Raw genomic sequence first — 144,179 nt, 5'->3', positions numbered from 1 at the left:
AGTTCAATTCGGTTTGTCGAACGGTAGGTGTTTTCGTCGAATGTTCAACGGACGTTCGTCGAACACCGTCGAACCCCATTGAAAACAATAACAGGCAAACACAAACACATACAAACACATAGAAAACACCTTCTAAGGAGTCCAAAAGGTGACAAAAAACTCAGAAGACACCACAAACACATGGAAAAGTGACAAGTACATATACTCATGCTGAAAGAAAAGAACTGGATGAGTAAAAGGAGGAGAAGACACAGATATAGGCATGTCATGCCATTCTAAAATTATGTAAAACACAGCAAGTAGACTCCAAGAAGAGTCTCCATTTTTTCAAAAAAATTGGCCACAGACACCACTTAAGTGGCATCAATTGTCCCACAGTTGCAAACTTAAACTGTTGATTTGCATGAAGCACAATCACAAATACACAAGCCTTTACTCTCCCCAGGATGACACAGGGGTAGAAAAGTCCTTGCGGATCCATGATTTGTTTATATTGATGAACGTTAGTCTGTCCACATTGTCACTGGACAGACACGTGCACTTATCTGTCAGCACACACCCAGCAGCACTGAAGACACGTTCCGAACGAACGCTGGCTGCGGGACACGACAAGATCTCCAAGGCGTAAGTTTTGAGATCAGGCCATTTTTCCAGATTGGAAGCCCAAAGTAAGCAAGGCTCCAGTTGCACAGTCATGGCTTTGATATTCACTTGGAGATACTCCTGTATCATCCTCTCCAGGCGTTGACTATGTGTCAAACTTCTTGTGTCTTGTGGCTTTGCAAAGGATGGTCTAAAAAATTATGAAACGATTCCATAAAATTGCTGTTACCACCAGATACAGTGTTGCTGGTACTGTTTGACTGATGATGACTAAAGTTGGGCGCGGGTCACGGTTCTCCAGTTCGCGGTTCGAGTGATTTTGGGGGGTGTTCTAGTGAGAACTCGAACTCGAGCTTTTTGCTAAAAGCTCGACAGTTCGAGTTACGTTCGAGAACGGTTCTATCAGCAAAAGCGTGGCTTTTTACAGCTACAGTGTGCAGGGAGCCATCGCTGGCAGCCTACGGTAAGCTGAAATCAAGATAAACATCGGGTATCCAAGCAAAGTGCTTTGTTTAGTAACCCGATATTTATCCTAGTTACGTGTGCAGGAAGCCGACACTTCCCCGCTCAGTTCGCTCCGCACCCCTCCTGCACGCGGCATGTACACACACACACACACTCACACACACACACTCACACTCACCTGTCCCCAGCCAGGACACTGACGTCCTCAGCGCCACATGGCCCCGCTAGGCTCCACCCACTTTGCACTCCGCCGCCCGCACACATGGCCCTGCTAGGCTCCGCCCACCTGGCACTCTGCACACATGGCCCCGCTAGGCTCCGCCCACTTGGCACTCTGCACACATGGCCCTGCTAGGCTCCGCCCACCTGGCACTCTGCACACATTACCCCGCTAGGCTCCGCCCACCTAGCACTCTGCACACATGGCCCCGCTAGGCTTCGCCCACCTGGCACTCTGCACACATTACCCCGCTAGGATCCACCCACCTGGCACTCTGCACACATTACCCCGCTAGGCTCCGCCCACCTAGCACTCTGCACACATGGCCCCGCTAGGCTCCGCCCACCTGGCACTCTGCACACATGGCCCCGCTAGGCTCCGCCCACCTGGAACTCTGCACACATTAGGCCGCTAGGCTCCGCCCACTTGACACACTCCACACATTGCCCCGCTAGGCTCTGCCCACCTGGCACTCTGCACACATGGCCCCGCTAGGCTCCGCCCACCTGGCACTCTGCACACATGGCCCCGCTAGGCTCCAACCACCTGGCACTCTGCACACATGGCCCCGCTAGGCTCTGCCCACCTGGCACTCTGCACACATGGCCCCGCTAGGCTCCGCCCACCTGGCACTCTGCACACATGGCCCCGCTAGGCTCCAACCACCTGGCACTCTGCACACATGGCCCCGCTAGGCTCTGCCCACCTGGCACTCTGCACACATGGCCCCGCTAGGCTCCGCCCACCTGGCACTCTGCACACATGGCCCCGCTAGGCTCCGCTCACCTGGCACTCTGCACACATGGCCCCGCTAGGCTCCGCCCACCTGTCACACTGCACACATTACCCCACTAGGCTCCACCCACCTTGCACTCCGCACACATTACCCCGCTCGGCTTACCTGCGGTGATGAAGTCCCGCCATCCCGACCTCCTGTCACTGTCCTCCATGGCTGCCGCTTCACATCTGTCACTGCGGCCCGAGACTGTCACTAGCAGTGACATCACAGGCTCTCACGATACTTGGCTGTGAAGGTCATTGAACTCAGTGACAGGTCTGCTGTCAGCAGTGTAGGAGATTGTCACCACAGGTAATGTACCTCGCTCCTGACAGCAGCACTTGGCATGCCCTGCAGTGACCTGGGCTGACCTATTGATGTTAGCTCAGGTCACTGCATGGCTCTCCCAGCCAATGGGGAACATTCAGTTCTTCGTGGACTGGGACAGTGACTATGGTATGGATCGTCATGGGAACCCCTTGGATTACAGCAGACCAGAATTTGTTTTTCTTTCTAACTAACCTGACATAACCAACTGACTGGGTTGGTGATTTCGGGTATCTGATAGACGCCTGACCTCACAAACCCCAGGGCTTGATGCTAGGTGACATTACACATCTAGTATTAACCCCATATATTACCCCATTTGCCACCGCACCAGGTCACGGGATGAGCTGGGGCAAAGCACCAGGATTGGCGCATCTAATGGATGTGCCACTTCTGGGGCGGCTGCGGCGTGCTATTTTTAGTCTGGGGAGAGTCCAATAACCATGGACCTCAATATTCTGAGAATATCAGACCCCAGCTGTTCGCTTTAGCTTGGCTGGCAATCCAATTTTTGGGGACCCCAACGTGTTTTTTTTTTTTATTATTTATTTAATTTAAAATAACAGCGTGGGGTGCCCTCAGTTTTGGATTACCAGCCAAGGTGAAGCTGCCAGCTGTGGTCTGCAGGCTGCAGCTGTCTGATTTACCCTAGCTGGCTACAAAAATAAAGGGAACCCAACTATATATTTTTATTAAATTTATATATTTTTTTGGTAAATAAAAGGCTAAGCACCCCCTAGTGCCACATGCAAGGCACCAAAGGGTGCAAAATACAAAATGCAGGAGAGTGGGACATGATGTGTCTTTCTGCCATTATAATGACAGAAAAGACTGATATGAAGTGTACAAATTTATGTATTTTCCCTCCTTCAGTTTTTTGGCAGTACGCCAAAAAAACGGAAGGCGCACGGATGACAAACGGATGACATATGGACCGTATACGTGTCACGCTCCCGATGCCTCGGCACCGCTCCTTACCCACTGATCCGGTCGCACCTGCACAGCACCGCTCCTTACCCACTGATCAGGTCCACGTGTCCATCGGTCACGGCTGCCGCTCCCGCTCGTGCTTTCCTATGTTCTGTCCCCAGTCTCATGTGTCTGACTCATGTTTCTGTATAGGGTCGGGCCGCGCCCACTCACCTGGTCTTATGGGCCCAGCACTGCTGCAGCAGGATATGACATGAGGCTGTGCTGGATATATAAGACTGGCCTTACCATGTGGGCGGAGCCTGATCAACGTGTCTTGTAAGACTTGTTTTGAAAGCTAGGTGCTCAGGTCCCCCTTGTGCCGTGTCCTGTGATCAATACTATTGCCTGACATTCCTACCCAGCACCTGTGCCAGATTCCTGCACTGTCTCCAGGAACTCTGAAGCCACAGTGACAGTTCTATCCGTCCCCGCCACGCTAGTGCTCCAGCTACTGTGCACCCAGGCCTCCGGTGGGGTGCACGGCCCAGTGGATCCACGACCCGGACCTAACAATACGGAACGGATGTCACACGGATGCACGCATGAAAAAAACAGACCGTTTTTTGTGGACCGCAAAAACGGATCGGTTGTGTGAATGTAGCCTTATTCTGATCTGCCATTTATAAACAGCAGGCAGAAATAAGTGAACAGTGCCCCCCAGCGTCAGAAAATCTTTGGAGTTTTAGGGGTAGCTGAGACCCAGGAGATCATGATTCAGACCGATTTTTCCGATCCCCGTTCACGTGATTACCGGTATACACTGTATACCGGTGATCAAGTTACAGTAAATGACAGCGCCGGTAAAAAATTATCTACCAAACATGAGAGTCCGTTATATGCCACAAGAAAACATGTCTAAATAGCGAGCTCTGTTTAGTATTCATTCAGCTGGATAACTGGACTTAAAGGGGTATTCCATCTCCAAGATCATATCCCCAATATATAGTAGGTGGAATAGCAATAATATCAGCAAATACCAATATTTGGAAATGTAAAATAGTTCTCCTGATTAGGCATGCCCTTACCTCATGAGCAGGGCATTGCAGCTTTGGTAGCAACAGTTACGACATAGACTCTGCTGCTGTGGACCCGGGGAGAGTGGCTGCAGATTCATTGCACCCACACTCCTCACATGGAGGGTCTGCACTCCTAGAAAAGGGGGGATACGTTCCCTGAGCATGTCCCCCCATATTCTAGACGGTCCACAGTCATCGTGGGACCCCCTTATTTTTTTTCCTTACAATAAATTGGTGAAAGAGGGTATGTTTTGGGGAGTGTTTTTTGAAATACATTTTTTTAACTCTATTTGTTTTGTTAGTACTGACAGTTTGTGATGTCGGGTATCTGATAGACGCCATGACATCACAAACTGCTGGGCTTGATGTCAGGTGACCTTACAGGTAGTATCAACTTCATTTATTACGCCGTTTGCCACTGCACCAGGGCACGGGATGAGCTGGGGAGAAGCGCCAGGAGTGGCGCATTTAGTGCATGCGCCACTTCTGGGGCGCCTGTGCCCTGCTATTTTTAGGCTGTGAAGGGCCAATAACTATGGACTTTCCCACCCTGAGAATACCAGACCACAGCTGTCCGCTTTACCTTGGCCTTTGATCCAATTTGGGGGGGACCTCACTTTTTTTTGTAATTATTATTATTTATAAAATAATTATAAAAAAAGAGCCTGGGGTGACCTTCACATTGGATCCCCAACCATGGTAAAGCTGCCAGCTGTGGTTTTCAGGATACAGCCGTCTGATTTACCCTAGCTGGCTATCAAAAATGGGGGGACCCAACGTCATTTTTGTTTAACTATTTTTTTAATTAAAAAAAATGAATGGGCTTCCCTGTATTTTGATTGCCAACCAAGGTAACGCCAGGCAGATGGGGGTGGCAACCCATAGCTGTCTGCTTTATCTGCACTGAGAATCAAAAATACCGCGTAGCGCTACGTCATTTTTTTTAAAAGATTTATTTTTACAGCACTGTGATGTCCAGCAATCAAAATACAGGGAAGCCCATTTTGTTTTTAGTTATTTAAATAAATAATTAAAAAAATATATATGGGCTCCCGCTGCATTTTTTGTATTGCTAACTAAGGGTAATCCAAGCAGCTACTGGCTGCTAACCGCCACTGCTTGGTGTTACCTTCACTGGCAATGGAAAATCCAGGGAAGCATTTTTTATTTTTTTTTGCCAAAAAACTACAAAAAAATGACGTGAGCTTCGCCATATTTTTGTATGCTAGCCAGGTACAGCAGGCAGGTATGGCTGCCCCCAACCCCCAGCTGCCTATTTGTACCCGGCTGGGAACTACAAATATAGGGAAGCCCTTTTTTAATTATTTCATGAATTTCATGAAATAATTAAAAAAAAAACGATGCATGCTTCGCCCCATTTTTGTGTCTAGCCGGGTACAACTAGGCAGCTGGGGATTGGATCCGCAGCACAGGTTAGCCCGAGCTTTCTGGGCCCCTCTGCTGCGAATTGCAGTCCGCAGCCGCCCCAGAAAATGGCGCTCTCATAGAAGCGCCATCATCTGGCGCTGTATCCAACTCTTCAGAGGATTGACACACAATTCGTGGGGACAGCAAGACTTGTACAGCAGACCCTTCTCCATCTCTCACCATAGTTACCCAGTTCCCAGTCAGCGATATGTAACGCCCATGTCCATGCTTACTGGTCCAAGTATCTGTGGTGAAATGCACTCTGTCACAGACAGAGTTTCTCAAGGAAGCGGTGATGTTGTGTGTGACATGCTGGTGTAGCACACCTTTCTTGGAGAAGTAGTGACGACTGGGCATCTGGTACTGGGGCACTGCGACGGAGATAAGGTCTCGAAAATCCTGTGTGTCCACCAGGCGGAAAGGCAGAATTTATGTAGCCAACAGCTTGCAGATGCTGAAAGTCAACCTCTCAGCTTTGTCATGGCTAGGAGGAAATGGTCTTTTACTTGTCCACATCTGAGGGACCAAGGGCTGGCTGCTGTGCTGAGACAGAGTTGAGTAGGGTGTCCCTGGCAAACTGCTGGTCGGTGAGGAAGGTGCAGGCGGAGATAGAATGTTCTATTACAACAATCTGGGCACTATAATGCTCAGATAAGAAGTGGAGCTGAATACATAGATAATTTTTAAAAAAGTACAAAACTTTATTTATTACAAAATCAATTAAAATAAAAACAGGAAAAAAGGCCTCGAAGTGGAGCACATCATCCCCAGTTAATGACCCTCTGAAAAATATATGCAAGAATACATCCACAGATATATTTATATATATAGCCACGACTGGCTAATAACAGAGACAACAGAAATCTATTGGTCTCCTCAGGCATACATAAGCCAATTTGAAATATCAATACTATATCAGCCAGTAGATAGCAAAATAGTTAGATGCTGCTGTTTATGAGAATGTTCAAGATCATATCACCTGCCCATCAGCACCAGATGACATGTGCATTATTAAATAGACTATAGACAACGTGCAACTGACACACCAGTTTGCGCCTGCATAAATTTGCCGTGCTGATGAGAAGGTGGTGAAAAGGAAAATTCACTAAATCAATCAGCATTCAATAAGCACCCATGGTCCATCAAGAAACATTATATGGCTGCTAACAGAGACAGCAAAGGTCCATCAATCTCTTCAGGCATATATAAGCCAATTTAATATATCCCCGCTGTCTCAGCCAGCAAATGACAAAAAAATTTCCACATAACCATTTGGTGCAACCATTCATGAAAAAATGTCCATGACCATATCACCTGCCCATCAGCACCAGATGATGTGTGCATTAAATATATATGCTACAAACAGCTTGCAGATAACACACTAGTTTGTACCTACATAAATCTACTGTGCTGATGAGGAGGTGGTGAGAGGGGAAAATACACAGGATCAATTAGCATTCGATAAGCACCAAGGGTATATCAAGAAGCACTGTGAGTCACATCAGTTGTAAGGTAATATATCACACAGATACCTATGACATAACACTAAAGATGACATTGCATGATATTACATAATATGAAATGTCTTGGTAACGTCTTAAGTAAAGACGGATTCTCTATTGTAGGGCATTCCTAATATCTTTAAGATGTTCCAATGCCCTAACTTTAAATTCTCGTGTCGTAAGACCAACATAAATCTTGGTACAGGGACATTCAGCCTGGTATATCACACCGCTCGATGAACAGCTAAGTGTTTTCCAAATGGCATACCTGCGTGTACCATCATGGTTCTTAAAAAATTTTGTTTTGACGCAATTCCCGCAGGCCTTACAAAGGCCGCACGGGAAAAAACCATTTAAGGGATTGGAGACTTCTTTGCTTTTAATTTTGGGACGGGCCTCGTAGTGGCTATGTACAAGAATATCTCGTAAGTTACGTGAGCGCCTGGCCACCAGGGAGGGTTTGGAGGGGATATAGTTTCTCAAAATTGGATCGGTACATAAAATACTCCAATGTCTTTCCAAAATAGCCTTAAAATCCCTCCACTGGGAGTTATATGTTGTTATTACTCTAGTTACATCAGGCCCCTCTTTGGATCTATTTTTAGGTGCAAAGAGGAGATCATTTCTATTGCAATTCTTGGCTCGTTTGTAACCATTCTTGATACTCCTCCTACTATATCCCCATTCCATGAATCTGCGGGAGATATCTTTGGATTGGGATTCAAAGGTCGTTTCACTGGAACATATTCTTTTTGCCCTCAGAAATTGTCCGATAGGGATACCATGAGTCAGAGAGGGCAAATGGGATGAGGAGGCATGCAACAGCGAATTTGTTGCAGTAGGCTTGCGATATACGTCGGTATGTATGAAGCCATCATCCAAAACTTCAATTTGAAGGTCCAAAAACTCCAGACGTCTGCCATATTTGTAAGTGAGTTTAATATTCAATTCGTTATTATTAAGCTCGTTCATAAACTCAACTAAATCACCCTCAGATCCAGACCACAGAAACCAAATGTCATCAATGTAACGCATCCATACCTGAACTCCAGATATTGCAGATGTGATATCTCCAGAAAATAAATAAATAACGTTCCCAAAAACCTAAAAATAAATTTGCATACGAGGTGCATAAATATGCACATGAGGCCCCCATCGCTGTGCCTTGTAACTGTAAATAAATCCGTTTGTTAAATGTGAAAAAATTATGATACAACACAAATTCTAAAAGAATCAATAGGAGTTCAGAAATGGATGCGTCAACATTGCTGGTCTGTAAAAACCATTTTATGGCTCGAAGTCCATCAGTGTGTTTGATTGACGTGTATAGGGCTTCTACGTCAGCCGTCACCATGATCATCTCCCTCTCAATCTGAATGTGGCTAATTCTCTGCAACGCAGAGGTTGTATCTTGAATGTATGATGGTAATGTTGCCACGATAGGTTTGAGGAAGTGATCAATGGTGACGGAGACGAGTTCACATAAACTGCCATTACCCGATATTATGGGTCGCCCTGGGGGGTCTCTGGGGTCTTTATGGATCTTTGGGATCAGGTACAGAGTCGGCAGACGTGGATGAAGCTTTTTCACAAGATCTACAAATTTTTTTGGAATTATTCCTTCCTCGAAAGCCCTTTCTAAAATAGAAACCAATTTGTTTTGGTACTGAGCGGATGGGTTGGCGGGTAATTGCTTGTAGCATTTGCCGTCATTTAATAATTTATACGCTTGTTTCTCATATAAAATGGACGGTCAGACAACTAGATTTCCGCCTTTATCGGCTGGTTTAAAAACCACATTTTCTAGTTGGCTGAGATCTTGGAGTGCTTGCTTTTCAATTCTACTTAAATTAGATTTAGATGTAAAACCGTCCAATCTCATCCGTTCAATATCTCCACAAACTAATTTGGTAAACACATTTACCGCTGGGCACAAGCTGAGTGATGGGAAGGTTTTTGACTTATGCAAGAGGTGCAACGGAAATTTATTTATGGGGGTGATGTCACTCTCACTTGCTAGGGATTCTAGAGTCTCTAAAGCTTCCCTCTCAACCGACGTGTTGAACAAATCACCTCCACTAGATTTGTGATGTAAACGACGTAAAATCAACTTACGGGAAAATAGATGAATGTCCTTCACCGCTGTAAATTTATCCATCGGTTGAGAGGGAGAAAAGGTGAGACCCCTTTCTAACACACCCATCTGTACATCAGTCAAATTGTAATCCGACAGGTTAATTACCTTGTAGTGATCTTGTCCCTTGTGGGATCTGCCATCTCTCGGTTTGAACATGTCGTGATATTTAGATCCAGCTTTTTTAGCTCTGGTCCTGAATGATATTTCACTGCTTTCATCCATATCGCTAGATGACGCATAGCTGTCAGACACTGCTGCATTGGTATTTCCAGATTGATTTTTCTGTATACGGGATCTGGGCATATTGAAGCCCTTTTGCTGCCATTTAAATTTTTTTTTATTTTCATAGTCACCAAGATCTCGCTGGTACTTCTTTAACTTGGTTTGGCTTATTTCTTGCTCCCATTTATCAATTTCTTTTTCTAAATCGGCCATATATTTGTTTATCTGGTCCACAGCCATATCTTTTTTGATGGTAAGCATTAATGCCGCAAGATCATCGTCAATTTTATTCAATGATATTAAATTATTTTCAATAATAATCTGGATAACATAACCTAAACAACCTTTCCTATGACCGGAAAAGGTCCACAAGAATATAAAACCTAAAATTGTGCAGCCCCAATTTTTCAATGAGTAGAGATGGGGATACAACAGAAAGAGGACCACAAGTAGTCGAAGTGAAATACAAAATTTTAATAATTTATACAAGGGTGATACAGGACACACAGTGGAAGCAGGCTAGATGGAAACAGCCTGCCAGGAAAACAACCCACAGCAATACCAGGACACACCACCAGATGGCAGCCTGCTGACAGGCAGCAATGTAAAGGGACAGTGAAGGTGAAAAAATAGCCCATAAAAAGTCTCTAGGGACGGTGTAGAAATTGAATTATATAAAGGAGATCTGTAAAATCCCCTACAAAGGGCAAGAGGGCATGAATAATTAAGCACTATTACCTTGCGACATGTCAGAGCAGGAATGGTGAATGTGTCCGGGCGTGGGGGCGGGGGGCGGGGCTTCCACTGTGTGTCCTGTATCACCCTTGTATAAATTATTAAAATTTTGTATTTCACTTCGACTACTTGTGGGCCTCTTTCTGTTGTATCCCCATCTCTACTCATTGAAAAATTGGGGCTGCACAATTTTAGGTTTAATAATCTGGATAAACTCAAGGGAGCAGGTCTCGGCAGCCTTGATCCATCTATTAGTTAATAGCTCATTATTAAGTTCAAAAGATGGAACCACCTGCACTCTCAACCCCCTTGGTATTATTCTTTGGGAGTGATAATTGGTAAGAGAGGCCTTGTTCCACCATAATCTTGTCTTTTTTTGTACCAGGTTCCTATATTGTCTCAAATGCTCTTTGTTGTCCACCAGATTTTCAGATACGACAGATGGGGCTCCCTGTTTGAATAAATTTGTTGCCTTATTCAGCCAAAGTGTTTCTCTGGCTTTGAGATCCATGATAGATATATCTCAGGATACTGACACACTGTACTAAAACAGTAAAGCAGAACACTTAAATATCAATTGTCCTTGATAAACACACTTCAAAACACTGATCTATTACAACAATCTGGGCACTATAATGCTCAGATAAGAAGTGGAGCTGAATACATAGATAATTTTTAAAAAAGTACAAAACTTTATTTATTACAAAATCAATTAAAATAAAAACAGGAAAAAAGCCCTCGAAGTGGAGCACATCATCCCCAGTTAATGACCCTCTGAAAAATATATGCAAGAATACATCCACAGATATATTTATATATATAGCCACGACTAGCTGATAACAGAGACAACAGAAATCTATTGGTCTCCTCAGGCATACATAAGCCAATTTGAAATATCAATACTATATCAGCCAGTAGATAGCAAAATAGTTAGATGCTGCTGTTTATGAGAATGTTCAAGATCATATCACCTGCCCATCAGCACCAGATGACATGTGCATTATTAAATAGACTATAGACAACATGCAACTGACACACCAGTTTGCACCTGCATAAATTTGCCGTGCTGATGAGAAGGTGGTGAAAAGGAAAATTCATTAAATCAATCAGCATTCAATAAGCACCCATGGTCCATCAAGAAACATTATATGGCTGCTAACAGAGACAGCAAAGGTCCATCAATCTCTTCAGGCATATATAAGCCAATTTTATTTTAATTGATTTTGTAATAAATAAAGTTTTGTACTTTTTTAAAAATTATCTATGTATTCAGCTCCACTTCTTATCTGAGCATTATAGTGCCCAGATTGTGGTAATAGATCAGTGTTTTGAAGTGTGTTTATCAAGGACAATTGATATTTAGGAGATAGAATGTTGCCTTCATCCAAAGGTGGTGCTCTCGATGTCTGAGAGAGCTCAACACCAGCAGCTGTTTCCACTTCCAAAACAATTGGCGACCTGCCAATTACACTGCCTGTTGTGGGTAAAGAGGTGGAAGGTCTGCATCGAAAAGCATGTGTGGCTGCTGTTCGCACAGTCACAGAGGATGAAGAGGGTGCGGATGCACTTGATGGGGCAGACGGTGGTTGGCCCGCCCCGCTAGACCGCATTGTAGCACAGTGAGTTTCCCACTGCGACTTATGCTTGATATCCATGTGACGGTTAATGGATGAAGTACTCAAACTAGTGAGTTTTTGGCCTCTACTTAGACATTGGTGATAAATCTTACAGATGACTTGAGTTGGGTGATCCTTTGCAATGCTAAAAAAGGCGCAGGCTAGGCAAGGCTTAGAGCCCATGCGACCTGCAGAGCCACCATCACTTCTGCTCAGAGGCAGAGTTGTGGATGAGGATGCAGTTGTTGACGTGCTTTCAGTACTCTGTCTCTGTCCAGGAAGGCACAACCTAACCTCATCGTCACTAGCCTCCTCATCTACCTCCTCTGCTGACCTCATCGACTGCCTGACTGTGGGTTGACAGTAAGTGGGACCTACAACCTCCTCATCACCCTGAGTGTTCTCACTCCCCTCATCCTCAAAGCCAACCTCTTCCTGCCCTGACCGAATAGTTAAGTTGTCATTCCAATCAGGTCTCATCAGCTTCAGAGTCTCATCAGCTTCTTCCTCATTGTCTCCACCAAGAGGAGTTACAGTTTGGGAATGAGAGTCTACATTATGCTCAGAACCTTCTTCATATGGGCCTGGATCTGACTCATAAAGCTTCTGGGCATCAGTGCAGATCATTCCCTTGTTTGCACTCATTGCAGCTTTGGAGCAGACCTCTGATTCCCAGGCTATAGTGTAACTGAACAGCACTGCAGACAAAACCATCTCTGTTACCCCATACTCAGCAGGGCGGGTGGAGACTTGAGAGTTGGTAGAAAGCAAGTGCGATTGGGGTGACACCTCAGAGGACTGGAGTATTTGGGATGTTGATGAAGTTGAAGTGGAGGAGAGCCCACTTGATGGAGCACTTGAGATTCATTCAATCACCTGCTCTTTTTGTGCCTCATCTACATTTGGTAGCGATGGTCATGTCCGTAAGAAAGGGATCATATCTGATTGTACATGGAAAAAAGTAGACATCTTATTTTGGCTGGAAGATGGTCTTTCTTCAGCAGATGTTACTGTTGCTTTACCACCTAACCTATGGACACAAACATTTTTTCCCTTTCCAACACGTCTGTTCCCCTTTCCACCAGCATCTGGCCTTTTGATACTCATTTTGTATGTGATCAAATTGGCACTGTTTGTTGCAGTTAAAAATTGGCTAGTACAGATGGAGAGGTGAGGTAGCTTTATTAACAGCAGTGGTACGCCACTGACTATCACACACTGATATGCCCAAGTGATTGCCTGGACTAGCTGCAGTTAAAAATTGGCTACTACAGATGGAGAGGTGGAGTAGCTTTCTTGACAGCAGTGCTGCGCCACTATCACACACTGATACTATGCCCAAAGGAATTGCCTGAGTTCATTTGGACAGATGCTGTGAAAAATACTTGAACAGCGCTGGCACAGACCTGCCTAGCAAAAATTGCTATGAACTGCTCTAATCTAGCCTTGAAAAGGGCTGAAATTACAACTAGTCCCTACTCCCTAAACCAATGTCTCGATTGCACTTTACAGCGCCCACAGCAGCAGCGGGAGCGGTGACTGACACACAACTGCAGCACTGAGATAATGGCGACGATGGGGAAAATGGCCGGGTCTTATAGGGCAAGGACATGTGGAATACACAGCCAATGACAGATGCCCTTGCTTGTCTGCCAAAAATGCACTTTGCTGTGTGTGTGTCTGTGATTGGCTGACAACCTGGCCCGCCCAACTGGACGCGCGGTTAGGAAAAAAAAAATGGCGATCGCCATTCTTTCAGCACTCAGCAACACTGATCTAAACCCCGTCCCCCCCGCACACTATACACTGAATTTGGATAATATTATTATTAACATTGAATGACAGTATTACTGTGAAAAGCCAGCTAGTAACTAGCTACGCTTTTGGTGATCGAACCGTTATCGAATGGTAACTCGAACTGTCGAACGTGAAGCTTATCGTTCGAGTTCGTCGAACGACTCGAACATCACCAAAAACAGGTCGGACTTGAGATTGGCGAACAGTTCGATTAGAACACCGTTCATATCTACTGCCAACCTATCAGAGGCCACGCGATAGCATGCGCGACGTTTGATAGGTCGGCGGCCATTAAAAAACACTGCTATGCGCTGTATGCTGATATCAGCTTGCAACGCATAGCAGTGATGTTTGATGGCCCATTGGCCCGTTCTAACAACCACAGTTACCGGCGGTAGACCCCTTTTATATCTAGCTCGGGGGCCTACCGAGTTCCTGAAACCCACTGAGTAATAACCCTATTGTCCTGCCAGGCCAGTCAGACCCTGATTTTGAGGTGCCCAATCCCCTTTGAGCCCCTGTGCATTAGCACCGCCTGCATTGGCTATATATCCACCACTGAACCAAGGACGCATTCAGTACATTCTGGCGATTGCAGGAGCATAGACACTGGAGTTCACCTAATCTGACAATGAAATCCATGCTCTCACAGCCAGGGATGGTGCATGCCTGAAGTAACAAGATATGGAAATGAAGACCAAAAACTATTTTAGGAAAATCTGTGCTTTAAAAATCAATAGTGCTCTGCGGTGCAGCCAATCAGTAGTGTACTGTCACATGTGGGGTATTACTACATTCAGAAATTGAGTAATATATTATTGGGTCTTTTTTTACCTATTCATCATGATAAAATTGGAAATTTGGGTTTAACACAACATTTTAGTATTAAAAATGTAAATATTTTTTCTTCATTGCCCAATAATATAATATTTTGTCACGTACCACACACCTGTAGCATCAATATGCTCAACAAACCTCTAGATTAATCATTGAGGGTTAAATGGGAATGGTTGGTGGTATCAACTTCCTGTTTGTGACTCATTATTATATGGGAGGGGGGGAAACTTTTCAAGATGGGTGGTGACCACGGCGGCCATTTTGAAGTCGGCCACTTTAGATACAACTTTATTTTTTCCAATGAGAAGAAGGTCATGTAACACATCAAACTTATTGAGAATTTCACAAGAAAAACAGTGGTGTGCTTGGTTTTAACGTAACTATATTTGTTCATTAGTTATTTACAATTTTATGACCACTTATAAAATGTGTTCAAAGTGCTGCCCATTGTGTTGGATTGTCAATGCAACCAATTTCCAGTATCCATTGTTTCAGATGCCGCACATCTTGTATCTTCACAGCAAAGACAATTTACTTCAGATGACCTCAAAAATAAAATTCTAAGAGGGTCAGATTGGGAGACCTTGGTGGCCATTTAACTGACCCACGATGACCAATCCTCTTTTCAGGACACTGTTCATATAGGAATGCTCAGACCTGTGGTGGTGCACCTTCAGATTATGGATGTCAGGTCTGAGCATTCCTACATGAACAGTGTCCTAGAAAGTGGATTGGTCATCATGAGCCAGTTGAATGGCCTCAAGGTCTCCCGATCTGACCCCCTAAGACTTTTATCTTGGGGTCATCTGAAGGCAATTGCCTATGCTGTGAAGATACAAGATGTGCAGCATCTGAAACAATGAATACTGGAAGCCTGTGCTAGCATTTCTTCTGCGGTGTTGCTATCAGTGTGTCAAGAGTGGGAGAATAGGGTTGCATTGACAATCCAACACAATGGGCAGCACTTTGAACACATTTTTTAAGTGGTCATAAAATTGTAAATAACTAAAGAACGAATAAAGTTATGTTAAAACCAAGAACACTATTGTTTTTCTTGTCAAATCCTCAATAAGTTTGATATGTTACATGACCCTCTTCCCATTGGAAAAAATAAAGTTGGATACAAAATGGCCAACATCAAAATGGTCGTCGTGGTCACCACCCATCTTGAAAAGTTTCACCCCTCCCATATACTAATGAGCCGCAAACAGGAAGTTGATATCTCCAACCATTCCCATTTTATTTAGGTGTATCCATATAAATGGCCCACCCTGTAGTTTGTAAAATGGGGTCAATTTTGTGGAATTTCTGCTGTTCTGGTACTTCAGGGACCTCAGTGACTCTGCTAATGTAACATGACACCCCCAAAACATTCCAACTATATCTGAACTCAAATATGCCTCTTGTCCCCTTTTTCACTCTGTACTGTACCTATAAGAAGTTTTTGACCAAATATGGGGTACTGGCGAACTTAACTATGGGGTTAAAGCAACATTTTTGTAGTTAAATATGTTTTATTTTCATGACTCAATGTTATAAAATTCTGTGAAGCACCTGGGGGTTACTGATGCTCACTAAACATGTGGGTAAATTACTTGAGGAGTCTAGATTTCAAAATGAGGTCACTTGTGATGGAGCTTTATTGTTTAAGCACATCAGGGGCTTTGCCAATGTAACATGGCACCCGCAAACTATTCCAATCAAATCTGAACTCAAATATTCACTTTCCTTTCTTCACTTTGTACTTTGCCTCAAAAGCAGTTTTCAGTCACATATGAGGTATGGGCAACCTCAGGGAAGATTTCACATCAAATTGTATAGTGTATTATCTCCTGTTACCCTTGTGAAAGATTTGTGGTTAAAGCAACATTTTCATAGTTAAAATGTACTTTTCCATTTTCTCAGCTCAACGTTATAATATTCTATGAAGCACCTGAGTGTTCAAGGGGCTCCCCAAATATCTAGATACATTTCTTGAGGGGTCTGAATTGCAAAGTGGGGTTACTTGGCTCTCCAAACGTGACATGACATCAGTAAATGATTCCAGACAATTTTGTGTTCAAAAAAGTCAAATGGCGCTCCTTCACTTCTGAGCCCTCCCATGCACCTAAGTAGAAGATGTCCATCACATATGGGGTATGTGATGTTTGATCCTGAAGAAGGAGAATAATCTCTGAAAAGCGTACATGAATAAAGATCATGATTCCTACCTATTTGCAACCAGAAACCTATATAGCAATTAAAAAACAGCATAACAGCAACCTCTACTCAAAATATGGAATGTTGGTACTGTGCACACTTTGCAAAACATAATATTTTGAGTAGAGGTTGCTGTTATGCTGTTTTTTAATTTCTATATAGGTTTCTGGTTGGTCCCCATATTGCAGTGCACTTCATTGTTATTTTTCCATCTGTCTTGATTTTTGGCGATTGGTGGCTGTTCACACATTGCCATCTAGCCTTGTCCACAGGCTATATATTCCAAGCAGCATGTGCCTGGGCCTATCCCGCCCACAACCATGAATTAGTCATGGAGACGAGACTGAAAAGCACCAGGTATGTGCTGTGCAGTCCTATTTGTGCATATGTAAGGCCGTTTGGCACACTTTAAATAAAAATATTTTAGTGTTAGGACTGCCCCAGGAGATTTGCCGTGACGTTGGCGGGGTAGCTCGAAAAATTGCAATTTTTTGCCAAAAATCTCATTTTTCAAAGTACAGGTTGGAATGTTGGTACTGTGCACACTTTGCAAAACATAATATTTTGAGTAGAGGTTGCTGTTATGCTGTTTTATAATTGCTATATAGGTTTCTGGTTGGTCCCCATATTGCAGTGCACTTCATTGTTATTTTTCCATCTGTCTTGATTTTTGGCGATTGGTGGCTGTTCACACATTGCCATCTAGCCTTGTCCACAGGCTATATATTCCAAGCAGCATGTGCCTGGGCCTATCCCGCCCACAACCATGAATTAGTCATGGAGACGAGACTGAAAAGCACCAGGTATGTGCTGTGCAGTCCTATTTGTGCATATGTGAGGCCGTTTGGCACACTTTAAATAAAAATATTTTAGTGTAGGACTGCCTCAAGAGATTTGCCGTGACGTGGCGAGGTAGCTCGAAAAATTGCAATTTTTTGCCAAAAATCTCATTTTTCAAAGTACAGGTTGGAATGTTGGTACTGTGCACACTTTGCAAAACATAATATTTTGAGTAGAGGTTGCTGTTATGCTGTTTTTTAATTGCTATATAGGTTTCTGGTTGCTTCCTATCTATTTGGCCTTGGATTTTCTTCAAAGGCAAAGCGGAGTTTAACCCTTCCTTGATCGGCACCTATTATATGGAGTTTTGGCATACTCAGGAGAGATTGCACAACAAATTGTATAATGCATTTTCTCCGTGGTTTTTTTGTGCGATTTTCTGCCAAGAGATGTAGATTTGGTACTGAAATTTATACACCAAATTTCTGCACCATATCTGCATCTCCCGGCAAAAAAACATATCAATGTCGCATCAAAACCGCATCGCATTTAGACGGGTTTTTTTTTGCCAGAATATGCAAATTTAGTGCAGGAATTTGGTGTATAATTTCCAGCACCAAATCTGCATCTCTTGGCAAAAAAATGTGGCTTTCTTCCAGAGATGCAGGACTCATTAAACTCAATGAGTTCACCTCATGTGATGTCACTAAGTTAAGTGAATACACTTGAGGTGAGTTCACCTGCGGTCACAGGTGCAGGACTGTGGGAACCTCCAACTGTGAATGCAGGTAAATTCAGTAACATCAACGTTCACAGCTGCAGATTAGTGATGAGCGAGTACTAAAAAGCTAGGGTGCTCGAAGCTCGGGCCGAGCCTCCCAAGATACTCGTGTACTCGGCCCGAGCAACGAGCCCAATGTTATCCTATGGGAGACCCGAGTATTTTTGTGAAATGACCCCCCGGCAGCATGGAGAAACCCTAAAAATGTCACAAAAGTCTCAGAAGAGTGCTCAAATGACATGGCAACAGCATGGGGAAGACCCCTTGAAGCATTTATCACTCAAAAGTCACAGCTGTGAACAATTTTGTCCGCGTTTCACGCCATTTTTACGGACTCACCAGAAAACCTTCCAAAATGACCCCAAAATGATTTTTCATGGCAGAAATGTTAAGGGCACATACCCAATAGTGAGATAGAGCTGGTGTATGTTACTTTTTGAGATTAATACATGAAAGATTTTACGTGAAAACATTGTGTGGCACTCCGATGTCCCTGAGAAGAGACGTACATGAAGGCCTCTTGAGTCTAATGTGCCCATTTTGAGGAAGTGAGTCTTTGTAGTATTTTCCTTTGCCAGGGCAGTCCAAAATTGTGAGGTTCACCAATGCCCCTGCATACAGACGTGCATGAGGGCCTGTAAACCTGAAGTGCCCATTGTAAGGAAGTGGGTCTATTGTAGTATAGCCCTTAGGCAGGGCAGCCAAAAATTGGGAGGCTCCACGTTGTCCCTGGATAGAGACGTGCATGAGGGCCTCAAAACATTAAGTGTCCATTGTCAGGAAGTGGGTGTATTATATAGTATAGCCCTTAGGCAGGGCAGCCAAAAATTGGGAGGCTCCACATTGTCCCTGGATAGAGACGTGCATGATGGCCTGTAAACCTGAAGTGCCCATTGTAAGGAAGTGGGTCTATTTCAGTATAGCCCTTTGCCAGGGCAGCCAAAAATTGGGAGGCTCCACATTGTCCCTGGATAGAGACGTGCATGATGGCCTGTAAACCTGAAGTGCCCATTGTAAGGAAGTGGGTCTATTTCAGTATAGCCCTTTGACAGGGCAGCCAAAAATTGGGAGGCTCCACATTGTCCCTGGATAGAGACGTGCATGATGGCCTGTAAACCTGAAGTGCCCATTGTAAGGAAGTGGGTCTATTTCAGTATAGCCCTTTGACAGGGCAGCCAAAAATTGGGAGGCTCCACATTGTCCCTGGGTAGAGACGTGCATGAGGGCCTCAAAACATTAAGTGTCCATTTTAAGGAAGTGGGTGTATTATAGTATAGCCCTTAGGCAGGGCAGCCAAAAATTGGGAGGCTCCATGTTGTCCCTGGGTAGAGATGTGCATGAGGGCCTCAAAACATTAAGTGTCCATTTTAAGGAAGTGGGTGTATTATAGTATAGCCCTTAGGCAGGGCAGCCAAAAATTGGGAGGCTCCACGTTGTCCCTGGGTAGAGACGTGCATGAGGGCCTCAAAACATTAAGTGTCCATTTTAAGGAAGTGGGTGTATTATAGTATAGCCCTTAGGCAGGGCAGCCAAAAATTGGGAGGCTCCATGTTGTCCCTGGGTAGAGACGTGCATGAGGGCCTCAAAACATTAAGTGTCCATTTTAAGGAAGTGGGTGTATTATAGTATAGCCCTTAGGCAGGGCAGCCAAAAATTGGGAGGCTCCACGTTGTCCCTGGGTAGAGACGTGCATGAGGGCCTCAAAACATTGTTCCCATTGCAAAGGAGCGGGTCTCCTGTCGTTGTAATGTCCATTCTGCAAAGAATGGGCGAAAAAATTTACCACTGGGGGTATACCTGAAACAAAGGCCTAAGTATTGCAATTTGTAACGGTCATCATCATGGTGGCGCATGAGGAGAAGGAGGAGCAGTCCAGCGATTATCCAAAGTCCAGAAGTGTGTACCCATGGGTGAGTGGAGGTACATGGCAAACTTTAAATTCCGCTCTCATTTGCTGGTGGTGTGGTGAAGTCTGGCCCAATCCATCCCTTGTTCATCTTGATCAGAGTCAGCCTGTCAGCATTTTCAGTTGACAGGCGGGTGCGTTTATCTGTAATGATTCCACCTGCGGCACTTAAAACACGCTCTGACAAAACGCTAGCAGCAGGGCAGGCCAGGACTTCCAAGGCGTAGAGAGCCAATTCATGCCACGCGTCCAGCTTGGATACCCAATAATTGTAAGGCACAGAGGAATGTCGGAGTACAGTTGTTCGATCTGCAAGGTACTCCTTCAGCATCTGGGCAAACTTAGGATTTCTTGTGGCACTACCCCGCACCTCAGGGGCTGTGGTACGTGAGGGGCTGAGAAAACTGTCCCACATCTTAAAGACTGTTCCCCTACCTCTGGGGGATTGGACTTGTGCCTCTCTCGGCTGTACGCCTCGGTTGTCCACTGATTCCTGACCTATGCCGCTAGCGTTTTGTGAGGGGAATGCTTTGCCTACTTCCGTGAGTATGGCCTTCCGGAACTGCTGCATTTTGGTTAACCTCTCCTCCACGGGAATAAGAGACAAAAAGTTCTCCTTGTAGCGTGGGTCTAACAGTGTTACCAACCAGTAATGATTGTCGGCCAAGATGTTCTTAACGCGAGGGTCACGAGACAGGCAGCTTACCATAAAGTCAGCCATGTGCGCCAGACTCTTAACAGCCAGGACTTCAGTAGCCTGACCAACAAGATGACTGAACATGCTGTCCTCCTCCTCCTCCTCCTCCTCCTCCTCCTCATCTACCCTGTCCTCTGGCCAGCCACGCTGAACCGAGGATATGACTGGTGTGCATGTCATATCCTCAATTTGGCCGGAGAGTTGCTCCATGTCTTTATCCTCCTCCTCGTCATAGTCCTCCACTGCACGTTGTGATGAGACGAGGCTGGGCTGTGTGTTATCACCCACACCCACTACTGTTTCTTGCTGCAACTCATCGCGCTCCGCCTGCAATGCATCATGTTTGTTTTTCAGCAGAGACCGTTTTAGAAGGCAGAGTAGCGGTATGGTGACGCTAATAATGGCGTCATCACCACTCACCATCTTGGTGGAGTCCTCAAAGTTTTGGAGGATGGTACATAGGTCTGACATCCATCTCCACTCCTCAGGTGTTATGTGTGGAGTTTGACCCATTTCCCGACGGCTTAGGTGATGCAGGTACTCAACAACTGCCCTCTTCTGCTCACATATCCTGACCAACATGTGCAGAGTTGAATTCCAACGCGTGGGGACATCACACACCAGTCTGTGAGCCGGAAGATGCAAACGGCGCTGAAAGCCGGCAAGGCCGGCTGAAGCAGTAGGTGACTTTCGAAAATGTGCAGACAGGCGGCGAACTTTTACCAGCAGATCAGACAGCTCTGGGTATGACTTTATAAACCGCTGAACCACGAGGTTGAGCACATGGGCCACGCATGGAACATGTGTCAGCTGGCCTCACCTCAAAGCCGCCACCAGGTTCCGGCCATTGTCACACACGACCTTTCCTGGCTTTAGGTTCAGAGGTGTGAGCCAGTGATCTGTCTGCTGTTTCAGAGCTGTCCACAGCTCTTCTGCATTGTGGGGTTTGTCACCTATGCAGATTAGCTTCAGCACAGCCTGTTGCCACTTCGCCGAGGCAGTGCTGCAGTGCTTCCAGCTTGTGACTGGTGTGGAGTAGAGATGAGCGAACCGGTCCCGGTTCGGCTCGAGGCCGGTTCGCCGAACGGGGGTCCCGTTCGAGTTCGGTTCGTCGAACGTTCGACGAACCGAACTCGAACGTATAGGCTATAATGGGAGGCAATCACAAACACATAAAAATGCATTATAAATGTACACAAACAGTTAATAAACATTGCCATAACACTTACCGGTCCTCGCGATCCCTTCTGCACTCTGTCTCCTGCCGCTATTCCATCCGATGATCGCTGAATCCTCCTGGTGACCTGCACTGCCAGCAGAGAAGCAGGACCTATCGTGACGTCAAAATAGCCATGTGACCAGTCACGTGGCTATTATCTCATTGGCTACAGACTGGTCACATGACTATGACACGTCATGTAGGACCTGCGAGTGCATCTCTCCGGTACACGGTGCACATATGTGTATCGCCGTGTACCGGCGACATGCTCTAGCACACGGTCGACTCCCCATTCCGTTAGGGACCGGCTGACACAGCCGGTCATTAACGGAGATCACCGTTGCCATAGCAACGCAGTTAGCGGTGACGTCACCGCTAACCGCGGCTCCGGGAGCACCGTTGCTATGGTAACGCGTCTGTCAGCGTTACCGCTAGCAGCCAGCAGTGATCACTCACGGAGTGAAGGCTGCACGCTGCTGCACGATTGTAGTGAGCATTGTAGTTAGGATGGAGGTTCCCCAGCCCCAAGTGATGCCCCTCACTACAATCGTCACTACTACTACACTAGAAAGAAAGAAGACAGAAGAGCAGGATCATGGAGGGCTGACAGGGGGTAATAAAGATGGAGTCTCTAATGTGTCTGTGTATTTATTTCTATTAAAGTATTTTTTCTCTGTGTGGTGTCTTTTTTTAACCCTTCATTGGAGATTCTTAATGGCCGGGTCAAACGTGCCTGACATTAAGAATCTCTGGCTTAATACTGGCTGGTAAAACAAAGCCAGTATTAACTCATGATTACCCAACAAGCCACCCGGCTCCAGGGCTGTTGGAAGAGTTGGATACAGCGCCAGATGATGGCGCTTCTATGAGAGCGCCATTTTCTGGGACGGCTGCGGACTGAAATCCGCAGCAGAGGCGCCCACAAACCTCGGGCTAACCTGTGCTGCGGATTCCAATCCCCAGCTGCCTAGTTGTACCCGGCTGGACACAAAAATAGGGCGAAGCCCACGTCATTTGTTTTTTAATTATTTCATGAAATAAGTGAAATAATTAAAAAAAACGGGCTTCCCTATATTTTTGGTTCCCAGCCGGGTACAAATAGGCAACTGGGGGTTGGAGGCAGCCCGTGGCTGCCAGCTGTACCTGGCTAGCATACAAAAATATGGCGAAGCCCACGTCATTTTTTTGGTGGGCAAAAAACTTCTGCATACAGTCCTGGATGGAGTATGCTGAGCCTTGTAGTTCTGCAGCTGCTGTCTGCTCTTCTCCATACAGACAGACAGCAGCTGCAGAACTACAAGGCTCAGCATACTCCATCCAGGACTGTATGCAGAAGTTTTTTTCCCCCTGAAAAAATTATGTGGCTTCGCCATATTTTTGTATGCTAGCCAGGTACAGCAGGCAGGTACGGCTGCCCCCAACCCCCAGTTGCCTATTTGTACCCGGCTGGGAACCAAAAATAAAGGGAAGCCCTTTTTTTATTATTTCATGAATTTCATGAAATAATTAGAAAACAAATGACGTAGGCTTTGCCCCATTTTTGTGTCCAGCCAGGTACAACTAGGCAGCTGGGATTGGAATCCGCACCACCGGTTGGCCTGAGCTTTCTGGGCCCCACTGCTGCGAATTGCAGTCTGCAGCCACCTCAGAAAATGGCATTTTCATAGAAGCGCCATCTTCTGGCGCTGTATCCAACTCTTCCAGCACCTGCCTGCTATACCTGGCTAGCATACAAAAATATGGCGAAGCTCACGTCCTTTTTTTGTAGCTTTTTGGCAAAAAAAAAAAAAAATGCTTCCCTGGATTTTCCATTGCCAGTGAAGGTAACACCAAGCAGTGGGGGTTAGCAGCCAGTAGCTGCTTGGATTACCCTTAGCTAGCAATACAAAAAATGCAGTGGGAGCTAACATATATTTTTTTTAATTATTTATTTAAATAACTAAAAATAAAATGGGCTTCCCTGTATTTTGATTGCTGGACATCACAGTGCTGTAAAAATAAATCTTTAAAAAAATGACGTAGCGCTCCGCGGTATTTTTGATTCTCAGCGCAGATAAAGCAGACAGCTATGGGTTGCCACCCCCATCTGCCTGCCGTTACCTTGGTTGGCAATCAAAATACAGGGAAGCCCATTAATTTTTTCTATTTAACAAATAGTTAAAAAAAAAAAATTACGTTGGGTCCCTCCATTTTTGATAGCCAGCTAGGGTAAAGCAGACGGCTGTAGCCTGAAAACCACAGCTGGCAGCTTTACCGTGGTTGGGGATCCAATGTGGAGGTCCCCTCAGGCTCTTTTTTATAATTATTTTATAAATATTAATAATTACACAATAAAAGTAGGGGACCCCCCAAATTGGATCACCAGCCAAGGTAAAGCGGACAGCTGTGGTCTGGTATTCTCAGGGTGGGAAGGTCCATAGTTATTGGGCCTTCACAGCCTAAAAATAGCAGGCCGCAGGCACCCCAGACGTGGCGCATCCACTAGATGCGCCAATCCTGGCGCTTCACCCCAGCTCATCCCGTGCCCTGGTGCAGTGGCAAACGGGGTAATAAATCGGGTTGATACTAGCTGTAAAGTCACCTGAGATCAAGCCCAGCAGTTTGTGATGTCATGGCGTCTATTAGATACCCAACATCATAAACTGTCAGTACTAACAAAAACAAAAAATCGACAAAAGAAATTTATTTGAAAAAACAGTCCCCAAAACATTTCCTCTTTCACCAATTTATTGTAAGAAAAAAAATAAAGGGGTCCCACGACGACTCTGGACCGTCTAGAATATGGGGGGGAGACACTCAGGGAACGTATCCCCCATTTTCTAGGAGTGCGGACCCTTCATGTGAGGAGTGTGGGTGCAATGAATCTGCACTCACTCTCCCCGGGTCCACAGCAGCAGAGTCCATGTCGTAATGGTTGCTACCAAAGCTGCAATGCCCTGCTCATGAGGTAAGGGCATGCCTAATCAGGAGAACTACTGTAGAGGAAGCTCTGCTCACTGGTATATAGGTGCTCAGAGGTAATAATAGATAAAATTAGTGAGTAACCTCGGCACTCTATATCTCCCAGACTAAGTCAGTAAGTCACAACGGATAGTAATGCAAAATCACTCTTTATTGGTCCGTATTAAGAAAATTTTTTTTTCATAAGCATATATGTTTTTGTCCAAAACAAGTTACAAATGACGTTTCGGCCTGAGCCTTCGTCAGATTGGACTTATCTGCATGTAATCATGAAAAATGACAATAATCAGTATCACATAAGAGTGAGAGAACAATAACATAAACTCGAACAATGTAGAGGTACAATTGGGATGCAGCAAAAAAATTGCAACACAGCAAGAAATGAAACACATGATACAAATGTCATAATACAGTACAAGGACAATATAGTAATGACAAATATGGGGTCAGAGTAGACTTAGACAGCTCTGGTACGAAAGAGATGTCAATCATAAAGTAACATGTGCAGTAGGTGTAGAGCTACACTATGCATGGCAGAGCTAATGGGTAGACCGACCATAGAAAAAGTAGAGAAAAAGTGGAGAAAAAGTGGAGAATAAGTGGAACATAAGTGGAGAAAAAGTGGAGAATAAGTGGAACATAAGAGGAGAAAAAGTGGAGAAAAAGTGGAGAAAAAAGTGGAGAAAAAGTGGAGAAAAAGTGGAGAAAAAGTGGAGAAAAAGTGGAGATTAAGAGGAGAAAAAGTGGAGAAAAAAGTGGAGAAAAAGTGGAGAAAAAGTGGAGCATAAGTGGAGAAAAAGTGGAGAAAAAGTGGAGAAAAAGTGGAGAAAAAGTGGAGCATAAGAGGAGAAAAAGTGGAGAAAAAAGTGGAGAAAAAGTGGAGAAAAAGTGGAGCATAAGAGGAGAAAAAGTGGAGAAAAAGTGGAGAAAAAGTGGAGCATAAGAGGAGAAAAAGTGGAGAAAAAGTGGAGAAAAAGTGGAGCATAAGAGGAGAAAAAGTGGAGATTAAGAGGAGAAAAAGTGGAGAAAAAGTGGAGCATAAGAGGAGAAAAAGTGGAGAAAAAGTGGAGAAAAAGTGGAGCATAAGAGGAGAAAAAGTGGAGATTAAGAGGAGAAAAAGTGGAGAAAAAGTGGAGAAAAAGTGGAGAAAAAGTGGAGCATAAGAGGAGAAAAAGTGGAGAAAAAAGTGGAGAAAAAGTGGAGAAAAAGTGGAGAAAAAGTGGAGATTAAGAGGAGAAAAAGTGGAGCATAAGAGGAGAAAAAGTGGAGAAAAAAGTGGAGAAAAAGTGGAGAAAGTGGAGAAAAAAATGGAGAAAAAGTGGAGAAAAAGTGGAGAAAAAGTGGAGAATAAGAGGAGAAAAAGTGGAGAAAAAGTGGAGAAAAAGTGGAGAATAAGAGGAGAAAAAGTGGAGAATAAGTGGAGAAAAAAATGGAGAAAAGGTGGAGAAAAAGTGGAGAAAAAGTGGAGCATAAGAGGAGAAAAAGTGGAGAAAAAGTGGAGAAAAAGTGGAGAAAAAGTGGAGCATAAGAGGAGAAAAAGTGGAGAAAAAAGTGGAGAAAAAGTGGAGAATAAGAGGAGAAAAAGTGGAGAAAAAGTGAAGAAAAAGTGGAGAATAAGAGGAGAAAAAGTGGAGAATAAGTGGAGAAAAAAATGGAGAAAAGGTGGAGAAAAAGTGGAGAAAAAGTGGAGCATAAGAGGAGAAAAAGTGGAGAAAAAGTGGAGAAAAAGTGGAGAAAAAGTGGAGCATAAGAGGAGAAAAAGTGGAGAAAAAAGTGGAGAAAAAGTGGAGAAAAAGTGGAGCATAAGAGGAGAAAAAGTGGAGAAAAAGTGGAGAAAAAGTGGAGCATAAGAGGAGAAAAAGTGGAGAAAAAGTGGAGAAAAAGTGGAGAAAAAGTGGAGCATAAGAGGAGAAAAAGTGGAGAAAAAGTGGAGCATAAGAGGAGAAAAAGTGGAGAAAAAGTGGAGAAAAAGTGGAGCATAAGAGGTGAAAAAGTGGAGAAAAAGTGGAGAAAAAGTGGAGCATAAGAGGAGAAAAAGTGGAGAAAAAGTGGAGAAAAAGTGGAGAAAAAGTGGAGAAAAAGTGGAGATTAAGAGGAGAAAAAGTGGAGAAAAAGTGGAGAAAAAGTGGAGCATAAGAGGAGAAAAAGTGGAGAAAAAAGTGGAGAAAACGTGGAGAAAACGTGGAGAAAAAGTGGAGAAAAAGTGGAGAAAAAGTGGAGCATAAGAGGAGAAAAAGTGGAGAAAAAGTGGAGAAAAAGTGGAGCATAAGAGGAGAAAAAGTGGAGAAAAAGTGGAGAAAAAGTGGAGCATAAGAGGAGAAAAAGTGGAGAAAAAGTGGAGAAAAAAGTGGAGAAAAAGTGGAGAAAAAGTGGAGAAAAAGTGGAGAAAAAGTGGAGATTAAGAGGAGAAAAAGTGGAGAAAAAGTGGAGCATAAGAGGAGAAAAAGTAGAGAAAAAAGTGGAGAAAACGTGGAGAAAACGTGGAGAAAAAGTGGAGAAAAAGTGGAGAAAAAGTGGAGAAAAAGTGGAGTATAAGAGGAGAAAAAGTGGAGAAAAAAGTGGAGAAAACGTGGAGAAAAAGTGGAGAAAAAGTGGAGCATAAGAGGAGAAAAAGTGGAGATTAAGAGGAGAAAAAGTGGAGAAAAAGTGGAGAAAAAGTGGAGAAAAAGTGGAGAAAAAGTGGAGCATAAGAGGAGAAAAAGTGGAGAAAAAAGTGGAGAAAAAGTGGAGAAAAAGTGGAGAAAAAGAGGAGAAAAAGTGGAGCATAAGAGGAGAAAAAGTGGAGAAAAAAGTGGAGAAAAAGTGGAGAAAGTGGAGAAAAAAATGGAGAAAAAGTGGAGAAAAAGTGGAGAAAAAGTGGAGAATAAGAGGAGAAAAAGTGGAGAAAAAGTGGAGAAAAAGTGGAGAATAAGAGGAGAAAAAGTGGAGAATAAGTGGAGAAAAAAATGGAGAAAAAGTGGAGAAAAAGTGGAGAGAAAGTGGAGAAAAAAAAGGAGAAAAAGTGGAACACCCTTTGGTACCTTTCATGTGGCACTAAGGGGTGCTTAGCTTTGTATTTAGCCAAAAAAATGAAAAAAAAATGACATAGGGTTCCCCCTAGTTTTGTAGCCAGCTAGGGTAAAGCAGACGGCTGCAGCCTGCAGACCACAGCTGGCAACCTCACCTTGGCTGGTAATCCAAAACTGAGGGCACCCCACGCTGTTATTTTAAATTAAATAAATAATTAAAAAAAAAAACACGTAGGGGTCCCCCAAAATTGGATCACCAGCCAAGGTAAAGCAGACAGCTGGGGCCTGATATTCTCAGACTAGGGAGGTCCATGGTTATTGGAATCTCCCCAGCCTAAAAATAGCAGGCCGCAGCCGCCCCAGAAGTGGCGCATCCATTAGATGCGCCAATCCTGGTGCTTCGCCCCAGCTCATCCCGCGCCCTGGTGCGGTGGCAAACGGGGTAATATTTGGGGTTAATACCAGATGTGTAATGTCACCTGGCATCAAGCCCTGGGGTTGGTGAGGTCAGGCGTCTATCAGATACCCGACATCACCAACCCAGTCAGTAATAAAAAAAAAATACACGACAAACACATTTTTATTTGAAAAAACACTCCCCAAAACATTCCCTCTTTAACCAATTTATTAGATTGAAAAACAAATCCAGGTCTGGTGTAATCCAAGGGGTTGCCATGACGATGCACACTGTCCCAGTCAATGAAGAGCAGGATGTTCCCCATTGGCTGGGAGAGCAATGCAGTGACCTGAGCTAACATCAATGGGTCAGCCCAGGTCACTGCAGGGGATGACAAGTGCTGCTGTCAGCGAGGTACATTACCTGCGCTGATCTCCAGCACTGCCGACCTGTCACTGAGGTCAATGACCGGCGCCTTCACACCAAGTATCGCGAGAGGTCCGTGACGTCACCGCCAGTGTCAGTCTCGGGTCGGAAGCGATAGGTGATGTGACAAGCGGCGGCCATGGAGGACAGTGACAGCGCTGAGGTCGGGATGGCGGGACTTCATCACCGCAGGTAAGCCGAGCGAGCGAGCGAGCGAGCGGGCGGGCGGGCGGGGGGGGGGGGGGTGGATGTGTGTGTGTGTGTGTGTTTGTGTATGTGTATGTATGTGTACATGCCGCGGGCAGGAGGGGGTGGAGCGAGCTGAGCGGGAAAGTGTGGGCTTCCTGCACGTAACTAAGATAAACATCGGGTTACTAACCAAAGCGCTTTGCTTGGATACCCGATGTTTATCTTGGTTACCAGCTTGTGGCAGGCTGCCAGCGATGGCTCCTGCTCACTGTAGCTGTAAAAAGCCCTGCTTTTTGCTGCTAGAACCGTTCTCGAACGTATCTAGAACTATCGAGCTTTTAGCAAAAAGCTCGAGTTCTAGTTCGATCTCGAACAGCCCAAAAATCACTCGAGCCTAGAACTGGAGAACCACGAACCACGAACCGCGCTCAACTCTAGTGTGGAGGGCACAGTGGATGAGGATGCGCAGGAGGAGGAGGAGGCTGAAGAGCATGACATTCCGGAGCTGTAGAGTGTGGGTGAAACACTGACTGAGGTAGGGCCTGCAAACCTTGGTGTGGGAAGGACGTGTTCCGTCCCTCGCTCAGACTGGGTCCCAGCTTCCACAATATTAACCCAGTGTGCCGTCAACGAGATGTAGCGGCCTTGCCCACAAGCACTTGTCCACGTGTCTGTGGTTAGGTGGACCTTGGGTGAAACAGCGTTGTTCAGGGCACGTGTGATGTTTTGTGACACGTGGTTATGCAACGCGGGGACGGCACACCGGGAGAAATAGTGGCGGCTGGGGACCGAGTAACGTGGGACAGCTGCCGCCATCAGGTCATGGAATGCTTCTGTCTCCACCAGCCTAAAAGGCAACATTTCCAGCGCAAGCAGTCGCGAAATGTTAGCATTTAGAACTGTGGCATGTGGGGTGTTGGCAGTGTATTTGCGCCTGCGTTCAAAGGTTTGCTGAATGGATAACTGAACGCTGCGCTGGGACAAGGACGTGCTTGATGATGGTGTTCTTTCTGCGTAGGCAACTGCAGGTGCAGGAGTGGAGGAGGCTTGTTCGCAGGCAGCATGGACAGAGGATTGGCTCGCATGCACAAACAGCGAAGACGTAGCAGTGACATCAGCAAGCACTGCTCCTCGACTCTGTTGTACTTCCCACAAAGTCGGGTGCTTGGCTGACATGTGCCTGATCATGCTGGTGGTGGTCAGGCTGCTTGTTTTGGTACCCCTGCTGATGCTGGCACGGCAGGTGTTGCAAATGGCCTTTTTTGAATCATCTGGATCCAACTTAAAAAACTGCCAGACTCGGGAAGACCTAACATTTGTACAGGCACCTTGTGTCGTCGTGTTGTTCCGGGGAACGGTTCCCTGACTTCTGCCTGGGGCCACCACCCTGCTTCTTACTGCCTGTTGTGATGCTACGCCTCCCTCTCCCTGTGCACTGCTGTCCTCGCTCTGCATATCCTCCTGCCAGGTTGGGTCAGTTACTGGATCATCCACCACGTCGTCTTCCTCTTCCGCACCCTGCTCCTCCTCCTGACTTGCTGACAATTGTGTCTCATCATCGTCCACCACTTGTTGAGACACATTGCCAACTTCTTGAGAACGTGGCTGCTCAAATATTTGGCCATCTGTACAGACGATCTCCTCATGACCCACTTCAATATGAGCTGGCGAGAGGCCAGAATGTGTGAATGGAAACGTGAACAGCTCTTCCGAGTGTCCAAGTGTGGGATCATTAATGTCCGAGGAGGACGTGTACTCAGCCTGGTGGTAGGAAGGAGGATCAGGTTCAGAAATGTGCGGTGCAGTATCACGGCTACTGCCACTTGACCGTGTGGAAGACAGAGTGTTTGTGGTGGTGCCAATCTGACTGGAAGCATTATCTGCTATCCAACTAACAACCTGTTGACACTGGTCTTGGTTCAAGAGCGGTGTACTGCTGCGGTCCCCAAGAATTTGGGACAGGACGTGCGAGCGACTAGATGTGGCCCTTTGTTGTGGCGAAATTAGAGCTTGCCCACGACCTCGGCCTCTGCCTGCACCACCATCACGTCCACTTCCTTGTTCCTTGCCAATGCCCTTGCGCATTTTGCAATGCTGTGCACTGCTGACGTGTATATTCACTACTTGTGCGTTATATAAAAGTTTCTGGAAATTGCACACAAGTGCACCTGTACGCTGCCACCAACAGGCACACACGTGCGGTTTTAAAAACCAAGCACGGACGCAATAAGAACCTAACAGGTTTTTTTGGGGAGCGACAATTACAGACAAGTCAGACACTATCTGGACTGTTTTACACTGTGTACACCAGCCCCAGATATGATGAAGGCTGGTATACGGTCACCACTACCCTGCCTGCCTGCCTGCCTGTATACTGGTACAATAGTCCTGACAAGGACTCTTTTGGTCACTAGCCTGTATTCAGACCTGGCTATACCCTGCCTGTATATAGCAACAATAGTCCTGAGAAGGACTCTGCTACTGTACTCCGACCTGGCTATACCCTGCCTGCCTGTATACAACTAGAATAGTCCTGAGAAGGACTTTTGGTCACACTGTTTGCAGCCCTGCAACTGAAAAAGCTATAAAGGGCCGCAAAGCTTTCCCTGAATCAGCGACACTCTCCCTGCACTCACTGTCTGGATAGCTGTGAGCAGAGCACAGCGCGCCGGCCGATATAAAGGCTCGGTCACGCTGTGCAGGCCGGCCAATCACTGCAATTCCACAACTAACAGGGCTGTGGCATTGCAGTGGTCTGCCAGCCAATCCCTGCATGAGGGCTGGCTCTCAAAAGAGCGCCAACATGCAGAAATGAAGACCACGAGTACAGCACGAGTATCGCGAGATTACTCGGTCCCCGCCGAGCAGCCCGAGTACAGCGATACTCGTGCGAGTACCGAGTAGTGACAAGCATGCTCGCTCATCACTACTGCAGATCAGTCAGTGTCTGCCCGAGGACGTTCATGTTTTCTTATGTGCCCATGTGCTAAGATTTTAGTATGTAGTAGAGCTGGGATAATTGTGGGACCTCTATAGATTACGCAAGATCTTCAAGGGTGTTCTGTGGATTACTACAGGGGTGAAAGAGGGTGTGTGTATTTTATTTCAAATAAAAGATTTTTTTCACTGTTTGTTTTATTTCATTTCACTTACAGGATTAGAAGTGGGGGGGTCTCATAGATGCCAACCATTGCTAATCTCAGCTGTCATTAACTCTTGATATTACCTCTATTGCCACCGCACCAATAATTAAAAAAAAGCCTCATGGGATCCCTTTTACTTTGATACACAGCCAAGATATCACCCACAGCTGGGGCTGCAGCCTGCAGCTGTATGCTTTATCTGCGCTGGGTATCTATACGTGGGGCCCACTATGTAATTTTTTCAATTAATTTATTTCTTTTTACACTTTGCTCTGGCAGACATACAGCCTTTGTGAGGGCAACCAACCACAGATATTGGCACACCAGAAGTCTTTTGGAAGCCAATCGCAGACTCTGTCACATACGGTGGGTGGGGGAAGCAGTGAGTATGTATGAGATGTAATGTGCAGACCCGAAAACAGTGCTACAGCCATGCCACTGAGACTGATATGTTCTGCTTTAACAATTTTACTTCCTTTTTCCTTTTTTATAGTGATTTCCCTGGCCATCCTGATAATACCGCCCCCACATGTCTGCTTTACCATGGCTGGATATTAAAACTGGGGAGACCCTAGGTATGTTTCTTCCCCTCTGTTTTGATATCCAGTGGTTGTAAAGGTTTAACGTGGGGGCTGCAGCCTGCACATGTTGTTTTACCCATATTGGCAATCAAAATATGGTGGGAGACTACATATTTTTTTTAAATTATTTATTTATTTTTACACTACTATACAGCAAACTGACTGCTACCAATCACAGATGCTGACACAGGGTGGAGGGATGTATAGCAGTCTGCAACCAATCACAGACACTGGCACTAAGGGTTAATGGGGAAGCACTGAATATTGATGCATCTTAAATAGTGGACGCTAAAAATAGTCTGACTGCAGTGTGATCCTCCAGGAAACACCTGGAAACATTATATGTATCACTAACTCACTAACTGACTTACTATCTTTTCAGCCCCATAGCACTTACTGTGACCATTTGAAAACCCCAATTGTCTTGTTCCCATTGACTTGTATGGGGTTTGTTGTTTGCGGTCAAGTTCAGCGTCAAGTTCAGCGTCAAGTTCACTCACTGAACCAGATTTTGTTTCCTGCGCTGGATTGGCAAACCTGAATATCCACAGACTTGCTCAACACTAGTCTAGTTTCCAAAATTGGGTCACTTGTGGGGGACAGCCACTGTTTGGGTACATCAGGGGCTCTACAAATGTGACATGGCATCCTGTGTCTATTTCAGACAATTTTGAGGTCTAAAATCTAAATTTCACTCCTTCTTTTCTAAACCCTGCTGTTCTCCAAAACAGTAAATTTACACCACACATGGGGTATTGCACAACAAATTTTGTGGTGCATTCTCTCTTGCTACTATTGTAGATATGCAAAGTTTGCAGCTGAAGTAACCTTTTTGAGGGAAGAAGTAAAATTGACATTTTTTTTCCACATTGCTTTAGTTCCTGTAAAACAACTACAGGGTAATAAACGCCTTGGATGTGGTTTTGAGTAGTTTGAGGGGTGCAGTTTTTAGAATGGTGTAAATTTGAGGGTTTTTTGTCACCTAGGCCTTTCAAAGTAGTGCTTACAAAAGTGTTTTTTAAGTTTTGTTGGAAAAATTAGAAATTGTTGATAAACCTGATACCCTTCTAACTTTCTAACAAAAAAAGGCTGTTTCAAAATTGTGGTGATGTAAAGTAGATGTGGGCGAAGTGTTGTTTATTAATTATTTTGTGAAACTCTCTGATTTAAAGGGAATCTGTCAGCAGGTTTTGCTATGCAAGCTAAAGCCAGCATGCTGCAAGGGTTAACACACAAAGCTCAGGGATGCCTATCTTGCCATGATCTCGTCTATTGTTTTTTTGTTATGTTTATTTAGGCACCAAGATCCTTATAATTGCTCAGACTACGAAGTCAGACGCAAGGAAGTCCTACATGCCACCTTCTCTGACTGAACTCTCACTGTCAATGTACAATCTCTAAGGAGAGCCTGGTGTTGGCTGGATAGCTATCTCAGCTTTGCTAGATGACTAAATCTAAACATTCTGATTGTTTCAAAATGCAGCCAGTACTCTAAGTGATACATAGTTGGAGTCAGGATCTTTTTACATTATGCAGCTCTAAGATGAGTTAGCAAAAACCTGCTTACTGATTCCCTTTAAGGTCATAAAAATTCAGTTTGAAAATTGTAAAATTTTCACTATATTTCCAATGTTTTCACAAATAAATGCATAATATCAGTATAAATTTACTGCTATCATGAAGTAGAATATGACATGAAAAAAACATTCTCAGAATCACTCGTATCTGTTGAAGCATTGCAGTGGAATAACCTGTCAAAATGACACTGGTCATCATTAAAAAAAAATGGTCTGGTCATGAAAGTGAAAACCAGGCTCTGGGGTAAAAAGGTTAGCAATAACAAAAAAAAAAGATAAGATTCAAATCACCCCACTTTTGCCCCATTGAAAATAAAACAAGTTAAAAAATACAAATATTTGGTATTGCGGTGTTCAGAAATATCTGACACATGTACATTCCTTGTCACAACTCCGGACACATGTCTGGGGTGTATTCAGGTACATTGATGATGTAATGATATTTTGGACACGTTCCATGACAGATTGTGAAAATTTTATCTCGGGACTTAATCTGAATCTTTGGAACATCATACCTACTTACAATCTTTCACACTTTGCTGTTGATTTTCTTGATATACAAATCTCATTGATTGATAACAATGTCCAAACGTCTATATCTTTGGTAGGGCTTGGATTCACAGTCTGATCTCGGACAGAGCGGGAGAAGCAAGGATGTGTGTGGGTGAGTTCTGTTATGTCCTTCAGAGCGTGCTGCCGTTCATGTACTAGAGACTGTCCAAAATACCAGAAAAACCCATTCCAGTACCAGTAATGTCAGCTTCAGAGAGAAAGCGAGAGAGTACCTTTAGGAATGACTATGGTTGGATGCAGAGTTGAATAAATAGAAAACATCAGTTATAATGTGTGATGGAGAGCTCCTTGTTGTCTAGCATCTTAATAACACTTCCAGCAGCAAGTTCATCGCCCCTAGTTCAGCTATTCAACTGATGTCCAATTGTATAATCAACAAACTTGGCAGTGACGCGTTTACTGTCAGAAAGTCCTGAGCGCAAGTCCCACCATAGAGATCTCGGGGAGTGCATGGACGTTGACCTAGAGTTTGATGCCAAAGGTAGTTAGCTAGACCTGAATCTTCTAATAACCGAACTTTGTGACCTTGAGCTCAGTGCTCACAGTTATAGACACTTCAGGTATTTTCTTAACTAAACCTTCTTTTTGAAGCAACTGCTTTGGGTAGGAGTAAAAGCGTGGGTTTGAGATTTGGTTACGTTTGTGAACTCTTGTGCTGAACCTCTGTAGGCCAACTCATGCACTCATAAAATTACACCACTCTTGTAGAGTAATCATACGACTATTACATTAGGCAGAAGCACTGTCAGGCACATGATAAAGGTTTTGGTAGAACATTGCAGGCCTAAATGATTGTGCTGCACAGGGATCCTGTCACGGCAGTCTTCCAGGAGCTGGTGAACGACGTGTTCAAGGACCTCCTCTACGTCTGTGTAGTCGTGTACCTGGATGACATCTTAATCTACTCCCCTAACCTACGGACCCACAGAGAGCATGTGCAGACCGTGCTACAGAGGCTGAGGAAGAGTCACTTATACGCCAAACGCGAGAAGTGTGTGTTCGAACAATCATCCCTTCCCTTTTTCGGCTATGTAATAATGGACACTGGTTTGCAGATGGATCCCGGGAAGGTCTCTGCTATCCTCGACTGGCCTCCTCCTTCGGGACTAAAAGCTATCCAACGTTTTCTCGGCTTTGCTAACTACTATCGTCAGTTCATCCCTCACTCCTCGACCCTAACTGCTCTGCTCTCCACCCTGACCAAGAAGGGGGTCAATCCAAAGGTTTGGACACCCGAGGCTCTTCTGCTCTCTGAAGCGGTCCTTTGCTTCTTCTCCCATCCTTCACCGACCTGAGTTGAACTGCCAATGCACCCTGGAGGTTGACGCCTCCTCCGCAGGGGCAGGGGCCGTACTTATGCAGAAGTCCGCCATCGAGAGGATGGTCACCTGCGGCTTCTTCTCCAAGATCTTCTCAGCCCCAGAACTCAATTATACCATTGGTGATCGAGAGCTCCTGGCTGTTAAGATGGCGTTGGAGGAATGGCGAAATCTCTTGGAGGGAGCGGTTTACCCGGTGATCATCTATACTGACCACAAAAACCTAGAGTATATACGCTCTGCTCAAAGGCTGAATTCGTGCCAAGCACGTTGGTCTCTCTTCTTTGCCAGGTTTGACTTTCAGTTACACTACTGGCCCGCAGACAAGAACGTGCGGGTGGATGCCCTGTCTCGGTCCTTCAATCCGGTGGACCAAGAGGAGGAGCCAAACCAGCCCATCATCTGTCCTAGCAAGGTCATCCTGGTGGCTCCCGTCTCTCTGGCACAGATCCCTCCTGGGAAGACTTACGTCACAGAGAGACTGACCGACTCAAGGTCCTCCAATGGGGACACTCCTCGAAAGTGGCCGGACACACCGACCGGAAGAAAACCTGGGGCGCCATCGCCCATCACTATTGGTGGCCATCTCTTCGTACAGATGTCAACGCCTTCGTCTCTGCATGTTCCTCCTGTGCCCGGAACAAGACGCATAAGCACCTGCCCTTCGGTCCCTTCTCCTCTGATGCCAGTTTTCCTCCTCCCATAGCCGATGTTGACATCTATGCGGTAAGAGATATCGTGGCCTTGAAGACCATCAGGGGACGGCAGTACTTCCTGGTCGACTGGGCAGGTTATGGTCCTGAGGATAGGTCCTGGGAACACTGGGAGAACGTGGGTACTCCTCTGATTCGCGCCTTCATCTTCCGGTTGCGGGAAAAGGGCCTGGGGGGGTACTGTCACGCTCCCCGAGTCCCGACGTTGTTCCTCACTCACCGCTCCGGTCCCTAGGTCCCCTGCCTCCAGCCACATGTCCTCCTTGGCACCGCTCCCTGCTCTGGCCTCCGGCACCCGGGCGTCGCGCATGCGCATTGGGACACGCACGCGGTCACTGACCTCCTCTGAAAGGCCCAGCACTCCCTAACAGGATATTGCATCAGTCAGGGTCAGGTATATTAGGAGCTTTCTGCCTGGAGGGCGTCGCCTGTTCTACAAGTTCTGCAAGCTAGGAGTCCAGGTCCCCATGTGCCTTGCCTGTGTTAATATTGTCTCTTCCATAGAGCCTGCTCTGCCTCCGTAACCGGCTCCTGAATCCAGGATTGCCAAGAGGTCCTCCGGTGTCTGTCAGCGGGGAATCCCACCACCGTTACGTCTGACTGTGCCCGTCTGTGATCCCCGGCTTCACCCGGCTGTCTCCCTGTCACATCCAGCTAACCCAGATCCCGCCTGAGCTTCCTAACTTGCACCCATACCGGACTCCCATAATTGTCTCCAAGAACTCTGTGGCTCCAAAGACTCCGTTCTACTCATTCCCTGAGGGACGCTATCCCGGTCCCGCTAGTACTCCAGCTACCGTGCACCTAGGCCCTCTGATGGGGTGACTGGACAGTCCCTGTATAGGGGTTAGCTCCAGGTTGCCTCACTGGGGGAGTCCGGTACACGGCCCAGAGGATCCACCATCTCCCGGACCTAACAGATCCTTAGTCAACAATGAATAGGTATGTGTAAAGTTTTTTTAGTATTTTTTTCTCATGTTTTTGAAGGAATTTGAATAAAGAAAAGTCCTCTGATAACTTTCTGGTTTTGCTCTTTATCCATGGCTGCTGTATTCTGGGGAGGCCATCCTGGCAATCAGGTTACAAGCCTATTGCACTATGAGAGCTTCCATCCTGCTCACTGATGCAATAGCATTTCTAAAGACCAATTTTATGCATTAGATGCAATTATAGCAGGCAGAGTGATTTTTACACTACATCAAAAGACATCCCAACTAGATTCAAGGCCAAAGGTTACCCACAAAGTGCTTTCACAAGCCTTCCAACATCCTCTTCATAGTATCTGACAGAAAAATTTGAGACTACGCACCAGACAAAAGCCATCTTTGATCAATTTGATCACTTCCTTTAACAATCAATGGGATGACATCAAACTCATTCTGCAAAAAACTGGAAGATATTACTAAGCAAACCCAAATTAGACCCCTTTATAAGTGAGCATCCAAGATTAATAACCAGGAGGGCAAAAAATCTGAAAGATTTTGTCATGACTAGTCAGTTTCGCTGACCCACTTACAATTTGGGCAAGGTCTCTAACTTGGCCTTATATCTTTCTGGTGGCTGCACCGTCTGCCCATTGATGGCCTCAGACAGAATAATAACAACATCTATTTCTCCCAATCAGATTACAACATGGGTTTATTCTGATTGCCGTGCATGTAATGTAGTTTACATTACCATTTGCGAGTGCCCCAAGATCTTCATTGGCAGACCACCCAAGAACTAAGAAAGAGGATTTATAAGTATCTATTGGATATAGCAAGAAGTTGAAAAGACAAAAAGCAAGGTAAGACACTTAAATCTGTGGCGGCACACTTTTTGGAATACCATAACAGTTTATCGCGAGGACTACGGTTCTTGGTGGTGGATGCTCAACACCTCACCATCAGGGTGGGGGTGAGGGGCAATATTACACAGGAGCTTCTATTATGAGAATCCAGGTTGATTTTAAATTAAGAAAGCCAGGTCCTACATGTACTTAATGGGGAGCTCTTATTCATGTGCTCCTACAAAAAGTAATAAGAAACCACAATAAAGGCATGTTATAATCAATAGTATTTTTGTATTATTATTTTACTTTTTTGGCACAAAGCAATTATGTTTATGTGCAATGTCAGTTATTTTGGCATTACACATATCTCATTTGCTCATCTAGATCTGATTCGTGGTTTCATTATATTTTAATTTTGTGGTTTTTTTCACTTTTACACAGGTCCTTCTAATCCTTGATTTCATCAGGTCTCTTCTGTTTCTTCGTTGGGACATATACCTTTAGGGCTAATACTTTTTCTACATTATTTTATTTTTATGACGAACAGTGTTCATAACTTGGAATTTGCCATGGCTTACCAGCACCATTAGCACTGCTATAAATTTATTGAACTTAATATATGGTCCAATTCCCTATTGTTCACTAAACACCTTCTATTGTTTACACCTCTCTTTATTCTTATTTTTCTCTGTTAAATGCTCCTCCTAAATATTAGACATATGGGTTGGGCACTTTTGCCCCATATGATGCCATTTGATGCCGTTTCCTCTACACACCCATGGATACTTCTCCTGGTACCACAATATCGGTCTAGTACAGATATACCTTAGTGCCTTCTCTTTTCTCAATGCCTTATTTTATCATGCTTGTTCTTTAATAACATGTATGCATACCTATTTATTTTGAGCAAAGGTAATCTTGTAGAATCACTGAGTATCATTAATACTATATACATATACTGACCTCTCCAATATATTTTACCAACATAGGTCTTGTAACTAAGCTTTTTTGCATCAATACATTGTTGCTGTGGATAATTGCGACTATCACCATAGCACTTGTGTATCATCATACAATAGCAGGATAGATTAGACTGTTGTGCTATTTAAATGTACTTAATAATGTATTTTCCATCCACTGCATATATTCATATTTTCTTATATTTGCACTATATCATGCTTGTTTATCAATAATACGCATGCATACCTATCTTTCTTGAGCATTTTCACCTTCTTGGAATTTCTGGGCATGATTAATACCATAGTTGTATACTTACCTTCCCAATTTTTTCTACCAGAATTGGTTTTGTAATTACACCGCATTTGTGCATCAATAATTTCTTGTTGTGATAATCGTGACTATAGCGCTTGCGCTTTGTTACAAGCTGGCAGGGTAAATTGTTACCAACTTGCTATTAAATATATCTTAACTAGTAATATTTAATGCATACATCGACATTTTTTTTATATTTGCATGATCTGATTTCCATGTTCCTTATACTTACCTTTGCCTTTTGGCATATTAGAGTGCACTCACATTAGCGTATACAAAATCACTCAGATTCTCAGCCAAAAAAGTTGGCAGGTGTCAGGTGAGTGTCATACATTTTTCATCATCTAGCATATATAATGTGTGTGCTATGTGAGTGTTCACTTTTTTCCTCACCTCTGGCTAGAAAAAAACACAATCACATAGCACTCACATGACATACAGATGCTAGGAGAGCAAAAAAAATGCACGCTTGCATAACACTCGTATGACATATGGATGCTAGGTGAGGAAAAAAATGCATGAAACTCGCCTGATACTTGCCGACTTTTCTGGTTGAGAATCTGATTTTATACATGCTATTGTGAGCTTAGCCGTAATCATAAAAGTGCATGTCAATGTGCTCTTATTACAATAACAACTATGTTCCTATTCTTCCTAACTATTTGCATATCTATCATATTCTAATTAATGTACTTGTTTGACATATGTATTTTTTTGCGTTATCCATGCTATGATCATGTTTTTACCTCTTTGTGTTATATTACTACATTTTGTGTATACATTATACAACTCCGGGGTCAGCTCTATTCACATGGTTACCAGGAAACATCAGAGTTTGCATAGTGCTGCTCAGCATTCCACTTGTGATTAAACATAGCCGCGTCACTCTTCCAGCCCCTTCCTTTGAGTGAGGGACAAAGCAGTGGCCACTTTGCAGAGCCACATTATGACCTTACACCGCTCCACTGCTTCCATGCATGCGCTGTTTTGTACTACAGCCCATTGCTCCTTCTTAGATGGATGGACTAAATAGCGGCTCCACTGCGTAGCCTCATTATGGCGTGACTTCCTGCCACTGCATCTACGCATGCACAACTTTGGATTAGACTCTCCGTTCTTGCCTATACATTGACGGTTTCCAGATGCCGCCGGACATTGCTATTGAATCACGGTGCGGCACTCATTGTCTCATACCACATCTCTGGATCATTGTCTGTACAATCACCTCTCTGCTCCATTACATTAGTTACATGTGGTAACTAACTTGTTCCATCATTGCCTATATCTCATAGACTGTAAGCTTATGAGCAGGGCCCTCACTCCTCTTGGTATCTGTTGAGTTTTGTTATCCTGTAATGTATTGTCTTCACATGTCCCTTCTGAATTGTAAAATGATGTAGAATATGTTTGGTGCTATATAAATAAAAGTTATCATTATATGTAAAATATAGTCATTCTGGTTTGCATCATATCAGATACTCACCCTTGAGAAAGCCACACCATAGGCGACACACGTGGGGTCATTTCATTCCTCATCTTATAATATTTGCCTCTACTCGCTGGTTCCTGTCTTGTGCAGAAGTTGGTATATGAATTCATCAGCTCTTGCTAAACAACCATTGAGATTTTGGGTTTTTGCATGCATTTAATCTCCTCATACCTGCCTGACAGATGGTATGGTACGTGTTTTATTCAGTGCAATTTCATCTGCATTTCCCTTCTTATCTTTTCACAATTCCAGTATCTCAGATTGTTTGTTTGATGTGTATTTCTCGTTTTTTTTAGCCCACAGACCTATTTCCTATGTATAGATATTCTGTATTACTGAATTGGGTACCTTTGCTTGTAATACACATCTCAGGAACTACTTTGGCACTTATATGAGTTGTTATTTATTAAGCTCATGAGGATAGGTGCAACTAAAATATGGGTATACATTGATTCTTGTGTTTTGTAGCCCTTTAATTTTTCAAGTGTTTATAACCATTTTATGTTTGCTTGTCTTCTATTATTGTTAATAAAATGATAGTAAATACATCTATTCTCTTTTGTTTTATGCAGAAATATCCACTCTATCAAAATATAAAATAAATTAATCAGATCGGTAAACAGCACAATGAAAACAAATCTAAACATCAGAATTACTTTTTTTTGGCCGTCGCAACACTGCAATAACATATAAGAGGTGATCAAAACATCACATTTACCCAAAAATAATATCAGTAAAAGCATCAGCTTAGGCCGCAAAAAAATAAATTATCACTTAGCAGCAGATCTTGAAAAATCAAAACATTACGGAACTTCGAAAATGACACCAAAAACAAAACTTTTTTTCAAAATTCTGAATTTTTTTCACCACTTAAATGAAAATCAAACAGTACATGTTTGGTATCTATGTACGCATATTGAGCTTCAGAATCATATTGCCTGGTCAGTTTTATCATATAGTGAACATGGTAAACAAAAAAAAATTGTGGAATTGTACGTTTTTTGCAATTTCACCGCAATTGGAATTTTTGTTCTATTTTCCAGTACAATATATGGTAAAACTAATTTTTTCATTCAAAGGTACCACTCATCCAGCAAAAAGAAAAAAAAATTCCTCATATGGCTATATTGATGGGGAAAAATGAAAAAGTTAAGACTCTTGAAAGAAAGAAAGAAAAAACTAAAATAAAAAACAGATTATTATTATATTATATTAACCTTCTAAGCTTAGCAGTAAGTGCTTCAGAAATTTTGCTTAGCCACCCTGAAGTTGCTCTGATTGTCCTATATTTTAAAAATCCAGTTGAGCTTCAGCCTGGTCTTTTGAACTAAATTTGCATTTACACTGTATGATTATTGCGAATGCTTGGATTTTAACAATAATTCTTTAGTCTAAGCACCCATTAAACACGCATTTTGCTCAGTAGTCGGGTGAAATGATTTTTTTGTTGTGCCCAAAAAATCCTGATTTTCAGCACCACATCATGCTGTGTAAACAGGACATGTGCTAACAAGAATTATGTCAGCCTATGCATACTGAACTATTTACTAGAAATCTTAGATTTTTGCATCTGAAGCTTGATGTGGTTTTTTTTGTCTGTCATACTGCATCTGAAAATATTATTTTATCCCCCAGGATAGCCATTTAGAGAATGCAAATGACTCTCCCTGAGATGCCTGCACACATCATGCAGTGACGCAAGCCTGTGCATTGTCTCACGGACGAAATATTGGCACCCCCGCAACACTCGGCTGAGCTCCGTGAGTACCCAAGAATGCTAATGCTCGATTGAGTGCCGAACACTGGCGATCACATTCACCCCCTCATAATATTTACACTTTGTTGTTATGTTTATTGGAATATCAAATATCCTAGCGAATATTTTGTATGTTTCTTTTGTATAATAAAATACATGCTATTGTAAAACTAAGCCTGGTTCAGTGAATCTCTATGTAAGGGTTTGGTTCCACTTGCTTTTTGCATGGACGAGTGCAATCCAATAAAACATCTGACTGCACTTGCACCAGTGCAAAACTATGGGGCAGCGTCCATCTGTGATTGATTTCTCATGCCATATCAGCCGAAAAAATGAATCTCAGCATGTTGTGTTTGGCAGCGAGTTTCAGCTCACACACCCCCATACAAGTCTATTGCAGGATGGGAAACATCACATTGCACTCGCATGTCATCTGACTGCAGTGCGATATACACAGAGACAGGCCGCAGAGGAAATGGGGAGAAAGTGCTCCCTCCCTCTTCTCTACAACTGAGATCCGATCGCAAGATCACATCACAGTCACATGACCCTCGGCTGACGCACGCAACAGAGGGCCATTAGTATATCACTTTCCATTCTCTCACATCGGAAGCTATGCACAAGTGGAAGCGTACCCTAACATGAATGCTCCCTTTACACAGTGCAATAAGCAGGTGTAACTACTGAATAAGGTACATTTTCTGCACTGAAGCTGAACTCATAGGATCAGCACATTCTTTTATCCCAGAAATTGAGTTCACAGTATAGCTGACTGACGAGGGGCAATCACCCCAAAACACCGTGTCTGAAAATTGGGATTCTGATCTGGCTTATATCCTGGGTCATATGAAAAGGCTTGTTGGGAGGCCAATTGTGACTTTTAGGATTGCTGCTTCCAGTGGGTGGTGCTAGAGTTTGTCTCTTTTTGCAGCTATAAGTCCCCTCACCACTGACAGCCATACTGGTTTGTCAGGTCTCCGTAAGGAGAGTAGTCTTCCCCTGTGATCCCCAAAAAGCTTCTCATAAGCCAGATCAGTTACCCACACTTTGCACTGATGAGGGGCAATCACCCCGAAACGCCGTGTCTGCAAATTGGGATTCTGATCTGGCGTATATCCTGGGTCATATGAAAAGGCTTGTTGGGAGGCCAATTGTGACTTTTAGGATTGCTGCTTCCAGTGGGTGGCGCTAGAGTTTGTCTCCTTTCCTGGAGAGACAATTTCAGTATGGCTGTAACACACTCCTACCAGTTGATCATGTAGACGCAATGGCAGCACCCTTGATATCTTGGTAAAAGTATGTAGAAAATATAAAAGGCCATTAATTTATTCATATGTTAAAGTGAGGACAGAGGTTAAGACTTAATTAATAGGAAATTGGCTATTTGGTTTGTATAGATTGTGCACTCGAAGGAGGTAAATATGTATTGTTTACTTAGGAATCTGCCTTGTTAAAACATAAGGTAATTACCTTTTAATTTTTAGCTTGTAACTTTACAAAATTTGCTTTTATCTGAATGCAAATTATGTTTAAGTGAAATATATGTGAAAATATGACCCCAATAAAAAAGCAAGGCTTCATCATTAAATATAGCAATGTGCTCAAAATAGCTCAACAGTATTTTTAATTTACTGTATATTCCTGCCGTAAAGCTCATTCCCTGAGGAAGTCTGTACTTTCAGTAAGCCATAAACATGTTCTACAGCACAAAGTCTCATACAAAGTCTTAGAGAGATTTTCTTTGGTGCTATGATTCCTCTCTGTTGTCAGAAGCATTTTATTATTCAAAGCATTTGTGTGGAACGCAATCTGGAAGGGATTTTCCCCCGTCGTTTCCATTTCTCTCACCACCATAAAAGATTTCATTTTCTTTAATCTGATTAGTGCAAATCCAGTCTAGCATTAAATATTTCATTTGTGCCATATAAACATAAAATATTGATAGCACGGAACACTTTATAAGTAATACCCCTTCGCTGTATATAGAGGGCTTGATCAAGCAATCAGTAATGAGAAATATAGATTAAACCTTATGGTTCATTATTGTGTGATCCATCCTAACAAAGGTATTCACATGCATAGGGCCTCATTAGTAGAAACTTTCTTAATTGTCACTTTTTTCTGAGCTAAGTGGGATATAGAGGATTGCATAATGTAGAAACAAAAAGTTAAGATCCGGCAAATATGGAGATACTGTATTACTTGTGAAGACATCTTGTATTAGCTTTTATAGTATCACTTTTCTTTATTTTATTTTTTTTCCATGAATTTGTCAGACTCGTACCTTGAAGTTACTCTGCAGATAAAAAAAATGTTCAAGGACAAGAAAAAGTCTATCAATGTCAATTTGAATTGACTAAATTGAAAAATATTGATTCATAATATGAACAGATTAAAATTAATATTTTAACACATGATTGACAAGCGTAGAGAAAATATGGGCCCACAACAGATTTTTGGTACAATCAGAGTCATGTACTATCCAAGTACTTGAGGCGTCTACTAGGGGGTAAAATTCTAAAGCCCGCTATATACTTTTGATGGTGGGCAGTTGAACGATGCTTCAGTCAATCATTTAGCTGACAACTATCACAGTTGAATCTCCAATAGGAAGCTTGTTCGGTCAAGCAATTCTATGCATTTGTTTGAGAAATCTGTCAACTAACATGGTGGTCAGCAGCTTAAACTGACGAACAAAAAGAGTAACAATGTTTTCAACTTTTAACTTTCATGCCCCATATCTCACCATTCAATACAGCTTGGAACAAGAGACTAACATCATTTTATAGACAATCATCTTGGCCATTTTATACATAAAATTGACTTGCAACTATTTAGCATATGATGCAGATTCTTGTCATGTAATTGCATTGTTACTGTTTTGCTCCTGGTGGTGGACATTTTTTTCTTCCATTATACTACAAGTTATAATCTGTTCTCAAATTCTCTAATAGCTTAGTGTGTTATTAGGTTGATTTTCAAGTGAAAGGTCACTGGTTCAAATCAAGGAGCAGCCATGAAGATTTCCCAAGAAAAGTGAAAAAGCGTCATTCAAATCATCAATAGTCGGCAAAAACTCGCCAAAATCCATCATGGGAGTCTCATGACAGTTGGAAGAATATGAAATTAAGTCCTTCCATCCATTGAAAATCCAAAAGGTTAATGTTTAGGCAAAATATTGGAGTCAGCAAGTCAGCTCATCACAAGGTCTATCAGTCCTGGCGTGACAATCATAGCAGTGGAGATGACTTGTATGCTTTGCAATAGTGATATTACAGACGTCCATGCAATCACTGTGCGACATGTTACACAATTCTGGAATAGTGGCCCGAAAAAAGGTGAAAAAATCCTCAGTTTCAATATCATAAGAAGCATTGGCTCGAGTTTACAAAAAAGTATGAAAAGTTTACATTAGAAAATTGGAAACAGATGATATGAAGTGATGAGTCAAAAGTCAATATAGGAGGTTCTGCATGTTAGGATCTACAAGACGAAGTACTTTGTACACTTGAGTAGTATGGGAATGAAAATGACAACATAGTGTTTAAGCAGGACAATGACCCAAAGCATAAGTTGAGAATGACAAAGAAATGGTTGAATGACAATTAAGTACAGGTGCTGGATTAGCTTCCACAGTCCCCAGACCTCAACCGAATTGAACACTTGAGGGTATAGTTGAAGAAAAAGCTGTATTCATACCCAAGTGAATCGACCAGTATGTACCAATATTGGAAACCTGTAGAAAAGACCTCGGATCAGATTTTGGTTGAGACATGCTTGAGTATGATTGAGAACATGCCCAGAAGGATTAAATCAATGTTGAAAGCCAAAAGGTGGCTTTACAAAATAATAAAAATTAAAATTTAGATTTTTAGGAGCTAAATAGTAACATTGCATTGATTTGACAAAAATCTGAATAGCTAATCATATGCCAAATAGTTGCAAATCGAATTTATGTATGAGATAGCCAAAATGATTGTCAATACAACAAAGGTAGTCTTGCACCACGATGGCTCAGTGGTTAGCACTGAAGTCTTGCAGTGCTGTGGTCCTGTGTTCAAATCCCACCAAGTACAATATCTGCAAGGAGTCTCTATGTTCTATTCGTGTTTGCTTGGGTTTCTTCCCAAACCTCAAAGACATACTGATAGGGAATATAGATTGTGAACCCCAATAGGGACAGTGTTTCTCAATGTATGTAAAGTGTTGTGGAATTAATGGCGCTATATAAGTGAATAAATATTATTATTACTACTTTTGCAGTTATAGTGGATGGTGAGATATGAAAGTAAAAAGTTCATAACATTTGTTACCTTTTGAGTCTTCAAAAATAGAGCAAAGAAAGACTGGGCACTGCTTATTAATCGCCAAATCTCTATGGTATCACCCAGAACATTAGCGATAACAATTGCTGATGTGTTCGCCTTATCCGGCAGTATCCAGTAGATGGAAGCCTTCACGCTGCTGACTGTTGGTGCTCACTCACAAAAGCGAAGATCCAGGTAAATGTTCATAAAAGAGGCAGAGGGCACTCACCGCGGCAATGCAGCTTATTTTATTAAGTCGAAATACATCACAGGCAGAGGGGAGTGTTGAGGGGGACACAGAGGATGACAGCACTGTTTTGCACCACACCGGGCACTTTGACAAATCCACCTGTCGTCCTCTGTGTCCCCCTCAACACTGCCCCCCGCCTGTCATGTATTTTGACTGAATAAAATAAGCCTCATTGCCACGATGAGTACCCTCTGCCTCTTTTACCCTTTTGCTCATTAGTGTATCTTCTGTAAAACAAAATGATTGGCAGTCGAAAAATTAGACATACACAATTGACATCTCCCCCAAAAATCAGTCAGCCATTGCCTCCATATACATTAGGCTGTCAGCTAAACTCATCAATAACTTATTAGTTATTACAATTGTGGGAACAACAATCATGCAGAAGATAATGGTACAGTCATATGAAAAAGTTTGGGCACCCCTATTAATGTTAACCTTTTTTCTTTATAACAATTTGGGTTTTTGCAACAGCTATTTCAGTTTCATATATCTAATAACTGATGGACTGAGTAATATTTCTGGATTGAAATGAGGTTTATTGTACTAACAGAAAATGTGCAATCCGCATTTAAACAAAATTTGACCGGTGCAAAAGTATGGGCACCCTTATCAATTTCTTGATTTGAACACTCCTAACTACTTTTTACTGACTTACAAAAGCACTAAATTGGTTTTGTAACCTCATTAAGCTTTGAACTTCATAGGCAGGTGTATCCAATCATGAGAAAAGGTATTTAAGGTGGCCACTTGCAAGTTGTTCTCCTATTTGAATCTCCTATGAAGAGTGGAATCATGGGCTCCTCAAAACAGTTCTCAAATGATCTGAAAACAAAGATTATTCAACATAGTTGTTCAGGGGAAGGATACGAAAAGTTGTCTTAGAGATTTAAACTGCCAGTTTCCACTGTGAGGAACATAGTAAGGAAATGGAAGAACACAGGTACAGTTCTTGTTAAGCCCAGAAGTGGCCGGCCTAGAAAAATATCAGAAAGGCAGAGAAGAAGAATGGTGAGAACAGTCCAGGACAATCCACAGACCACCTCCAAAGACCTGCAGCTTCATCTTGCTGCATATGGTGTCAATGTGCATCGGTCAACAACGCACGTTGCACAAGGAGAAGCTGTATGGGAGAGTGATGCGAAAGAAGCTGTTTGTGCAAGCACGCCACAAACAGAGTCGCCTGAGGTATGCAAAAGCACATTTGGACATGCCAGTTACATTTTGGAAGAAGGTCCTGTGGACTGATGAAACAAAGATTGAGTTGTTTGGTCATACAGATGAGTAAAAAGCTGTGGAGAAGAAGCGCAATAGGGTTTTACCCCAATAACACACGGGGTAGAGACAGGGAGCAGTAATACTCACCAAGTGAAGTTGTGAAAGTCACAACTACTATGCAGGCATGGAAAATTTTGATCAAGGCAGCAGCAACCCAGACGGCAGATAACAGAGAACAATAGAGGAAAATAGGGTTTATTTGAGCCGCGCCAATGATCACTTCTCAGGTATTCAGATTAATGGATCTTTATTTTGCACAGGTCTACGCGTTTCTGGAGTCTCAGCTCCCTTCCTCAGGACCATCAGGCATAAGAACACATCAAATCTACCATAATGGAGACCAACACAGTATAAATACATTTGATGACATCACAGGACCGCCCCTGACAAAAAAAAAAAAAAAGGCGGGAAAGGGTGCATTGCAGTGAAGCATGATGCAATACAAGTAACTTCATGAAGGATGTCAAAAATAAAATCAATTATAGTGGTGATAACACATATCTCAGATCGTGAAATAATGAAATTACTCAAAACATAAAAACACCAAAAATAATAGATCTATGTGTGATCATGATTATCTCTCAAAAAATATACATATGTATGTGCAGGGAGGACATGAAATGAGCCTAGAACTCACTTAGACATGTCAGTGCTGGAAAACCCGGGAATATAGGATAGATCAGTGAGAGCATGAGACCACGCAGCCAACAAGGCAATTACTGTTGCTGGGTGATGGAAGAAAAGAAACAGTCAAAATGCCCTGAATCCGTGAAAAAAATATATAAGTGATCATTGGCGCGGCTCAAATAAACCCTATTTTCCTCTATTGTTCCCTGTTGTTTGGTCATACAAAAAGGCATTATGCATGGAGGCACAAAAACATGGCATTCCAAGAAAAGCACTTGCTACCCACAGTAAAATTTGGGGGAGGTTCCATCGTGCTTTGGGGCTGTGTGGCCAATGCGAGCACCGGGAATCTTGTTAAAATTGAGGGTCGCATGGATTCAACTCAGTATCAGCAGATTCTTGACAATAATGTGCAAGAATCAGTGACGAAGTTGAAGTTACGCAGGGGATGGATATTTCAGCAAGACAATGATCCAAAACACCGCTCCAAATCTACTCAGGCATTCATGCAGAGGAACAATTACAATGTTCTGGAATGGCCATCCCAGTCCCCAGACCTGAATATCATTGAACATCTGTGGGATGATTTTAAGCGTGCTGTCCATGCTCAGCGACCATCAAACTTAACTGAACTGGAATTGTTTTGTAAACAGGAATGGTCAAATATACCTTCATCCAGGATCCAGGAACTGATTAAAAGCTACAGGAAGTGACTAGAGACTGTTATTTTTGCAAAAGGAGGATCTACAAAATATTAGTGTCACTTTTATGTTGAGGTGCCCATGCTTTTGCACCGGTCAAATTTTGTTTAAATGCGGATTGCACATTTTCTGTTAGTACAATAAACCTCCTTTCAATCCAGAAATATTACTCCATCAGTTATACTTATTAGATATATGAAACTGAAATAGCTGTTGCAAAAACCCAAATTGTTATAAAGAAAAAAGGTTAACATTAATAGGGGTTGCAAAACTTTTTGATATGACTGTATATGCCATATGACTATAACTACAATTAATTGCCACTTGAATCATTAATTAATAATCAGAAAATGCAGGAAAAAATCCAGCTTGGCATGCACAGATGAAAAAATAAAAAGTAGCTTTTATTTATAACATTAAAAGTCTATAATGACACTGACATGTAGTGCTGACAGTACAGTATGGCTTGAAGGAAGAACAATGCGTTTTGGCGATAACGCTTTCCTCTGGCACTATCGCTGAAACACGTTTTTGTCCCATCGAGCCATCCCATCAGCACTACATGTCAGTGCCATTATAGACTTTTAATGTTATAAGTAAAAGCTACTTTCTATTTTTTCATCCATGGATGACTAGCTGGATTATTCCTGCATTTTCTGGTTCACTATTGTGCAGTTTGCTGCTGAAGTTACGTGCTTGGATTTAGGACCTCTACAATACACGGTGGATTCTGACATATCTGCGGTTCTTTCTGTTTTTTTTATATATATTGTATTAATTAATAAGATCTTATTGTCTGTACAATGATAACAAAAAAGTTTATGATGTAAATAAAAATGGAAATGCTCACATCCAGTATTAATTTCTAATGATGGACCAAGGAGCCGCATTTTTTATCTCTGCATGGAAAGTAATATGCCCAATTAATTCTTATGTGAAGAATACAATTCATTAGTTACATTAGTATACAGTACCTCCTAGTGGCAAATTTTTAATCTACGCCCAAATCCACACCCGTAACTACACCCATTTAGCACTACCAATCACAGTGTTCTTCATAACACATCCATTCTATTAGATAAAATATTTTTAATAATATCATGCTTTCAGTTAATAGGAGGAATTTGAAAATTCAGTAGACTTATTGTTCTGCATGGCTGCTAAAATCATGAGAAGCATTACCCCAACCTTTTTCAACAGTCAGGTCAAAAGAAGCAGCAGAAGACCATCAGGAGCATTCTATGATTGCTCTAAGTGATTCAGATCAGCACTGGGCAGAACATGAAGGTAGTTAGCAACTCCATGCCTGTATGTTCTTAGCCCCTTAAGCAACAGCACATTATTATTTGTGTGATTTAGGCCTTAAAGCAGAGTGCACCTGTCACATTTCTCCATGAAAGAAGGGAATTTTGTTACTTACCGTAAATTCCTTTTCTTCTAGCTCTTATTGGGAGACCCAGACGATTGGGTGTATAGCACTGCCTCCGGAGGCCACACAAAGCAATTACACTAAAAAGTGTAAGGCCCCTCCCCTTCTGGCTATACACCCCCAGTGGGATCACTGGCTCACCAGTTTTAGTGCAAAAGCAAGAAGGAGGAAAGCCAATAACTGGTTTAAACAAATTTACTCCGAGTAACATCGGAGAACTGAAAACCGTTCAACATGAACAACATGTGTACCCGCAAACAAACCAACAATCCCGAAGGACAACAGGGCGGGTGCTGGGTCTCCCAATAAGAGCTAGAAGAAAAGGAATTTACGGTAAGTAACAAAATTCCCTTCTTCTTCGGCGCTCTATTGGGAGACCCAGACGATTGGGACGTCCAAAAGCTGTCCCTGGGTGGGTAAAGAAATACCTCATGTTAGAGCTGCAAGACAGCCCTCCCCTACGGGGAGGCAACTGCCGCCTGCAGGACTCTTCTACCTAGGCTGGCGTCCGCCGAAGCATAGGTATGCACCTGATAATGTTTGGTGAAAGTGTGCAGACACGACCAGGTAGCTGCCTGGCATACCTGTTGAGCCGTAGCCTGGTGTCGCAATGCCCAGGACGCACCCACGGCTCTGGCAGAATGGGCCTTCAGCCCTGATGGAACCTGAAGCCCCGCAGAACGGTAGGCTTCAAGAATTGGTTCTTTGATCCATCGAGCCAGGGTGGCCTTAGAAGCCTGCGACCCTTTGCGCTTACCAGCGACAAGGACAAAGAGTGCATCCGAACGGCGCAGGGGCGCTGTGCGGGAAATTTAGATTCTGAGTGCTCTCACCAGATCTAACAAATGTAAATCCTTCTCATACCGATGAACTGCATGAGGACAAAACGAAGGCAAAAAGATATCCTGATTAAGATGAAAAGAGGATACCACCTTCGGGAGAAACTCCTGAATGGGGCGCAGCACTACCTTGTCCTGGTGGAAGACCAGGAAGGGAGCCTTGGAAGACAACGCTGCTAGCTCAGACACTCTCCGAAGAGATGTGATCGCTACCAGAAAAGCCACTTTCTGTGAAAGTCTAGAAAGTGAAACCTCCTTCAGAGGCTCGAAGGGCGGCTTCTGGAGGGCAACTAGTACCCTGTTCAGATCCCATGGATCTAACGGCCGCTTGTACGGGGGAACTATATGGCAAACCCCCTGTAGGAACGTGCGCACCTTAGAAAGTCGTGCTAGACGCTTCTGAAAAAAGACGGATAGCGCCAAGACTTGCCCTTTAAGGGAGCCGAGCGACAAACCTTTTTCTAACCCAGATTGGAGGAAAGAAAGAAGGGTAGGTAATGCAAATGGCCAGGGGGACACTCCCTGAGCAGAGCACCAGGATAAGAATATCCTCCACGTTCTGTGGTAGATCTTAGCAGACGTGGGCTTCCTAGCCTGTCTCATGGTGGCAACGACCCCTTGGGATAAGCCTGAAGACGCTAGGATCCAGGACTCAATGGCCACGCAGTCAGGTTGAGGGCCGCAGAATTCCGATGGAAAAACGGCCCTTGGGACAGTAAGTCTGGTCGGTCTGGTAGTGCCCACGGTTGGCCGACCGTGAGATGCCACAGATCCGGATACCACGCCCTCCTCGGCCAGTCTGGAGCGACGAGTATGACGCGGCTGCAGTCGGATCTGATCTTGCGTAGCACTCTGGGCAAGAGTGCCAGAGGTAGAAACACATAAGGGAGCCGGAACTGCGACCAATCTTGCACTAGGGCGTCTGCTGCTAGAGCTCTTTGATCGCGAGACCGTGCCATGAATGTTGGGACCTTGTTGTTGTGCCGGGACGCCATTAGGTCGACGTCCGGCCTTCCCCATCGGCGACAGATTTCCTGAAACACGTCCGGGTGAAGGGACCATTCCCCTGCGTCCATGCCCTGGCGACTGAGGAAGTCTGCTTCCCAGTTTTCTACGCCGGGGATGTGAACTGCGGATATGGTGGAGGCCGTGGCTTCCACCCACATCATAATGCGCCGGACTTCCTGGAAGGCTTGCCGACTGCGAGTCCCTCCTTGGTGATTGATGTATGCCACCGCTGTGGAGTTGTCCGATTGAATTCGGATCTGCTTCCCTTCCAGCCACTGCTGGAAGGCTAGTAGGGCAAGAAACACTGCTCTGATTTCCAGAACATTGATCTGAAGGGTGGACTCCTGCTGAGTCCACGTACCCTGAGCCCTGTGGTGGAGAAACACTGCTCCCCACCCTGACAGACTCGCGTCTGTCGTGACCACCGCCCAGGACGGTGGTAGGAAGGATCTTCCCTGTGATAATGAGGTGGACAGGAGCCACCACTGCAGAGAGTCCTTGGCCGTCTGGGAAAGGAAGACTTTCCTGTCCAGGGATGTCGACTTCCCGTCCCATTGGCGGAGAATGTCCCATTGAAGTGGACGCAGATGAAACTGCGCAAACGGAACCGCCTCTATTGCCGCCACCATCTTCCCGAGGAAGTGCATGAGGCGTCTTAAGGAGTGCGACTGACTTTGAAGGAGAGCCTGCACCCCTGTCTGTAGTGACCGCTGCTTGCTCAGCGGAAGCTTCACTATCGCTGAGAGAGTATGAAACTCCATGCCAAGATACGTTAGTGATTGGGTCGGTGACAGATTTGACTGTGGGAAGTTGATGATCCACCCGAACGCCTGGAGAGTCTCCAGTGCAAAATTCAGGCTGAGTTGGCATGCCTCCTGAGAGGGTGCCTTGACTAGTAGATCGTCCAAGTAAGGGATCACAGAGTGTCCGTGAGAGTGCAAGACTGCTACCACTGCTGCCATGATCTTGGTAAACACCCGGGGGGCTGTCGCCAGACCAAATGGCAGAGCCACGAACTGAAGATGTTCGTCTCCTATGACGAAGCGCAGAAAGCGTTGGTGTTCCGTAGCAATCGGCACGTGGAGATAAGCATCTTTGATGTCTATTGATGCTAGGAAATCTCCTTGGGACATTGAGGCAATGACTGAGCGGAGGGATTCCATCCGGAACCGCCTGGCGTTCACATGCTTGTTGAGCAGTTTTAGGTCCAGAACAGGACGGAAGGAGCCGTCCTTTTTTGGAACCACAAAGAGATTGGAGTAAAATCCTCGCCCCCGTTCTAGAGGGGGGACAGGGATCACGACTCCTTCTGCTCTTAGAGAGTCCACCGCCTGCAGCAGGGCATCTGCTCGGTTGGGGTGTGGGGAGGTTCTGAAGAACCGAAGTGGAGGCCGAGAACTGAACTCGATTCTGTACCCGCGAGACAAAATGTCTGTTACCCACCGGTCTTTGACCTGAGACAGCCAAATGTCGCAAAAGCGGGAGAGCCTGCCACCGACCGAGGATGCGGAGGGAGGAGGCCGAAAGTCATGAGGTAGCCGCCTTGGAAGCGGTTCCTCCATTTGCTTTCCTGGGGCATGAGTGAGCCCGCCAGGAATCTGAGCTCCCTTGTCCTTTCTGAGTCCCTTTGGACGAGGAGAATTGGGGCTTGCCCGAGCCTCGAAAGGACCGAAACCTCGACTGCCACTTTTTCTGTTGAGGTTTACTTGCTCTGGGCTGTGGTAAGGAAGAGTCCTTACCCTTGGACTGTTTTATGATTTCAGCCAATGGCTCACCAAACAGTCTGTCTCTAGATAATGGCAAGCTGGTTAAGCATTTTTTGGAACCAGCATCTGCTTTCCAGTCCTTTAACCATAAGGCTCTGCGCAAAACCACAGAATTGGCGGCCGCCATAGAGGTACGGCTCGTAGATTCTAGGACAGCATTGATAGCATAAGTCGCAAACGCAGACATTTGCGAAGTTAGGGACGCCACCTGTGGCACTGCTGGATGTATGATAGCATCCACCTGTGCTAAACCAGCTGAAATAGCTTGGAGTGCCCACACGGCCGCGAATGCTGGAGCAAACGATGCGCCGATAGCTTCATAGACAGATTTCAACCAAAGGTCCATCTGTCTGTCGTTGGCATCTTTAAGTGAAGCGCCATCCTCTACTGCGACTATGGATCTAGCCGCAAGCTTGGAAATTGGGGGATCAACCTTTGGGCACTGGGTCCAGCGTTTGGCCACTTCAGCGGGAAAAGGATAACGGGTATCCTTAGAACGTTTAGAGAAACGCTTGTCTGGATGAGCGTCGTGCTTCTGGATAGATTCTCTGAAGTCAGAGTGGTCCAAAAAAGCACTTAGTTTACGCTTGGGATACAGGAAATGGAACTTCTCCTGCTGTGCAGCTGCCTCCTCTGCAGAAGGGGCAGGGGGAGAAATATCCAACAGTCTATTAATCGCCGATATAAGGTCATTAACCATGGCGTCACCCTCAGGGGCATCCAGATTGAGAGGGGCCTCAGGATTAGAATCCTGATCACCGTCCTCAGTCTCATCACAGAGAGATTCTTCTCGCTGAGACCCTGAGCAGTGTGATGACGTGGAGGGTCTTTCCCAGCGAGCTCGCTTAGGCTGCCGGTAGATCAGCCCCACATGCAGCACAAACAGTGCACACAGCCCGTGCCTTGGCAGCCTTGCATTTTGCGGATGACATGTTGCTGCCTCCTCAGAGCAGTACAGGGTGTCCAGCCAAGAAGCGACCTACAGTGCAACTATATATATATATATATATATGGTACCAAGACAAAAGTACACTATATATCACTGAGGCACTAGTGGGGCCAGCACTACTGTGCAGCTTACCGCCCGCTTAGGAGCGGTGTGTGGACGCCAGAAATCCCTCTAGTCTGGGTCTCCCAGAGCCTGCTGCCTCTCCCCAGCCAGATCGCATGTGTAATGGCTGCCGGCGTCCTTGTGGAGAGGGGGGGCGGGCCCTGGGCGTACACCGACGAAGAGCGGGAAGTCTGCTTCCCCTTGTGCCTAGTGAGAGGGCTGGAGCATGTAAATAAAGCTCCAGCCCTCGGCGCTGCCTATTGAGCAGCGTCTCTCCCCTACCCTGATTGACAGGGTGGGGGCGGGAACGAAGCGGCGCTAGGCCGCAGAAGCCGGGGGCTAAAGTTAGAAGCGCCGCCGCCGTAAAAGCACGGTCGGCGCAAAGCCCCCGGCGCACCACAAGTCGCAGCTGCGCCGCCGCTCCAGGAGCGGTCGGCGCAGTAGTTCCCAATACACAACGTCACTCAGCAAAGCTGCAGTGACCTAACCCCCAGCGTACAGCGCCACTGTCCCCGGCGCACTACAACGCTCAGCAAGCCCTGAGAGTGTCCGTGCCTGCCGGGGACACAGAGTACCTGACAGTTGCAGGGCCTTGTCCCTGAACGGCACTCCCGCTCCACATCCAGCAGGTTCTATGGGTCTGTGGATGGAGCCCGGCCCCAGGGCTTGGGGGCCGGCAAGATCCCACTTCCACAGAGCCCTCCAGGGGATGTGGAAGGAAAACAGCATGTGGGCTCCAGCCTCCGTACCAGCAATAGGTACCTCAACCTTACAAGCACCAACCGCGGGTGAGAAGGGAGCATGCTGGGGGCCCCATATGGGCCCTCTTTTCTTCCATCCGATAGAGCCAGCAGCTACTGCTGACTACAAACAGTGGAGCTATGCGTGGATGTCTGACCTCCTTCGCACAAAGCAGAAAACTGGTGAGCCAGTGATCCCACTGGGGGTGTATAGCCAGAAGGGGAGGGGCCTTACACTTTTTAGTGTAATTGCTTTGTGTGGCCTCCGGAGGCAGTGCTATACACCCAATCGTCTGGGTCTCCCAATAGAGCGCCGAAGAAAATAGGATTCTAGCACAAGCCGTGATGGGGCTGTAAGACTCACTTTGTGCTTTATCTAACTTCACTTTTGGCAGTGTCCACCTTGGGGCATGGACAAAAGCATTGTTGATTAAACTTTTGTGTCTATCTCAGAAAGGGGAACACTGAAAAGCTGAAGCCAGACAGAGCACAAAGTGTCTAAGCTCACAAGAAAAGCCACAAGGCTTTTTTATAATGAGAATGTTGATTACACTCTACCATCTGAGTATGGAGAGACACAACTGAATACTGGGCATTAGAGTTAAAGGGGTCATCCAATACTCATACAACCCCCTCAATTACTATATTTCACCTTGTAAAATAAAACCAGTCCATACTCACCTCCAGTGCTGCCAATGTTCCAGAATTATTGGCACAAGGTCTCTTGTAATGTTGTCACATGTGCCCTGCAGGCAATCTGCTGCTGCACCACTCTTAATGGGGCTTTACACGGTAGCGATATCGCTAGCAATTTGTAGATAGCGAGCGTGTAAGTACTCGCCCCCGTCGCGCATGGGATTGTTTGTGTTCGCTGCCGTAGCGAACATTATCGCTACGGCAGCGTCACACATACTTACCTGGTCGGCGTCGTCGCTGTGACTGCCGAACAATCCCTCCTTCAAGGGGGAGGGACGTTCGGCATCACAGCGACGTCACCGCAACGGCACTAAGCGGCTGGCCAATCAAAGCGGAGGGGCGGAGATGAGCAGGGCGTAACATCCCACCCACCTCCTTCCTTCCGCATTGGGGCCGGCGGCAGGTAAGGAGACGTTCCTCGCTCCTGCGGTGTCACACACAGCGATGTGTGCTGCTGCATGAGCGATGAACCACCTGGATAAACAACCCTTACCGATTTTTGAGTTTGGGACGACCTCTCCATGGTGAACGATTTTCACCATTTTTGAGGTCGCTTAAGGTCGCTGGTCAGTGTCACACGCTGCGATATCGTTAATGACGCCGGATGTGCGTCACTAACAACTTGACCCCGACGACAAAACATTAACGATATCGTAGCGTGTAAAGCCCCCTTTACTTCTTCCAAATGTAATGTACATATGGAAAAAGTATGAGATCAACAGTAGTTCTCATTTCTTCTGGATGTCATTTTTTTATGAAGGAAGCAAAAGTGAAACTACTCATTAGTGGATGCTAATTGGCTGCAGGATTCCTGTGGACTAATGTCACACGAGCCCCAGGAAACCCAGCACCTCATTACTGGAACTGAAGTTAGTTTAAGGTATCTGTACCATCCCCGTGCGAGCAGCCGGGCTGCGGCTGCTGCTCGAATCCAGAACCGTGGTGGCTCGAGGGGTCTCCAGACCCGGGGGTCGCACGGCCACTCGATTAAAAGAAGGGGGGGAAGATATGTAGGGGGTTTTTTTTGGAAAGTTTGTGACGCCACCCACGGTGCGTGGTAATGTGAGGGACCACCGCTGCCGTTGGGGAGCCCGGTGATGATGGTGTGGCAGCCTGATGTTTAACCCCTCCGTGGGCAGGGGGTTTGTGTCCCGGGGCCTGTTGATGGTTGGGATGGTATTTGGGTGTTGTGGGGGATAGGAACAGGGGTCTTCAATGTACTCACTCAGTCCTGGAATAACTACACCGACAGCTTGCAAACTAGAATTCTGAGCAGCACTGCAGCCTGCGGGGAGCATGCTTGGATCCGTGCTTTTGGTGTTGCTGTTAGCCTGTGACCCTGTCCTTGGCACCTTCGTCTCTGTTGGACCTGTGGGTATAAAACTCTTTGGGTCCCGCTCACCCATAAGGCTAATGGAGTGAACTTGCTGTCAGGGTTCATGCGTAGGATTTCTTTGGACTGTAGTGGGAAAGTCCTATCCCATCGGTGCGCTAGTACCCCGTTTTTTTAGCGGGTTGGGGATGACACTTGAAGTCTTTACCCCTGTCGGGTAAATTACCGGAATGCGTGAAGCTACTTCCCGTCGTGCCCTGGCCCCTGTCCGGTGATAGCTCAAGGCCGCCGGCTGTCCTCCTCAGCAGTCCGTGCCCCTTGACACTGTCCCCTGCGACCGAGTTCCAGCTCCTACCAGGTCCAGACCAACGTCTGCCACTTAGTACTCAGGAGCCCTGCTCCGTGACCTCTCCCTCCCAGAGAGTCACTTCACCTCCTTCACCCTCCACTGTCTAAACTCAACTCCACTGTTCAACTGTCACTTTCCTCACTCTCCCCTCACCAACCCCCCATGTGGGCGGCCCTATTCCCTTCAGGTCCCCCAATGGTGTGTCTGGTAGGTTAGAGTGGAAAGTGTTCTTTGGATTTTGATTGGCTAAGCTGTTAGCAACACCAAAGGATCAGGATCTGTAACCAAGGAGGGTGGATACTGTACAGAAGGGAAGATTGCACAATACACTGTGATGACCTGATAGGCCAGGGCGTCACATATCCAGGTAGTGAAATATATAATAAAATGTATTTTTTGTCTTAAAGGTGTTATCAAGGCTTGAGGTTAAAGTCAGACTTTTAAATCCTCACACCTCCTGCACCATGCATTGTGAGGATTCTCCATGGACCTGTTGGACATGTGACCACAAGTGGTGTGTATGCTGTGAGGACTCTACTGTCTCCAGTTATATAGAGTGACTGCAGACTTATTAATCAAGCCTGGACAACACCTTTAACCCATTTATGACAGGGCTATTTTCCGTCTTTTCTTCCCCTTCTTGCAAAAACCATAACCTTTTTATTTTTCCATCAATACAGCCTGATAGGGGCTTGTTTTTTGTGGTATAAGTTGTACTTTGGAATGACACTCTTCATTCTACAACATAGTGTACTGAAAAACGGGATACAAAATTCCAATTTGGTTAAAATTGCAAAAAAAGGGCAATTCCACAATTTTTTTTTTTAAAAATGTATGTACCATGTTCACTATATGGTAAAACTGACCTGACAATATGACTTTGCAGGTCAATATGAGTATGAAGCTACAAAACATGTATAGTTTTTTTTTATTTAGGTAGTATAGAAAATGGTAATCTGATAAAAGAAAATAAAAAAGTTGCTTTTGATGCATATTTTCTGAGACCCATAACATTCTCATTTTTTGGAATCTGGGCCTCCGAGATAGCTTATTATTTACTGTATTTAATAGTCCTTTTAGGCTATGTTCACATGCTGTGTTTTGCTGCTTTTTTGGTTTTTCATTAATTTTATGCAAATTAAAACTGCTTTTAAAGGCTATGTGAGCACTAGAAAAATTATTTTTCTTAAGAAATTTCTCAAGAAATTTCTTGAGAGTGAAGGATTAGCGCACTTGCATTAAAATAACGCATCAATAACGCAGGTAATAACGCGTGCGTTATTACTGCGTTTTGGGTGCGTTTTGGGTGCGTTTTTTGGTGCGTTTTTTGTGCTTTTTTTGCAGGTTGTTCCCTGTGTTTTTTAATGCTTTTAACAGCTACTTTAACAGATAATATATAAATACATATGTAATGGGAGAGGGGCCCTTCTACAGTGACTCAGTACAGACAGCAAGAAACAGCTTTGACAGAGTGGTGAATAAAAGCGGCAGAACCCTGTTGAACCTGTGTCGGAGCTTGGGGTTATATATAGTGAACGGGCGCATCAGGGGGGACTCATTAGGGAGATTTACACTAAACTCCCACATTGGCAGCAGTGTGGTGGATTATGCAATAACAAACATGGACCCAGCAAAAATAAATGCCTTCATAGTCACCCCCGAAACTCACCTGTCAGACCACAACCAGACACTGCTGTACATGAGATCAACGGACAAGCAATACACAGATAAGCCCCACCTGACCGGTCTCCACAACCTGACACCATCCTACAAATGGCCTAAACAGTTATCCACTGAATACACCAACATGAGCAACAGAACCAAGATCCAAGAGCTACTTGTAAATTTCAACACAAGACGCTATACATCAAACCAGCAAGGAGTCAACCGGGCAGTGAATGACTTTAACAACATCCTATATATCATGGCAGAGTTAGCAGGCATCAGAAAGACCAACCCCAAGAAACCTTCAAACAAACAAGGCCAAAAATGGTTCGACAAAGAATGCAAGTCACTACGCAACTCCCTAAGGGTAGCCTCAAACCAAAAACACAGAGACCCCAAAAACAGGGACCTAAGAGCAGCTTATGACACCCTACAGAGGCAATACAAGCGCATTCTCAAGGAGAAAAAAAAGAGGCACATCTCCCAAGAACTACAGAAGCTTGAGGACTCCCTCCAGGACAACTCATTCTGGAAAACCTGGAGTCATATTGGCACGAAGTCCAAGCATAGCACCCTCCACATCCAAAATGGCAACATCTGGCACAGCTACTTTAAAGGCCTCTACAAGAATATACCAGAAGAAGACCTAACTCCAGAACAGGAGCACCTAACCACTAAACTCAGGGACATGGAGGAGACAATCAAAGACTTCCAAAATCCTCTGGACATACCAATTAGTGTGCTGGAAATAAAAGACAGAATCAAATTTATGAAATGCAAGAAGGCCGCGGGCAGTGACGGCATCCTGCCAGAGATGATCAAATACAGTTCCCCAGACATTCATGCAGCACTGGCTAAACTATTCACCCATGTCCTGAGTGGCGGCTACTTCCCAAAGAGCTGGAATCAAGGTCTCATAACGCCCATCTACAAGGATGGAGACCGATATGATCCAGCAAACTACAGAGGGATCTGTGTTAACAGCATTCTGGGAAAACTGTTTAACAGCATTATTAATAAAAGGATCATCACCTTCCTCACCCAGGGTGACGTCCTCAGCAGAAGCCAAGCTGGGTTCATGCCAAACCACCGCACCACGGACCACATTTACACCCTGCAAAGCCTCATCAAGACCCACGTCCACGGCAAAAAACAGGGGAAAATATTTGCATGTTTTGTGGACTTCAAGAAGGCCTTTGACTCAGTGTGGCACCCAGGCCTGTTCCTTAAACTCCTGGAGAGTGGAATAGGTGGCAAAACCTACGACGTGATCAAGAGCTCATACTCGGAGAACCGATGCAGCGTGAAGGTTAATGGAAAGAGGACGGCCTTCTTCCGGCAGTGCCGCGGGGTAAGACAGGGCTGCAGCCTGAGCCCAACTCTATTCAATATCTACATAAATGGACTGGCCTCAGCCTTGGAATCCTCCCCCGCCCCAGGTCTCAGCTTGCATGACCGAGAGGTGAAGTTCCTGCTGTACGCAGATGACCTCCTGCTGCTTTCCCCATCCGAGAAAGGCCTCAAAGATAGTCTGGCTGTGCTAGAAACATTCAGCACCACATGGGCTTTGCCCATCAACCAAAAGAAGACCAAAGTCATGGTGTTTCAGAAGAGGAAGTATAACGAAACCCCTACTCCCTCCCTCACACTAAATGGCACCACGCTGGAGAAGACCAGCAGCTATACCTACCTCGGTCTGGAGCTAAGCCAAACTGGGAGCCTTAAGCAAGCAGCAGAGACCCTGAAAGGGAAAGCATGCAGAACCTTTTATGCTATCAGAAGACAACTGTACCACCTCAAACCACCGGTGAGAGTCTGGCTCAAGATATTCGACAGTGTCATCACCCCTATACTACTGTATGGCAGCGAGGTATGGGGCCCAGTGACCTATCCAGACCAAACAAAGTGGGATTCCAGCCCAACTGAAGTCTTCCATCTGGAGTTCTGCAAATATCTCCTCCAAGTCCATCGCAGCACCTCAAACATAGCCTGTCGGGCAGAGCTGGGCCGATTCCCTTTATGGCTCAGTATACACAAGCGGGCACTATCACACCAGGCACACATACAGAACAGCAACCCCAGCTCCTACCATCATAAAGCCCTGCTGAGCCGGAGCCCAGAGCAAGCCAGGAACCCCGGCAGCCAGTACAGCCAAAGTCAGCAACACACCCTGACAAAAGGCCAAATAAAAGAGATCTCTGAGAGCTGCAAGATGCAATACATAGAGCACTGGAAGAGTGAATTAGAGAACGCCCAGAAACTCACCATCTACCGGTCACTGCGGAGGGACTACACTCTGGCCCCATATCTGCAAAGGTTACGCCACCCCAAAGACAGGCAGACACTTAGCCTGTACAGACTGAGTGCCCACAGCCTAGAGGTGGAAACAGGGCGGCACCGACAGACATACAAGCCACGGGAGAACAGACTATGCCAGCACTGCCAGCAGGGGGCTCTGGAGGACGAGGCGCATTTCCTACTACACTGTGACAAATACTCAGGAGTGAGGGCCTCCCACTTCCAGAAACTTAACGCTCATACCCCGGACTTTCCATCCATGCACGAGGAGAGGAAACTCCGCATCCTACTGGGGGAAGAGGAATCAATGGTGGAGATCGCCGCCAAATATGTCTCCACTTGTCATAAGATGAGGGGTACTAAAGACCTCCAAATGGGCCATCACTCCCTAAATTGTGGCCCCAACACCCCATCCCCACAACCCTAACCCACTCCCCTTTCACACTTCTTTTTTTGCTTTGGCAATGCTAATAGTTTTTTTGGTCCTGCCAATAAAGCCTATTTGATTTGATTTGATTTGATTTGAATAGAGAGATAGAGAGATAATAGATAGATAATAGAGAGAGATAGAGAGAGATAATAGAGAGATACATCGATAATAGATACATAGATAGATACATAGATAATAGATACATAGATACATACATAGATACATAGATAATAGATACATAGATACATATATATTAGATACATAGATACATAGATGCATAGATAATAGATACATAGATACATAGATATACAGAATAGAACAAAGTTTGGACACACCTTCTCATTCAAAGAGTTTTCTTTATTTGCATGACTCTGAAAAATGTAGATTTACATTGAAGGCATAAAAACTATGAATTAACACATGTGGAATGAAATACTTAACAAAAAAGTGTGAAACAACTGAAAATATGTCTTATATTCTAGGTTCTTCAAAGTAGCCATTTTTTGCTTTGATTACTGCTTTGCACACTCTTGGCATTCTCTTGATGAGCTTCAAGAGGTAGTCACCGGAAATGGTCTTCCAACAATCTTGAAGGAGTTCCCAGAGATACTTAGCAATTGTTGGCCCTTTTACCTTCACTCTGCGGTCCAGCTCACTCCAAACCATCTCGATTGGGTTCAGGTCTGGTGACTGTGGAAGCGAGGTCATCTGGCGTAGCACCCCATCACTCTCCTTCTTAATCAAATAGCCTTTACATAGCCTGGAGGTGTGTTTGGGGTCATTGTCCTGTTGAAAAATAAATGATGGTCAAACTAAACACAAACCGGATGGAATAGCATGCCACTGCAAGATGCTGTGGTAGCCATGCTGGTTCAGTATGCCTTCAATTTTGAATAAATCCCCAACAGTGTCACCAACAAAGCACCCCCACCATCACACCTGCTCCTCCATGCTTCACGGTGGGAACCAGGTATGTAGAGTCCATCCGTTCACCTTTTCTGCGTCACACAAAGACACGGTGGTTGGATCCAAAGATCTCAAATTTTGACTCATCAGACCAAAGCACAGATTTCCACTGGTCTAATGTCCATTCCTTGTGTTCTTTAGCCCAAACAAGTCTCTTCTGCTTGTTGCCTGTCCTTAGTAGTGGCTTCCTAGCAGGCATTTTACCATGAAGGCCTGCTGCACAAAGTCTCCTCTTAAGAGTTGTTCTAGAGATGTGTCTGCTGCTAGAACTCTGTGTGGCATTGACCTGGTCTCTAATCTGAGCTGCTGTTAACCTGCGATTTCTGAGGCTGGTGACTCGGATAAACTAATCCTCCGCAGCAGAGGTGACTCTTGGTATTCCTTTCTTGGGGCGGTCCTCATTTGAGCCAGTTTCTTTGTAGCGTTTGATGGTTTTTGCCACTGCACTTGGGGACCCTCTCAAAGTTTTCCCAATTTTTCGGACTGACTAACCTTCATTTCTTATTAAAGTAATGATGACCACTCGTTTTTCTTTACTTAGCTGCTTTTTTCTTGCCATAATACAAATTATAACAGTTTTTTCAGTAGGACTATCAGCTGTGTATCCACCAGACTTCTGCACAACACAACTGATGGTCTCAACCCCATTTATAAGGCAAGAAATCCCACTTTTTAAACCTGACAGGGCACACCTATGAAGTTAAAACCATTCCGGTGACTACCTCTTGAAACTCATCAAGAGAATGCCAAGAGTGCAAAGCAGTAATCAAAGCAAAAGGTGGCTACTTTGAAGAACCTAGAATATAAGACATATTTTCAGTTGTATCACACTTTTTTGTTAAGTATTTCATTCCACATGTGTTAATTCATAGTTTTGATGCCTTCAATGTGAATCTTCAATTTTCAGAGTCATGAAAATAAAGAAAACTCTTTGAATGAGAAGGTGTGTCCAAACTTTTGGTCTGTACTGTATAATAGAGGGATAGATATTCCAACTTTATTTATGATGTTTGTGTCCCCCCCCCCCCCCACAGTATTTATAAATCAGCTGTGACACACTGAGGGCATACTGCAGTTCTTGCAGCCGGTAATGTGTTCACATCACCGACCGTGAGAAATGACATGGAGTTACCTCTACAGCTTCGCTCACGGAGCCGCATTCAGCACTCGCTCACTTAACGAGGCTGCGTGGAGAATTGTCAGACGCGGCTGGAGCAATGCTGGAAGTGCTGTGGGACATCGGTGTGGATTACGTCGGAGCTGTGTTCGGGGGTCAATAAAGTAGAGAAAGAGGGGGCTTTTTGTCTTCTAATCCAAATAAAGGAATTTTTCGGGGTGTGTGTGTGTGTTTTTACTGTCACTTACAGATTAGTAATGGCGCGTCATAGACGCTGCAATTACTAATCTTGGACTTAGCGGAAGCTATTGGTTGCCATTAACTCATTATTACCCTTATTGCCACCGCATCACGGCAACAGGAAAAGTCGGGTACATGCCGGGACTGTCGCATAATGGATGCGACATTCTCAGAGCAACGGCGGGCTGATATTCTGGGCTGCAGGGGGGGCATTAACAATGGCCCTTGCCCTCCCCAGCCTGAGATTACCGGGCCGCCACTGTATGTTTACCTGGCTGGATGGTAAAAATACGACAGAGCACAAGCTTTTTTTTTTATTTTTTATTTTTAATATGTACATTAGATTTCTATGTCTCTGTGCATTATATATGTATGCTTCCTACACCACTGAAAACGGAGGAACTTTCTCTTCCTCTTCTAGTGACATCACTTCCTTGCAAAACGCAGGGCAGTGATGTACACTATGTCCCGAAAAACGCGAAATAACATGGGAATAATGCAGGAAACGCAATGAAACGCACATCACTTGCTACCTGCGTTATTCCTGCGCTATTTCATGATTACATTACAGTCAATGGAGTGAATAACGCAGTTAGCTGCAGAAAATAAGTGACATGCTCATTCTTTTTCTTAAGAAAATCTACCAAAAGAATTTTCTTAAGAAAAAAAAGCAGTGTGTGCACAGCTAATTTTTTTTTGCAGTGTGTGAACAAGGCCTTACACTGCCAACAAAACCTATAATATTCCAAATATCTCAATTATACACAGCCATACACCTGATTTTTTATTTCCTGACATGAGATGACAAACTGCTGTGTTTTTGAAAGAAGCAGCATGTCAATTATTTTAGCGTTTTTGCAGCTCTTTTCACAATTGAATGCAATGAGAGCGCAGAAACGCAGCTGCGTTTTTGCTGTGCTTTTGTGGTAAATCTAACTTTGTTTAAACATATATTGTAGACAATTGACACAGAAAATACAGCTTAAAAATGTAGCAAAAATAAGCCAGCAAAATTTTTTTTTGCTTTTTTGAAAGCAGCATTTTACTGTCAAGAGAATCAGTCTTGCTGCAAAAAAATCAGCATGTGAACATAACCTTAGGGTACTTGAAGTCAGGGCCGGCTCCAGGTTTTTGTAGGCCCCAGGGCGGAAGAGTCTCAGTGGGCCCCATCCACACACAGACACGCACATACACAGATACATACACATACAGGCATATACTGGGCGGCACGGTGGCTCAGTGGTTAGCACTGCAGTCTTGCAGCGCTGGGGTCCTGGGTTCAAATCCCACCAAGGCCACCATCTGCAAGGAGTTTGTATGTTCTCTCCATGTTTGCGTGGGTTTTCTCCGGGTACTCCGGTTTCCTCCCACACTCCAAAATCATACTGATAGGGACTCTAGATTGTGAGCCCCAATGGGAACAGTATTGCCAATGTATGTAAAGCGCTATGGAATTAATAGCGCTATATAAATGAATAAAATTATTATTATACATACATATACATATTTGAAGACAAACTCGCAAAAATACTTATAAACAGACAAATCTATACAGTCATATACAGTGACATACATAGATACACATCATACATGCATACAGACACATTCCCGCTTGTCTCCATCCAGCTCCTCCTGGGCATGTGGCTGTGCTGCATGATGGCCGTCACTAACAGACATGGCCGTGCACAGTGCACACTGACACTGCTGTATATACATCACAGGTGGGGCTGGGGGCTACAATATATACATCACGGGGGGGGGGGGGAGGGGGCATAGACATTACTGGAGAGCATAGATGTTATGCAGTAGCAAACAGCTCTGGGAGTATACACATTACTGGTGTGAGTTGCATAGTGCTCTGGGGGGCTGCACATACGGCTCTGGGGGGGGCACACGCACAGCTCTGATCCATACATACACAGTCACACAGCTCTGCTACACACACACACACCCCTTGATAGCACTGTTACACACATCTCTGCTGCATATGTACAGACACAAACACACACACACACACACACAGCTCTGCTGCATATATATATATATGTATATATATATATATATATATATATATATGCATATATATATATATATATACACATACAGCTCTGCTGCACATATACACATCTTTGCTGCACATATACACATCTATGCTGTCCGAAGACTACATTTACACACAGTTTTGCTGCACACATCTCTGCTACGCCGCCCAAACAGCACTCATTCACAAAGCTCTGCTGTCCAGAGTAAATACACACTGCTGCCCAAAGAGTATATATACACACAGCTCTACTGCACACATACACACACAGCTCTGCTGCAGACAGACACACACTGCACCCAAACACACACTCGGCCCTGCTGCACCCAAACACACACTTGGCTCTGCTGCACCCAAACACACACTTGGCTCTGCTGCACCCAAACACACAATCGGCTCTGCTGCACCCAGACACACACTCGGCCCTGCTGCACCCAAACACACACTTGGCCCTGCTGCACCCAATCACACCCTCGGCTTTGCTGCACCCAAACACACCCTCGGCTCTGCTGCAACCAAACACACACTCGGCTCTGCTGCACCCAGACACACACTTGGCTCTGCTGCGCCCAAACACATACTCGGCTCTACTATACCCAGACACACACTCGGCTCTGCTGCACCCAAACACACACTCGGCTCTGCTGCACCCAGACACACACTCGGCCTTGCTGCACCCAGACACACACTCGGCCTTGCTGCACCCAGACACACACTCGGCTCTGCTGCACCCAGACACACACTCGGCTCTGCTGCACCCAGACACACACTCGGATCTGCTGCACCCAGACACACACTCGGCTCTGCTGCACCCAGACACACACTCGGCTCTGCTGCACCCAGACACACACTCGGCTCTGCTGCACCCAGACCACACACTCGCCTCTGCTGCACCCAATACACACTCGGCTCTGCTGAACCCAAACACACACTCGGCTCTGCTGCACTCAGACACACACTCGGCTATGCTGCACCCAAACACACACTCGGCTCTGCTGCACCCAGACACACACTTGGCTCTGCTGCGCCCAGACACACACTCGGCTCTGCTGCTCCCAGACACACACTTGGCTCTGCTGCACCCAGACACACACTTGGCTCTGCTACACCAAGACACACACTCGGCTCTGCTGCACCCAAGCACATACTCGGCTCTGCTGCACCCAGACACACACACACACTGTTGAAGTTATCTCATTTTAATGCAGGGGGTTTTAGCTTATAATGGGACATCTGAGAAATGTGCACAAGCAGCTCTGGGGACCCCACACTCTGCTTTGGGGCCCCATAAACATGGCTCTGGGGGGCCCAAACACACAGCTCTGGGGGCCAGCACATACGGCTTGTGGAGGGGGGGCCAGGACACACATCTCCTGGGGGAAGGGCGCTATGAGGACGTACATCTCGGAGGTTGTGGGGGGGAGTCCATACAGCTCACTGGGGCCCATAAATCGGGGGGGCAGGGGAGGGCACATACAGATCAGGTGGGGGGAGGGGTGTAGAAGTTAGAACATACCACTCAAATCACAGTGGAGAGGGGGCCCACATATCGCCGGAGGGCAGTGCTGTGCTGGGGGTCACTGGCTAGCACTGCTCCTCATCTTCATCTGTGGGACAGTAACTGGAGCTGGACACCGTGCGATAGCTGACAGATGAAGTTCAAACAAGGAGTTAACAGCGAACGCTGTGGACAGCATACCTTAAAGAGATGGCAGCCACAGTTTCCTGATGAGGACTGCGGTCCCCAGAACTCGCGAATGGGCCCCCCCGGCTATCCAGGGCCCCGGCATTTGCCCGGGTATGCCCGGTGCAGACACCGGCCTTGCTTGAAGTTGTGTTTGTCTGATAACTTGTGTTATACAGAGCAGTACATCATCATCAGCACTGCTCTATAGAGTGAAAATCATGATCTCCTATGAACACTAGCCAAAGACTGACATTCACAAGATGATTGTAATGATTAGAGATGCACGAACCTGCAGATGTTTGGATTTGGCAGGTCCGGCCCAGCTAAAAAAAAAAGGTCCGGTTCGGGATCACACTTGAACCCGATCATGATCATGGAAGCTGAAGTACTTATAAGTCTATGAAGACCCGAACCTCGATGCTCTATAAAGGTGTTAGCAAAGGTTAGGGGAATTAGAGCAGGACAGTTATACTTACCAATTCTCTGAGCAGCTGTCACACTGCTTCCAGGTCCATTTATTAGATCTCATGCATATTAAATGCTTCCCCAGCCCACCCTCTGTGATAACATCTGTGATTGACTGCAGTCAGACTGCCTGCATCTGTGATTGTTTGTGTAGTGTAAATATAAATAAATATATGAAAAGAAATTGCAGGATCCCCCATATTTTGATACCCAGGATAGGTAAAGCACACAGTTAGAGGCTGCAAACCCCAGCTGTGTGTGATATCTTAGCTGTGTATCAAAATATGAGGGATCTCATGCAGCTTTTTTTAAATGATTTAAATAAATAATAAATAATGTCAATGGTTCCTATGGTACCCCAGCTGTGACCCCAGATGAACTGACCTTAGGTGAACTCATTAAGTTCAGTGACCTCACATCAGGTGATTAGGCAATGTGTGCACATCTTTTGTTTGCAGACATTTCTGCATTAAATCTACATATACTGGCAGAAAAAACGCATACGGTTTTGGTGCATTTATTTGCCAAGGGATGCATATTTGGCGCAGAAATGTCTGCATCCAAATACTCAATGTACGCACAAAGCATAATCCAGCATTGAGTTCAATAGGTTCACCTGGGGTCACAGTTGGGGTTCCCATGGTACCCAAGCTGGACTTCAGATGAATGGACCTGAGATGAACTCATAGAACTCTGTGACCTCACATCAGGTGAAGTTATTGAATTCAATGCCGCATTACCAGCTTAGGCATTATATGCAAATTGAATATTTGCTTGCAGGCATTTATTCTCCAAATCTGCATATCCTGGCAGAAAAATTCACCAAAACCACATGTGTTTTTGATGTGGTTTCCGTGTATTTTTCTTCAGCATATGCAGATTTGATGCAGAAATATCGGCAAGCAAATACACACCAAAACTGCATCAAACACACATGTGGTTTTGGTGCTTTTTTGCCATGAGATGCAGAAATGTGTGCAACAAATTTCTGCACCAAACATGCATCTCCTGGCAGAAAAATGAATCAAAACTGGGTCAAAACTGCATAGTGTTTTCGGTATGTTTTTTTCTGTCAGGAGATGCAGATTTGGTGCTGAATTGTCTGCAACCAAATACTCAACGTCAATGTGTCAATGTGCACACATTATCTTATCCAGTAATCTGGTATTGAGTTCAATGATTTCACATGAGTTGAACCCACTGAGTAGCATGAGTTCACCAGAAGGTCAGTTCACTTGAGGTAAAAGATTGGGGTACCCGGAAAACCCCAGCTGTGATCTCAGGTAAAGTCATTGAAATCAATGCTGGATTACCATATTAGTTAATGTGGACACATTTAGTGTTTGGCTGCAGACATTTCTGCGCCAATCTGCATGTCCTGGCAAAAAAACGCACCAAAACTGCGGTGCGTTTTTTCTGCTAGTATATGCAGATTGGTGCAGAAATGTCTGCAGCCAAATACTCAAGGTGCACATATTGCCTAATCCAGTAATCCAATTAGAAAATTCACCGCACTCTTCAGAGGATTTCCAGCAATAGCATTTTTTATTTATACAGACAGATGATGGACAGGTGAAGGTACAGGGAAATGCGACACAGGGACGTTTCAGCCTACTTAGGTATGTTTCAAAAAACGTCACTGAAAGTAAAACAAAAGTAATTATCATTAATATACAGACTGTGCAAGCATTAAGGTAAATATATACATATTTACACATATGAACAGATGTATGCATGATACAATTCAGCAATGGTATGAAGGAGTAAACATCTAATCATGGTAACCCATAGATTTGTATTAGGAATAGAGTCAACAGATCATAGTTAGAATCGTATGTTGTGCCAAGAAAAATATGCTGTAAGCATAAAGGTTTACTTCTGGTGTGTGTAGTAGGGGCGCTCCGTGCCTGTGACCCAGCTGATTTGTCTGTGTGATGTATGTGGCATGGTGTTCCATCCGGGAGGTGGGCTATTTAAACTCCAACTCAACGCCACATACAGCACACATACAGGTCAGCTGGGACACAGGTGTGGGAGCGGCCCTGCTACAACACACCGGAGGTAAACCTTTATACTTACAGCATATATTTTTCTTGGCACAACATACAATCCTAACTATGGTCTTTGACTCTATTCGTAATGCAAATCTATGGGTTAGATGTTTATTCTGCCTCTGGCTGCTGTTGGTTTAAATTACCTGAATTGCAGGAGAACAGAAGTTTTTGATGGGGCTCACTCTCTGCATGTGGAGATGAGCTGATCACATGTGAATATCTTAGGTAGGAGAGGTAGGCAAAAAGGGAGTGGCTGACAGTGAGAGGCTGCATGGCCAGCATCAACAGGGGTCACGGAAGGCATCAAGAGAATGGGTGGCCAGCATCAAGAGGGCGAAGAAAGCATTGAGAGGATGTGTGGCCAGCAGCATAAGGGGGCATGGAAAGCATTAAGAGGGGCATGGTCAGCAGATAACAGGCGCTTAGCACCTGCTTCTCACTGCAAGAGAAGTAAGCTAATGGTTGGGAAAGCGGGGCCGAGTCTCAAAATCGGGACAGTTCCACAGTATCTGGGATGTTTGGGAGCTATGCTATTAGTAATTTATTATCATGGCCAGAGTATGATGTACCCACTAAAGTTAGTTAGAAATACTAGAAAATGAATATAAAAAAACTGTCCGAGCCCATCAATATTGACATGTTTGGCCAAAGTTAATATAAATGGGTAAAAGAAGCTTACATAGGACATAGATTCCAAGAAACATCACCAAAATAAACAGCCTGTACTAACACAAGGTTAGATTATCAATGCACTAGCAGGATGTTGCAGAGCACCATGATAAAGGGGGGGGGGGCAGGTGCAAAATATTGATAAAACAACCACCCACAACCTCCCAATTCATGAAGAAGTTTGCTGATAGTATTAAGCATACACATAGATAAGGCTTGCATAGTGTGCCAGTCACACAGGTATGTGTGATGCAGTGTCTCGCATACAGCCTATTGACGACACCCATACTATTCGATCAGGTGGGCTTCCCAGCACCTGATCATAGGTGCACCCTACAGGACAGACACCCAACCAACACCAAAGGGCCTGGCTGCATCCGGCAAACAAATAGAAAAATGTGCAAAAAAAGACAAATGTGAGGTATAAAATATAGGAGGTATTGGTCCAAATTTTTTCCAACATACGCAAATTTGCAACTTGTGTCAATGTTGCCCTACGATTTTCATACCCTAAACCATCAGCAAATAATTATACTGTTGGGATTTAGGTTACCACATTGGAGCACTCCATGATTGTATTATTCTTAATATTAATAATGAAGTTTGCACACACCATATGATGTATACAAATGACATAAGTAAAGTGCAGGGATAAGCACAGTGTGCAGACAAAAGCAAAGCCTGTGAACCTCACTGCATATGTGCTAGATACTACATGGCTCATAACAGCCGTACTGTCTAGATTCTTATCCTCTTACATTAATTAAGGGTATGTGCGCATGTGTGCATTCTGCATCGCAGCGTTTTAAGTCACTGCATGTGCGTTTCAAAATGCAGCTGAAAAGCTACATTCTGAAAGTTTATTGACCTGTAGAATTCATGCAGAATTCATGCGTTCTGGATGCTTTCTCTCCCATAGACAGAGTGGAGATAGCATCCAGAACACACAAAAGAAGTGACATGTTGCTTTTTAGAAGACAGCGTTTTGGCAGCATGCAAAACACTGCATTCTAAAGCGCAACGTGCGGATGGAATTGCACAATCTTCATAGATTGTGCTGGGGACGTAGGACGTATGCTTTTATGCTTCGGTGCAGAACGCAGCGTAAAAGCATGATAACACGCAACGGTGCAGAACGCAGCGTAAAAGAATGATAACACGCAACGTGCGCACATACCCTTAAGGTTGAGAGAAGAGAATGAGTATAGAACATTGAGAGAAGCGGGTGTGAATCCAGTTGGAACATGACCGCAAGTATTTGGAACACTGGAGATAGGAGAATATTGTGCAAAAACTTGGAGGAAATGTTTTTATTCTTGTTGTCCCTGGTTTGTAGTTTGGAGACATAATTTGCCAAAACTGAAAAAAAATATGAATAAAAGAGAAAATTGAGATTAATGAGTTGTCTGAATTTATCAACATGTCTTTAATTGCTCTAAGCCATTTGGTACATATATATTATGACAATGTACATCTGTTCTGTTATTCCCCTAATCTGGGAATTATATCTGTCAAGTTGACAATCCTTGTTTGAGCTAAAATGTTCTTCTCAGTTTGCCAAAAATTAGAATAGAATGAACTAGCCTGAAGAGACAGCTCAGCTTTTTTTATTTACTAGTGATCTCTTTATTAGAGGGGAGGGAATGATGAGTAATTGAAAAAAAATAATAACTTAGATAAACTTTACGCCACCTTTTAAGAGAACCGAAATTTACTCAGGACGCTAACGCCGACAATGATGAACAAATACCAGATAACCAGAGAAGGTGCTAGAGCTACTCTGAGTGGGAAATGCACTGCAGGTTGTATTCATAAATCCTTCATGAAAATTAAAGTTAAACATATAAAGCTGCTAAGATGGAAGTAAATTATGTGGCTTGTTGATCTAATATCCCTGCAGGTTGGTCAAATAAATCCTTACTGCTCTAATGTTTATAGAGGGAACTGCCAAGGGACTTGTGTAGCTGATGTGCATACAAATCTACATATTCATGTACCATGGCTATTGAATGTGGTTAAATAAAACATGGGAGCCTATTTTTGTATTTTATATGGACTTTATATCCCGTACGTAGCCTAGGTGATGTGAATAGGTTTCTTAAATAAATTTTCTTTCAAGCTCCCAGCATGTGATTAACTAGATGAAATACTTATTGCATTTTTTATCAGGCCATTCCATGCTTTCTTCTTAGTCCCATTTTCAAAGAATCTTTTCTACTATACATCTCCATGATACAGTAATAGAAAGTGGGATTAGCACAAGCTGTAATATGGTTTTTACTGGATACCTAATAAAGAAAACATACATACTGACATTCATGTTTAAACATATGTTAGTACTAGTTTTTACAAGTCTTTTTTCTATTTACATTGAAGATTTCTACCTGGAGGAATTTGCACTTGTTATCACTTACTCCCCTATTCATGACTCTAGAGACCTAAGTCCGAGAAACCTGTAACTGAAAAGTGCAAAGAATTGACATAAACATATTCAATACCCTTATGTAAGATTATCTCTGTTAAGTGTTAGCTAGCAATCCATGATAGTTCTTTTGGGGTAATAAATTGATAGCTGCATAAGACAGGAAAATATACTTCAATGTCAGTAAACGTTAAAAAAGATTTTAGAAAAGTAAATGGATGCATATATCTTATTTATTAGGTACATTTAATTGGCAAAGGAATTGCACGAACACAGAAAAGTTAAACAAAATAAAAAAGCCTAAACGTGAAAAGAACCAACCAATATTTCTTTAACCAAAGGTATTTGGCTGAATAAGATAGATGAAACTAAATATCATGAGACAAACCCAAAGAAAAACGGTGCTACAATGGCTCAATGAAGGACTAACAGCAAATCTTCCAAGGCTATAGAACAGTATAAGGTTAGTATGCCCACATATCTATTGCAGTAAATTCCCTAGGGGTTAACATATACATCAAATGGAAGAGTATCAGATGCAAACTTACATAGAAATGATGTGCAGCTCTGGTAGGTATGTCACTCAGCTTCGTCAGGGTGAAAAAGAAGGTGCATGTTTGCCTTGACTGCAATACGTATGCAAGCACAATGCTATAGCATTCTGCAAACATTACATAGTTGCAAAGGTTGAAAAATGCCATTGTACAATCAATTTTAACCTTTGTCGATATTATTGTTATTTACTATTATAGCGCCATTTATTCCATGGAGCTTTACATGTGAAAAGAATATGAATTTTGAATCACACATTAATATGAGGTTCTTAACATACATTTTAACTGTTATGGTCAGCAGGGTTTTCTCTCTCTTGTGGAGTGTGGAGTGTAATATGTATAGTAAGCAGAGTCCTCTCTGTCTCTCCTGTGGAGTGTAAACTCTTATATTAAACAGTGTCCATTCTTTCCTCTAGATGATTAGCAGGATCCCTGCTCTCTTTCCTTTTGAGTGGAAGTTCTTATGCTTAGTAAGGGTCTTCCCTGTCTCTTCTGTGGAGTGTAAACTCTTATGTTAAAAGGGTCCTTTCTCTCCTGTAGTGTGTAAGCTCTTATGCTCTGCAGGGTCCTCCCTTTCTCTCTCCTCTGTAAAGTTTAAGTTTTTATGGTCAGTGGTGTCTTTTCTCTCTCTTCTATAGAGTGTAAGCTGTTATGGTCAGCGTGGTTCTCTCTCTTGTAGAATATAAGCTCTTTTGATCAGCAGGCTCCCTCCTTCTCTCTCTACTGTAGAGTGTAATATTTCATGATCAGCATGGTCCTCCTTCTCTTACCTGTGGAGTGTAAGCTCTTATGATCAGTGGGTCTCCTTTCTCTACAGGTGTTAGCTCTTTTTGTCAGTGGGCTTCTTTCTCCTGTATCGTGTAAGCTTATGTGGTCAACAGGGCCCTCTTTCTCTCTTTCCTATACAAAGTAAGTGTGTAAGTGTAAGTGTGCCACCCCCGTGTCAGCAGACGGGCTGCTCGGATCCGGATCCACGGTGGCTCGAGGGGTCTCCGGACCCGGGGGTCGTGCGGCCACTCAAATGAAGGGGGTATTTACAGGGGCTTGTGTTAGAATCTGTGACACTACCCGTGGTATGTGGTAATTATTAGTACCACCTGCTGCAGTTGGGAGTACCCGGGGGTGTTAGAACCCCCCGCAGGTAGGGGGGCTGCCCCGGGGCTTGATGATAGTGTTTGGGGAGTGCCGTGGGGAGTGATGGGGGTCACTTGTATACTCACTCAGTCCATTAAGCTGACACCGACAACTGGATAAACCAAATTTCTGGATACAGCTGCTGCTGAGGGGAGCTAGTTTGGGTCCTGTCCTCAATGGTGCTGCCTGGTGATCCGTGACCTGCCTCCTGGCACTAAGTTTACTTCTCTGTTTGTCCCAGTAGTATGGAACTTGCCGGGTCCTGCTCCCCACTATGGCTAAGTGTGGGAGCTTGCTCTTAGGGTTCACGCTTGGGATTTCCTGGACCATTTTAGTGGAAAGTCCTATCCCCCTCGTTGCGCTAGTAACCCAATTTTGGAGAGCGGATCTTGAAAGCTCCATTCTCGTCGGGTAAATTGTCAGGTTGCCTGAAGCTACTCCCTGACCTATGGTCCACGTACCCTGTCATGCCCTAGTCCCAGCCCGGTGATGGTGCAAGGCCACCGGCTGTCCTCCTCAACAGTTCTGTGCCCCATGTCACGATCCCCTGCGACCGGGGTTCCAGCTCCTCTAGGCCCAGACCACCATCTGCTACCTAGTTGACTTCCTAGGAGCCCTGCTCCTGACCTCCTCTCTCCTTCACTTCCAACACACTTCTCCCTTCTCCTGACCTCCCCTAACCAACCCTCCAAGTGGGCGACACTATTCCACTCAGGCCATCCATTGGTGTGCTTGGTGGGTGTGGTGCAGAGTGTACCAAGGATTTAATTAGCTGATGTAGGCAACACCATGTAGTTGGGGACCCATAACCAAGAAGGAGGTGGATATTGCACGGGATGGCAGATTGTGCAATACCCTGTGACGACCTGATAGTCCAGGGGCATCAAATAAGCTCTTATAGTCAGCAGGATCCTCTCCCTCTCTCTCTTGTACAGTGTAAGCTTTTATAACCAGTAGGGTCCTCTTTCTCTACTGTTGAGTGTAATCTCTTTTTATATGCAGGCTTCTTTTTCCTGTAGGAAAGCGTAATTGGCCAGTGGGGTGCTCTCTCTCTCGTGTACAGTGGTAAGCCCTTATGGTCAGTGAGGTCCTCTCTCTCTCTCTTTATTTCCTATAGAGTATCAGCTCTTTTTATCAGTGGGCTTCTTTTTCCTGTTGAATGTAGACTCTTATGATCAGCAGTATCCATTCTTTCACTCTTTTCCCCCCAAAGTGTATTTTTTGAATAATTACCAGATTTCCAGCATTGGTGAAGGAAATTATGTGGTTAAGCCCTTATTACTTAACCACATCATTTCCTTCACAATTGCTTGTCTGCCCAGCAAATCAGTGGTTCTGCAGTAGCTCATTGATAGATTTACATGTGTTTTTTAGTCATTTCCAAGATCCAAGGTGAGTATACACCTGTTTTTATCCACCTTGTTATCCTGGATAAGATGCCATTGCACTATTTCCCTTTCTGTTAAGCTTTCTAGCATTGAAATTCATGCAAATCTATTTGCTGAAAATTTAAATTTTGAGGAGAATTCTGCAAAGTTGGCAAATTTGAATTTTAAAAGATCAGCTCATCTCTAGCTCATCTCTAATGAATACTGAAGTGTTCCCTGGGACCTACCTCAAAGACAATGGAATCTCTCATGAACATTGTCCAATATAAAATCAAATGAACGAGTTCACTCAGTGATTTTTAGTAAATCTCATTCTGCTGCTGGCAATGTTGGAAACAAACAATGGTGCGAGATCTTTAATGAAACTAAATTGTAGAAATTACTTGTATTCCCAAAGACAGAGTTATCCTTGAAATGTCTGTAAAAGGTTCAGCCAAAGAAATAAGCATACACAAATGAAAATTGGAGAAAAAAACCCCTAAAAGTAATAATTTTATTGAAAATATTTAAAAACTGTCAACAAGCAGTCTGTGATATTGTAAATCGGCCATAGTATTGTGTGTGTAGGTACTGGAACAAGTCTTACTAAAAGAGTAAAAGGAAGGCTACAGGTGCCTGCAGGAAGAGGGACTCTGACCCTCAAAAACCCTGCCTGTCCATAGAGGTTAGCACCCTAATTTTCTATGATGTCCCGGCTCCACGTTGACTATCCTTGATAGACCCTCACATGACCCCCCTTTTAGAAAACATCACCACCAATGTCTATAAAGTGCTTAGCGCATTTTGGCCCAGTCAGTACCAGAGCAATACTTTATGTCTGTAATGTGATAAACCAATACTAAAGATACTCAGCATGGAAACACTCAAACGTTTTTTGATAAAACCTGTCAATCTGTGGGTCCATCAAAATTACCAACCACAAACATTTTCCCACATGTACATTAGTGAAGCAAGTTAAGATCTTTTCATTATTTTAATTAAAAATGTCCTTTTGTTAAACATATGATATCTATACTTCATACTTTCATTGTACATTGAAGTCAGTGGTGGAATTGTCTGAGCTCATGCATAAAAAGCTATGTAAAGATGGCTATGCATAAATAACTACAGTTCCTTGTAAACTCCATATTCCCATGCACAATCAGTTTTGCATGTGTTATAAATAGGAAGTAAGCCATTGCTAGATACCTTCTACTGTTTTAGTTACTCTGAATTATCCCAATAGAAAGGTGGAAAACATTCAATACAGTGTACAGAGAGATGAGCTAGTATATTGTAGTGAAATATACTTTCATTTGTATATTACAAAATCTTTATACTCCAAAATGTGGATTTTTTTGTAATTCCATTACGTAAAATTTGGTGACATGTAAGAGACCATCAAAAAGTTAAAAAATAAAAAAAAAATACTTATTCTCACATCTGGTCTCTTCATTCTTCACTACCACCTGTCCAGTACTCGTTGAATCTTTTTATCACCACCATGAGCACTGAATCCCCAATTTATCCATGCAAGGTCAGAACTTCCTTCTCTTATGAGTTTCAGGTTGCTTTGTAGTGCCCCTGCGGCTTCAGGCGCCACAGGGTACTGCAACCCCATTAGAATGTAGTACTTATCCCGGGTCCAGGGAAGGTCAATGCCAGTTTCCACTCACACAAACATACAGTCATCGGGTTGCCCTCCACAATGGGGACCTGGCCAGGGTCGGATCACAGTAGGGGGTCACTACATCAGTGGGTTTACAGGACACCACCGCACCAGGGCTCCTCAATCCACAGGAACTGGGGACTCTGGGTCAAGGAGAAGCAACCACCAGGGGGAGTGAGGAGCACACACTAGGAAGAGCAGGTTGACCTAGTGAGAGTAGTGATCCAGCCGGTGGCAGCGGCTGGGGAGAACAGCTCAGAAAACACAACAAAACTACAACAAGGAAAACAGCGTCAGACACAGAGCAGAGCGGATATACCACGAGCAGCTCTGTGGGCCAGGGCATTCAACACGGTTGCTGGGGAGAAGTAGGTGGCTGCTTCCACAGGACTGACGCTGTCGGGATACAGAATCCTAGAGGCAGATATACTTCACGTTATCTACCAACTCTGCAAGGGTCACATAGAATGGCTAGAACAGTCACCAAACCTGTCCCAACGAGTCTGCGGCCAAATAACATAATTAATACCAAAATGTGTTGCCAAAAAGGAGATGCATTATATAACAAAAATCATCTCCAATAAATGGAGCCAAACTACTGAGTCAGACAAGAAACCAAAAAGAATGTAGCCATACAGACAATTTACTAATAAAGATATATTATTTATTAGAGGAAAAATCTTTTTAAAAACAGTAAAATGCAAGGAAAAAAGTAATGAAAAAAGTGCCAATGCACCACAAAGCTCAGCAAGGTGATTGTAAATAGATAGCAACAATGGACAATATGATCGAATATAAATCAACAGTATATATCACACCACAGATATCTATTCCCAAAAATGGGTATAACAAGAAAATTCCAATGGATATGATGTAAAAAGATATACCGTATTCATCAAAGGGTTAAATAACCCCTAGATAACACAATAAAAGCCAAAAAGATGTAGGGCTTCAATTAGAGATGAGCGAACCGGCCGCAGTTCTGCTCAAGTTCGGTTCACCGAACCGAGGTCTGGTTCGAGTTCGGTTTGGCGAACCGGTTTGGCGAACCGCTCGAACCCCTTAGGAAACAATGGGAGGCAATCACAAACACATAAAAACACATTATAAATGTACACATACAGTTAATAAACATTGCCATAACACTTACCTGTCCCTGTGATCCGTCCTGCAGTCTGTCTCCTGCCGCTATTCCATCCGATGATCGCTGAATCTTCCCGGTAACCAGCACTGCCAGCAGTGATGCAGGACCTATCGTGACGTCAAAATAGCCATGTGACCAGTCACGTATCTATTATCTCATTGGCTACAGACTGGTCACATGACTATGACGCCGACATGCTAGGACCTTGTGATTGCATCTCTCTGTTACACTCCAGCGATCCCACCAGCAACCTGACCTGGCAGGGATCGCTGGAGCGTCACTATACGGGTTGCTGATGAGCTGTCAGGCAGATCTCACCAGCAACCAGTGAAAAGCCCCCAGCCAGCAGCAACGCGTGGAAGCGATGCTGCGCTTGGTAACTAAGGTAAATATCGGGTAACCAACCCAATATTTACCTTGGTTACCAGCGCATACCGCTTAGCGCTGGTTCCCTGCACTCCTAGCCACAGTACACATCGGGTTAATTTTACCCGATGTGTAATCTGGCTATGGGTGCAGGGAGCCGGCGCTCGCCGCGTGAGAGTGACGGACACTAGTAACGAAGGTAACTATAGGGTAACCAAGGAAAGGGCTTCTTTGTTACCCGATGTTTACCGTAGTTACCAGTGTCCGCAGAAGCCGGCTCCTGACCGGTGACACAGCCAGTCAATAACGGAGATCACCGTTGCCATAGCAACGCGCTTGGTAGCGGTGACGGGGACGTCCCGCTACTAGCACGCAGCGGCACCGGAAACACGTAATCGGAGCACCGTTGCTATGGCAACCCGTGCCAACGCTTACAGTCGGGAGCCTGTGGTCACTCTCACAGAGTGATTTCTGCACGGAGCACAGCGTCCTTTCTCCCATGCACTGCTGTCTGATGGAGCAGACAGAGCTGCATGTGTTGAAGGAGAAAGAAGACAGAAGACCATGGATTGTGGAGGGATGACAGGGAGTAATAAAGATGGAGTCTCTAAGTGTGTCTGTGTATTTATTTCTATTAAAGTATTTTTTCTCTGTGTGGTGTTTTTTTTTAACCCTTTATTGGAGATTCTTAATGGCCGGATAAAACTTGCCTGACATTAAGAATCTCTGGCTTAATACTAGCTAGTAAAACATAGCTAGTATTAACTCATGATTACCCAACAAGCCACCCGGCTCCAGGGCTGTTGGAAGAGCTGGATACAGCGCCAGATGTTGGCGCTTCTATGAGAGCGCCATTTTCTGGGGCGGCTGCGGACTGCAATTCGCAGCAGATGGGCCCAAAAACCTCGGGCTAACCTGTGCTGTGGATACAATTCCCAGCTGCCTAGTTGTACCCGGCTGGACACAAAAATGGAGCGAAGCCCACGTCGTTTTTTTTTCTTAATTATTTCATGAAATTCATGAAATAATTGAAAAAAGGGCTTCCCTATATTTTTAGTTCCCAGCCAGGTACAAATAGGCAGCTGGGGGTTACGGGCAGCCCGTACCTGCCTGCTGTACCTGGCTAGCATACAAAAATATGGCGAAGCCCACGTCATTTTTTTTTTAGTTTTTTGGCAAAAAAAATGCTTCCCTGGATTTTCCATTGCCAGTGAAGGAAAAACCAAGCAGTAGGGGTTAGCAGCCAGTAGCTGCTCAGATTACCCTCAGCTAGTAATACAAAAAATGCAGTGGGAGCCCGTATATATTGTTTTTAATTATTTATTTAAATAACTGAAAAAAAAGGTCTTCCCTGTATTTTGATTGCCTGACATGACAGTTCTGTAAAAATTAATCATTAAAAAAATGACGTAGCGCTCTGCAATATTTTTGATTCTCAGCGCAGATAAAGCAGACAGCTACCGGTTGCCACCCCCATCTGCCTGGCGTTACCTTGGCTGGCATTCAAAATACAGGGAAGCCCATTAATTTTTTTTATTTAAAAAAAATAGTTTAAAAAAAAATTACGTGGGGTCTCCCCATTTTTGATAGCCAGCTAGGGTAAAGCAGAAGGCTGTAGGCTGAAAACCACAGCTGGCAGCTTTACCGTGGTTGGTGATCCAATGTGGAGGTCACCCCAGGATCTTTTTTATAATTATTTTATAAATAATAATAATTACAAAAAAAAAGTAGGGTCCCCCCCAAATTGGATCACCAGCCAAGGTAAAGCGGACAGCTGTGATCTGGTATTCTCAGGGTGGGAAGGTCCATAGTTATTGGGCCTTCACAGCCTAAAAATACTAGATGCGCCAATCCTGGCACTTCACCCCAGCTCATCCTGTGCCCTGGTGCAGTGGCAAACGGGGTAATAAATGGGGTTGAGCTAGCTGTAAAGTCCCCTGACATCAAGCCTAGCAGTTTGTGATGTCATGGCATCTATCAGATACCCGACATCACAAACTGTCAGTACTAACAAAACAAATAGACGAAAAAAAATGTATTTGAAAAAACACTCCCCTCTTTCACCAATTTATTGTAAGGAAAAAAAATAAAGGGGTCCCACGATGACTCTGGACCGTCTAGAATATGGGGGGACACACTCAGGGAACGTATCCCCCATTTTCTAGGAGTGCAGACCCTCCATGTGAGGAGTGTGGGTGCAATGAATCTGCACCCACTCTCCCCGGGTCCACAGCAGCAGAGTCCATGTCATAACTGTTGCTACCAAAGCTGCAATGCCCTGCTCATGAGGTAAGGGCATGCCTAATCAGGAGAACTATTCTACATTTCCAAATATTGGTATTTGCTGATATTATTGCTATTCCACCTACTATATATTGGGGATAGGATCTTGGAGATGGAATACCCCTTTAAGTCCAGTTATCCAGCTGAATGAATACTAAACAACAGAGCTCGCTATTTAGACATGTTTACTTGTGGCGTATAACGGACTCTCATGTTTGGTAGTCGTTCAGCAGGGCAACTATAAAAGCAATTCCCTCCATTTGGAAATGTAGTATACAGTTAGGTCCAGAAATATTTGGACAGTGACACAATTTTCGCGAGTTGGGCTCTGCATGCCACCACATTGGATTTGAAATGAAATCTCTACAACAGAATTCAAGTGCAAATTGTAACGTTTAATTTGAAGGTTTGAACAAAAATATCTGATAGAAATTGTAGGAATTGTACACATTTCTTTACAAACACTCCACATTTTAGGAGGTCAAAAGTAATTGGACAAATAAACCAAACCCAAACAAAATATTTTTATTTTCAATATTTTGTTGCGAATCCTTTGGAGGCAATCACTGCCTTAAGTCTGGAACCCATGGACATCACCAAACGCTGGGTTTCCTCCTTCTTAATGCTTTGCCAGGCCTTTACAGCCGCAGCCTTCAGGTCTTGCTTGTTTGTGGGTCTTTCCGTCTTAAGTCTGGATTTGAGCAAGTGAAATGCATGCTCAATTGGGTTAAGATCTGGTGATTGACTTGGCCATTGCAGAATGTTCTACTTATTTGCACTCATGAACTCCTGGGTAGCTTTGGCTGTATGCTTGGGGTCATTGTCCATCTGTACTATGAAGCGCCGTCCGATCAACTTTGCGACATTTGGCTGAATCTGGGCTGAAAGTATATCCCGGTACACTTCAGAATTCATCCGACTACTCTTGTCTGCTGTTATGTCATCAATAAACACAAGTGACCCAGTGCCATTGAAAGCCATGCATGCCCATGCCATCACGTTGCCTCCACCATGTTTTACAGAGGATGTGGTGTGCCTTGGATCATGTGCCGTTCCCTTTCTTCTCCAAACTTTTTTCTTCCCATCATTCTGGTACAGGTTGATCTTGGTCACATCTGTCCATAGAATACTTTTCCAGAACTGAGCTGGCTTCATGAGGTGTTTTTCAGCAAATTTAACTCTGGCCTGTCTATTTTTGGAATTGATGAATGGTTTGCATCTAGATGTGAACCCTTTGTATTTACTTTCATGGAGTCTTCTCTTTACTGTTGACTTAGAGACAGATACACCTACTTCACTGAGAGTGTTCTGGACTTCAGTTGATGTTGTGAATGGGTTCTTCTTCACCAAAGAAAGTATGCGGCGATCATCCACCACTGTTGTCATCCGTGGACGCCCAGGCCTTTTTGAGTTCCCAAGCTCACCAGTCAATTCCTTTTTTCTCAGAATGTACCCGACTGTTGATTTTGCTACTCCAAGCATGTCTGCTATCTCTCTGATGGATTTTTTCTTTTTTTTCAGCCTCAGGATGTTCTGCTTCACCTCAATTGAGAGTTCCTTAGACCGCATGTTGTCTGGTCACAGCAACAACTTCCAAATGCAAAACCACACACCTGTAATCAACCCCAGACCTTTTAACTACTTCATTGATTACAGGTTAACGAGGGAGACGCCTTCAGAGTTAATTGCAGCCCTTAGAGTCCCTTGTCCAATTACTTTTGGTCCCTTGAAAAAGAGGAGGCTATGCATTACAGAGCTATGATTCCTAAACCCTTTCTCTGATTTGGATGTGAAAACTCTCATATTGCAGCTGGGAGTGTGCACTTTCAGCCCATATTATATATATAATTGTATGTCTGAACATGTTTTTGTAAACAGCTAAAATAACAAAACTTGTGTCACTGTCCAAATATTTCTGGACCTAACTGTAGCTCTCCTGATAAACTATGTTCCTTACCTCATGAGCAGGGCATTGCAGTAGCTTACAGATGCATGGTTACCACCACTCACTGTGTCTGAACACAGGAACTTGAGCTGACAGCCGCTCTGTGCATGTGGCAGCGTCTATTGTGAAGGAGGGGGCCACGGGGGATCAACACTGCACAGGTACCGTGGGACTCCGGGGAACACCGGTGGGATTATAGGGGGTGACCTGGCAGGGCCTGGGGAGGAGTTCTCTGTCGCATGTGTCATGGCACATGCGACAGAAATCAGAGGAGTAGGGTGAATGCGGCCGGCGCGCTGCTGTGCGCGTGGCCATCTTGGATTTTCCGGGAGGGGGTCGGGGGGGGCACTTTGGCGACACCAGGGGACCGGGGAGGAGATTTATCTCCCATCTGACATGTTTGTTCATGCCAGATGGGAGATAAATAATTTTTTACCGGCGCTGTCATTTATTGTAATGTGATCACCGGTACACGGTGTATACCGGTGATCACGTGAGCGGGGATCGGACAAACCAACCTGAATCTCCAGGGTCTCAACCACCCCCTGAATCCCCGGAGATTTTCTGATGCTGGGGGGCGCTACTCACTTATTTCTGCCTGCTGTTTATAAATGGCAGATTAGAATAAGGCTACATTCACACGACCGATCCGTTTTTGCGGTTTGCAAAAAACAGTCCGTTTTTTTCACGGGTGCATCCGTGTGGCATCCGTTTCCGTTCCGTATTGTAAGGTCCGGGTGGTGGATCCACTGGGCCGTGCACCCCACCGGAGGCCTGGGTGCACGGTAGTCGGAGCACTAGCATGGCAGGGACTGCGTCCCACAGGTGACGGGTAGAGCAGTCACTGGGGCTTCAGAGTTCCTGGAGACAGTGCAGGAATCCGGCACAGGTGCCGGGTAGGAATCTCAGGCAATAGTATGATCCCAGGACACGGCACAAAGGGGACCTGAGCCCCTAGCTTTCAAGACAAGGCTTACAAGACACGTTGATCAGGCCCCGCCCACATAGAAAGGCCAGTATTATATACCCAGTATAGCCTCATGTCATATCCTGCTGCAGCAGTGCTGGGCCCATAAGACCAGGTGAGTGGGCGCGGCCCGACCCTATACAGAAGCATGAGTCAGACACATGAGACTGGGGACAGGACACAGGAAAGCACGAGCGGGAGCGGCAGCCGTGACCGGTGGACACGTAGACCGGATCAGTGGGTAAGGAGCAGTGCCGTGCAGGTGCGACCGGATCAGTGAGTAAGGAGTGGTGCCGAGGCATTGGGAGCGTGACACGTATACGGTCCGTATGTCATCAGTTTGTCATCCGTGTGCCTTCTGTTTTTTTGGCGTACTGCCAAAAAACTGAAGGAGGGTAAATACATAAATTTACCCAGGATCCATAGCTTCATGCATGTTCACATGTTCACTCCAACGCCATTTTCTACTGCCTTTCACATCGTAGAGCGCTCTGGTTATTTTCCTGTGCTTGTACACTTCATATCAGTCTTTTCTGTCATTATAATGGCAGAAAGACACATAATGTCCCACTCTCCTGGATTTTGTAATTTTGCACCCTTTGGTGCCTTTCCTGTGGCACTAAGGGGTGCGTAGCCTTGTATTTACCAAAATAAATAAATACATTTTAAAAAAAATGACGTGGGATTCCCCCTATTTTTGTAGCCAGCTAGGGTAAAGCAGACGGCTGCAGCCTGGCAGCTGCACCTTGGCTGGTAATCCAAAACTGAGGGCACCCCACGCTGTTAAATAATAATAATAATTTTTAAAAAAAAACCACGTAGGGGTCCCCCCAAAATTGGACCACCAGCAAAGGTAAAGCAGACAGCTGGGGTCTGATATTCTCAGACTAGGGAGGTCCACTGTTATTGGACACTCCCCAGACTAAAAATATCAGGCTGCAGCCGCCCCAGAAGTGGCGCATCCATTAGATGTGCCAATCCTGGTGCTTCGCCCCAGCTGATCCCGTGCCCTGGTGCGGTGGCAATTGGGGTAATATATGGGGTTAATACCAGATGTGTAATGTCACCTGACATCAAGCCCTGGGGTTGGTGAGGTCAGGCATCTATCAGATACCCGACATCACCAACCCAGTCAGTAATAAAAAAAAAATAGACGACAAACACATTTTTATTTGAGAAAACACTGCCCAACACATTCCCTCTTTAACCAATTTATTAGAAAGAAAAACAAATCCAGGTCTGCTGTAATCCAAGCGGTTCCCATGACGATCCATACCATAGTCACTGTCCCAGTCAATGAAGAACAGAATGTTCCCCATTGGCTGGGAGAGCAAGGCAGTGACCTGAGCTAACATCAGAAGGTCAGTCCAGGTCACTGCATGGCATGACAAGTGCTGCTGTCAGTGAGGTACATTACCCGCGCTGATGTCCTGCACTGCTGATACTGCACACTGACTTCAATCAGCTTCACAGCCAAGTATCGCGAGCGGCCCGTGATGTCACCGCTAGTGACAGTCTCGGGCCGCAGTGAAGAGATGTGAAGTGGCAGCCATGGAGGACAGTGTCAGCGCTGAGGTCGGGAGGGCGGGACTTCATCACCGCAGGTAAGCCGAGCGGGGCCATGTGTGCGGTGCGAGGTGGGCGGAGCCTATTGAGGTAATGTGTGCTGGTGCGAGGTGGTCGGAGCCTAGCAAGGTAATGTGTGCGGGTGCGAGGTGGGCGGAGCCTAGCGAGGTAATGTGTGCGGGTGCGAGGTGGGCGGAGCCTAGCGAGGTAATGTGTGCGGGTGCGAGGTGGGTGGAGCCTAGTGGGGCTGTGTGCGGTGTGAGGTGGGCGGAGCCTAGTGAGGTAATGTGTGCGGGTGTGAGGTGGGTGGAGCCTAGCGAGGTAATGTGTGCGGGTGTGAGGTGGGCGGAGCCTAGCGGGGGCTATGTGTGCGGTGTGAGGTGGGCGGAGCCTAGCAAGGTAATGTGTGCGGGTGCGAGGTGGGCTGAGCCTAGCGAGGTAATGTGTGCAGGTGCGAGGTGGCCGGAGCCTAGCGGGGTAATGTGTGCGGGTGCGAGGTGGGCGGAGCTTAGCAGGGTAATGTGTGCGGGTGCGAGGTGGGCGGAGCCTAGCGAGGTAATGTGTGCGGGTGCGAAGTGGGCAGAGCCTAGCGGGGCTATGTGTGCGGGCAGCGGAGTGCAAAGTTGGTGGAGCTTAGCGGGGCCATGTGCGCTGAGGACGCCAGTGCCGGGGACTGCATGGCTGGGGACAGGTGAGTGTGAGTGTGTGTGTGTGTGTACATGCTGAGTGCAGGAGGGGGCGGAGCGAGCTGAGCGGGGAAGTGTCGGCTCCCTGCACGCGTAACCAGGGTAAATATCGGGTTACTAATCAAAGTGCTTTGCTTGGATACCCGATGTCTATCTTGGTTACCAACTTCTGGCAGGCTGCCAGCGATGGCTCCCTGCACACTGTAGCTGTAAAAAGCCCTGCTTTTGCTGCTAGAACCATTCTCGAACGTAACTTGAACTATCAAGCTTTTAGCAAAAAGCTTGAGTTCTAGTTCGATCTAGAACACCCCCCAAAATCACTCGAACTGCGAACTGGAGAACCTCGAACCGCGCTCAACTCTAGCTTTAATATCTGTTTACAAATAACTGTATGGCACAAATACAGGCATATTAAGAAAGAAATAAATTCCCAAAGTTCCCATAATAGGGGTAAATACCTGTCGCCAAAACACCATTGCTGAGCCACACCAACACGTGTTTCGGCTGTAGCCTTCTTCAGGGTGTGGCGTCACGATCATCTAATAGACCTTCCTAACCGTCACTACCACCCCAATCCTCCATCCTGCCTTCCGTCCATCGTCTTTCCTCTCCCTCCTGTACGCCTCGGGGCAATGAAACCGGGCAAGGCCACCCCGTGACATCGCAGAGGATCTGTACTCCTGGCCCGGCAATGAGTAGGTTAAAACACCTGCCCCGTGGGGCACTACAGCTTCAGCCCATATACATGTAAGACTATGTAACTCATTGCAATTACATGTGCGCTTGCGTAGAACTGTCTTTGAACTCATCAAAGCTTGAAGTTCTAGCCTAGTATGAGGAGGACTTGGTATTTAGTACTAACATCATTGATAAAAAGATGCAAAAAGAAACAGATAGATTGTGTAGTAAGGTAAGTATAAGTATTTTTAAAATGTTTAACATCTTATTTTTAATATACTCTGTGTTCTGAAGAGACCTCAGACATAACAAAGGAAAGTCAATTCTTAAAATTCAAGGAGAATATAGTTTCTATGAAATGAAATTCTCTGAAAAATCAGCACAAACCGGTGAATTCAACTTTGGCTTGATCCTCTTATCCCTAACTGCGGATGATCTGCGTTGTTGAAATCTTTGGCTTCAGTGCAATGTGTGGAACCAATTTAAGAAACAATGTCAATGGTGTTGATGCTATGTGTCGTCATATTTTACTTCTGTTCTAGATCTGTAATTTCAAGCAATCACACCTCATTCTAGAAAATATTTAATAATTAGTTTCTCCTTTTTTTTGAGCTATAAAGCAGTGAAAGGTCTTGCTGCTGTAAAATTAAAACTTATTATTTATCTGTAGCATGTGTAAGATGTCTGTCTGACACATCGTGCAAGAGAGATATGTATCACAGATGTGGTCATCCTCTGTCATGTCAGCTGAGAAGAAAGCTCTAGAGTATTTAGTATTGAGAGTGGTAAGATGGCTGACTAGGGCCAGTTTTATAAGCAGAGAGATTTTTTTATTTTTTATTTTCAATGGGTCAAAGAAGGGTGATTTAAATTTGTGTTTTTTTATTTTTTCATATTTATAAAAAAATGTTTTTTTTTCCCTTTTTACTGTTTTTACTAGTCCATTTAGGGGACTTGAAGCTGTAATCATACAATCACTTGTGCTGTACAGAGCAGTGCATCAGCACTGTACAGCAAAAATAACTTCCTATGAATATGAATGCCGGATCGTATGACAGACAGAAAGGTAATTGGCTTTTTTTTTCTGGCTAGCCATAGAGGTCTAATAGTTTATCTGATCAAATATATTTACATGTCAGTTTTATATAGGCATCATTTACATCAGAAAAGGCAGGCAGTTACATTTTGAAAGAACTAACAAGAAGCTTTCCTGACCACAGAGCCTAAAGTTTTTCTGTTGGAAGGTATCTAGATTCAGTATTTGGTTATTTCTTACAGAAAAGTTAGCAACACAGAGTTTAGCTCTGTTTCATAGGAAATTATTGATTTCCTTTTAAAAGAACTGAGAGTCCTCAGTGGTTGATACCTTTTAATGACTAACTGAAAAGATGGTAATGATAGCAAGCATTCAAGACTACGCAGGTCTCTTCACCAAGCTCAGTATAACACAAAATCTGAAGAGTCACATATTTATACACAATAGGACATCGAATGGAGCAGTAAATAAGACAAGTTATGTGAACCAGAACGATCAGTATGGCAAGAGGACAAACTGTTGTGGCCATAAATATTGCAGCAGTTCATAGATAAGCAGTGTGAAAGTTTTATTGTCCTCTGATTGGGGTCTGGTCCGGGCTGTGATGCCCCCAGATGCTCTGAGGAGCACATTTTCTTTAACCCCTTAACGACCCATGATGTACTGGGTACGTCATGGATCGTGTGCCGGTAAGCCCTGTCCCCTGCCGCCGCCGGCGATCCGCGCACATATCAGCTGTTATCAACAGCTTACATGTGTGCCTGCTAGCCGCAGGTGGAATCGCTTCCACCCGCGGCCATTAACCCCTTACATTTCGTTGCCAAAATCTGGCAGCGATATGTATATGGGCGCCGCAATGACAGTCACTTACCCCGCCCCCACCCGAAGTCACGTGACATGATCACGTGACTTTCGGTGGTTGCCATGGTAGCACAGGGTCATGTGATGACGCCTGTAGCTAACATGACTCACTTCCTCTCAATGCCGGAATACAGCCGGCATTGAAAGTGAAGCAGCAAATCTGCAGTTCTCAGCTCTGTAGCTGAGATCTGCAGATAGTGCAAAGGGATCGGATTGCTGATCGCTATAGCCCCCTAGGGGGACTAGTAAAATAAAAAAAAAAAAGTAAAAAAAAAAAAGTTTAAAACAAATAAAAAAAAATAAAAAAACCCTAAAAGTTCAAATCACCCCCCTTTCACCCCATTGAAAATTAAAGGGTTAAAAAAAAAAAAAATACACACATATTTGGTATCGCCACGTTCAGAAATGCCCGATCTATCAATATATAAAATTAATGAATCTGATCAGTAAACGGCGTAGCGGCAAAAAAATTCCAAACGCCAAAATTACGTTTTTGGTCGCCGCAAATTTTGCACAAAATGCAATAACAGGCGTTCAAAACGTAGCATCTGTGCAAAAATGGTACCTTTAAAAGCGTCAAGTCGAGACGCAAAAAATAAGCCTTCACTGAGTCTCAGATCCTGAAAAATGAGAACGCTACGGGTTTTGGAAAATGGCGCAAAACGTGCGCCACGTTTTTTGGACAAGCTTGTGAATTTTTTTAACCCCTTAGATACAAGTAAACCTATACATGTTTGGTGTCTACAAACTTGCACCGACCTGAGGCATCACACAGATGCCTCAGTTTTACCATATAGTGAACACAGTGAATAAAATATCCCAAAAACTATTGTACGATCACACTTTTTTTGCAATTTTTCCGCACTTGGAATTTTTTTGCCGTTTTCCGGTACACTATATGGTAAAACGTATGATTTCATTTAAAAGTACAACTCGTCCCGCAAAAAACAAGCCTTTATATAGCAAGATTGACAGAAAAATAAAAAAGTTACGTCTCTCGGAAGAAGGGGAGCAAAAAACAAAAACGCAAAAACGGAAAGTGCCTGGGGGCTGAAGGGGTTAAATTTCTTTCATTAAAAAGATATAAATCCATGTGACACATTCATTCCTGCTCTGAATGTGTCAAAGGTCATCATAAGTTTGTATTCCCAGACTCTCCTGTCTCTCTGGGACTTGAAATTTCTTTTCAATACCAGCAATTTCATGTCCATGACGCTGTGATCAGGGTTAGGGTACCTTCACACTTTAGCGATGCAGCAGCGATCCAACCAGCGATCTGACCTGGTCAGGATCGCTGCTGCATCACTACATGGTCGCTGGTGAGCTGTCAAACAGGCAGATCTCACCAGCGACCAGTGACCAGCCCCCAGCCAGCAGCGACGTGCAAGCGACGCTGCGCTTGCACGGAGTCGGCGTCTGGAAGCTGCGGACACTGGTAACTAAGGTAAACATCGGGAATGGTTACCCGATGTTTACATTAGTTACCAGCGCACACCGCTTAGCTGTGTGTGCAGGGAGCAGGGAGCCGCGCACACTGAGCGCTGGCTCCTTGCTCTCCTAGCTACAGTACACATCGGGTTAATTAACCCGATGTGTAATGCAGCTACATGTGCAGAGAGCAGGGAGCCGCGCACACTGCTTAGCGCTGGCTCCTTGCTCTCCAGCTACAGTACACATCGGGTTAATTAACCCGATGTGTACAGCAGCTACATGTGCAGAGGGCCGGAGCCGGCAGCACAGGCAGCGTGAGAGCGGCGGAGGCTGGTAACTAAGGTAAATATCGGGTAACCACCTTGGTTACCCGATGTTTACCTTGGTTACAGCTTACCGCAGCTGCCAGACGCCGGCTCCTGCTCCCTGCTCGCTTCATTTGTCGCTCTCTCGCTGTCACACACAGCGATCTGTATGTCACAGTGGGAGGGCGCCTTTGAAGAAAACGAACCAGGGCTGTGTGTAACGAGCAGCGATCTCGCAGCAGGGGCCAGATCACTGCTCAGTGTCACACACAGCGAGATCGCTAATGAGGTCACTGCTGCGTCACAAAAAGCGTGACTCAGCAGCGATCTCGGCAGCGAGCTCGCTGTGTGTGAAGCACCCCTTACAAAAATGTTCGGCCACAGGTAGATCTATCTTTTTTTCTCTAATTGTGTGTCGGTGAGAATTCATCCTTGTCCTGAGCTGTTTTCCGGTCTCCCCTACATACAAACCCCCAGTTGGACATTTCCTAGTGTTAATAGTAATGGTTGTAGTTTCCGTGCAGCTCCCCTTAACACCTCCAGATTTGGATTGTAGGTGATCACAATAGGTACCCAGTTGTTTTCTTCTTTAGTTTGATAATGTAGGAGATGGTTTCTTGATATTCTGGTGGCTCTTGTAATCTGGTTTTCAATTGTTTTTGGGTGGTAACCTTGATTTAAAAAGGTCTTTCTGAGGCCCTCAAGGTGATTGTTTCTATCTGTAGTGTTTTAAGATATCCGATTGTACGTGATGGCCTGACTGTACACTATAGAGTTTTTTTATGTGTTTTGGTTGAAAACTCTCCCATTTTAGGTATGGTGGACGGTCAATTGGCTTCTTGTACAGGGATGTCTCTATTTCATTGTTCCGTAGTTTTACCCCTTCACACCTGGCCGATTTTTAGCTTTAAATTTCTTTTTCACCATTCTTCTTCGAAGAGACGTAATTTTTTTTATTTTAAGTCAATATGGTCATGTGAAGGTTCATTTTTTGCAGAACGAGCTGTACTTTTAAACTAAACCATAATGTTTACCATATAGTGTACTGGAAAACGACAAAAAAATGTGGAAAAATTGCAAAAAAAGTGCAATAGCACTATTGTTTTTGATATTTTATTCACTGTGTTCACTATATGGTAAAACTAATGTGTGATGCCTTACGGCGGTGCGAGTTCGTAGCCACTAAACATGAATAGGTTTACTTTTATCTAAGGGATTAAAAAAAATCTGAAGTTTGTCCAAAAAAAGTGGTGCACCATACGTTTTACGCCATATGCCGTGACCCATAGCGTTCTCATTTTTCGGCATCTATGTCTCAGTGATGGCTTATTTTTTGCATCTCAGGCTGATGTTTTAAACAGTACCATATTTTCACACAGACTACCTTTTGATCGCCTGTTTTTGCAATTAGCGCAAAATTTGTGGCGACCAAAAAACGTAATTTTAAATTTGGAATTTTTTTGCCGCTACGCCGTTTACCGATCAGATTAATGGTTTTAGATTTTGATAGATTGGGCATTTATGAACACGGCGAAATGAAATGTGTGTATATTTTTTATTTTTTTAACCTTTTAATTTTCAATGGGGGGTGATTTAAACTTTATTTATTTATTTTTTTTTTAATTTTTTAAAACTTTTTTTTCCTTTTTTTATTTTACTAGGTCCCCTTAGGGGACTATATGAATCAGCAAATCAGATTGCTCTTCCATATATGCTAATAACAGCTACACAGCTGTGAACAGCAGATATGCTGCTAATCTGTCTCACCTAGCTCTCGCTTGTGTGAGGCAGGAAGTGAGTCATGTGAGCTACAGGAGCCATCACATGACTGTGTGCTACCATGACAACTACCAGACGTCACGTGATCCCGTCACGTGACTTCTGGTATTGGCCGGCGAGTAACAATATAGCGCGATTGCTATTATCATGGCTCTGTCACATATTGACAGCGCCATTTAAAGGGTTAAAAGGCCCGGGCAGATAACGATTCTGCTCGTGACTGGCAGGCACACATCTCAGCTGTAAAAATCAGCTGAAATGTGCGCCGATCACTGCAAGCTGCCGGCAGCAGACCGCAGGCAGTAACACTATGACCGCTAGGACGTAAGATTACTGCCCGCAGTCGTGAAGGGGTTAATGATGGTGTCCAAAAAGTTGATTTCAGTGCAGGGGTAGTTGAGTGTTAGGTTGATGGTGGGATGAAACTGAATAAAGTGTTCATGGAAGGTCTTTAGCAAAACAAAGGTTTTGTGAATAATGGGTATTGTTGAATTGGGTTTGTAATCCAGAGTACTTTGGGGATCAGATTCTCCTTTTTGCATTTGGATAAGAAAAATATGTCAATTATGCACAAAACCTTTGTCACAGGACTTTTGAGAGATTAAGGAACCATCTTTTGCCTTCTACAGCAGCAAGAGTAAAATCCAGAGGGAATTTGAAACACAAAGGAAGATACTTACAGAAAGCACAGAACAAAAATGACAACAATACTATTATAGACTACGAACCCTTCTGATCCACAACAAAGAAAAGAAGTTACATAGACTATGCCTCAATTCAGGACTTAATACAAACAGGTTGAAAACAAAGCCAAAACCTGTCAACTTGGAGAACCACTCCATTCAAACACAAAAGCATCTAACTGTGTTATCAATCTCTCAGATTATAAACCCAACAAAGTGGAATTTGCTTTGCTTTCTAGGGGATTCTCATTCTGTCCTACTAAAGCTCTAGACAAAACTGAACTCTGCAGCGACATGGAAGATAACTTCAAGAGACTACACCTGAGGGAATATTTTAACGATGCAGAGGATTCGGAATCCACTCAGACTGAAGGAAGACGGATCTTGACAACCAAGAAAAGGTCAGATTGGACACCTCCAGCTGGACACAACCCTCATTTGGATAACTGTATAGACATTTTCAGACATTTGGTAAAATCCTTTATCCTAGACATACACAGGAGGCAACCATCCAACATCAGTGCCCAAGAGAGAAGGGCCAGAAAATCTTTGAAACCCAACAAAGAAATCATCATTAAACCTGCAGACAAGAGGGTGCAATAGTCATGATGAACAAATCAGACTAAGGGTGGAAACACATCTATGCGAGTAAAATCGGTCCGACTGGGCTGGAAAAAACTCAACTGATTTTAGTTCACGTTAGGTGCGAGTGCAACGAAAGTGCGATGCTATTTCTGAGATTTTACTAGCGTGTGTAATGCGTGTGTAATGCGTGTGTAATGCGTGTGTAATGCGTATTTTTTACTATGTCATCTGCCATTCAGCGCTGCTACATGGCCGCTGACAGCAGACACAGACAGCCATGTAGCAGAGCTGAATGGCAGATGACAGCAGACACAGACAGAGCCGCACAATCAGAATGAACTTGGGTGAACTTCACCCGACTTCATTGTCATGCTGCGGCTCTGTCTGTGCCGCGTCCTGATTAGCGGTCACCAGTGAAGGGTTCACCGGTGACCACTAATCCCCCGAGTGACTGAAGTTTCCCCCCCTCTCTCATACTCACCGATCCCCGATCTCCAGCGCGGCGCTGCACGGCTTTCTCACTGCTGCGGCGGCTTTTACTATTTTGAAAAAGCCGGCCGCCCATTAAACAATCTCGTATTCCCTGCTTTTCCCGCCCACCGGCGCCTGTGATTGGTTGCAGTGAGACACGCCCCCACGCTGAGTGAAATGTGTCACACTGCACCCAATCACAGCAGCCGGTGGGCGGGTCTATACTGTGCAGTGAAATAAATAAATAAATAATTTAAAAAAATGGCGTGCGGTCCCCCCCAATTTTAATACCAGCCAGATAAAGCCATACGGCTGAAGGCTGGTATTCTCAGGATGGGGAGCTCCACGTTATGGGGAGCCCCCCAGCCTAACAATATCAGTCAGCAGCCGCCCAGAATTGCCGCATACATTATATGCGACAGTTCTGGGACTGTACCCGGCTCTTCCCGATTTGCCCTGGTGCGTTGGCAAATCGGGGTAATAAGGAGTTAATGGCAGCCCATAGCTGCCACTAAATCCTAGATTAATCATGTCAGGCGTCTATGAGACACCTTCCATGATTAATCTGTAAGTGACAGTAAATAAACACACACACACCTGAAAAAATCCTTTATTAGAAATAAAAACCACAAACACATTCCCTCATTACCAATTTAATAATCCCCAAAAGCCCTCCATGTCCGGCGTAATCCACGGACCTCCAGCGTCGCTTCCAGCATGAAGGTGACAGGAGCTGCAGAAGACACCGCCGCTCCGGTCACCTCCAAGCAGCAACTGAGGTGATTATCGCGATCAGCTGAGCTGTCACTGAGGTTAATCGCTGTCACTGTTGGAGGATACAGCAGTGGCCGCGATTAACCTCAGTGACACCTCAGCAGATCGCGCTACTCACCTCAGTTGCTGCTTGGAGGTGACCGGAGCGGCGGTGTCTTCTGCAGCTCCTGTCACCTTCATGCTGGAAGCGACGCTGGAGGTCCATGGAGTACGCCGGACATGGAGGGCTTTTGGGGATTATTAAATTGGTAATGAGGGAATGTGTTTGTGGTTTTTATTTCTAATAAAGGATTTTTTCAGGTGTGTGTGTGTTTATTTACTGTCACTTACAGATTAATCATGGAAGGTGTCTCATAGACGCCTGACATGATTAATCTAGGAATTATTGGCAGCTATGGGCTGCCAATAACTCCTTATTACCCCGATTTGCCAAAGCACCAGGGTAAATCGGGAAGAGCCGGGTACAGCTGTTACGAGGGGGACCCGGGGAAGCGTGCCAAGATGGGAAATGGACTGCTTCCGCCGGTCAAGGTCCACTGTGCGGTGTAAGGGACCGCCGCTATGGTGGGTGAAGAGTGAGCGGGTTGCTGCTAGCGATCGTCTGGAATGTCACTGACGATCTATGTACACCGATCTGCCCTAACCCGTGAGGGTTGTATGACACAGATCTCACGTCTCGGTGTACCTGTTGCACGGGGAAGCACAGAGGTGCCCACGCACGTGTGCCAGTGGAAGTCACGAGAATATGGCACGAGGGTAGCACAGAGGTGCCCACGCACGTGTGCTTTCAATAAGCAGGTGAGCCCAATGGAGACTTGAGGAGCTCACCTGAGACAGGAACACGGCCTGTTGACGGGGGTACTGCCGGAGCAGCAAGGCAGGAACACAGCCTGCAAACGAGGTACTGCCGGAGCAGCAAGGGCCAAGCCCACAAGAGACAGTAATGCCTGAGCAGTGGCGTGGCAGCATGCTGCCAGACATCCAAACATAGAAGGACGGTCGCGCGCCGCCATGATGGCAGGGGGAGCTTTTAAGGAGGTGCAGCTCCACCCGAGGGCGGGCGCGAGGCGGAGATGACGGACTTGACCCAATCAGGGTCCACGACGTCCCAGCCTGGCCAGTCAGGATTGACCACGTCACCAGCCTTGTCATCAAGCCGTGTGACGTCAGTGAGCGAATCAGGACCCACCACGCATTGCACATGCTCACCCTCCTGCCTCTGGGAAATAGAGGCGGGATCCTCGGTCTCACAATGTGCAGAGATAACGGGAATCTCACTGCTTCCCTGAGCAGTAAACCTCTGCACATTGCGCAGCCTCGCAGACCTTCGGGGCCGCTGAGCAGGAGAGTCTGCGGCTGGCCAGGAATGGGAGACCGCTTCACTCCTTGTAACAGGAGAACCACTAGGTGTCACTCTTCTGCTGCCTCTCTGAGAAGGTATCTCCTGCACACTGCGCAGTCTGGCAGACCTTCGGCGCTGCTGAGCAGGAGTGCTCGTGGCAGGCAAGGAATGGGAGACTGCCTCAGTCCTTGCCTCAGGAGAGCCACGAGATGTAACATTACCCCCCCCCGTCTAGGCCCCCCCCCCTGTCCGTGCTCGAAGGCCGCTATCAAACCCGGGGCGCGGATATGATCCTCCAACTCCCAGGATCTATGCTCCGGACCACGGCCGGCCCACTCCACGAGGTAGTACCTCTTGCCCTGTATGACTTTTGTCTCCACAAGTTTTGCCACCTCAGGGTCGTCGGACGGGGAGTCGGTTTGAGCCGGCAGGGACCCCGAGAATTTATTAAGTCGTACGGGTTTCAGGAGGGACACGTGAAAGGTGTTGGCTATAGCCCAGCGTGGAGGGAGCTGGAGTCGGTATGCCACTGGGTTTACCTGCTGTAGTACTTTAAACGGACCCAGATACCTAGGGGCGAATTTGGCTGCCTGTACCCGTAGGTTAACATTCTTAGAGGACAGCCATACTAGGTAACCAGGGGCGAAGGATGGTGCAGGGCGGCGGCGAACATCAGCCGTTGTCACCATCTGGTCTTTAGCCCTTTTAAGAGCCTCTTGGGTGTCATCCCAGATCTCCCGGGCCTTGGTAGCCCAATCCTCCACTCTAGTATCGGGTGACGTAATGGGCATCGGAACCGGGATTCTGGGATGTTGTCCGTTATTGAGTAGGAACGGAGTCTGGCCAGAGGATTCATGGACCGAATTGTTAATGGCAAATTCGGCCCAAGGAAGGAGGTTAGCCCAGTTGTCGTGGTGCGCGGATATAAAATGGCGGAGGTAAGTTACCAAGGTCTGATTAGTCCTCTCCACTAGTCCATTGGTCTCGGGATGGTATGCGGAGGAGATGTTCAGCTCTATCTGCAGGAGCTTACAGAGCTCTCTCCAGAAGCGAGACGCGAACTGGGGACCCCGGTCGCTCACCACCTTGTCAGGCATGCCATGCAACCTAAATACATGCCGAATGAACAAGGTGGCGAGAGCACGTGACGTCGGGAGTCGTGGGAGAGGCACCAAGTGGACCATTTTAGAGAAGTGGTCCGTGATGACCCATACGACCCTGTGCCCTGCTGATTTGGGCAGATCTCCCAGGAAGTCCATCCCTACCACTTCCCAGGGACGATCCGGCACTGGCAGTGGGTGAAGAAGACCTGCCGGTCTCTGCCGGGACGGCTTATTCCGAGCACACGATATACAGGCTCCCACATATTCCTGTATGTCCTGGGGTAGTCTCGGCCACCAATAATGCCTGGTCACCAGGTCTCTGGTCCTTTTGACCCCGAAGTGACCCCCGACCTTGGAGGCATGGGCCCACGATAGCACCTCGTTCCGTAGTTCAGGGGGAACGAGGGTTTTGCCAGGTGGCACCTGGTCCAAAGAAGTGGGAGTGACCATCCTCAAGCTGTCCGGGGGTAGTATAAGACGAGGCTCCTCCTCGTCCTCCTCCAACACAACCATACAACGTGACAAGGCATCGGCCCGTACGTTCTTCTCACCGGCCAGGTGGCGGATAATAAAGCGGAACCGGGAGAAGAATAAAGACCAACGGGCCTGCCTTGGGTTCAGGCGTTGTGCTGTCTGGAGGTATGTGAGGTTTTTGTGGTCAGAAAAAACCTCAAATGGATGCTTCGCACCCTCCAGGAGATGCCGCCATTCCTGGAATGCTAGTTTCATCGCCAGTAACTCCCTATCCCCTATGGAGTAGTTCCTCTCGGCCGGAGAAAAGGTCTTGGAGAAAAAGAAACACGGATGTTTCCTTCCTCGTTCGTTTTTCTGGTACAGGACTGCACCTGCACCGACCGAAGAGGCGTCTACCTCCAGTAGGAAGGGTTTGGAGATGTCTGGACGATGAAGGATGGGAGCTCTGGAGAAGTGAGTTTTGAGAGTGTGAAATGCCTCTACCGTTTCCCGTGTCCATGCTTTGGGATTAGCGCCCTTGCGGGTAAGGGCAATAATGGGTGCTGCCACCGTCGAGAAGTTGGGAATGAACTGGCGATAATAATTGATAAACCCCAAGAATCGCTGGATCGCCTTCAGCGAGCGGGGCTCAGGACAGTTCATCACTGTCTCCAACTTCCCCGGATCCATTGCTAACCCCTGACTGGACACTATGTACCCCAGGAACGGCAAGGATTCCTGTTCAAAAACGCACTTTTCCAGCTTAGCATATAACGAATGGGTGCGGAGCCTCTTAAGTACTCGGATGACATCCCTCCGATGGGTGGAAAGATCGGGGGAGAAGATAAGAATGTCATCCAGGTATGCAACCACGGAAAGATACAAATCCCGGAAAATGTCATTCACAAAGTCTTGAAATACGGCGGGGGCATTGCAGAGTCCGAAGGGCATTACTAGATACTCGTAGTGACCGTCCCTGGTGTTAAAGGCGGTCTTCCACTCATCGCCCTTTCGGACTCGCACTAGATTATACGCCCCGCGTAGATCCAGCTTTGTGAAGACCTTTGCCCCGCGGAATCGATCAAATAGCTCAGTAATGAGGGGCAAAGGGTATTTGTTCTTGATTGTGATTGCATTTAATCCCCTGTAATCGATACAGGGGCGCAGATCCCCTTCCTTCTTCTGCACAAAAAAGAACCCTGCACCAGCCGTTGAAATAGACTTGCGAATGAACCCCTTCGCCAGGCTGTCCTGAATATATTTGGACATAGCCTCCGTCTCTGGAGCAGAGAGTGGATACACTCTGCCCCTAGGGGGCTCGGAGCCTGGCTTCAGGTCTATTCGGCAATCATATGGCCGGTGGGGAGGAAGAGTATCTGCGTCCCTTTTGGAAAAGACATCCCTGTAGGCCTCATAAATCTGGAAATCCAGGAAGACCTATCATTAATTGCATGGGCACCCTCAAGGAACAAGTCTCTGGATAGGTAAAGGGTATCCTTAACCCTTTCACGACCGGCCGATTTTTCGCTTTCCGTTTTTTTTTTTCGCCATTCTTTTTCTGAGAGACGTAACTTTTTTATTTTTCAGTCAATATGGTCATGTGAGGGCTCATTTTTTGCGGAACGAGCTGTACTTTTAAATGAAACCATCAGTTTTACCATATTGTGTACTAGAAAATGGCAAAAAAATTCCAAATGCTGAAAAATTGCAAAAAAAGTGCGATAGCACTATGGTTTTTGAGATATTTTATTCACTGTGTTCACTATATGGTAAAACTGATGTGTGGGTGTGATGCCTCAGGTCAGTGCGAGTTCGTAGACACCAAACATGTATAGGTTTACTTTTATATAAGGGGTTAAAAAAAAATCGGAAGTTTGTCCAAAAAAAGTGGCGCACGTTTTACGCCATATTCCGTGACCCGTAGCGTTCTCATTTTTCGGGATCTTAGGCTCAATGACGGCTTATTTTTTGCGTCTCGAGCTGACGTTTTTAACGGTACCATTTTTGCGCAGATGCTACGTTTTGATCGCCTCTTATTGCATTTTGCGCAAAAGTTGTGGCGACAAAAAAACGTCGTTTTGGCGTTTGGAATTTTTTTGCCGCTACGCCGTTTACTGATCAGATTAATTGATTTTATATTTTGATAGATCGGGCGTTTCTGAACGCGGCGATACCAAATGTGTGTATATTTTTTATTTTTTTAACCCTTTAATTTTCAATGGGGCGAATGGGGGGTGATTTGAACTTTTAGGTTTTTTTGTTTTTTTTTAATTTTTTAAAACTTATTTTTTTACTTTTTTTTTTTATTTTACTAGTCCCCCTAGGGGGCTATTGCGATCAGCATTCCGATCGCTCTGCAGTATCTGCTGATCACAGCTGGAAGGCTGTAAACAGCAGATACGCTGTCTTTCTCTTTTGCTGTGCCCCGGGCACAGCGAAAGTGAAACCAATTCATGTGTAGTACAGGAGTCATCACATGACCCTGTACTACCATGACAACTATCGGGAGTCACGTGATCGCGTCACGTGACTTCCGGTTTCGGCGGTAAGTAAAACTTTACCGCGATTGCGCTTATAATGGCGCTGTCATGTATTGACAGCGCCATTATAAGGGGTTAATCGGCACGAGCAGATAACGATTCTGCTCGTGCCTAGCAGGCACACATCTCAGCTGTGAAAATCAGCTGAGATGTGTGCCGATCGCGGCATGCTGCCGCCGGAGGACCGCGGGCAGTAAGATTATGTCATTTAGGACGTAATTTTACGGCCCGCGGTCGTTAAGGGGTTAAACCCTTGTTAAGGGTTTAAGGACCCGGAGCCGAGTGAATCAGAAAGTGATCATATCTGCTGTTTACAGCTGTGCAGCTGTGATCAGCAGATAGGGCAGAGCGCTCGCATTGCTGATCACTATAGCCCCCTAGGGGGACTAGTAAAATAAAAAAAAAGTAAATAAAAAAGTTTAAAAAAACAAAAAACCCTAAAAGTTCAAATCACCCCCTTTCACCCCATTGAAAATTAAAGGGTTAAAAAAATAAAATATACACATATTTGGTATTGCCGAATTCAGAAACGCCCGGTTCATCAAAATAAAAAATGAATTTATCTGATTGGTAAATGGCGTAGCGGCAAAAAAATTACAAACGCCAAAATTATGTTTTTTGGTCGCCGCAAGTTTTACGGAAAATGCAATAATAGGTTATCAAAACATAGCATCTGCGCAAAAATGGTACCATTAAAAATTTCAGCTCAAGGCACAAAAAATAAGCCATCACTGAGCCATAGATCCCAAAAAATGAAAACGCTACGGGTTTCAGAATATGGCGCAAAACGTACGCCACTTTTATTGGACAAGCTTGTGAATTTTTTTTAACCCCTTAGATACAAGTAAACCTATACATGTTTGGTGTCTACAAACTCGCACCGACCTCAGGCATCAAAGTGACACATCAGTTTTACCATATAGTGAACACGGTGAATAAAACATTAAAAACTATTGTGCGATCACACTTTTTTTGCAGTTTTTCCACACTTGGAATTTTTTTGCTGTTTTCCAGTACACTATATGGTAAAACGTATGGTTTCACTTAAAAGTAAAACTCGTCCTGCAAAAAAAAAAGCCCTCATACGGCAAGATTGACAGAAAAATAAAAAAGTTACGGCTCTCGGAAGAAGAGGAGCAAAAAACAAAAACACAAAAACGGAAAATGCTCTGGGGCTGAAGGGATTAAAATCTATTTTTACAGACCCCCCACTTCTGTGTTTTACGCAGCCCCCGAATCTAAGAAGCATCATTGTCATAAGCTCCCTATCCTCTCCAACAACAACAGGAACACTTCCCTTCACCCAGAAAAAATGTAAGACCTGTTCATTTATACTGACAATGGACAAGATAAAGATCCCCAAATCACATCAGGACTACAAGATCCCAGGTACCTTCAGCTGCACCACAACTAATGTGGTGTACTTCATTATATGTACCAAATGTCCAACTGGTGGTCTGTATGAAGGGGTGACAGGACAACAGCTGAGGACAAGGATGAATTCTCACTGACACACAATTAGAAAAAAAAGGATAGATCTACCTGTGGTCAAACATTTTTGTAACCCAGACCACAGCATCATGGACATGAAATTGCTGGTATTGAAAGGAAATTTCATGTCCCAGAGAGACAGGAGAGTCTGGGAATACAAACTTATGATGACCTTTGACACATTCAGAGCAGGAATGAATGTGTCAAATGGAATTATACCTTTTTGCATCAGTTAAGAAATGTGCTACTCAGAGCATCTGTGGGCATCACAGCCCGGACCAGACCCCAATCAGAGGACAATAATACTTTCACACTGCTTATCTATGAACTGCTGCAATATTTATAGCCACAACAGTTTATCCTCTTGTCATACTAATCATTCTGGTTCACATAACTTGCTTTTTTTACTGCTCCATTCTTTGTCCTGTTGTGTATAAATATGTGACTCTTCAGATTTTGTGTTATCCTGAGCCTGATGAAGAGACCTGAGTAGTCTTGAAAGCTTGCTATTATTACCATCTTTTCAGTTAGCCATTAAAAGGTATCAACCACTGAGGACTCTCAGTTCTTTTAAACTATTTTTTTTTTATCTCTACTGGCTAACATGGTACAAATATATATTATACCTGCTTTCCTTTTTTTAGTTCTTACAGTGTTGATTACATTTGGGGAAGGTATAATGTTCAGAATCCTTATCATCAGGTTCCATAGGCTACATTCCTTATTTCTGTATATAGTTTTTGCCAGGGCAGAGGCAATCATTCTTTGTTCAAGTCCTCTGGCACATAGTATTGCACAGTATTCACAAATGGTAAGTGCACAGACTGTAATGGAATATTTCAGCGCAAAAGTGACTAGGCCAGACAATCTTCCAAGCAATCCTTCAATCCAGGAAGTGAACATGTTATCATATCCAGAGTTCTCAGCCGGTTCATTAGACAGTGCTATCAACCTATCAAGGGATTTTGTGACACTTTCATCTGGTGCTGTATAACTAGGGAATAAAATGCAAAAACAATCCTACAAACATCTTATATATACCTCCTCTGACTCTGGTCCCTATATACAGTGGGTACGGAAAGTATTCAGATCCTTTAAGTTTTTCACTCTTTGTTTCATTGCAGCCATTTAATAAATACAAAAAAGTTCAATTTTATCTCATTTTTGTACACTCTGCACCCCATCTTGAACCCCCCCAGAAATGTAGACATTTTAGCACATTTTTTTAGATAAGAAAAACTGAAATATCACATGGTTATAAGTATTCAGACCCTTTGCTCAGACACTCATATTTTAGTCAAATGCTGTCAATTTCCTTGTGATCCTCCTTGAGATGGTTCTACTCGTTCATTGGAGTCCAGCTGTGTTTAATTAAACTGATAGGACTTGTTTTGGAAAGGCACATACCTGTCTATTTAAGACCTCACAGCTCACAGTGCATGTCAGACCAAATGAGAATCATGATGTCAAAGGAACTGTCAAAGACACTTGGAGACAGAATTATGGCAAGGCACAGATCTGGCCAAGGTTACAAAAGAATTTCTACAGTACTCAAGGTTCCTAAGAGCACAGTAAGGAATAACGTTTGGAACACCATTCTAAGTCTGAACTGGGAGCAAAAACCTAAAAAAACATCACTATGGGGAGATAAGGTATGCACACCAGTGACTATGTAAGGGGAATACATGGAATAGCAGAACCTGCTATGTGAATACTGACTTGAAAAATCCAATAGCTATATGTAAGAGTGAAAATGTGAAAAATGGAATCTGCATTACTGCCATGAACATATGAATCAAGAGAAATTTAGCTACTGAATTGATCAATGCAATAGAGCCCCAACACTACGCCAAAGTATTTCTCTACGTTGGGGTCCCTAGCTTGTGTGTGTCCTCTCATGCAGTTAAAAAACTTACCGTGTATGGGAAGCTGAGACCCAGGCTATTTATGCGTATGATATGGATTGGCAATAGGTGTGGTTGGGGAGGGTTCACAAACGAAAAACTACTAACAATAAGGAATAACCTTTGGAACACCATTCTAAGTCTGAACCGGGTGCAAAAACCTAAAAAAACATCACTATGGGGAGATAAGGTATGCACACCAGTGACTATGTAAGGGGAATACATGGAATAGCAGAAACTGCTATGTGAATACTGACTTGAAAAATCCAATAGCTATATGTAAGAGTGAAAATGTGAAAAATGGAATCTGCAGAAGACTCATGGCTGTACTAGATCAAAATGGTGCTTCTACTCAATATGGAGCAAAGGGTCTGAATATTTATGACCGGGTAATATTTCAGTTTTTCTTATTTAAAAAATTAGAAAAAATTTCTACATTTCTGTTTTTTTCTGTCAAGATGGAGTGCAGAGTTTACATTAATGAGAAAAAAAAATAACTTTTTTGAATTTACCAAATGGCTGCAATGAAACAAAGATTGAAAAATTTAAAGGGGTCTGAATACTTTCCATACCCACTGTATGTCTATGGGCACCTGAATCATACTCTTCAAAATGGTGGTAGAAGGGATAGGGGGAAAAGAGCAGCAGCATTATACTTACAAGTCTCCTGTGCTGCTGTAACGCTACATCCAGGTTTGCTCATTAAACTCATGCAATACCAGTGTGCAGGTGCAGAACATATCTGCACGATGTGTTTTCAGGCAGAGATTGACCAGTGACCTCATTAAACTCAAGTGAGGTCACTGAATTCACAGACCTGCATCTCCTGGCAGAAAACTATGCTTTTTTGCCAGCAAATGCAGATTTAAAGCTGAAATTTATACACCAAATTCCTGCACCTAATCTGCATCTTCTGGGAAAAAAAATGCATGAAAACATGATGCAATTTTTTGCCAGGAGATGCAGATTTGGTGCAATATTATGGTGTAAAAATTTCGGTACCAAATCTGTATCTCTCAGCAAAAAAAATCCACAAAAATGGTTTTCACGCCTTATCGGTATAGTTTTCTGCCAGGCGATACAAATTTGGTGCTGAAATATCTGCACCAGATTTCTTCACCAAATTTACATCTTCTGGCAGAAAATTCACGACACAAGGTATGGCCTATCATTTACAACTTTCAAAATAAAGAGGTGGGTGGATGACTGAGTGATTGGATAAGGCCTGTTGCTTGGAGAACCCTGCCCCTAAAAGCAAGATACAACTTGGAGATGTATCTTGGAGTCTTCACATTTCCAAAAAATACAGGCAGACAGCAGGACAATGGCATCAACTGCTCCACAGTACCAATATTGTATTAGCGTTGCAGTCAAGCATGGGCCATACATCTCACAGAGTCTGGCCCAGCATTTACAGCTTTCAAATCAATATGTGGGTGGATGGATGAGTGACAGGTGAGAAACCTGCCACTACAGACAAGATACAACTTGGAAATGCATCTTGGAGTCTCCACATTTCCAATAATTGGAAGAAAACAACAGGACAGTGGCATCAATTGCCCCACAGTACCCATAGTGTATTCTCGCTGCAGTCAGGCATGGGCTATACACGACACAGAGTCTTATCCAGCATTCAGAGTTTTCACATCAAGAGGTGGGTGAATGGATGACTGACAGGTGTAGGCCTATTGCTTTGAGAACCCTTCCACTACAGACAAGATACAATTTGGAGACCCATCTTGGAGTCTCCACATTTGGAAAAATCAGAGGCAGTATGTGATTCCAAGCACAAGAACAAAGGTTCGATTTGTGTTTACCGGCTTCACCTGTGTTTACTGAACAGGCTGACAAACGGATCGCCAAACATATCTGAACGCATTGAATTCAATGGGAGGTAAAAAAAAAGACATAGACAACACCTTTATGGGGGAACCAAAGCTACCAAAACAGCTCAAACAATTTTACAGGGGAGCCACACTGTTGTGGCACAGCCAACAACTTCCTAGGCTATTACCATAAGAAATATAGAATGAAAGTAGTAGGCTTCTTTCTCTAAGAATCCTGTCACTACAGACAAGATACAACTTGGAGACTCATCTTGGAGTCTCCCCATTTGAAAAAATTAGAGGCAGACAGAAGGACAGTGGCATCAATTGGCACACAGTACACGTAGTGTCATGGCACTGCAGTCAAATATGGGTCCTACATGGCACAGTGTCTAGCCCAGCATTTACAGTTTTTAAATCAATACGTGGGTGGATGGATGAGTGACAGGTGTAGGCCTGTTGCTTTGAGAACCCTTCCACTAAAGACAGGATACAACTTGGAGACCTATCTTGAAGTCTCCCCATTTGAAAAATTTAGAGGCAGTATATGTGATTCCAAGCAGTCAGACATGGTGTGGGACCATGGTATAACTGCAACCAGTAACAGATCCCAGTGGGACGGAAAAGCAGTGCATATGCATGAGGTTAATGAGCAACCCTATAAGAAGTATGAGATACCCTGGAAGTAGTTTTACAGCTGTGCTGAAGACTGGTAAGTATAATGTGCCTGCTTATCCCTATTTTCTTTATTTTTCCTTTTTTTTAATTTACCAGAGTTCATGTATCCGGATAGGTATCTGGAGTTCCCTGAGAATTCCAAGCCCGGGATCATTGCATGGGAACTTGTGAAACCCTGGCAGATCCAAACTTTTTTAAGATGGGTCCTTCTATCACTAGTCCTAACTGCTCAGCTATCCCTATAGCTGCAATTTGATTGTAATTAACAAATCTCTGCTAGTTGTAGTATATGTAGTTTATCCAGTCTATATTTTTGTTTATTGCCACCCACCATATGATTTACTCACACTCAGCTTCTACTTGGTTCTTACCCTTTCCCATGTTGGGCATTCCCCTGGGAACTCCAATGTCATCTATGTAGATACTAGAATCAAAGCATCTTCTGGTGGTTTCACGCTTCTTTCTCCTCTCACTACATACCTTTGACCATATTCCTGTTGAGTGCAAGTGGAAGGGAAAGATTAACTGGATAACTGCACAATCTCCTCAGGAACCATGCACCAATTTGGATTGTATTTTTTATTTTTATCACCACAATACTCCCCTCTAAGGGTGGTCTGTCAAGACCATTTGGCTGAGTAGTTAGCATTGTGGGAGATATTGGTTCATTCTCTACAAAAGTTGTCCTGGAGTTCACCAAGGTTGTTTCCATTTCCTGGAAGATTAAAACAAGTAGTTACCAGGATAAGCAATCACCTGTAGTGGGATATCCAGTTCCTTAAAGGTACCTTCACACATAACGACTTACCTGCGATCCCGAAAACGATGCGACCTGATAGGGATCGCAGGTAAGTCGCTGGGAGGTCGCAGCTGAGATGTCAAACAGTCAGATCTTACCAGCGATGCAGAACAATACAGATCGCAGTAGCGACCTGTATAACGATCTCAGCAGTCACTGTGATCCTGTTACACTGTCAAACACAGCGATGTGTCCTGCCCAGCAGGACATCGCCTTTGAAGAAAATGGCCTGGACCATTCTGCAACGACTAGAGATCTCACAGCAGGGGCCTGATCGCTGGTAAGTGTCACGCATAACGAGATCGCAACTGCGTCACCAAAACGGTGACGCAGCTGCGATCTCGCTAGCGATCTCGTTAAGTGTGACAGTACCTTAAGTGACGGAATTAAAAGAGATAATTAGACATAAGCTTCCAAGGTTCAGTTCATGTTCGCCAACTTCATCTGTGTTCCCCAAATGCTTTGATGAATGGTTCGCCGAACATATCCAAACCTGTTGAATTCAATGAGAGGTAAAAACAAAGGCATAGACAACGCCTTTATTGGGGCACCAAAGCTGTCAAAACAGCTCAAATAATTTTATAGTGGAGCCACACTGTTTTGGCATGGCCAATAACTTCCTAGACTATTAACATAGGAAATATTGGATGAGAGACAGTAGTAGGCCTGTTGCTCTCATAACTCTACAGACAAAATACAACTTGGACACTTAACTTGGAGTCTCCAAGTTTTCAAAAATTAGGGGCATGCACCAGGACAGTGGCATCAATTGACTCATAGTGCTGCAGTCAAACATGGGCCATACATGACACAGGGTCTGGCCCTGAATTTACAGTTTTCAAACCAAGAGGTGGGTGGATGGATGAGTTACAGGTGTAAGCCTGTTGCTCTGATAACCCAATTTGAAGATGCATCTTGGAGTCTCCATATTTCCAAAAATTAGATTCAGACAGCATGACAGTGGCCTCAATTGCCCCACAGTACTCATAGTGTTTTGGCATAGAAGTAAGGTATGGGCCATGCATCAGACAGGTTCTTGCCCAGTATTTACAGCTTTCAAATCAAGAGATGGATGGAAGTGTGACAGGTGTAAGCTTGTTAATGTCAGAACCCTGCCACTACAGACAAGATACAACTTGGGGATGCATCTTGAGTCTCCACATTTCCACAAATTAGGGGCAGAAAGCAGGACACTGTCATAAATTGCCCTACAACACCCATACCATCTTTGCACAGTAGTCAGGCAGTGCCATTCACCATAAAGGGCTGGTCATCATGAAGAGGCCTATTAGCTGCTTCATACATATAGAAATCAAAATTGTAAAATTAACAGCGGTGGTAACACAGTTTGATTGTTGCATCACCAAGGCACTTGGCAGTAGCCTTAAGGCCCAGTCACACTAAACAACTTACCAGTGATCCCAACAATGATAAAACTTGATAGGGATCGCTGGTAAGTTGCTAGGAGGTCGCTGGTGAGATGTCACACTAAGCGACGCTCCAGCGATCCCACCAGCAACCTGACCTGGCAGGGATCGCTGGAGTGTCGCTACACGTGGAAGCATGCTGCGCTTGGTAACTAAGGTAAATATCGGGTAACCAACCCGATATTTACCTTGGTTACCAGCGCACACCGCTTAGCGTTGGCTCCATGTAAACGATGTGTACTCTGCTACGTGTGCAGGCAGCAGGGAGCCGGCTTCTGCGGACGCTGATAACCACGGTAAACATCGGGTTACCCGATATTTACCTTCATTACCAGCGTCCGCCACTCTCACACTGCCAGTGCTGGCTCCCTGTTCCCTGCACTCCTAGCCACAATACACATCGGGTTAATTACCCGATGTGTACTCCGGCTACGTGTGCAGAGAGCAGGGAGCCGGCACTGACAGCTGAGAGTGGCGGACGCTGGTAATGAAGGTAAATATCGGGTAACCAAGGTAAGGGCTTCTTGGTTACCCACTGTTTACCGTGGTTACCAGCGTCCACAGAAGCCGGCTCCTGCTGCCTGCACATTTAGTTGTTGGTCTGTTGCTGTCACACACAGCGATGTGTGTTTCACAGTGGGAGAGCAACAACTAAAAATGGTCCAGGACATTCAGCAACAACCAGTGACCTCACAGCAGAGGTCAGGTTGTTGCTGGATGTCACACTAAGCAACATTGCTAGCAAGTTGTGCCTCAGCAGCGATGTTGCTAGCGATGTTGCTTAGTGTGATGGTACCTTTAGTAGCAGTAGCAATAGCAGCCATAGAAGCGACGACAAAGGTGTAACAGACTGAAATAACTTGAGATCAATGCAGCATACCAAAAACTACACCATCACTCAGTCTGCACAGTCTGTGACAGGAATAGAAAAGTCATTGGAGATCCATGACTTGTTCATCTTTATGAAAGCTAGGTGTTCTATACTTTCAGGGAACGCTTTTCAATCAAGACACCACCAGCAGCGCTGAAGACATGTTCTGAGACAACCCTTGCTGCCAGGCATGTCAAAACCTCCAAGGCATGAATGATGAGCTCAGGCCACTCTTTAATTTTTGAAGACCAAAATATAAAAGGATCCATCTCCCCCTTATGACGTCAATGTTGAGCTTTTGATACTCCAGCACCATCCTCTCCAGTTGTTCACTATGTGCAAGACTTGTACTTTGTTCTGCTGGTGCATGGGATGGTCTAAAAAATGTGTACCACAAGTCACAGATATTGCTTCTGCCATTTAAACTGATGCAGTAAATGTTTCTGTAATGATGACTTGATTTTCCCTGAGTTGCACACTATGTACCTCATTACGGTCTTGGAGAAAACCACTCTTAAGATTATACACAACGTTGTTTCCATGCTCCAGCATGCGCATATCCCTTTCCATGAGAGGAAGGATCTTGCAAAATTTACTCTTGTACTGTGGATCTAACAGAGTGGCAACTAAGTAGTCAGCACCATTTCTAATCCTAACAATTCAGAAATCATGTTGTAGATAGTGCAGCAAGAATGCGCTCATGTGTCCATGTGAGCTCCAAGTCCATGGTGTTGGTGGTGGGGTAACATTTAAGCTTGCTTCCTCCGTCTCTTCCCACCAACCATGGGCAACAGAGAGGGAATCAATATCTTCTTCATCTCCTGACTGTTGTGCGCCCATTACCTCTTCCTCCTCACACTCCTCCATTTGTTCCTTGGCTCCTGCACCTTCATTAACAGTTTATCTGATACCATGATCCCCCCTCGATCACTGTACTACAACTGCCACTCTCCAGTGTGATGACAGACCAGACCTTAGAGATACTGGTCTCCCTTCTGCATCCTCCTTTGCTTCCACATCTTCCTCATGGACCACAACCTCCTCCCGCAGGACTAAATAAACCTTATTAGTAGTCATTTTGAAACTCTGCAGAAGCGTGTATAGGTACTTTATTTTAGCCCACTCAGCAAGCGTGATTTGGCCCACGACAAAACTGCATTGGTGCAGGCTATGTGTTATGACATACGGCAACAGGGCTCGTCACTGCAGCCACAATCGCTGCAACATGTCAGAGTAGAATTCCACTGTGTAGGCATGTCACATATCAACTATTTGACCAGTAGGCCAAAAGACCTCTGTAGCGATGCAAGTCGATTAGCTGCAAGGTGCGAATGGCAGAAGTGAGCACGCAATGATTGTACCTTCTGCAGCAACGCATCCAGGCTGACATTATGGCCTAGAAATTGCTGTACAACCAGGTTGAGGATGGGAGCCATGCATAGCATGTGTGTGAGGTTGCCCCAGCTTAGGGCTGCCACCAGGTTAGCACTGTTATCTCACACGGCCCTCCCTGGCTCCAGGTTCAGTGGAGACAGCAATTGCTCAAACTTGGCCTGGGTAGCTGTCCATAACTCTTCAGCTGTGTCATTGCATTCTCCAATGTATTTTAATTTAAACACTGCCTGATTGAAGTGAGCAATGGCTACGCTGTACGGAGGTGAGGGGATTCTGTCTGCACTGTTGGAACATGTATTACATTAAGGAAGAGGTTGAAAGCACAGATGAATACCCTAGAGGAGTTGAAGGACACAGAAGCAGTAGAGGAAGTCTTAGATAAAGAGGTTTGACCTGCATGCCTTGGGGACTCCATGACTTGCGGAGGAGCACCTTGCCTGCCTACCATCATGGCCACCAGAGTTACCCACTGTCAAGTCAACGAGATGTAATTGGCTATGTTCGCTTGTCCAGGTATTAGTAATGAAATACAGCCTGTCAGACACAGAGTATTTCAAGGAACGATAATGTTGACTGCAACATGCTATTAGAGAAATAATAGTGACTGGGCAACTGGTCCTGGGGAACTGCAATGGCCATCAAATTTCGGAAACTATCTTTATCCACCAGGTGGAATTGCAGCCTTTCCGTGGCCAACAGTTTAGATATGTTGAAGTTCAAGGTCTTCACCTTGACATCTGTAGAAGGAAATAGTCTTTTACGTGACCAAAACAGCGGGCCTTAAGGCTGGTTGTTGTGATGAGAGAAAGTTGAGTAGCATGTACTTGACAAACTGTTGAATGGAGAGGAAGGTGTAAGCGGAGATGTTATGCTGGATTGAAAAAAAATGTGATGTACTCGGTGACTGACAGCAGTCAAAAACACCAAGCAGGTCCCCTTCCGTATCAGCTGATAAGCTCTCGCTCACCCTGATGGTAGCAGGTAAACAAGTGGAGGTTCTGCAGAAAGAGACCTGAGACCTGTGTGAATGGACATTGTTTAGATAATGAAATAGCAGTTTGTAGTTACAGCATTGATTTTATACTATTTAGATAATGAAATTGCAATTTTCAGCAAGACCACAGAATAACCAATATTTAGAAAATGAAATACCATATTTTAGCTCCTCCACAGAATGGACAAAATATACATAATGAATTAGCAATTTTAGTTACTCCACAGAATGGACACTATTTAGATATTGGAATAGCAATTTTGAGCTCCACCACAGAATGGACATGGTTTAGCTAATTAAATAGAAATTTGTAGCTCCATCACAGAATGGCCACTATTTAGATAATGAAATAGCAATTTGTAGCTACAGGACTGATATTCTATTATTTAGATAATAATAGACTGTGGAAAAAAAAGTGCAACAGGGTCTTATCCCAATAGATACGGGTTTGGAATGAGCAGTTCTACTCACCAATGGAAGTTGTGACAGTCACAACTCCTATAAAAGCATGTAACTCCAGGTAACGACAGCAGTTCCCATGGTGGCTGATAACAGAGAGTATTAGAGATGGGTTTTCAAGCCGCGCCAATGACCAAATGAACATGGAAGTTTAAGATTAATGTTGCTTTATTTCATGCACAGGTCAACGCGTTTCAGGAGACTCAGCTCCCTTCCTCAGGACAATCAGGCAAAGAACATCAAATTTAGATAATGAAATTGCAATTTTGAGCTAGACCCAAAATTGGACACTATATAGATCATAAAATAGCACTTTTCAGCTCCACCACAGAATGGCCACTATTTAGATAATGGAATAGCACTTTGGAGAGCCATCATAGAATGGATAGTATTTAGATAATGAAAATGCAATTTTTTGCTGTATCACAGAATGGACAGCAATTAGATAATGGAATATCTATGTGTAATTAAGCTGGGTTTACACACTGCAACATCGCAAAGGACATCGCTTTAACGTCACCGGTTTGGTGACGTAACAGCGACCTCCCTAAAGTCTCTGCTAAGTCGCTGGTGAGCGTTCAAACAGGCAAACCTGGCCAACAACTAAGCAGCGATACAGACCTGCTGAGCAACTTCGCTGGTCGTTAGGGGACGTGTCACACAGCAGGTACTTGACGACTCCCAACTATGTGTAGGCGTGCTGGAGTCCTTTTTACACGCCCCCCTCAGCTACGATTGGTTAACGCTAGGGCGTTCTCCTGAGCTTGGTCCTGAGCTTCTCATTGCTAAGCGGATCTTTGTAGAGTTCTGTATGCAGTGACTCCACACTGGTTTATCTATATAGCATCAATACAGCTTCTATACAATACTCAACTCCATGTACAAGGTAAGCAACAGGATCTCAAATATGTATGAATTTTTTTTGCGATTCCTATTTTTCCCCTTTCTCATCTGAGGTCTCTATAGCGATTCCGTTGTTGCTACTTAATAGAAATCTGCGATCAGGCTGCCAAATCATTTGAGGTCTCTGTAGCGATTCCGTTATTACTACTTTATAGGAATCTGCGATCATGCTGCCAAATCATTTGAGGTCTCTGTAACGATTCCGTTATTACTACTTTATAGGAATCTGCGATCAGGCTGCCAAATCATTTGAGGTCTCTGTAGCGATTCCGTTGTTTCTACTTAACTCTGCGATTATGCTTAATTTACTGTACATTTCGCATGGGCGGCCATTTTAGCATGGGTGGCCATTTTCTGCCACGTCCTACAAACACTAGTGCGGTTTGACTTGTTTTTTTGGTACTATGAAAAGGAAATGGAGGCCTTGACTTTACTGTACATTCCCTTTAGCGTGGGCGGCCATGGGCATTTTCTGCACTTTTGGAAAATGTAATAAGTATGTTCCGTTCTCAATGTTTATTGTTATTTTTTTCAGATGCCCTCTTCTCAGGAGTTTACCAGAGAACTTATAGAGCTATATCGCTCACTACCTTGTCTTTGGAGGATAAAATCGGCCGATTATACAAATCGATATAAAATATATATAATGTTTTGTTTTTTTACTTTATTGATTGTATTTTTACCATATGTGTTTTGTTATAAATAAAACATTTTATTTTGTTTCAAAATTGTGGCCTGTGGGCATGAATTAAATAATGGTTGAGAGTGATGAAAGATGTTTTTATGGGGGTGAATAAGAACTTCAGACTATAGTGTATATAAATTCACACGTTATTTCACATACCTTCAAAAAGCCCTTATATACTGTATATAGGACTGAGCCCTTCTATACAGTATATCGGACTGAGGCCTTATATACTGTATATAGGACTGAGGCCTTATATACTGTATATAGGACTGAGGCCTTATATACTGTATATAGGACTGATCCACTATACGCACAGTATAAACCAATAACTGACACGAGTCCAGGAATTAACCAAGTTGCTGGTAACTGGTGCCAACGGACGGCTGCTGTGTAATTCAGGTGCTCTTTTCCTGCACGAGGTCTGTGTCTCCTTTGCACAGTGGTCCGGACTCGGTCCCGACAGCTGGCACCAGGGTGGCCACTCCCCTCTCCCGGTCCACTTCGGGTACCCCAAGCGGCTGGCCTATTCCTGAGGCTCTGACTACCACTCTCCCCAGCCCCACACAAGGGCTGCTTCCAGACTTCTCTCCTCCTGCAGACTGACTACAGCTCAAACTCTGCTCTTTCTAAGGTCCTCTTCCCACTAGAGTTGAGCGCGGTTCGTGGTCAGCCCAGCAGCCAGCCCTCGGTCCCTCAGATGTGGACAAGTAAAAGCCCATTTCCTTCTATCCATGTCAAAGCATTGAGATTCACTCTGTGCAGCACTGGTGTTTACTGTAAAAGCAGATCTAAGAATCCGTACCGCCTTCTGCAGATACTCCTGTATACGTGCGTCCCTTTCTATGGCAGGAATTATTTCGCCATAATTTGTCTTGTACCGGGGATCTAACAGTGTGGCAACCCAGTAGCTAGCATTACTTCGAATTCGTACAATCCGAGGGTCTTGTTGTAGGTAGTGCTTTCCCATGTGTTTGTGTTGTGTTGTGAGTTGTTTGTCACCTTTTGGACACCTTTCAGGGTGTTTTCTAGGTGGTTTTCTGTGTTTGTGTTTGCTGCCATTGTTTCCTATGCAGTTTGAGTTCGGTTCGTTGAACGTTTGACGAACCGAACTCGAACGGGAGCTCCGTTCGGCGAACCCAGCTCGAGCCAAAAGGGAGAGTGAGATCTGCACCAAAAACATGGATGCAGACCTCTGTGACACCCCTGTTTGAAAGGTTTTTCAAAAAATTGACACAACACCCAATATAAACTTGAAAGATTTATGTGTAATAAAAAAAAAAAAAACTGTTTAGAACAAATAATAAGAAATTTAGTGGCCCTGTGGTTGGCTTGCCGCAAACTGGTTCAACAAATCGCCTTGTCGGCGTATGGCTTGCGACAGACGCCTATGTGATTCCAGCATCTGCGTGTTTGACTCGATCAGGTCCTGTAGTGTGGGGATTTCTGTGGAGGGAATGGTAAAAGTTAACCAGGCTTGTTCAAACATCGAACTGACAGGTATATGTTTTTTGTTGACCACTTACGGTTTTGTGGTTCATCACCTTCATCCTCCGAGGCACTGATGGCCTAACCAGATCCTGTGGCTAGGGAACACAAATCAATTATTAGTACACGACAGCCCACCATCATTTTAACATCCATGTATCCTTTCCAACTTGTAGGGACACCATGTTATGTGCATAAATTACAGGAAGGGTAGCCTGCACCAAACTCACCAACTGATGCGGGGGAAAAGGCATCGGGAGACAGTGATTGATGAGGAGACAGGGTGAAAGGTGGTGATGGGGTTGATTGAAGTGATGGGGTTGCAGCGGGTGATGGGTTTGGAGAAGGAGAGGGTGGCCCAGCAGGAGATGGTGCAGCAGGTGGAGGTGGGGTAGACGCAGCTGATCCTGGACCAGGAGATGGTGGAGCCGGTTGCGGTGGTGGTGCAGCTGGGGGTGGTCCTAGGTATAGGAGAAAACTTCTATTGAGCGGATAACTCCAGGCCTCCATGGCTTAACTCCGCTTTACACCATACAATTCTGCATACAATATCGTATGCGATGTGACACGCCCCCATCGTATGTGCGACAAGTTACATTACTTTCCCTTTCATTTTTTAAACAGACATAACTATTCAGATTTTAAGACATCGCAGTGTGTGAAGCCTAGATGATACGATTAACGAGCGCATAAAGCATCGTAATCGTATCATCGTTGTAGCGTCGGCGTAATCCATAATTACGCTGACGCGACGGTCCGATGTTGTTCATCGTTCCTGCGGCAGCACACATCGCTGTGTGTGAAGACGCAAGAGCGAGGAAAATTTCCTATCGGCGTCACCGCGGCTCCCGTAGAATATGCGGAAGGAAAAAGGTGGGCGGGATGTTTACATCCCGCTCATCTACGCCCCTCCGCTCCTATTGGCAGCCTGCCGTGTGACGTCGCAGTGAGTCCGTACGACCCGCCCCCTTAATAAGGAGGCGGGTCACCAACCAGAGCGACGTCCCAGGACAGGTGAGTCCATGTGAAGGTGCCGTAGCTATAATGTTCGCTACGACAGCTATCACAAGGATATCGCAGCTGCGAGGGGGGCGTGGACTATCGCGCTCGGCATCGCGGCATCAGCTTGCGATGTCGCAGCGTGCAAAGTAACCCTAAGGCCATTATATACTGCCATTATATACTGCATTCTAACATGCTGTATATAAGAGCCCTGGCCGCTGTGACAACATAAAAAATACTTTATATAACTTACCTAGCCGTCGCGCTGCTGTGGAATAGGAGGACGGAGATGGCTGAAAGAGGCGCCGGCGGAACTGAACAACGTACACGCCTCCGTGACCCTATTCCACTGTAGCGCGACCGTAAGGTAAGTTATATAAATTGTTTTTTGTCTGGTGTTGTTTAGGGGTTAACAAAACCAACCCAGGCCAAAGCCGCAAAACAACACTCACCACGACGCCTCATGATGTCTGCCCGGATGCTGGCGAACAGATCACTTGACCTGTATTGCAGGTCCGCCACCTTCTTTCTGATTTGGGTTGTGGACCGCTCCAGCCCAAATCGACGGGACAGGCCTCTCCTGATCTTCTCCAGCACTGCCTGCTTATGCAGTATGGGATGCTCACGGGGGGCCTCACAAAGGTAATCGAGTATTACCACCCTTTTCACTAGATAGCGAACCTCCACAGACCCCCAGGGAGAAGAGCGCCTCCTTGCCGCCATGTTCCCGCCTCTGGGCATAGTAAAACATTCACGCCGCCCACCAGACTTCAAAGACAACGGGAGCAACGTCATCACGTCACGTTATGAACAGCGTCGCAGTAGCGATCCCGCTTGCGATCTCATTGTCAGCTAGCCCGCTCTAACCGCGTCAGCACAGCTGCGCCTCCGTCTGCCGGGAACGCAGTAGCGTCGCCGGCCAGAAGTGAACGCTGGTGTGGGCACTGTTAATACTAGTCCTTCTAACATAAAAATCCAATACACAAACATAAATCAATGATTTAAGTGCTATCTATGCAATTTGCTGTCTGACTCGGTTACAGCCGATATCGCAGACGGGAACGCTACTGTGATTCTGTGCTAGCTTTATTCAGACCGCTAGTTTCACGAACGGGAACGCTACTGTGACGCGGTTCCAGCGGCTTGTTGAGAACGAGACCGCTAGCGGGATCGCTACTGCGACGTTGTTCAGAACGTGACGTGATGACGTTACTCACGTCGCCTTTGAAGTCTGTTGGGCGGCGTACATGCTCAGAGGCGGGAACATGGCGGCCAGGAGACGCAGTTCTCCATGGGGGCCTGTTGAGGTGCATTATTTGATTCGGATGATGATAAAAAAAGATTATTTCTGTGAGGCAGAGCATGAACATCCCATGCTTCACAAGCAGGCTGTGCTGAGGCTAATTAGCAGAGGCCTGGCCCGTAGATTTGGGGTGGAGCGATCCACAACCCAAATCCGGAAGAAACTGGCAGACCTGTGCTATAAGTCCAGTGAACTCCTCGCCAGCATCCGAGCAGACATCGAGAGGCGTCATGGTGAGTGCTGTTTAGCGGCTTTGGTCCTGTTCGGTTTTGTTTACCCATGAACAACCCATGACTTTATGGTTCATGGATCATGGATCGAAACATCGGTGTTACCATTTAGTAAACATGTTAAATATAATATCCCCAAAATTATATTGTAGGATCACCTTTTATGGCCTAGAACAGACCTGGGCAAGGGGCGGCCCGCGGGCCACATCCGGCCCGCCTACTCTCTGTGACCGGCCCGCCTGGCTCTGGGCATCCTTGCTGGCCGGTCACTGATGAGGGCAATCTGACCTGTTGTCCGGAGCTCCAGGCTCCGGCCGGCCCGTGGTCAGATTGCCCTCATCACACGCTGCGTGCCGGCAAGGAACAGAGGACAGATACTGCAGCACCGCACAGTGAAGCAGCGGAACGCAGGAATCTGTCCTCTGTTTCCTGCCGGCACTTTCTCTGTGACACACACGCGCGCGCCCTGATGTCGTCAGTACGTCGTTCATCAGAGTTCATTGGGAACTGTGACAAGTCCCCGAGATTCTACGGCTTCCAGGTTCTCAACATACACACACACCTGTATACTCACCCAGCGATGCGGTCCCCAGCACTGTCCCTTCTTCCAGCTGCTCACTCCAGTGAATATTCAGTGAGTATACTTACAAGCGATAAGGAGCGGGAGGCAGCAGAGTCAGAGACAGCAGCGCTGGAGAGGTAAATATAGAAAATCTTTTTATTAAAAAGACCCGTGTTTTCTCTGGTATTTGTCACACTGATGTCACACAGATCACATCAGTGTGCGATCCGTGTGACACCTGTGTGCTGCCAGAGAAAAAAAGGATATGTGTGCGTGCAGGTCCACGAGGGGTCACACAGTCCATAACTTACTGTTTGTATCTGAAGGGATAGTATATATGCTATATACAGTATTGGGTAAAACTGAGTTAATTATATTAGTCCGGCCCTCTAAAACCATCCCAATTTCTCATGCAGCCCCATGGGAAAATTAATTGCCCACCCCTGGCCTAGAAAAATAAAAGGAATTGAGGACCCAAAGGAGGGGGTTTATTTCTGAAAGATATGTACTAGAAAAATACACACACATATGGCTTCTAAACTTGCTCACTCAGATATGCACCGAGATAAGGATAGTCAGATGACTGGACAATGCTCCAAACGCGATTACAGCAAGGTTTTTTGGAAAGCACAGTGTAGTTCAAATGCAATATATTCCAAAGAAAATAATAACATTATACCAAGTTTCTAGTGTGCATATCAGAGGGACAAGGTGGCGAAAAAGATCTAATTATCCTTTGTAAAAGGTATGGTATGCAAACTTGATCAAATTCAATGCTCCTGGGGTATAATGGGATTATTTTCTCTTTGCATATATTAGCATTTGATCAACACTGTGCCAGTCTTTGCATAAACCATTTCGCAAAAAAACATGCTGGGTAATCGCGTTTGGAGTATTGTCCATTGCCCTGATTATCATTGTTATCTCGGTGCATATCAGAGTGACATTAGAAGCCTTGAGTACAACTATTTACCGAACAGTATAAAATAGACGAATTTTAAGTGATTGATTTTTGTCCATTGTTTTTTCAATGAATGCAGCATGTCTGTTGCTTTGAGGCAAGTGGTCCCCATGTGTCTGGTACCCCGAGAAAAAGGTTTGTCAAACATACATAAAAAAGCTACATTATATCTACCGATGTGTCGGCGGTGTCATGTTGTAAGTTATGCACATCCGGCATCGTTACAGATATTGTAGTGTGTCAAAACTACATGCGACTACGATTGAACGAATAACCGTTCATCGCATACACGTCGTTTGATTACTAAAAAGGGAACGTCTGGTTGTTAAATGTTCCAGAGGCAGCACACATCGCAGTGTGTGACACCCCGGGAACGACTAACTGCAACTTACCTGCGTCCCGCTTCTTTCTTATGAATGGTCGTATGGAAGGGTAAGTACTTGTGACAGGAACAAAGCATAGGTGCGACATGGTTAACTAATTTAACTTGCAGAATTGTATGGTCTAAAGCAGGCGTAGCCATGGAGGCCTGGAGCTATGCACTCAATAAAATTTTTCTCCTATACCTAGGACCACCTCCAGCTGCACAGGCACCTCCACCTGCTCCACCATCTCCTGGTGCAGCATCTGATGCGGATCCCCTACCTCCACTGGCTCCACCATCTCCCGGTCCAGCATCAGCTGCGTCTACCCCACCTCCACCTGCTGCACCATCTCCTGCTGGGCCACCCTCTCCTTCTCCAAACCCATCACCCGCTGCAACCCCATCACTTCAATCAACCCCATCACCACCTTTCACCCTGTCTCCTCATCAATCACTGTCTCCCGATGCCTTTTCCCCCGCATCAGTTGGTGAGTTTGGTGCAGGCTACCCTTCCTGTAATTTATGCACATAACATGGTGTCCCTACAAGTTGGAAAGGATACATGGATGTTAAAATGATGGTGGGCTGTCGTGTACTAATAATTGATTTGTGTTCCCTAGCCACAGGATCTGGTTGGGCCGTCAGTGCCTCGGAGGATGAAGGTGATGAACCACAAAACCGTAAGTGGTCAACAAAAAACATATACCTATTAGTTCGATGTTTGAACAAGCCTGGTTAACTTTTACCATTCCCTCCACAGAAATCCCCACACTACAGGACCTGATCGAGGCAAACACACAGATCCTGCAATCACATAGGCGTCTGTCGCAAGCCATACGCCGACAAGGCGATTTGTTGAACCAGTTTGTGGCAAGCCAACCACAGGGCCACTAAATTTCTTAATATTTGTTGTAAACAGTTTTTTGTTTTTTTTTTTATTACACATAAATCTTTCAAGTTTATATTCGGTGTTGTGTCAATTTTTTGAAAAACCTTTCAAACAGGGGTTGGGAACCTTTTTACTGCCGGGGGACATTTGTAATTTTTTACCAACCTTCGGGGACCACTAAAAATTTTCAACTTGAAAACGACCTGGCTATATTTAGTCAATGAATTAATTAACTCACTCAAGTGGTGGCTGTAGCGACTGTGATGTTCGGTGATATTGATCATTTTGTTGCTCACAACTGCTTTTCCAGGTTTGTCTTGGTCTGGAGAGGCTGGGGGCATACACATCACAGGAGAAGCTGGGGCATCTACATCACAGGAGACACGGAGGCATATACATCCCAGGAGAGGCTGCGTCATATACATCCCATAAGAGTATGGGGCACATACATCACCCTGAGCAGTAGTTGGCAGCACAAAGAGCACTGTGCCGCCCTGGCAAATCCAGGGTGTCACAGAGGTCTGCATCCATGTTTTTGATGCTGATTTCACTCTCCCTTGGGGAGGTTCCCACACATAAACACACACCAGCCAATCAGACCCCACTCACCCCCTCCCCACGAAAACGGGAGGACATCAAGACTGTAGAGTGGCAACAAGGTTTTTTTTTTTTTTTCAATGATCTTGACTGTCCAGGGGATATGTAATGTAATGTAATGTAATGTATAATATATATCTGTTTTGGTTTCTGTGTGTGCATATACATATTCATATAAATATTTATGTGTACATGAATGAATGTTTACATAAGAGTACACGGATGTATATGCATGTCGGTGTATATATATTTATGGAGATGAACACGCATGTGTATACATATTTACAAACTGCTTAGTAGTGAAACAATGACAAAAAAAGCAGTGGTAAAGTAAAACAAAAATTTTATTGCACGTATCAATACAGAAAATAAAAAGTAGGGTATCAGTAGGCAACTATAACATATGCTTCGCAAACTATAATATCTGCTGCTGCCAAGTCACAGCACCTGGACCATTAAAATATTCACAGTACTTTTCACGGCAGGTCTTCGCATCATGCGTGTTTCTGCCGTGTGCAAATGTTTGCAGGTCTGCAATAGCAGCAGTGTCTTGACGCCATTCACCGGGCTCCACTGCCCCATTGGCTGTATTCACAGAGTCCCCAAAGCCTGGTGGACTGTACGCAACAGTATCGCGCTGGCGTAGAAAGTTGTGCAACACGCAACACGCCAGCACAACAGAGTCTATTGATTCTAGCTTCAAGTTAATAGATGTGTGGAACACTCTAAAGCGATTTGCCATAATACCGAAGGCATTTTCTACAACACGTCGTGCCCTTGATAAACGATAATTATAAATATGTCTTTCATTCGTAAGAGTTTTCTGGGGGAATGGTTTGATTAGATTTGGAAGAAGCGGGAAGGCTTCATCGCCGATAAAAACAAAATTAAGGTTGCCAGTAGTCTGAGAGTTTGGAGGCAAGTTCAGGTCACCGTTCAGCAATCGCTCTCCAAAACGTGTGTGCTCCAAAACACCACCATCGGAAACCCTACCGTTCATGCCAACATCAACATTTATGAATTCGTAGTTGGCGTTAACAAGGGCCATCAGGATGATGCTGAAATATCCTTTATAGTTATAGAAATAGGATCCGGAGTTGTGGGGTTGGGTGATGCGCACATGTTTCCCGTCCAATGCCCCACCGCAGTTCGGGAACTGCCAAGTTTGTTCAAAATCAGAAGCAATTTTTTTCCATTCATCCTGTGTTTTTGGAAACCGCACGTAGGAACGTAGACTTTCAACAATCGCTCTGCATGTCTCTGGAATTAGACCGCTCAGAAGGGATTTTGATACTGCTGCTGAAAAATGCAGGTCCTGCAGTGAGCGGCCAGTGGCTAGGAATCTCAGCGTGACTGCCAATCTTTCGTCTACAGGGACAGCAGCACGCATCAGTGTATCTTTCCGCTGAATGAGTGGCGTAACCATTTCCAGCAACATTTTGAAGGACTCCTCTGTCATCCGCAGATAGTTTCGAAAATCTTGAGGATCCTTGCCATGAAGCTGTCGCAGAAGTTGGATGTGGGATATTTCGGACCTCTTCAGCAACCACTCTCTGGTCCACATGCGACGTTTTCTTTTGGAACGCCTCTCAAGCATCCTTGCATTATCTCGTCGCCGTGATTCTTCCATCAGCAATGCAGCAACAACAGCACGCTCTGCATCGGTCATGATGTGGAAACTGCAAAAATACAATGTAAAGATGAGTGAAGTTGCAACAAAATCATTACACATGTACATGTTAAATGTCAATGACAACTGTATTCCATGTTGAGATCAGATACTGTACGGACCTCCAGTATGGGTGTTTGCACAGAAGGCAAGCCCTCCATTTGGTAGCCAGTGTAGAAGCATGACAACAATACAGAATAGGAGTTATGGATTGCACATGTCCTAAAATAAAATGGAAACTCTATAAAAATGAGAATGTGATTGCTACAAAAATCAGAATGTGATCGCTACAAAAATGTGAATGTGATCGCTAAAAAAAGATGCATACCGTAATATATATTGACTGTATAGTATTGCAGACCAGCAGGCTCAAATGCTAGGCAGAAAATGGCCGCCCATGCTAAAATGTCCGCCCATGCTAAAGGGAATGTACAGTAGGCCTCCATTTCCTTTTCATAGTACCAAAAAAAACAAGTCAAACCGCACTAGTGTTTGTAGGACGTGTCAGAAAATGGCCACCCATGCGAAATGTACAGTAAATTAAGCATAATCGCAGAGTTAATTAAATAGTTTGAAGTAGTAACAACGGAATCGCTACAGAGACCTCAAATGATTTGGCAGCCTGATCGCCGATTCCTATAAAAGTAGTAACAACGGAATCGCTACAGAGACCTCAAATGATTTGGCAGCCTGATCGCAGATTCCTATAAAGTAGCAACAACGGAATCGCTACAGAGACCTCAGATGTGAAAGGGGGAAAAAAAGGAATCGCTAAAAAAATTCATACATATTTGAGACCCAGTAACTTACCTTGTAGATGGTGAGTATTGTAGAGAAGCTGTATTGATAGATAAACCAGTGTACAGTCACCGCACGTCCCCAAAGACCAGCAAGGTTGTTCTACAGAACAGAAATAAGTTGCCTTCTATTCACTCAAAGCCACCAATCAGAAACGCTACAGCGACCACCAATCGGAGGTAAGGGGGCGGGAAAGGGAACGCTATAGCACGCCTACAGGCTGGGCTCGAAGTTGCTAGTGATGTCGTTGTAAAGGTTTCAAACACACGGATGTATGCTGCACAGCGGGAAACAAAGGACCTAGGAATGGTCCTGAACGACTTGTAGTGATCAGCAACTTCCAGCAACTTCACAGCAGGGGCCGGGTCGCTGATAGGTTTCACACACTGCAACATCGCAAACAACATCGCTATTGCGTCACAAAACCGGTGACGTTACAGCGATGTCGTTTGAGATGTTGCAGTGTGTAAACCCAGCTTAACTCAAACACAGAATGGACACTATTTAGATAATGAAAACACAATTTTGAATTCCACCCCAGAATAGCCACAATTTAGATGAAGAAATAGTATTTTTTATCTGGAGCACAGTATGACCACTATTTAGAATTGGATATAGTAAGTTTGAGCCATAGCACACAATTAGCAATCACTAGATGATAAAATACCGATTTGTGGCACACAACATTCCCTACACTGCACTTCCCTTTTTTACACTATCTCCCTCCAAACTATCTCAGCTACTTATTATTATATCCCCTAGCTAAGCTAACTGTCTAGGAGCTGCAGTGGCAGCACTGTCCCTAAGTTTTAGCAATCCCAAAATGGTGCTGACTCCCAATGTCCGCATTTTATATGCAAAGGGACATGTGACTTAGGCAGCCAATGCCACAAGCCCTTGTGTCTGAACGTTGTGGATTGGCTGCCGAACCATACACCTATAAGGTTGAGAAAAAAAATGCCTGCCTCTCATCTGACCTTTCCCCACCAACTCCCCTCATCAATCACATCCCCTCATCAATCACATCCCCTCATTCACCATACAGCTCCACTATCACAGCCAAAGTAATAGTATGGTATTAGAAAAGCTAGAAAAAGAAATTCAGCTCACCGTGTTCAATCAATCTCAAAGACTCTCTGGAGCATTGGACAAGGTGCTGCCACGCCTAAATCAAGTCCATGAATGAAGAAAGGTCCAGCTTCCACCGAGAGTTCCTTATTTTTTTGCTATTTTTTATTTTTCTTTGTCACAAATAAATAGGCACATAACAGTCAGGACAGAGTCATGACCCACGTCATTGTTATATCCTATCAATTTTGATATGACTGTCACTTCATACTAAAATTATTCAGGCAATATCTATTTAATCTTTAGAAACAGTATGTTTCATTGTATCAATACTGCTTATTAATCCATTCTGAAAATTAAAGGGTTAATTTGGAATGTGTTCACACTAAAATGTTTTGCGCACTTTTTTTTTTGTTTAATTGATTTATTTGGTGCACCTGTTATGTTACCATATACATGTGATTTTATTCAGTTACTGACATCATGATTAAGAGTGCTGCGTCACTCGAAATGCGTCGCTGACATTGGTCATGACTCTGACCTGACTGTTTTGTGCCTATATATTTGTGCCAAAGAAAAATAAAAAATAGCAAAAAATAAGGAATTCTCTGTGGAAGCTGGACTTTTCTTCATTCATGGACTATTAGAAAATCTGCAAACAATTACCAAACAAAAACAAACATTACCAACTTTGATGAATATGCCCGGAAATCTGAGGCCTAGCTGAGCTTGCCAAGCCTTGTACTGAATTTGAAATTAGCGAACCGTTTCTGAGGAGGTTCACTCACCTCTAGTGATAATGTTTCACATTTTCTTTCCTTGTTTGGATGAGATATATGTTAGATAGTGATGAGCGAGCATGCTTGTAACTACTCAGTACTCGCACGAGTATCGCTGTACTCGGGCTGCTCGGCGGGGACCGAGTAATCTCGCGATACTCGTGCTGTACTCGTGGTCTTCATCCCTGCATGTTGGCGCTCTTTTGAGAGCCAGCCCTCATGCAGGGATTGGCTGGCAGACCACTGCAATGCCACAGCCCTGTTAGTTGTGGAATTGCAGTGATTGGCCGGCCTGCACAGCGTGACCGAGCCTTTATACCGGCCGGCGCGCTGTGCTCTGCTCACAGCTATCCAGACAGTGAGTGCAGGGAGAGTGTCGCTGATTCAGGGAAAGCTTTGCGGCCCTTTATAGCTTTTTCAGTTGCAGGGCTGCAAACAGTGTGACCAAAAGTCCTTCTCAGGACTATTCTAGTTGTATACAGGCAGGCAGGGTATAGCCAGGTCGGAGTACAGTAGCAGAGTCCTTCTCAGGACTATTGTTGCTATATACAGGCAGGGTATAGCCAGGTCTGAATACAGGCTAGTGACCAGAAGAGTCCTTGTCAGGACTATTGTACCAGTATACAGGCAGGCAGGCAGGGTATATATAGCCATTCCTAGTGGTGACCGTATACCAGCCTTCATCATATCTGGGGCTGGTGTACATAGTCTAAAACAGTCCAGATAGTGTCTGACTTGTCTGTAATTGTCGCTCCCCAAAAAAACCTGTTAGGTTCTTAGTGCGTCCGTGCTTGGTTTTTAAAACCGCACGTGTGTGCCTGTCGGTGGCAGCGTACAGGTGCACTTGTGTGCAATTTCCACAAACTTTGATATAACGCACAAGTAGTGAATACACGTCAGCACAGCATTGCAAAATGCGCAAGGGCATTGGCAAGGAACAAGGAAGTGGACGTGATGGTGGTGCAGGCAGAGGCCGAGGTCGTGGGCAAGCTCTAATTTCGCCACAACAAAGGGCCACATCTAGTCGCTCGCACGTCCTGTCCCAAATTCTTGGGGACCGCAGCAGTACACCGCTCTTGAACCAAGACCAGTGTCAACAGGTTGTTAGTTGGATAGCAGATAATGCTTCCAGTCAGATTGGCACCACCACAAACACTCTGTCTTCCACACGGTCAAGTGTCAGTAGCCGTGATACTGCACCGCACATTTCTGAACCTGATCCTCCTTCCTACCACCAGGCTGAGTACACGTCCTCCTCGGACATTAATGATCCCACACTTGGACACTCGGAAGAGCTGTTCACGTTTCCATTCACACATTCTGGCCTCTCGCCAGCTCATATTGAAGTGGGTCATGAGGAGATCGTCTGTACAGATGGCCAAATATTTGAGCAGCCACGTTCTCACGAAGTTGGCAACGTGTCTCAACAAGTGGTGGACGATGATGAGACACAATTGTCAGGAAGTCAGGAGGAGGAGCAGGGTGTGGAAGAGGAAGACGACGTGGTGGATGATCCAGTAACTGACCCAACCTGGCAGGAGGATATGCAGAGCGAGGACAGCAGTGCACAGGGGGAGGGAGGCGTAGCATCACAACAGGCAGTAAGAAGCAGGGTGGTGGCCCCAGGCAGAAGTCAGGCAACCGTTCCCCGGAACAACACGACGACACAAGGTGCCTGTACAAATGTTAGGTCTTCCCGAGTCTGGCAGTTTTTTAAGTTGGCTCCAGATGATTCTAAAAAGGCCATTTGCAACACCTGCCGTGCCAGCATCAGCAGGGGTACCAAAACTAGCAGCCTGACCACCACCAGCATGATCAGGCACATGTGAGCCAAGCACCCGACTTTGTGGGAAGTACAACAGAGTCGAGGAGCAGTGCTTGCTGATGTCACTGCTACGTCTTCGCTGGTTGTGCATGCGAGCCAATCCCCTGTCCATGCTGCCTGCGAACAAGCCTCATCCACTCCTGCACCTGCAGTTGCCTACGCAGAAAGAACACCATCATCAAGCACGTCCTTGTCCCAGCGCAGCGTTCAGTTATCCATTCAGCAAACCTTTGAACGCAGGCGCAAATACACTGCCAACACCCCACATGCCACAGTTCTAAATGCTAACATTTCGCGACTGCTTGCGCTGGAAATGTTGCCTTTTAGGCTGGTGGAGACAGAAGCATTCCGCGACCTGATGGCGGCAGCTGTCCCACGTTACTCGGTCCCCAGCCGCCACTATTTCTCCCGGTGTGCCGTCCCCGCGTTGCATAACCACGTGTCACAAAACATCACACGTGCCCTGAACAACGCTGTTTCACCCAAGGTCCACCTAACCACAGACACGTGGACAAGTGCTTGTGGGCAAGGCCGCTACATCTCGTTGACGGCACACTGGGTTAATATTGTGGAAGCTGGGACCCAGTCTGAGCGAGGGACGGAACACGTCCTTCCCACACCAAGGTTTGCAGGCCCTACCTCAGTCAGTGTTTCACCCACACTCTACAGCTCCGGAATGTCATGCTCTTCAGCCTCCTCCTCCTCCTGCGCATCCTCATCCACTGTACCCTCCACACCAGTCCCAAGCTGGAAGCACTGCAGCACTGCCTCGGCGAAGCGGCAACAGGCTGTGCTGAAGCTAATCTGCATAGGTGACAAACCCCACAATGCAGAAGAGCTGTGGACAGCTCTGAAACAGCAGGCAGATCACTGGCTCACACCTCTGAACCTAAAGCCAGGAAAGGTCGTGTGTGACAATGGCCGGAACCTGGTGGCGGCTTTGAGGCGAGGCCAGCTGACACATGTTCCATGCGTGGCCCATGTGCTCAACCTCGTGGTTCAGCGGTTTCTAAAGTCATACCCAGAGCTGTCTGATCTGCTGGTAAAAGTTCGCCGCCTGTCTGCACATTTTCGAAAGTCACCTACTGCTTCAGCCGGCCTTGCCGGCTTTCAGCGCAGTTTGCATCTTCCGGCTCACAGACTGGTGTGTGATGTCCCCACGCGTTGGAATTCAACTCTGCACATGTTGGTCAGGATATGTGAGCAGAAGAGGGCAGTTGTTGAGTACCTGCATCACCTAAGCCATCGGGAAATGGTTCAAATTCCACACATAACACCTGAGGAGTGGAGATGGATGTCAGACCTATGTACCATCCTCCAAAACTTTGAGGACTCCACCAAGATGGTGAGTGGTGATGACGCCATTATTAGCGTCACCATACCGCTACTCTGCCTTCTAAAACGGTCTCTGCTGAAAAACAAACATGATGCATTGCAGGCGGAGCGCGATGAGTTGCAGCAAGAAACAGTAGTGGGTGTGGGTGATAACACACAGCCCAGCCTCGTCTCATCACAACGTGCAGTGGAGGACTATGACGAGGAGGAGGATGAAGACATGGAGCAACTCTCCGGCCAAATTGAGGATATGACATGCACACCAGTCATATCCTCGGTTCAGCGTGGCTGGCCAGAGGACAGGGTAGATGAGGAGGAGGAGGAGGAGGAGGAGGAGGAGGAGGACAGCATGTTCAGTCATCTTGTTGGTCAGGCTACTGAAGTCCTGGCTGTTAAGAGTCTGGCGCACATGGCTGACTTTATGGTAAGCTGCCTGTCTCGTGACCCTCGCGTTAAGAACATCTTGGCCGACAATCATTACTGGTTGGTAACACTGTTAGACCCACGCTACAAGGAGAACTTTTTGTCTCTTATTCCCGTGGAGGAGAGGTCAACCAAAATGCAGCAGTTCCGGAAGGCCATAGTCACGGAAGTAGGCAAAGCATTCCCCTCACAAAACGCTAGCGGCATAGGTCAGGAATCAGTGGACAACCGAGGCGTACAGCCGAGAGAGGCACAAGTCCAATCCGCCAGAGGTAGGGGAACAGTCTTTAAGATGTGGGACAGTTTTCTCAGCCCCTCACGTACCACAGCCCCTGAGGTGCGGGGTAGTGCCACAAGAAATCCTAAGTTTGCCCAGATGCTGAAGGAGTACCTTGCAGATCGAACAACTGTACTCCGACATTGCTCTGTGCCTTACAATTATTGGGTATCCAAGCTGGACATGTGGCATGAATTGGCTCTCTACGCCTTGGAAGTCCTGGCCTGCCCTGCCGCTAGCGTTTTGTCAGAGCGTGTTTTTAGTGCCGCAGGTGGAATCATTACAGATAAACGCACCCGCCTGTCAACTGAAAATGCTGACAGGCTGACTCTGATCAAGATGAACAAGGGTTGGATTGGGCCAGACTTCACCACACCACCAGCAAATGAGAGCGGAATTTAAAGTTTGCCATGTACCTCCACTCACCCATGGGTACACACTTCTGGACTTTGGATAATCGCTGGACTGCTCCTCCTTCTCCTCATGCGCCACCATGATGACCGTTACAAATTGCAATACTTAGGCCTTTGTTTCAGGTATACCCCCAGTGGTAAATTTGTTCGCCCATTCTTTGCAGAATGGACATTACAACGACAGGAGACCCGCTCCTTTGCAATGGGAACAATGTTTTGAGGCCCTCATGCACGTCTCTACCCAGGGACAACGTGGAGCCTCCCAATTTTTGGCTGCCCTGCCTAAGGGCTATACTATAATACACCCACTTCCTGACAATGGACACTTAATGTTTTGAGGCCCTCATGCACGTCTCTACCCAGGGACAACGTGGAGCCTCCCAATTTTTGGCTGCCCTGCCTAAGGGCTATACTATAATACACCCACTTCCTGACAATGGACACTTAATGTTTTGAGGCCCTCATGCACGTCTCTACCCAGGGACAACGTGGAGCCTCCCAATTTTTGGCTGCCCTGCCTAAGGGCTATACTATAATACACCCACTTCCTGACAATGGACACTTAATGTTTTGAGGCCCTCATGCACGTCTCTACCCAGGGACAACGTGGAGCCTCCCAATTTTTGGCTGCCCTGCCTAAGGGCTATACTATAATACACCCACTTCCTGACAATGGACACTTAATGTTTTGAGGCCCTCATGCACGTCTCTACCCAGGGACAATGTGGAGCCTCCCAATTTTTGGCTGCCCTGCCTAAGGGCTATACTATAATACACCCACTTCCTTACAATGGGCACTTCAGGTTTACAGGCCCTCATGCACGTCTCTATGCAGGGGCATTGGTGAACCTCACAATTTTGGACTGCCCTGCCAAAGGACTATACTACAATAGACCCACTTCCTTACAATGGGCACTTCAAGTTTACAGGCCCTCATGCACGTCTCTACCCAGGGACAACGTGGAGCCTCCCAATTTTTGGCTGCCCTGCCAAAGGGCTATACTATAATACACCCACTTCCTTCCAATGGGCACTTCAGGTTTACAGGCCCTCATGCACGTCTCTATGCAGGGGCATTGGTGAACCTCACAATTTTGGACTGCCCTGGCAAAGGGCTATACTACAATAGACCCACTTCCTTACAATGGGCACTTCATGTTTACAGGCCCTCATGCACGTCTCTACCCAGGGACAACGTGGAGCCTCCCAATTTTTGGCTGCCCTGCCAAAGGGCTATACTATAATACACCCACTTCCTTCCAATGGGCACTTCAGGTTTACAGGCCCTCATGCACGTCTCTATGCAGGGGCATTGGTGAACCTCACAATTTTGGACTGCCCTGGCAAAGGAAAATACTACAAAGACTCACTTCTTCAAAATGGGCACATTAGACTCAAGAGGCCTTCATGTACGTCTCTTCTCAGGGACATCGGAGTGCCACACAATGTTTTCACGTAAAATCTTTCATGTATTAATCTCAAAAAGTAACATACACCAGCTCTATCTCACTATTGGGTATGTGCCCTTAACATTTCTGCCATGAAAAATCATTTTGGGGTCATTTTGGAAGGTTTTCTGGTGAGTCCGTAAAAATGGCGTGAAACGCGGACAAAATTGTTCACAGCTGTGACTTTTGAGTGATAAATGCTTCAAGGGGTCTTCCCCATGCTGTTGCCATGTCATTTGAGCACTCTTCTGAGACTTTTGTGACATTTTTAGGGTTTCTCCATGCTGCCGGGGGGTCATTTCACAAAAATACTCGGGTCTCCCATAGGATAACATTGGGCTCGTTGCTCGGCCCGAGTACACGAGTATCTTGGGATGCTCGGCCCGAGCTTCGAGCACCCGAGCTTTTTAATACTCGCTCATCACTAATGTTAGATTATATAGTTTATTTATACACTGTAACCCTTCTGGGTACTGTAGAACATTAAGTGGAAAAGGGACAGGTCCTATTTGGGGTCTGGCTGTTGCACAAGCTATACAGTTTTGTTTTTCAAGCCTCAGTTTTATTAAACAACTTTTTCTATTCCAACCATTCATTTTTCTCCTCCTAGCTGTAATGCCCAAGGGGCATGCAGGTGTTACTAGTGGACTCATTGGGCTACAGTTGGAGTAGTGGTAGCTACAGTAAATACCCAATAGAGCACAAGACAGGGGGGTGACTGAAATAAACCAAGGATATTTATTTAAAGAAATGGTTAACAAAGGAAAAAGTTGTCTCAGGGAAAGAACCCCCTGGATCATGACACCAAACTCCCCACGAGAAGCAACCGGCGAGGGAACCCCTATACAGAGATTATTCTGGCACACCCCAGGAGGTCAATATGCCATGAATCCCAGACCTGAGAGATAACTAGTACACACCATAGAAGCAGTGCTGGAAATACTGTCGGTCGCTTGCTCTGTCAGTGGAAGATGTCCAGAAGACTCCGCTTAATCCTGGGGAGGCTGATCCAGCTGCAGAGAAATCTGGTAGGTCCCGGGCAACCAGGAGAGATTAGCAATCTCTCTTTCTCTCTCTCTCTTTATCTCTCTCTTTTTCTCTCTTTCTTTCTCTCTCTCTCCTCTCTCTCTCTCTTTTTCTCTCTCTTTTTCTCAGTCTCTCTTTTTCTCTTTTTCCCTCTCTCTCTCCTCCCTCCTCTCTCCTCTCTCTCTTCTCTCTCTCTTCTCCCTCTCTCTTCTCTCTTTGTGTCTCTCTCCCTCCCTCTCTCTCTCTCTTCTCTCCTCTCTCTCTCTTTTTCTCTCTCTCTCCTTTTCTCAGTCTCTCTTTTTCTCTTTTTCCCTCTCTCTCTCCTCCTGCCTCTCTCCTCTCTCTCTTCTCCCTCTCTCTTCTCTCTCTCTCCCTCCCTCTCTCTCTCCTCTCTCCTCTCTCTCTTCTCTCACTCTTCTCTCTCTACTCTCTCTCTCCCTTTCTCTTCTCTCTCCTCTCTCTCTTCTCTCTCTCTCCTCTCTCTCTTTTCTCTCTCTTTTCTCTCCTCTCTCTCTTCTGTCTCTCCTCTTTCTCTTTTCTCTATCTTCTCTCTTCTTTCTCTTTCTCTCTTTCTCAGACCTGGCGATGATCAGCTGATGCGGTCACGTGACGGAATCAGCTGACACTATAAGTCGAGTGGGGAGGCCGGCTTTTTACCGCCCGGCCGGCCAAACTATCACCTGATGCTGTCGGACAGGAGTCTGCACTGAAATGTGTAGTTTGGTTTTGTTTTTTTTTGCACTGATGCATCAGCTGATTGTATAAAAGCCATTTTTTACAATCAGCTGCTGTGTCATGTGATTCAGGCCCTTGAACCTGACACATCATCTGATCGCTTTGCCTTCCAGCACACCGATCAGATGATATTGGATCCGGATTGGACGGCGTGGGACCCTTGACCCAGGATTACTGCGGAGGAGGGTTCTTTATTTCAATAAAGATGGAGTCACTAATTGTTTTGTGTTTTATTGAAATAAAAATATTTTTCTGTGTGTTGTGTTTATTTAATCTGTACTAGAAATTCATGGTGGCCATGTCTAATATTGGCATGACACCATGAATTTCGGGCTTAGGGACAGTTAATAATATACAGCCAGCCCTAATCCCATTATTACCCAGCGAGCCACCCGTCACCAGGGCAGCTGGAAAAGTTGGATACAGCGCCAGAAGATGGCGCTTCTATGAAAGCTCCATTTTCTGGGGCGGCTGTGGACTGCAATTCGCAGCAGGGGTGCCCAGAAAGCTTGGGCACCCTGAACTGCGGATTCCAATCCCCAGCTGCCTAGTTGTACCTGGCTGGACACAAAAATTGGGCGAAGCCCATGTCGTTTTTTTTTAATTATTTCATGAAATTCATGAAATAATTAAAAAAAGGGCTTCCCTATATTTGTGGTTCCCAGCCGGGTACAAATAGACAGCTGGGGGTTGGGGGCAGCCGTGCCTGCCTGCTGTACCTGGCTACCATACAAAAATATGGCGAAGCCCACGTCATTTTTTGGGGGGGCAAAAACCTCCTGCATACAGTCCTGGATGGAGTAAGCTGAGCCTTGTCGTTCTGCAGCTGCTGTCTGCTCTCCTGCATACACTAGTAAATGGAGCATGCTGAGCCTTGTAGTTCTGCTCCCCCTGTCTCTCCCTCCAGCATACAGCCTTGTAGTTCTGCAGCTGCTGTCTGCTCTCCTGCATACAGACAGACAGCAGACAGCAGCTGCAGAACTACAAGGCTCAGCATACTCCATCCAGGACTGTATGCTGGAGTTTTTTGCCCCCCCCCCTCAAAATTACGTGGGCTTTGCCATGTTTTTGTATGCTAGCCAGGTACAGCAGGCAGCTACGGGCTGCCCCCAACCCCCAGCTGCCTTTTGGTACCCGGCTGGGAATCAAAAATATAGGGAAGCCCGTTTTTTTTAATTATTTCACGAACTTCATGAAATAATTTAAAAAGCAATGATGTGGGCTTCGCCATATTTTTGTATGCTAGCCAAGTACAGCAGGCAGGTACGGCTGACCCCAACCCCCAGCTGCCTATTTGTACCCGGCTGGGAACAAAAAAAATAGGGAAGCCCTTTTTTCATTATTTCATAAATTTCATGAAATAATTAAAAAAAAATAGACATGAGCTTCGCTCTATTTTTGTGTCCAGCCAGGTACAACTAGGCAGTTGGGGATTGGAATCCGCAGCACAGGTTAGCCTGAGCTTTCTGGGCCCCTCTGCTGCGAATTGCAGTCCGCAGCCGCCCCAGAAAATGGCGCTCTCATAGAAGCGCCATCATCTGGCGCTGTATCCAACTGTTCCAGCTGCCCTGGTGACGGTGGCTCGCTGGGTAATAATATGTAATACTAGCTTTGTTTTACTAGCTAGTATTAAGCCAGAGATTCTTCATTTCAGGCAAGTTTGACTCGGCCATTAAGAATCTCCAATAAAGGGTTAAAAAAAAGACACCACACAGAGAAAAAATACTTTAATAGAAATAAATACACAGATACACTTAGAGACCCCATGTTTATTAATACCTCTTATCCCTCCACGATTCATGGTCTTCTGTCTTCTTTCTCCTTCAACCCATGCAGCTCTGCTACATCAGCAGCGCTGCATGGGAGGAAGACGCTGCTGCTCCCTGTGCAGTCTTTTCACTCTGTGAGTGAGCTGAGGCTGCAGGCTGTAAGCGGTGATGTCGTCGCTATAGCAACGGTGATCTTCGTTATTGACCGGATGTGGCATCCGGTGAATAACGGAATGAGGAATCCAACCATGTGCCAGAGCATCTTGCCGGTGCACAGAGATACAATCACCGCATACTGGAGAGATGCAATGACATGACCTAGCATGATGTCATAGCCATGTGACCAGTCTGTAGCCAATGAGATAATAGACACGGGACTGGTCACATGCTATTTTGACGTCACGATAGGTCCTATCATCAGTGCTGGTTACTGGGAGGACGCAGCGATTATCGGAAGGAAAAGCGGTGGGAGACAGAGTGCAGGATGCATCGCGGGGACCTGTAAGTGTTATGGCAATGTTTATTAACTGTATGTGTAGATTTATAATGTGTTTTTATGTGTTTGTGATTGCCTCCCATTGTTTTCAAGGGTGTTCGAGAGGTTCGTCGAACGGCTCGTCGAACTGAACGCGAACGCGGCCTCCGTTCGCCGAACCGAACCGAACTCGAGCCGCTAGAGGCTCTCTCATCTCTAATCACTATTTCCTCTCATTGAATTTAATGGGCTTGGCTTGGATCGACAATTAGATTGACTAGGATCGACGATTTCAGGTGAGCTCGGTGATCCTGAACGGATCCGATCCTTGGCAGAATCGCTCATTTTTACTTATCAGTACTCACCGTTAGAGAATAAGAAGATATTAGATTCTCAGCTAATGCACCAATTGATTACGAAATGCCAGTCTTTACCAAGAGGAGGAATCGACAACACCTGGAATCAAGCAGTTTTCTTTTTTTCTGGCTAGCCAAAAAGACAAGGTCTAATAGCTTATCTAATCAAATACATTTCAATGTCAGGTTTATATAGGCATCATTTACATCATAAAAAACAAGCAGTTAAGGTGGTGTCACACATAGCGACAATGACAACGACATCGCTGCTAAATCGCCATTTTCTGTGACGTAGCAACTACCTCAACAGTGACGTTGCTGTATGTGACACATAACAACGATCAGACCCCTGCTGCGAAATCGCTGCTCGCTCCTGAATGTTCCAGGTCATTTTTTGATCGCTGCTATCCCGCTGCGCCATGACGATAAGCTTAGCATCCTTGTGTTTGACACCGCAGCAGCGACGGTCGCGACGACGCTGAAGGCAGTGACGTAGGACTGAAGGCAGGACAAGGGCATGTTTTTTGCGGTGTATTTTGCAACGCCCCTACGACTCCGATTGGTGGTTACAACAGCGTTCCGATTGGGTACCTTGCCGAAGGCATTACAGTGATTTAATTCTTTAAGTTCCATTCTTTGTTCCACGTAGTAGATTCTCTGTCTGTTGTCGCTAGTGTGTCATTCTTTGGGGATCTGAATGAAATGAAATAGAATGAATTAAAGCACTACTGCGTCTTCCTTTGTTTGGCACGGTCACCCAATCAGGCGTCGCTGTAGTGATCACCAATCGGAAAAGAGGGGCGTGAAAAAAGGCAACACAAAGGCGCTGTAGCGATCCTCAATCGGAACTGAGGGGCTTGAAAAGAGGCAACGCAAAACATGTCTAGGGGTAAACACCATGCCTCTATCAAGGTCTGAGTCATCACATAGCGACGCGTGTGACACTGCACAACGACCGTCGAGGCCGCTATGATCGCTGCTCCGTCGCTGCTTAAAATTACATGTTTGACAGCTTACTAGCAATCATCTATGGTCGCTGTTACGTCACAGGAAATGGTGACATAACAGCGACGTCGTTGTCGTTGTGTGTGAATCCAGCTTTACTTTATGAAGCTTGCTTAACATTTTTCTGTTGTAACCTATCTAGATTCAGTTTGTGGTTATTTCTTACAGAAAAGTTTAGTTACACAAATTTTATCTCTCTTTCATATGAAATGGCAGTTTTTGCTTCTAAAAGCAAACAATCACCCTGTCAGTTATATAAGTAAAGCTAATTATATGCATAACAACTATATATAATTTATTCTATAATATAAAGTTTATTAATTGATTACATGCATAGATATAAATGATAAATGTTTCAAACTGGGTTGCCTAGAGAAATCCCCAGAGTACTGATGACTTCGTGGGCATGATAGAAAGGTATCCGGTGAGTAAGAAATTCTTGAAGAAGCAAGAAGCCAACACCCAAAAGAAGGGAACTAGAGTCACATATGGGGCGCATGCCAGGGCCTAGGGGGTGTCTGAGTTGTTACTGAAAGCACCAGCTATGAAATTGATTTGTGGGAGGTGTTAAGGTCAAGGTCACATAGCCACCCATTGTCCCATGGCGAAAGAGCTAATGGACTGCAAATTAGGTTGGCTAAGCTTGTATTATACCTATCTAACTTGCAGTGCTGACTCTCCACCCAACGAGAGGCCACAGGCATGTCCCGTGTCAGTGAATAGAGGGCCATTGATAGATCTGTTGGACTCCTTACGTTTGGTCTCATTAAGGGCCACACTTCCTCACCAGCTAATTACTGAATAATGGGAGGTGTCCGATGTATCCATAGGGATGCTAAGGTCTTAAGGTCTACCCAGTGGCCTGTGTGGACATAAAGACAAGCTGTGGCATTTAGTTCCATGAGTTTTGCATAGTCAAGGACTTGTTATACTCTGCTATAATAGGAAGGTAATTTGCCTTGTTTTGGGCCTTAAGGGTGATAAGGTAATAGCTGGGTTGCTTGGACAACAACCAGGGCACCTCTAAGGAAACCCCTTCACAACCTGAGTCTGGCTCATTACAGTACATTAACATGCCCACGAAAGATTATTGGCAAATGCCCATATCTAAAGACGTCAAGGAGAAGATGGCCTTCTCAATGCCAGATGGATGTTTTCAGTACACAAGAATGCTGTTTGGATTGCAAGGAGCTCTGGCCACTTTCCATAGAGCCATGGGGTTACTAGAAACATGCAGCAGGATTCCTGGATGAAGTTGTGATCTTCAGCCAGGATTGGGAAAGCCATCTGAGTAAGGTCCAGGTAATACTTCATGCTCTAATAGAGGTGGTATTTTCAGTAAATTCAAAGAAATGTGCTATGGGGATAGAAGAAGCAAAATACATAGACTATGTCATGGGCAACAAAGAGATCAAGTCACCAGTAAATAAGTTGATGCAATCCATAATTGGCCATGTCCACTCTCGAAGAAGCAACTTAGAGCATTTCTGGGGATTTTGGGATACTACCATCAGTTGATCCCTAATGTCACCATGATAGTCACACCTTTGACTGAAATTTTCAAGGGTACAGAGTCGGCTATGGCCAAGTGGTCTCCAGAAGTGAAGATACCTTTCCAAGAACTAAAGTTAGCCTTGAGTAAACAAAGTGTGTTTGTGGCAGCCATATAAAGTAAGGAATTTATGGTCTTTGTGTCTCAGAAACTGAACGGCAAGAACACTCAGTATTGTATCTGAGGAAGAAACTGTCTTCCTTGAAGAGGAATTGCTCCATTGTAGAGGAGTGCTTAGCCCTTTAATGAGCATTGGACACTTTAAGATACTTCCTATTAGGCAAGAAATTTAATTTAGTGTAAAGCGGGCTTTACATGCTGCGATCTCGCTAGCGAGATTGCAAGCGATCGCACCCGCCCCTGTCGGTTGTGCGACACGGGCAAATCGCTGCCTGTGTCGCACAACCTCGCTTAACCCCGTCACACGCAATTACCTGCCCTGCAACGTCGCTCTGGCCGGCAAACCGCCTCCTTTCTAAGGGGTCGGTTCGTGTGGCGTCACAGCGACGTCACACGGCAGGCGTCCAATAGAAGCAGAGGGGTGGAGATGAGCAGGACGTAACATCCCGCCCACCTCCTTCCTTCCTCATTGCGGAAAGGATGGAGGCAGGTAAGGAGATGTTCGTCGCTCCTGAGGTGTCACACACAGCGATGTGTGGTGCCGCAGGAACGAGGAACAACATCGCTAATAAGCAGAAAACGTTTTTTTGTTTCAGGACGACCTCTCCGCGGCAAACGATTTTGACCGCTTTTGCGATCGTTTAAGGTTGCTCATAAGTGTCACACACTGTGATATTGTTATTGACTCCGGATGTGCATTACAAACACCGTGACCCCGACGATAATTCATTAACGATATCATAGCGTGTAAAGCCCACTTAAGACCATGCCCTGCTAAGGTGGATGCGCGAAAATAGTGGAATGATGTCCTATTAGCAAGATGGTTCCTCCTAGCACTCCAAGACTTTAACTTACATGTAGAGCATAATCCCGGGAAACTTTATAGCAATACTGAGGCTTTGTCAGGGGTCCACTTATATGGGAGGAATGTATTACATAGGTGGTTATCATCTATGATGTAAGCCCAGAAGCTAGCTTCAGTAGGTTTAGTATTGGAGAGTGTTAATAGGATATGGTAAGGGTCAGGTTTTCAAGCAGTAAGAGAGATGGTAGGACTGACTGCTCACATATCCCCACCCGAGTGTATGGTATGGTGGACATACGAAAGTCCAGGTGAGTTCATTATAGTCTGTATGTGGAGGAAAAAAACTCCTGTGTGAAGTCTCTGCTTGATCTAGTCATGCTGAAGTAATGCTTAAGTGCTATTATTAAGACCGTGTATCCTGCTTCCTGTCAATAAAGGCCAATTATTTTCCTTGTGTGTGGCTTGCTTTATGCAGTTTAATAAAACAGCCTGGACATTTTGTTTAAAATTGCCTCCCGTGCCTAACACAAATGCCATCGACTGAGCCGTATCTCTACACAAGCTAAATTAGGAATCCCTGAATTTATTTTTTTACACCCGGTGAAGACACCTTGTAACACTAAAGTGCTTCGTAAAAAGACAAAAGAACTTAGTATAAAATATCTTTTTTATTATAGTAAAATTTTGAGTAAACTGAACACATATTGTTGCCAATAAAAGCAGACTCCAAGCTGTCTTATTACATTGCTATAATACATTTAAATTAAGCACAATTGCTGTTAGCATTATATAATGTCTCATTTTCAGATTTTTCAGATGGTTTCAACCTTATTTTTCCCTAAAGTTCATAACTTATGTATAATGTATAAAGTTAAACACAGCCATGGATACATTTAGGGGCATCTGCAACCTCCACAGCATCGTAGTCTCATCTGCCAGACATGCTGAACAGATCAGCACTATACGCTCAAATCTCGGAAACAAGGCATGACACACAGCCAGGGGGAAACCCACAAATGCATAAATATACTGATTGAGTTCTTAAGCCCTCATTTCCCTTAGGGGTTCAAATCTTCAGCAAGAATTGGCAATATATCCCAGCTAAAAACACATCAACGCTAAAGGATTTATCAAAGGCAAATGCAGATACCGAAGAGCCAGACAGTTGGAACTCAGTAGAACCTTCTGTATGTTTACACAAAATGGTAGTGCCTAAGGACATTCTGTTCCTAGACAATGGTACTGGGAATTAACGAAGTCTGGAGAAGCAAATACAGCAGCTTTGATAAGCAACGAGTTCACAAGCTTGAAAGGTAAAATAAATCTGAAAAAGAAGCTTTAAGTAGAAATACAAGTAATGCAAAGGATTAAAGATGCTTAGAAGTCAAATTTTTTCGAAAACTTCTTGTTTTTACAAGAATTTTGCTATTAAAATTTCACATAATCCTAATTATAAATAAATAATTTTTAAACTTATTTTTATTCGTCATGAACAGCAATAACAATTTTTGCATCCAGTGTGCAATAAAAACAGTAGGAAAAGTAACCTTGAAATCTCATATGGATTTTCAGGGACATTTAAAAGGTGCCAAAATAATTATTATATAAACAATAGTAAGGTATAAAAAAAATTATGTAATGTCCAGGGATAAGGCATGTGTACTATCAATGGCACAAATGTGGGGTACTAGTTGGCTCAGTCCTGGTTGGCTCCATTCCTTTTGCTGTTAGGTTCAGAAAATCTATGCAGGAAACTCATTGCTAGTGAGGATGAGAGAGTTGGACTCAGGTTCAATGAAATGATTGGGTAATTAAACTCCAAGCGTTTACATACTAGGTGCAAAACATGGCACCATAACTGAGTACAGTTTATTGATCCTTATGGGTTGGGTACCAATATCTTTGACGCAC

The sequence above is a fragment of the Anomaloglossus baeobatrachus genome, chromosome 5 (genome assembly GCF_048569485.1).
Source record: "Anomaloglossus baeobatrachus isolate aAnoBae1 chromosome 5, aAnoBae1.hap1, whole genome shotgun sequence".
NCBI classification, from domain to species: domain Eukaryota; kingdom Metazoa; phylum Chordata; class Amphibia; order Anura; family Aromobatidae; genus Anomaloglossus; species Anomaloglossus baeobatrachus.
Note: the sequence above shows the minus strand (reverse complement) of the source record.